The sequence below is a fragment of the Ochotona princeps genome, chromosome 9 (genome assembly GCF_030435755.1).
Source record: "Ochotona princeps isolate mOchPri1 chromosome 9, mOchPri1.hap1, whole genome shotgun sequence".
NCBI classification, from domain to species: domain Eukaryota; kingdom Metazoa; phylum Chordata; class Mammalia; order Lagomorpha; family Ochotonidae; genus Ochotona; species Ochotona princeps.
The window spans coordinates 421,824-560,805 of record NC_080840.1 but is presented as its reverse complement, the minus strand read 5'-3'; the positions used below and the strand labels follow the sequence as shown (position 1 = coordinate 560,805).

General features: G+C 62.6%; 1 protein-coding gene across 1 annotated transcript; it reads left to right on the top strand.

The window, feature by feature from the left end:
• Positions 1–85,481: 85,481 nt before the first annotated feature.
• ADGRB1 (adhesion G protein-coupled receptor B1) lies at positions 85,482–128,991 on the top strand. Its single transcript, XM_058668356.1, has 30 exons — positions 85,482–86,430; positions 90,855–91,016; positions 92,109–92,219; positions 92,392–92,556; positions 92,639–92,803; positions 92,982–93,146; positions 93,293–93,457; positions 93,573–93,674; positions 94,557–94,663; positions 94,768–94,962; positions 96,220–96,288; positions 96,701–96,809; positions 98,896–99,039; positions 99,289–99,364; positions 99,514–99,616; positions 100,400–100,443; positions 112,282–112,423; positions 115,680–115,783; positions 117,134–117,236; positions 117,785–117,935; positions 118,406–118,475; positions 118,902–118,968; positions 120,164–120,249; positions 123,812–123,983; positions 124,793–124,888; positions 126,230–126,284; positions 127,399–128,072; positions 128,379–128,414; positions 128,503–128,610; positions 128,800–128,991. The coding sequence occupies exons 1-30, from the start codon at positions 85,644–85,646 to the stop codon at positions 128,989–128,991; spliced, it is 4,725 nt and encodes a 1,574-aa protein (XP_058524339.1). The 5' UTR covers positions 85,482–85,643.
• Positions 128,992–138,982: the final 9,991 nt, after the last annotated feature.

The window sequence follows — 138,982 nt, the reverse complement described above, 5'->3', positions numbered from 1 at the left end:
GGGTCCGGCACGTGGCCGGGGGCGAGGCCAGGCGAAGGGCAGAAGGAGGTCAAGATCCCTGCGACAGTGTGCCCGCCCGGTCTGCAGCTCATCCCAGGCCCCAGTGGGCTTCTGCAGGGGTCATTTCATCCCATTGCAAAGGGGTCCAGGGAAAGTTGCTGCCTCCAAAGGGGAGCTCTGAGAAATGGAGCAGTTAGCCTGGGTCGAACCCCACGCATGCCATCAAGTGTAACTCTGAGATGGCTCAAAGGGGGTGCACGGTGAGCGGCGGCCTCTTGGGAGTGCTGGCAAGCACACCTGCTCTAACCCCCAGGACACTGACTGCTTGGTCTCTGCAGTCAGGGCCAGGTGCCCACATCCCAAGCACTGCCCTTGGTGCAGCTGGCCTGTCCCACTGTGTGTGAGCAGCGGCTGCAGTCAGGGCCATGTGGGCAGGGCTTGGTGACACCCTGGGATGGCTCTGAGCCCCTGCCTACCCTTGGTAAGTGAGTGCAGGAGGCGGGACACGAGACCAGTACCCTCACTGGGTCCAGCGGACGAAGACTGGGCGGTGGACACGGGATCCTGCCTGGGAGCCACAGTCCAGCCCTCAGTCCTGGGGTGGGAGAGGACAAGGTCATACCTGAGGACAGAGCCTGTGGGGAGCATCAAGCACCCCCAGGTGTGGGCTGCAGGGCAGAGGCACTGGGCGGTGAGGGCCCTGGTGTAGGCAAGCAGAGAGATGGGAGACACAAAGCAGCTTAACTTGGGATGTGCTCCACCAACTGCTGTTCTGCCATCACTCTCAGGAAGGGAAGAGAATCACCATGGAAGATACAGATAATCAGGCCAATCGCACCCCTGCAGCCAGCTCTGGGGCTCAGCTTCTGGGCTCTGTCCAGAGTTTCCGGCCCTCCTGGGCTCTCCTCACTGCCATCCTCCTCTACGACCAGCCAGGTAGCCATGGCAACAGAGCAGCTGGTGTGCACCAAGCTGCACCTGAGTCAGGCGACGCCATCACTCACTCAGAGGTCCTGGCAGGTATGATGAGCTCTGGGAAAGTAGCCACTGCAAGCATAGCTGCCAGGCCAGCAGGCAGATAAGCCGAAGTGCCAGCTCAGCGTGAGGCAGGTAGACTGCGAGCCATGAGACCTGTGCCCTCACCCTGGGGCAGGGGTTACATGATGGGCTCCTGGGCAAGCTGGACAGCACGGGCTGGCTCCTGTGCTCCTGGCTGGGGTTCACCACTAGCCATGGGGTGGCCTTGGCCCCACCCCTATATCACCCTCATGATAGTGGCTGGCTGAGAGGTCAAGCCTTGTTCTGGGGCCCAGTAGCCTGGGCTCAAGTCCCTGTGTTGCCGCACCTAAGCTGTATCCCTGGGCCAGGTGGTGCAAGTTCTGTCTGTTTGCTTTCATCTCTGGGAATTCGAGTGGGAATATTCCCTCCCATGGAGTTCTTGTGTGAGCCAGCAGGCACATGACTGTGAGTGACAGCAGCCGAATCTCAGATTGTGCGACCCACACTCATCCATCCTTCCTCATGTACTCACCCACCCATTCATCCATCTCCCCACCCAACCACTAACACATCATCCACTCATCTCATCCACCCATCCACTTAGCAATCTACCCATTCATCCATCTACTCATCACATCCATCCATCTAATCCCTCACTCACTAATCCATACACATTCCCAGTCACCTATCCATCCATCTTCAACTTACTCATCCATCTAACCAATAATTCATCCATCCATCCATCCTTCCATCCTTCCATCCACTTATCCATCCATCCACCCACCCAAGTATCCATGAACTTACCTGTTCATCTAAAAACTCACTCATCCATGTCTTCATGCAGCCACCCATCCCATCCATCCATCCATCCATTCAATCATTCACCCACTAACCCATTTATTAACCCATCCAACCACCCATACATCTACCAACTAATTGTCCATCCAACACCCAACCGTCCCTCTACACTAACCCACTAACCCACCCATCCATGTGTCCACTCACCTATTGTCAGGCATCCTCTGAGGAGCTGCAATCCCAGCAGTGAGGAGATGGACAGAAGCCCCTGTTACATAGGAAAGACGATGCAGCATATGCCAGGCCACACAAGATGGGATTCCAGACGGGGGATGCTAAGGCCAGACCTGCAGGTGAGAGGAGCAGCTATTGCAGGGTGTGGAGGACCCAGGCATGCACCAGAGACCAACATGAAGGACCTCCAGGCTGGGAGGCTACCCAAAGAAACGAGAAAGCCAGTGTGACTGAGAGAGGTAACCATGGTAACCCCATCGGGCTCCAGATGACACGGGGCCCTGATAGTAGCCTTGGTGACTACCAGGTACTGAGAGCCCTGAGCAGCCTGGGGACCCTGCCAGGAGCAAGGGTGAGGGTGTGGCCATAGGCAGCCATAGGCAGAGCATGACCTGGCCTGGTGAGGCCCTGCAGCCCCAAAGTACATGACCACTGTGTCTGCACTCTGGCAGCTTGGAGCCTGCCATGGGAGCTGCAAGGCCCTGTCATCTGCCCCTATCAGGCTGTGCATCCACCACTGGGACCAGCATCAGTGTCACCAGAGCCTTGTCCCCAGCACAAGGACACCTGTCTGACCCTGTACACGGGGCCGAATTCTGGGGGTCCAACACTGCAGGCTCATATGCCCTCAGGGTGAGAAAACCCCAGAGTCATAGCAGGTGGCTGTCTAGGGTGCAGAGCCCTCATCCTAAGGGCTCTCAGGACACCATGCGTACCCCTGCTGCTGGTGTCCTGGCTGGCAATGGTTTCCTGGGCAGCAGCGCCTACCTGCAGCTGCACTCACCTGCTAAGCAGTGAGCTGGGAGGCGATGGCAGACTGCCCCGCTCCTAGCTGTACTCACCCTGTGTGGGGGCGGGGCTGGCCAGAATCCCCGGTTCCCACCCAGCCACCCCCGCTGCTCAGGCCACCTGCCTCACATGGGCCTCTCAGAGAGCCCAGACCCCCAGCTTCTGAATAAGAGGTCTTTCCGGCTCCCATTCCTTTCTGACACCTGCCTTGTGGCCGGCCCCAGGGCACGTGGGTCTCCAGTGAGGAGGTCAGCGCCTTGGGGCAGAAGCCATAGCCAGCAGGGTACACATACCCTGGGACACAGCCAGGGTTCCAGCCAGCAAAATGTCACCTCCTCCCTCCACCCACAGGTGGGAAGGCAGTGAGAGCAAGTTGGGCTCTGCTCAGTGGGTCAGCAGGTTCCCCTCCCCAGGCACCGCCCAGACAGAGGAGCAGCGTGCTGGCTGCAGCACACCCCAGCCCTTCCCAGGCAGCCCAGACCTGCTCAGCAGGAGCACCTGCAGTGAAGAGCAGAGGCTGTGGGGAGGGAGGAGCCAGGCTGGGACAGCACAGGGAAGGGGAGGGGCTTGGCCCTGCCCCCCAGCCTCTTTCCACTGCTCCCAGAGGACAGGTTCCAGTCAGGCTATAGCTGGGGCTGGCAAGGTGAGCTCACATGATGTCGCCCAGCTGGACGGCCAGACCAAGGCAGCTTCCCCGCCTCACCCCAAGCCCAGGGCTGGGACTCCCATTCCAAGGGCAGGGGGCAGGCACAGACCCAGTCGGCATTCATCGCAGTTAAGAGACCCTGGGAAAGCACCACTTTCTCATGCCCTCTGACCTGAGGGGGCAGGGCTGATGTTAAGGCACAGGGAACTGAAGTTCCTGTTGGGCTGTGAGGCTGGGCACGTTCCCAGAACAGCAAAGGGCTCCCAGCTGGAGGGGAAGTCTGAGCTGGCCTGGCCATGGCGTCTGCCCAACCCAACAGTGGCTGAAAGGACCTGGGGCCTGGACACAGCAGCAGCTCTGCCACGGTGTGGGATGGGACATCCCAGGCAGCCTGGGGCCATGGAGCTGTGCAGTACCACTGTCCACGATCAAGGACATGGCGTGCCTAGGCAGGTCCTGCTCTGTTGCTTCTGCCCCAGTGTCCACCAGAGCCCACGGCGTGGATGTCGCGGCCGGCCCCTCCTGTAATCCTCACCAGGGCTTATGTGGTTTCCAGAGTAAGCAGCCCTCCTCAGGGGCTCCTCCCCGCTGAGAGGCCAGTAGACGGTGTCATGCTTTCGCCACCCTCTTCCCACAACACAGCCTCTCAGTGTGTGCTAACCTGGCCCCAGCCAGCGGGTCCCCAATGCCCACCAATTCTCTCAGCTTACTGCCAGCGCTGCCCAGGACTCCTGGCTCACCCTTGTGGGGTGTGTGACGCTGTGCCTCTCCCATTCCTATCCTGACACTTGGTGCATCTTGTCCGTGCCTTCTGTACCAGGTAAGACCTCCCAGGTACGGGACATGGGTACCCCCCACCTGGGTCAGACCCCTGCGTCTGGCTGTGGGCTCAGCATACATGCCCCTTGCCCCACACTGCAAGTCTGGGCTGCACCAGCTGTGGCATGAGTTTCTGAGCCTCAGTGGGCTGCGGGGTCTGCACTTGTACCTGCTGAAATTGCCTGGGTTTTCTCTGCTAGTTTTCTCTGCGGGCAATTACCCTGAAGCAATCCTGCATGCCCACAGGAGGATACGCCCCCAACGTCCTGCCTGCCACCCTTGACACACTGTCGGATTTTACGCACGAGCACGTTGGCCTGGGGTCTTGTCTCAGCACCCCTCCCCAGCTGCAGGCTCTGCTGCTCTCAGGGCGCAGACGGGCAGCTGCCCTTGTCCTGGCTCTCAGCGGTGTGTAGGAACCAGCTGTGCCACTCCACAGACACCTCTGCCTCCTGCATCTTGTGTGGGACACACATTACAGACAGAATCTCTTTTCTGGTCATGAACTTTCTGGATTTTTCTTCATATCTGACGACTCCTGTTTCAAGTCTATTGGCATAACACAGATTTGTATGAGTTTTTAATTTGTAGAATCTGTAATGATACACCACTCATTTCAATAAATTTTTTAAAAACTTATTTCAAACACAGAGTTACACATAGGGGGAGAGACAGAGAGATCTTCCATCCTCCAGTTCATTTTCCAAATGGCTGCAATGGCGTAGAGAGGACTGGCTGAAGCCAGGAGCCAGGAGCCAGGAGCTTCCTATGGGGCCCAAACTCTTGGGTCACTCCCTGCTGCTTTCCCAGGTCATCAGCAGGGAGCTTTATCAGAAGTGCAGCAGCCAGGACATGAACCTGCACCTATATGGGATGCTGGAGCTGTGGGCTGTGGCACAGAGCCCTGCCCTCCTCATTCGTACTCCTTTTCTGATAATTCACTTTCTCCAATGGCTTAGCCTTGAACACGCTTGGCTGTTCTCCAGAGAAGAGCCTTGTGGCCTCCAAACTGCACATCAGTTCCACGCTTCTAACTTCTGCCTTGGTAACTACACATATGTGACATGGCACAATACTGTCCAGTTCACAGCCCTCTGGAACACTGGGCACCACGTAGCCCCTGCTGTCTTGGGTGAGTCCACAGTCCCAGCAATGACAGCCAGTGACAGCCAGGAGCCCACAGTCCAGTAACCACAGCCAGAGCCAGTGTCAGCCAGGAGCCCACAGTCCAGTAACCACAGCCAGAGCCAGTGTCGGCCAGGAGCTCAGAGTCCAGTAACCACAGCCAGAGCCAGTGTCGGCCAGGAGCCCACAGTCCAGTAACCACAGCCAGAGCCAGTGTCGGCCAGGAGCCCACAGTCCAGTAACCACAGCCAGAGCCAGTGTTGGCCAGGAGCCCACAGTCCAGTAACCACAGCCAGAGCCAGTGTTGGCCAGGAGCTCAGAGTCCAGTAACCACAGCCAGAGCCAGTGTTGGCCAGGAGCTCACAGTCCAGTAACCACAGCCAGAGCCAGTGTTGGCCAGGAGCTCACAGTCCAGTAACCACAGCCAGAGCCAGTGTTGGCCAGGAGCTCACAGTCCAGTAACCACAGCCAGAGCCAGTGTTGGCCAGGAGCTCACAGTCCAGTAACCACAGCCAGAGCCAGTGTTGGCCAGGAGCTCACAGTCCAGTAACCACAGCCAGAGCCAGTGTTGGCCAGGAGCCCACAGTCCAGTAACCACAGCCAGAGCCAGCGTCGGCCAGGAGCCCACAGTTCAGTAACCACAGCCAGAGCCAGCGTCGGCCAGGAGCCCACAGTTCAGTAACCACAGCCAGAGCCAGCGTCGGCCAGGAGCCCACAGTGTTGTGATGCAGTGGGTAAAGACAGCACCTGAGACACAAGCATCCTATATGGGCACTGGTTCGAGACCCAACTGCTCCCCTTCTGATGCAGCTCCCTGCTAATGCTCTGGAAGGCAGCAGAAGCTGATCCAAGGCACATGGGAGACCTGTTGGAGTTCTCCGCTTTCGGCTTGACCTGACCCAGGCCTGGCTGCTGTGGCCCTCTGGGGAGCAGACCCCAGGAAGGAAGGGAGGGCCGAGGGGGATTAGATGCCAGATGGCCGCCAGATCTCCACAGAGGGCCCCAGTGGGCCCTGGCAGATGGCAGCCTCCCGGTAGCACATTGCTCTATTTCCGGCTCACCGCAATCCTTCAAGGGCTCACTGAAGCGCGGTGTTTCTGAGAAGCCGTCCCCCCGGCTGACTCGCACACTCCCGTTTTCGTCTCTCAGTAGTCTTCAGGGTGCCTCGTGCCTGTGGTAATCTTGGGTAACCTGGCTCCCGCTGCTCTCACTGCCCGCACACACAGCTGCACACAGCAGGCACCTCCAGCGGAACCGCTCCCAGCACTGCAGCCTCCCTCCCTGGGAAGATGTGCTGTTTGGCCACCACGAGTTGGTGCCCGGAGAGCACCTGGTTTCCCAGCCCCATCAGGTCACCAGAGCTCCAGGCTGCGGCCACCACCACCGTGCAGCCCCCAGAGGCTGCCTCAGAAAATGCCCCCATTAGGGGTGGCCAACTTTCTGCCCCCTCGGAGCAGTGGGAGCAGCATCCTGAACTTCTCTACAGTTTCTACAAGATGAGAAACACTGTGATAGCAGCAGTGGGACAGAGGAGCCACGGTCTGCACGACCACTCAGCATGGCCCTCAGCTGCATGTGGGCGGCGTGGAGGGCCGGGTCCTCGACCGGGTGCCCCAGGCTTGCTTGGTGACCTCAGCCAGCATGCCTGAGTTCACTGCACCCCAGGTCCCTGCACACTGGCTGAGAGAGTCCCAAACACCCTTCATGACACAGGGCATGAGGAAGAGAGGGCAGAAATGAGGAGGGCAGAGGATGGGAGGGCAGAGGAGAGGAGAGAGGAGAGGAGGGCAGAGGCGGGGAGGACAGAGGAGGGAAGGGCAAAGGAGGGGAGGGCAGAGGAGGGAAGAGCAGAGGAGAGAAGGGCAGAGGCGGGGAGGGCAGAGGAGAGGAGGGCAGAGGCGGGGAGGGCAGAGGAGAGGAGGGCAGAGGCGGGGAGGGCAGAGGAGAGGAGGGCAGAGGCGGGGAGGGCAGAGGAGGGGAGGGCAGAGGAGGGGAGAGCAGAGGAGAGGAGGGCAGAGGAGGGGAGGGCAGAGGAGAGGAGGGCAGAGGTGGGGAGGGCAGAGGCGGGGAGGGCAGAGGAGGGGAGGGCAGAGGCGGGGAGGGCAGAGGAGAGGAGGGCAGAGGTGGGGAGGGGAGCAGTGAGGAGAGCAGAGGAGGGGAGGGAAAAAGCAGGAAGGGCGGGGGCACAGTGGAGAGGAATGACAGGAGGGAGGGAGGGCAGTAGGGAACAGGTAGCAATGTGGAGGGCAGAAAAGCAGCACAGGCTGGGTAGAACCTGGGGCTGCAGCCGGAGCCCAGACCAGAGGCATCCAGTCCTCCAGTGTGCCAGGGGCCGAGGAGGCCCCAGCCACAGGCCCTCCCACAGAAAGGTCCCAGGCAGCGGGGGGCAGCAGGGTGGCCACAGGAAGAGGCCCTGGGCAGCTGTGCTCCTTACTGCTCCGGCTGGCTGCAGACACAGGTGACAACTCCAGGCAGGACCTCAGGGGAAAGGGAGGGGAAGGGCCAGCAGGTGTAACATGTAGCATCGACCACCCTGCTGCCCCAAGTCGGGTACACACTAGGGCAAGGCTGTCCTACAACCCACAGCCTTGCTCCAGACACACCCCGCTGACAGGGGGATTCTGGCCTAGCAGAAACCAGAGCAAGATCTCCCAGCTGCAGCCCGTGCCTCACCCACGCCGCTCCCGCAGAGCCCCGTGCCAAAGGCCAGGCAAGGCTGGGGCCACGCAGGGCAGAGCTTGAAGGCCACCTGCCCAGCCCCTGCCCTCACACTCCGCCATGCAGCCCAGGGCTTGGCTTACCAGCACACTCAGGATGCTGCACTCAGCCTGCCGCCCCTGCTGACAACGCCCCGCCCACCCCCTCCCTGCCCGGGGCCCCTTTTGGGAGCACCCGGGTAAAGGCAGGCAGGGGTGATAGCAGCCAATTCAAGCTCCCAGCCTGGTACCCTCATCCCTCCCTGATGTTCCTAAACTCCCTGAATGCAGAGAGGTGAGTGGCCAGGAAGAGCCCAGTAACGCACCCCTCCACAGCCAACCTCCAAGGTTGGCCCAGCCACACCTGCCCTCCATGGGCAGCCCCTCCCTGCACCGCTGGCACCTGTTGGCTTCTTGGGTTTAGGGGAACTGCCCCGCTGGGCCCTGGAGAAAGGAAGTGTTCCAAGGCCCCTGATGTCCCTGGATGGGGCTCGGGTCCACGCTAAGCGGACTTGAGTGTTGGTCTGTCTCCCAAGGCCCACTGCTGCCCTGCTCCCCATTGTCACAGTGTGTGTCCTGCCTTGGACACGTGGTTTGTCATGTCCACGTGGCAAAGCCCCGTAACAGCACGGTGGATTGGTGTTTCGGTAACGAAGCACTCCTGGAAAGTGGCCCAAATGCTCTCAGCTCATGTGACTTAAACCCATATCTGGTGGACAGGCTGTTCTAAATTTGCTGATTAAAAAAAAAAAAAAAAACAAAAACAATGTTCTCAGACCCATGTTGTGCCTGCATCTGTGGGCCAAGCAAACGTCACATTTATTTTTGGCAGATGTTTCAAATATAAAGGCATAATTTTGACTTCAGCCATGTAAGTGAAGGCAGGCAGTGCTGGTTGCTAAGCGTGGCAGGCAACTCAGCTTTTAGAGTTTGTCTTTGACACGCAAATAACACAACTGTGTGTGTCAGATGCTCGTCTTTGAGCAACCTGCACAAAACCATTAAAAATAAACTGGGTAAATGTGAAAGGGAGAGATGTTTCCAAACAGCAATTCCCGGGCTCCTGATGGGTCACGTGCTCTAAGAGGCACTTGGCCGAGGGGCAAATCTGTTTGCGTCTTCCATAAACGACAGATCAAAACTACTCGCTTAGTTTACGCTAGAAATCGATTACAACTGTAATCGATATATGGTCATTAAAAATCAAGGAAAGGAAACGGCTGTGAAGAGGAAGGCATGCTTCTGGTGAATGCAGCTGTGGGACATGAGACGTGCAGCTTTGTTTTCGTTTTTCTGTTTTAGGACTTATTTGTTTGAAAGGGAGGGGGGATGACCTCGCACCTGCCGCTTCACCCCCTTGGATGGCCGCAGCAGCCGTGGCTGGACCTGGCCCCAGCCAAGGAGCCGGGAGGCGGGACCAGGGCTCCCCCCAGTCGCTTGCACAGCTGGCAGGGACTCAGGTCAGGACTGGGAGCTGCAAGACCCAGGATGGGTGTTGAGGGCTGAGGGCGGGACAAAACCAGGAATATTCGTCCAGAAGTAAAGTGGCTGGTGCTGCATGAGGGGAACAGGGAAGCCTGTTCTAGAAGGTTTGGGGAAGTGGCTCCTGAGTGAGACTAGGGAAAACCTTGGTGCATTCCTTCCAAGGAACCGGAGCCTGCACACATACATGCACACAGCCAGCTTTCCACCTGGAATACGGACATCTTCAAAACACCCACCCTGAATTGTGGCCTCAGGGAGTCCTTCACTGCCTTCCTGCACGGCTTCTACTCCACTGTGACCTACGGGGAGAACGCCCATCTCGGGAGCCCTGAGCCCTTCTCCTGGCTCTCCTGGGGAATGGGACGACTTTGCACGCTGGCTCTCCTATGCCAGGCTGTCTGCCCTCTGCCCTCTGGGCACTTGCCTGGGAAGCAGTCTGCGGCCGTGCAGGGTTACCTGTGTTCCCAGCTGTCCTGTTTCAAGTCTGACTTCAGTGCTGGGAAATCCACAGATACGAGCCATGTGAGCCATAGCTTTGCTGTCACTGCTGAAGTCTAATCGACAGAAACCCCGACAGAATGGACACCATGAGACCCTAACAGGTGTCAGCCACCAGGGGCAGCACACAAAGCCAGGCCAGAGCCAGTGCTGTGGCACAATGGCATAAGCTTCCGCCTAGACCGCCAGCATCCCGTAATGCATGTGGAAGAGCAGCAGAGAATGACCCAACTGACTGGGCCCTGCACCCACATGGGAGACCCAGAGCAAGCGCCAGGCCAAGGCTCTGGCACAATCCAGCCCTGGCTATTCCAAGCATTTGGGGAAAGAACTAGCAGACGGAAATCTCTCTCTCTCTCTGTAACTCTGCCTTTCAAATAAATAATAAATCTGAAGGGGGACAGGAAGAAGAGGAAGAGTGGGAAGGGGAGAAGAGCGGGGACAGGCCTGGGTCAGGGCAGGGATCAGGGAGAGGCCGAGGAACACAGGCCTCGGGGTGGCCGCTGCGTAGAAGCAGGCTGCTTCTGCTCACTCAGCAGGGAAGGTGTGGGAGGGGACATGCAGTAAGCCAGGGGTTGCTGTCCCCGACCTGTCTGCTCTCCGTTGGCCAGGGCCAGCCACACAGAGCCTTCCTGCCCCAAGGGCATACCCCTAAGGCTCTAGGGGAGGTGGTAAGGAGGAGATACTGGGGGTGGGGCTGCCAAGAAGACCCCGCAAGCTACAAATGCATCCTGAGGTGGGGGAGCAAGTCTCCACGTGACTGAACTGACTGCTGAAGGTGCCAGAGCGGCCAGCAGTGAGGGATGCAGGGCAGAGAGGATGGCAGAGGCGGCACCCTGTGCCCAGGGCAGGAGCCGAGTGCTCTGGGTTTCTGTCCAGAGACAGCAGGAGGAGCTGCTGGCTGAGACAGAGCGGATAGTTGGCCTGGAGGGTAGCACCCCACACAAGGTGGGGGTTCCAGCAGCCAAGACAGGGATGCGCAGGTGGCTGTAGGGGATGGGTGGGCTGGGCCAGAGGTCAATCCTTGACCAGAAGGGCCGAGAGCATTTCTAAGTGCCATGTCCACACAGGCCGACACAGGCTGCTGTGGTCTGGGACAGGCGTGTGTCCATGGAGTGAACCTGAGTGCAAGGAAAGCAGCCCCGGGGTCGGGCTGCATGCGCCAGAGCAGACGGCCAGGTGGGAGTGACCACGAGCACAGGGCTCATGGGAGGGCTGCAGGCCGTCGGCGCGGGGCCACAGCACGGGGCACGGGGCCACAGCACGGGGCCGGGCCCCCTAGCACTTCCAGAGACTCAGCAGGAGTCCCCAGAGTCCGCATAGAGCTGGCTCGCCAGAAGACTGAGGGTCCCATTTGGCCGTCTGGTGCCCAGAGTCACCTAGTTCCCTTGGTGGGAGTGGGTTCCTCTGTGGGGGCTGTGAACATGGGTGAGGCAGAGGCCCCAATGGGTCCTTGAATGGCTTCAGGCCAGACCCGGGCAGTTACAGAGACCAGGCATGTGGGGACTCTTGGCACAACTTGCCTATCATTCCAGACCTTCTAGAACCTTCCATTGCTTCCCAACAGTGGAAATAAAGCCCCAGTACCATGGCCTGGGCCCAGCCCCGGGGCTTCCCCATGTGCAGAGAAGGCAGGGCGGAGCCCCATGGCCCTGGCGTGACTCTGGCTTCCCTCACAGCAGGGCTGGGTCCAACCGCAGAAGCTTCCCATGCAAATGGACAGGCCACACTGCAGCATCTCCTCCCACCCTGGTTCTGAGGCAGGACTTTGCCCCTGTGGCTCTTGGCCCCCGTTAGGGCTGTACCTCATGGAGCTGCCCACAGGCCCATGGAGCCTGGGGCTCCTAAGCCCTCTTGGGGTGAATGCAGAAGTGCAGATCCCAGATTCAGGGACACCGGCAGCTGGAAGACCGGCCAGACAAACCCCGTCTCTGCCCCAGGACAGGCAGAGGGAGGGCAGGCTGAGGGCCACAGCCCACAGGACACTCCAGGGCCAGCGCAAGGCCACGGAAAGGAGGCAAGAGGGACCCTTGGCAGGAAGCATCCTGCCTGTATCTACCCGGCTTGCTCCATCCAGCCCAGCCCAGCCCAGCCCAGCACACACCCTGGGGGCCGGAGGAACTGCCTGGGCCAAGGCCAGGCCTCCGAGGAAGACACTGCTAGAACAGGGGAAGATCCACCTCTTTGTCGTCCCCCTCCTCCCAAGTCCCCAAGTCCCCACCACCAGCGCCACCCTCCCCACCCGCCCCCAGCCCCAGCTCCACACTACACTACGGGATTAGGCATGTCTGTTCCAAGCACCGCAGTCAGAGGACCCAGGGGCCCAGGCCTTCGGGGAGTGCATGCAGACTAGCCAAGCTGTAACTCCTTCAGTCTTGTGGCCCCTCCCTGATGGCCCCACGCCAGCCTCAGGGCAGGTCCTCTCCTGGATCTGGTGCCAGCAGCGAAGGGTATCTATCCACAGCCCTGACTTCATCATGGCCTCGTCTGCAGCCCACTTGAGGCAGCCTCAATGCTGGGACGGGGACAGAGGGCAGCGTCAGGCAGGGGCGGGCCAGGCCCAGCAGCAGATCTGAGAAGAGGCTGGTGAGGCAGCAGCATCTAGCAGGAACCTTGTGAGCTCTGCTCACACTTGGTGTTTGCCCCGTCAGGGTGCCTAGAAACACCACCTCGCTGCTTCCCACCAGAGAGGGGAGCAGTAGGACTGGTGCCCACCAGGGCAGCAGTGTATGGGAAGCTGTTCCCCCCATCCATGACCATGGCTCTAGTCTGGGGGCAGGTGTTCTTAGGGAAGCTGATGGAATTAACAAGGCTGCACCTGCCCCTCCCGGGGGAAGGGGAGAGGTTGACCCAACCAGGCTCATATGAAGGTATGATTCCTGAGCTGGGCGGCTCACTCTGACCCCTGAGATGAGCCCACTCCCTCTCACACACCCCTGCTGGACCAAACCCAGAGAGCCCGTCCTCTGCACGCCCCACTCAGCCAAGCATGAAGGCCAGCCACTCGGCCAACAGCACAGAAGACAGTGGACTGCCCGGAGTTAGCCTCCAAAGTGAGCGCTAAGATGCTGACAGCCTAGGGTCACGCACAGCAGTCGGGGTCACAGAAGGCCCGGGAGGCCATGGCAAACAGGCCTTCAACTGAGCCGTGTAATGTGGCGAGGAGGGCAGTCATGGCTGCTGAGCCCCGGGCAGACCGAGGCCCTTGCTGCATTGCCCAGTTGCTCACGGCCGTCTTGGCTTACAGTACAGAGGGTCAGGGTTCAGGAGGGGCTGGCCCGTTAGCCTGGTGCCTCCTGGGGGCTGGCACATGGTGAGCACCGAGTGACTGGTCTGGCAGGAAGCAGGGGAGAAGTGAGGTTGACAGGGGACTTAAGCCTGTCATAAGAGACCCCTTCCCTGGGGCCAACCTCCTGGCACTGTGATCTGTCCCCTGCAGGAGCCCCTTCACCATGGACATGAAGCTCTGCATTACACACCTGTTTGGCCTGGTAGGCATGTCCTGCCTGACCACTGTCTCTGGCTCCCATTGCAGTTCCGGGGTGGCTCCTGAGCAGCACACACCATTCCCTGTAGGCATGAGAGCGGCTTCCAGAACCTAGTCACTTGAAGGGCACCATGCTGGGTGCGAGCGCATCAGAGACAATGCGGCGGCAGGAGACACACGGAGGGGTCCCCAGGCCACGCTGCGGCCCTGACTTCCCATCACACGCAGGTCACACCCAGTCGGGAAACTAGGGACACACCCCGACGCAAAGAAAAGAAAGGAGTGATAGAAGGCCAATGACACAGAGTGTGGTCAGCCACCCGGGCACGGCCATCCGGGCACGGCCACCTGGGCACGGCCACCTCAGGACAGCCACCCGGGCACGGCCACCCGGGCACGGCCACCTCAGGACAGCCACCCGGGCACGGCCACCCAGGCACAGCCACCCGGGCACGGCCACCTCAGGACAGCCACCCGGGCACGGCCACCTCAGGCACAGCCACCTCAGGACAGCCACCCGGGCACGGCCATCCGGGCACGGCCACCTGGGCACGGCCACCTCAGGACAGCCACCTGAGCACAGCCACCTGGGCATGGCCACCTCAGCACAGCCACCCGGGCACGGCCACCTCAGGCACAGCCACCCGGGCACGGCCACCCAGGCACAGCCACCTGGGCACGGCCACCTCAGGACAGCCACCTGGGCACGGCCACCTCAGGACAGCCACCTGAGCACAGCCACCTGGGCATGGCCACCTCAGCACAGCCACCTGGACACAGCCACCTCAGGACTACCATCTTGGCAAGGCCACCTAGATAGGGCCCCTTGGCTGGGCCACTTCGGCTGGGCCACTCCTGCTCACCTCGCGTGGAGGGCCATGGGGAGATGGACTCCCTTGTCTATGTTCTAGCCCTGTCGGGAGGCCAAGATTAACCCTGAGGACCCAGTCCACGGACAGGTGCAGCAGCCAGCCCTGTGGGCCGGGGCCTGCTGGGGCCTCGGGGTAGAAGGCGTTTGTGCAGGGCGGCAGCTCGAGTCCTGGCTGCAGCAGTTCTGACCCAGGTCCCTGCCAAAACCTGGGAAAACAGCAGAAGGGGGCCTGAGTGCTCCCAACCCCACTACACCGGTGGCAGACCTGGAAGGAATCGTGGGCTCCTGTTGGGTCTAGCTCAACGGCAGCCACTGTGGCCCTTTGAAGGGTGAACCAGCAGATCAAAGATCTGTGTGTGTATGTGTCCCCTCCACAATTCTGCCAGTCAAAAAAGTAAATCTTTTTTAAAGATTTATTTATTTTTATTATATAGTGAGATTTACAGAGAGGAGGAGATATAGAGAGAAAGATCTTCCATCTGCTGGTTCACTCCCCAAGTGGCCGCAACAGCCGAGTTGAGCCAATCCAAAGCCAGGAGTCAGGAGCCTCTTCTGGGTCTCCCACACAGGCGCAGGGTCCCAAGGCTTTGGGCCGTCCTCAACTGCCTTTCCAGGCCACAAGCAGGGAGCTGGATGGGAAGTGGAGTAGCCAGGACATGAGCCAGCGCCCCTATGGGATCCTGGCACATGCAAGGTGAGGACTTTAGCCATTAGGCTACACAGCACTGCTCCGAGCAGTGTCGTCCCCTCACGTCCACGAAGCGCTGCGGCATGGCCACACGCACAGAGCCTGGCTCGGCTAGCACGGGCCCTGACGTGGGCTGTGATAGCCAATGGTGGAGATGTTGTGCTTGCGACAGCAGTGTGTCCCCCCAGGTAATTACAGCTCAGAAGACCAAGGGACCTGGGAAGGACAGAGACCGGGGCCGGGCGTGCCCATATCAGTGGGGAACTGCGGACGGCCCCAAGAGCCAGCAGCTGGGAGGGGCTGTCCACACTGATGCACCAAACTGTGCCAGAGGTGAGCGTGCATAGTAGGAAAATACATGAGGCAAGCATGGATCAAAACGGAAAAGAGAAACACAAAATTCCACACTTACTGTCAGCCTGTCAACATGCCTCACCTGGTAGTTAGCGGGGCCAGAAAACCAATGAGCAAAATACAACACAGGAGATGTAGCGGTGTCCATCAGGCTGACCCGAGAGCATGCCAGGACACAGCCGATCACAGACGAGAGGCACCAGGAACCGCCACAGTGACGACAGACCGCGTCCCACGGAACCGCGTCCCACGGAACCACGCCGCTAGATGGAGTGGGCTGGGAATCAGCAGCAGGAAGACGTATGGGAAGTGTGTAATTACTTGAGTGCAACAGCACATTCCCAAGTAACCATAAGTAAAAGAAGAAATCACGAGGGAAATTATCAAATGTTTTAACGACATGAAATGAAATTGCAAGCACAATATATCAACATCTGTGGAAGTAAGTAATGCCAAGAGGGAGACGAATGGCGACAAATGCCGCCAGGAAAGGAGAGGCAGGCCAGCGTGGCAGGCCAGCGGGCACAGCCACTGCCCGTGACGCCAGCAAGTCCGGGCCACCCAACTTCTAATGGCTCCAGTGCCTGGGCTACTGGGCTCAGTGGGAGGCCCACACACAGTTCCTGGCTTCAGCTTGGTCCAGCCCTAGCACTGTGCCATCTGGGGAGTGGGCCAGTGGCTGGAAGGTGTCTGACTTTCAAATAAATAAATCTTTTAAAGAAAGAATGAAAACAGGCCTCAAGTCAAACATCCAGCAAGGGTAAGTTAAACCCAAGCAAACCAAAGGAAGGGAGTAGTGAAGTGAATCCTAAAGACAGAAGCCAGTCAGAGCAGATCTAGCTCTGGAATAGTCAAGGCAATCTCCAAGTTCTTTGTTTTGTTTTTTTTTTCTTTGACAATCTTTACATAGTTAGTTAGGGTAAAAAGGTTCAAGGGCTATAGGAAAGTGGGTAAGACTATTATTTCCATATTGTTTCCTTCATGTTTAAAGGGGGATATTAAGGGAGAAGCCCCACCCAGTTTTCCACCCACCCCAGGTCCCGGATGTAGGGCATGCTCCAAGGTTCTTGCTCAAGTGGTTTTGATAGTTCCCCGGTTATGAATTGCTGCTAATCTTGCCACTCCAAGCATGATGAAGTCTTTGAAGAATCCACTGATTAACATAGTCCATCATAGAGTCTCCGTTTGCCCAGTTTTTCACTGCCAACATATAGCTGAGATGGTTGATTGACTTATTCTGTCTTCTGTCTTTTCTTGGTTAGGGTTCTGAGTCCAGAATTTCGATTGGGGAGATCCCTAAAGAAACTTTGTCTGAGGTGTTCTCCAACCAGATTCTTGCATGTACTAGCAAGCACAGGGCCCGGTACAGTCCATCGCCCCAATCAGCTGGTGGTTGCAATTGCTGGGTTGGTTCTGTTTTCAGCCCCGACTTCCACTGGAACCAATGGGTGTTGCAGTCCAGTCTGGTTCTGTCCAGCACATACTCGGCCCTTGCATAAACCAGTGGGAGCTGCAGCCTAGTCAGAGCGACCCACAATAACCCCCACCAGGCCCGCCCCCTACCCTGGTTTGCCAGGATGTGTAGCAGTAGTGCAGTCTGTCCCACTCCCCATTCGGCTCTCGTACATGTCAATGGGTATTAAAGCCTAGTTCCATCTAACCAGATCCACTATGCAGCCCACACAGATGCTGTTGGGTCTGTCTAGTTTTCCCTGCCCTAGTTTTCGTGCTCTCCTGTGGAAGTGGTAACCCAAGAAGGAGGAGCCCACTATTTCCCTCCCAGGCCTCTCCCACTCCCAGATTATGCATTCTCCAGGTAGTTCTGTGGTTTGACTTGACAGAATTAGATCCCAGTGCCAGCTTCTGTCAGCTGAAGCTGTGGCTAAGCCCAAACAACCCTCACCCACTCTAATTTTGTTTGCACCAGCAGGAATAATCCGCCCAGCCTGGCTTTTCCCTGATCTAGTCCACATGAGGCACAGAGGTGTTATAGCCCTGCTTAGTCTGTCAGCTCTGCCCCCTCCCTTCCTGGTTCTCATGTGCGCTGGATGGGCGCTGCGGTCACATCCGGTACAGGCAACCTCACCTTGGCATTCCATATTGTGCACTGGTTTTTGTTGCAACCGAACCTGGCCTGACCCACACTGTTCTGGTGCTCGAATTTGCCGGTGGATGATGTGAACTGATTCAACCTGGTCTGCCCCTGACCCATGCCAAATGTATGCCAGTGGGAAACTTTCCATGGCCTATTCTGGGCTGTTTCCTATCATGCTTCTTGCGCTTACTTGCAGGGACTGTGTCCTGCCAGAGGAGTTACCCAGGCTCCTCCATCAGAACCTCTCCCAATGCCAGATTTTGCGCATACCAGGGGGTCCTTGAGCCAGCCCTACTCAGTTCACGTCCTGTCCTAGCAGGGACAGTGGCTTTTCCTGACTGGCCTTCAACCCATTCTGGTTCTTGCTGTTGGATGTTTCAGCCCAGCCATGGCTCGTCCATACCCACATTCCGCTCACACATGGCTCAGTAGGGGGTTGAGACTTAGCCTAGTCCATCCCACATCTACCCTGGTCCTCCAGGACACCAGATGGTGTTGGAGTCTGGCCCGGCTCGGTGCATCCAATCCCAGTCCACACTTGTGCCAAGGGAGACCACAACTGTTTCCTGATCAGAACGCAGCCCCCTTCCAGCCCACGCGCCCCTTGGTGGGAACCTCAACCCAGCTAGGGTTGTCCCCTTAGCTCCCCAACCAGGCCTGTTCCCAGCCACAGATCGCGCGCATGCCAGTGGTTGCTCTGACTCAGCTTGGCTCAGCCCCTCACCTGTCATGACCTCTGCCGTAGACACTGTAGCTTAGCATCCCTGGCTCACGCAGACCAGTAGGTGCAACAGCCTAGCTTGGCATGACCTGTGCTCCATCATGGTCTCTAGTTTCACTTGTGGGCTAAGGTTTGCTCAGTCCTGCCAGGTCCACCCTGTTCCATTACCGATTGACACATTACCCAGCTGTTGGAGCTACTTTGCCCAGCCTATCCGACCCCCAGGTCTGGACCATGTATTCCCCAGCAGGAGCTGTGACTCGCCAGGGGAGTTTCCCAAGTTCCTCCACTTGATCCACTCCCAGACTCAGTTCTCATACATGCCAATGGGTTTTAGGCCAGTGTCCAGTGCAGTCTGACCTTCCATTTGGCCTTGTATGAGCTGGTGAACATTGCAGCCTGGCCCACCCCACACCCTATTCAGGATGCACATTCGGGTGCTGCTGCCTTGACCAGTCCAGACTGTTGTGGGTTCCTTTACCTGTGATTGATGGCAGGCTCCTTGGTCACACCTAGCTTAGTCCATCACCACCCCAACTCTTGAGCTAACCAGTGGGGCTAGAATTTTCACAGGGTTTGGCCCACACATCACCCACAGAATCTACGCCCGGATATGGTTCTCCAGTGCTAGTTAATGTAATGGCCCTGCATAATGTGACCCGTCTGCTGATCCATCATCATGTCAGGTAACAGGATATGATTCTGCTGGACAAGCCCCGAGCCATAGCTTTAGCATGGACTGGTGTTTGGTGCTCAGCATTATTCAGTGATTACAAGTTCTTCAAAGGAGGAGTTACTGTCATTGGGAATCTTTAGGATTGATTCACATCCCAGAAGCACAGTGGGTTCAACCTGGAACTACCTAAGCAGCGATTCAGACAACCAAAACCCTGGAGGTCCTGGCCGGCCAGTCAGCAGGTGGAGCCTGGCGCCAAATGGTGCACTGGCCACCCAGGGACAGATCACCATGTGCACGTGGTGGCTGGCATCTGGGATCTAGGCATGAGACGCCCGGTCCTGAGACCCACCAGCAGCTGGGAGGCTGCTGGAATTTTAAACCCCCAGGCCCAAGGTCGCACCCCTCCCCAATCCCATTCACCACCCATTGAGGGCAGTGGGTAGGCCCCGGATCTGCCCAGCCATGGAGACTTCCCCCCTCGGTGTACTCACCCCGAAGGGAGCAGCCCCCAGAGCCCAGGCAGGCCTGGGGACAGCTCACCACGTGCATGTGGTGGCTGGCTTCAATCACCAAGTTTCTATAGAAGGCATGGGATGGCAGTTGTTCCTGAGCCAGGCTTGTGGAGCGCAAGAGGCAGCCTCCAAATCAGCTAAGGGGCAGGGACCGGCCCAGGGCCCATGAGTGTTGGTAGGATGCCAGCCATGGGAGAGTTGCAGGCGACTTCAGACCAAGGAACAGGGTGGCTCCGCTGCACCAGCTGGACTCCCTGGGGAACAGCAGCACAAGGGCTCTGTAACACTACAGAAAAATGGGTCTATAGTTCACGATCTTCCGACGGAGAAAACTTCAGAATCCCAGGAGGCTCCCCGCCAGCAGCACTGGCTACTCAGAGAAGAGTGACCCAAGTCTACAGGAACTCCCTCAGAGCAGGAGGAGGCCGAGCTGCTCCTGACCCCTTTCCCGACGGCATGAAGGCTGTGTGGGGTGGGCTCCAGCAGGGACGTCACTGGATGTCAGCGTGCGTGACCGTCAAGGGACAAGGGACAGTCCTGCCCGCCAACAGTCCTGGTCACTGTGGTACCTGTGACCCTCAACTCCAATTTAAGCAAACACAAGCTCTGCATGTGTCCCAGGTAGCAGTGCACACACTGAGAGTACAAGCAAAGCCCACAGTAACACAGGCAGAATGTCTCTGCAACCTCGTAGGAGACCAAGCTGCAGCAGCGAGACACGGAAAGCAAAAGCCGTCACAGAGAAAAGCCCATCATGAAATGCTAAAGCTGTGGAACTTCTGAGTTGAGATAATTAAAAGATAAGTCCATGCTTGAAAGAAAATATTCACAATATAGACATCTGACAAAGCCCTTGCAAACAGAGGAAATGAGCTTTACATAATGAAGCAAGCCGGCGGGAAGGGGCCAGCGCCTGGGCAGTCGCTGCGTCACAAACGCCCACACGGAGGACCCCACAGAGCTCACAGGACAAGCAACAAAGGTCAAGTTTACGTTGGTGCAAAACCAATCTGAGCACATGCCGTTTTCTTATCATCCCCATTTTCTCACATGACGGCCTGATCCGAACGAAGCTCTCCAAAGTCTCATGCCATGCTGACTGCACATCCCTCCTGAGGGTGGGCGCAGAGTGTGGCGGGAGGAAGTGGGTGGCTGGCGGCTGCGCCCATGGCACCAGGCAGCACAGACGCTGCAGATTCCACCAACACAGCCACCCCCGGACAGAACCAGCCCATGGCAGCCACAGGCCAATCGCCAGTGGCCTTGGGCGAGGGCTGGGACAACGGAGCTGACCATGGCCCACATACACAGCCCAGAGGTGTGCGTGCCAGGCAAGTCCCTCTGAGCTTGGACGAGGTCCTGTCCTGGGGAGAAGCGGCACAAGTACAGGTGATGTCTCACTTCCCCTGTGCCATCTGAGTGGCCCCTACCCAGCCTGCCAAGCTCAGGGACCTCACTGCCGCTCCTGCCCACCCCAACAGAGCTCTGCCCTCAATGCCCACCACTTCCAAGGACCAGGAGGCTCATGGGCCTGTCCATCTCTTGATGTTTCTCAGCTGTGTCCCAGCACCACTGCTTGTTCTGGAAACATCTGTCAGATAGCATGGTGAAGTCCTAAGCGAGAGGCCCTGCCGAACACCACCCCAACTCCAGGCAAGCATTGGCTACATCATGCTCTGTGAGGTCACGAAACCCACAAAGTGCAGGGCCATGGGAACCCACACTGCCCCCACGGCAGCCCCATGCACTGCCTCTCTGCCAGCCCCCACTGTCCCTGTGCCCAGCCCACTGGGTCAGTAGTGGCATCCGTGTCTGCACACCAGTCGGGCATGGCTGGTGAGGAGGCAGGGCACAGACTGGGCGAGGCCGGGCACCCCAAAGCAACAGATAACAGTGCTGGCTGGCTGACCGGGGCCCAGAGCTACCCAAGGGCTGGGGCACTGGCTGGCCGGGGCCCAGAGCTGCCCGAGGGCGGGGGCACTGGCTGGCCGGGGCCCAGAGCTGCCCGAGAACTGCAGGCCAGCTTCTCAGCAGCTCAGTACTCCCCTGGCTAGGAACAGATCAGAGACTCAGCTGTGTTTCCTAGGGTCCGCCTCCCCCGGTCTTGTTCTGCTGTGAGTGGAAACAGAGCCCCGTGCCCACGGCAGCAGCACAATCCCTTAAGGAACATGCAGCAGCCGCGGGCCCGACAGGGGCCTGGCCCCTCTGTACCACCAGGTGGTCTTAGGGGACGTGGAACAGCCGTGGGCCCGACAGGGGCCTGGGCCTGCCTGTACCACCAGGTAGCCTTAGGGGACACACAGCAGCCATGGGGCCCAACAGGGGCCTGGGCCTGTCCTATACCACTAGGTAGCTCCTCAGTTCCCTAGGCCCCAGGGGCACCTGCAGGAAAGACAGGAGTGGTGGGAGCACACAGAGACTTCTCCTTGGCCACTGAGCTCATGTCCCCTGCCTTGCCTGGGCACAGAGCCACCACCAATGGTAGCACTGAGCGCATCTCTGGGCATCCCCTCACCGCCAGACCCTGGCTCTGCTGGCAGGACCCTGGATGAGGTCACTGTTGGCCATTCTGCTCCTCCACAGCCCAAAAGACAGAGGGATCTAAGCAGAGAGTCACGAAGGTCCCCGAGCCCCCATTCCTGGCCTCCAAGCGCCACACCAGGGCAACCGCCCTCACAGGCATCCAGAGAAATGACTGGGGCCAAGGTGGCAGGGATGTGCAGACCCAGGGCTCGCGGCTGCCACAAGTGGAGGCCCGTCAGCTCCCAGGCAGCCTGGGCCAGCCCTGGGCCTGGAGCTGACAGCAGAGCAAGACAGGCACTGAAAGGGCACCTGCTGTGAGCCCACGCTGGCACCGGGAATTCCTGCTGCTTCTCAGGGGGCACCTCCAGTGGCGGCAATGGCCGAGGGCTCAGTGGGAGAAGGGCCCAAGCCTGATTTCCCCCAGCCACTCCCACCCAACCCCCAGGACCCTCGGTCCCAGTGCCCATGGGGACCAGGGCCAGCCACAGTCATGCATGGCTGAACACCAGGGATGTTCCCGAGTGGCACTGTGACAAAGGGAGCAGGTGGGGATTCTGACAGGTGATGGTCATCTCTATAAAAGCCGCACAGGAAGGTGGCCCTTGGCAAAGGCCCTGAGCTTGGAATGGCACCAGGAAGGTGGTGTTTAAGGGTGGGGTAGCAGCTCCTGGGTGCTTCTTCCAGGCTTCCTCTGCAGGGCAGTCAGCTGGGGCCCTCCCTGCAGAGGGCGCTCCAGGGCCATCCCGGACGCCCTTCACTTGGACACAGCCCTCACGGGCTGATGCTGCTGTCAGTCAGAGCAGCTCACAGTGGCTTTGACTCCTGTGCCCAGACACGGACGAGCAGGCCACATCCCGGCACTATGCACCCCAGTGCCCCACGCCTGCCTGCTCTGCTCAGACAGGCTGGACTCTGGTACAAACTTATAGAAAAGCAAAGAGCCAGCATTAACCCGTGGCCTGATACACACGAGGGACAACAGCAGTTCCACCAGCAAGAGATACAACACAGACCAGAAGGGACGGCTTTACACACCAGCATAACTACAAGTCACCATGTGATTGCTGACAGACACGCGTGGCAGAGGGGCGGCAGAGGGGCAGGCAGAGACCCTCCAAGGGCCACAGGGTTTAGCAACCGCAGCGATGGGGACGGCCCAAATGGGAAACAAACTGCACACCTGAGCTGGGGCCAAGGAGAGGGCCCAGTGCCCTGGATCACAGGGCACTCAGCCCCGAGTGGTGACTCCACACGCCAAGCTTGGCAGCTCCGTTTACAAGTCAGCCCAGAGGGAAGCAAGGACATGCTGGGCAGGGGCACGTGACTGGGCTGTTGGGATCAGTCTTCAAGCCAGAATACACTGGGGCTGGCGTGGCAGGCAGCAGGGCGATAACCACCAGGGCCCCGGCCGCTCCACTTAACAGTCCAGCTCCTCGCACAAGGTGCTTCAAGTGCTTGGGCTCCTGCACCCACATGGGAGACCCAGATGGAGCTCCAGGCCCCTGGCTTCAGCCTGGACCACTGGGGAGGGAACCAGCAGGCAGCAGATCTGTGTGTGTCTTCTGTCTCTGACTCTGCCTTCCAACTGAATCAGGAACAAAGGCAAAGCACACACCGGGGTGGAGTCAGGGCGATGAAGCGACTGGGGGGAACCCACAGTCTGAGAGGCAGCAGCCATGGCCAGTGAGAGACCCAACACAGACAGGCGTGCTGCTTTTTCACTCGCCTTCAGCAGGAACTGCCTGTGTCACGAGGCCGCTCGCCACGTCACCCACCTACAGCCCTCGCTTCCTCCTGGCCGTCCTGACGCCAGTGCCGGAGCATCTCCTGTGTCCTCCACCTGGCATCCAGGGGATGCTGGGAAAATCCATGCAGGAGGGAGGGGGCATGGCCTTGAAGGGAAGGCAGGGCTGCTCAGTGTCCAGGCCTGGCCAAAGAGGTTCTGCCCACCAGAAGCACATGGCAAGAGCAGGCACAGTGATCGTCCCCAGGCAACAGCTGGACCCACACTGACCGTGGTGCAGGTGAGCTGGACTCCGCTCTCTCCACGCACAGGCCAGCCCCTCAATGCCCAAGAGGTTCAGGGCTGAGAGGGCACACTCATGGCGGTGGCTCCTTGTCCAGCCCAGGGAGCACCCCTCCAGGGTGTTACAGGGACCCCCTCCAGGGCATCACGGGGACCCCCTCCAGGACATCATGGGGGCCCCCTTCAGAGGGCATCATGGGGACCGCCTCCAGGGTGTTACAGGGACCGCCTCCAGGGCATCACGGGGACCCCCTCCAGGGCATCACGGGGACCCCCTCCAGGGCATCACAGGAACCCCCTTCAGGGGTCGTGATGACAGAGTGCTGGGGTTGGGCACAAGACACAGCACACACTCAGTACCCAGGTCACCACACTGATACCAAGTGAGCCCAGCCCTGACTAGCATCCTGCCTGCCCCCACTGCTCCTCCTGGAGACCCTCGCTCCAGGGACCCAGAGAATGAGCAGAGGGGGCAGGAGAGAAGGGTCGTCTCCAGCAGGGATGCTGCTTGAGCTGCATCCGGTATCCAGCTCCATTCCTGAGGCATGGTCACCTGTCTGCCCCGCAACATACTAAGGACACATGCAGCGTCGCACAACTTGCCTGTGCACACTGCCATGGACATGCCTTTAGGAGAAAAGGGATTCACCGATGGGGTTCTTGGGCCAGGGACAAGGTCACATGAGCTAAAGCTCACTCTGAGCAAGGGGCCCGTCTGTGCTTGGCACAAGCACTCTGCGCGGTACGGGGGGCCTGAGTGCTGCCAACAGGAGAAGGTTCTAGAGAAACTTTACCACTGATGTAAAGGGGCTGAAGGGAAGTGGAGGGCAGCTTTACAGGAAGTTCATGAGAAGCACATGATACTTTAAACAGAGGTGACTAAAAACTCCAGCGAAAATGACAAGCTACATTAGTGGTGAAAACCATCCTGTGGACAGTAGTACCTGCGGTCACCGTGAGGAAAGCCATGGGCTGCCTGAGGTCGCAGCAGGACCGCAGGACGATACTGCTACATCGGGGGAAGGAGGCAGGAGATGTGTGCCTGACGCAGCCAGCGCGCGCACACACACACACACACACACTGTGCAGCTTCTACAGTTCAATAAACAAGGCTGGAATGTTTTTATTTTCATTTTTGGTTTTTTTTTTAATATTTTACTTTTCCATTGGAAAGTCAGATATATAGAGAGAAAATGAAACAGAGAGGAAGATCTTCCATCCACTGATTCACTCCCCAAGTCGTCACAATGGCCAGAGCTATGCCAATCTGAAGCCAGGAGCTGGGAGCCTCTTCGTGGGTCTTCCACGTGGGTGCAGGGTCCCCAGGCTTTGGGGACTGCTTTCCCAGGTCACAAGCAGGGAGCTGGATGGGAAGTGCTGCTGCTAGGACACGAACTGGCACCCAGATGGGCTCCTGGGCGTGCAAGGCGAGGACTTTAGCTGCTAGGTTACTGGGCCAGGCCTTTTGCTTTTGTTTTAAATCAAGTAGCAATACATACTTGGCATTGGGAGAAGAGATCGTTATCCAGATAGCCTGCTCTAAGAATGGGGTGTTATCAGCCCTGGGAGGTCACTGCTGTTCTTTACTAACCTTGGAGATGCGTCCACTCTCCGAACTGGAGCCACGTGAACCACTTCACACTAATAAAGCTCAATTCGGAAAATTCTAATAACAGATCATCCAGAAGGAAACGTCTGCAGGCTGTTGGGGCAGGGCTGTGGCCTCCCAGGGGACAGCCAGGTAGCAGAGCTGGCCACAGAGACCTAGTTCTGTCCACAAGAGCCACTGCAGCCCAAGCATGACAGGTCCCCCACTGCACTCCAGGTCCTGGAGGGTCCCTGCACGCCTCCCGAGGGAGCCTGGTCAGCAGGGCTGACGGGAGCAGACCCGAGGGTAGGGCTCTCTCTGCCACAAGGACTGGGGACAGACTGCTGGGGGTGGGGCAGGGGCGGGAGCACCAGAGCGGCCAAGCGGTTTGGTGGGGCCCAGGGGGGCTGGACAAGTCCTTGGCTGCAGCTGCTTGGGAGAGCAGGGGCAGGGCTGTGACCTCATCACAGCATACCAGCAGGTGGCAGAGGCCCCAGGGGTGGGCTGGCCTGCTGTTGTCAGTACTGGCAGTAAAGAAGCAGCTGTCAGGAGACCCCAGCCCAGAGGGAGAAGATGGCCCAGCAGGGCCAACACAGGAGACCCTGGGGGTCTGGAGGAGACAGGCTCACTGCCAAGGGCAGGGGGTGTGCCTATTTCACCACAAAAGAGTGCGCAGGAAGCCCGACACTGACCCGGGCCTGTGAGAGGCACCAGCCCCCTCCCCTGTAAGCAGAGCAGAAGCATGAACAGGACCAAAGGGAAGGCAGCCCAGGAGACCCCTCCCCTCGCCCCTCTCGCCATGACAGGGAGGGAAGGCATATTCACAACCTGCCACGGGCACCACACCAACACAGGGAGAGGCCCTGTGGCCCCTCAGCACAGCCTACAGGTTCCTCCCACTGGTTGCCGGAACACCCCACCCTGCCAGGCTGGGACAAAAGGACACAAATGCTACCATGTCCTCTGTCAGCCCCAGGCCCTGCCTGGCCCAGCCGCTCTGGGTGAGTGGCATAGAGCACTCAGCAGGTGTCCCACGCAGGGCCCACCTCAGTCTCCACCACCACCCCTGCCCGCAGCCCCCCTCAGGCCCACGGGTGTCTCAGGTTGACACTCCCCATCACCCCAGCTGCTGTCCTGGCTCCCATGTCCCCCTGGCATCACCCTCACCCAAGCTCTCTAGGGACACCTCTGCTCCCACCGGCACCCAGGGGCCCCCAGCTCTGTGCCCTCCAGCCCCGGCCCAGCTTCACAGCCAGGCTGCCGCACTCTCCACCACCCCCTTCCCGCCCATGCCTGCCACCGAGCCTCACCCTCAGGGGGCTGGGAGGCAGCGAGCAGTGGGAGGTGCAACCCCTGCTGGAGGACCACCGGGGCCAGTGCTGACCACAGCACTGTCCACACACCCCTGGAGTCCTCAGGTCGAGAGCCTTTACTGAGGGAAGTGGGACGGCGGGTCCCCGGCTGATCCTGAGCAGGGCCTCTGCTTGATATGGCTCACTGGCGCAGTGCCCGCTAGGCTCTGGGAAGCAGGACCCTCACCAGAGCCCCATTGCCTGGGAGATCATGTGACAGACCTGGGACACCCCTGGAACTGATGCCCAGCTGGCACCTGGTCACATGCCATGGTGGGGTGAGCCACTTTAATTACTGATGTTCCTGGGGGCAGGACACAATCTAAGGGGGAGGACACAAAGGTTGCACTGGCCCAGGGTAGGGGCTGGCTGTGTGCACAGCCCACATGGCCCGGGCAGCACGCTGAGTGCTATGCTGCCAGGGACACCACAGGGCACAGCCGTGAGGCTCAGCTGCTGGGGCGAGGGGACAGGCCTGGGGCTGGCATTGTGTGGCTCCCTTGCCACGCTCCCCTCCTGTCCTCCGGGCTGAGAGCTCAGGATACTGCGATGGGCCGGTGGAGTCAGGAGGAGGCAGACCAGCCCCGGGCCGGCAAAGGGGCAGCGGGCGCGGCAGGAGCAGAGCTGAGTAGAAAGGGGCTGGGCAGAGGATGGGGCGGGATCACGGAGAGCGTGGGCGCCCTGGAGGGCGGTCATGGTGAGGGTAGAGTGGGTGTGGCTGAGCCAGCCTAGGGAAGGGGGCGGGCCGGACGAGGCTGCAGGAGCCAGCCAGAGCCCAGATGGGCGGAAGCTGGCAGCAGGGCCAGGTGGAGGCTACGTGGAGACTGCTGGGCTGTTGTACCCAGGAAGGGCCCAAGCCCGGGGCTGCGTGCACAAGGCCAACAGAGCCTGTGGGACAATACCCGCTGGCTCCCGCAGCTTCCTGGACCTCCTGCAAGGCCAGCCACTGGCCCCTCCGGCCTCACAGCCCAAGGGCTGGCGCCAGATTCTTCCCAGGGACTCTGCCCCACGCCAGCTTGAAGGGAGCCCTCTGTCCTTGTACCGCCCACATCCTGTTTCCAGGGCACTGGAGGAAGTGGGGGTGCCAGGGAACGCCCAGCCCAGGCCTGCTGCTATTCCAAGAGAACGGCCAGCCACAGGCCACCGCTGCCTGCCTGCCTGCTGGCACCCTGAGCCACAGTGTCCTGCTGGGTGCTTTTACCCGGGTGCTTGGGTCACAGCACTGAATTGTGGCTGCCTGTGGCCAGCTAGAGGCTCTCCCAGGTTGGAAATGAGCTCCTGAGCAGCAGGCAGGAGCAGTGCCCCAGTCCAGGCCCCCTAAGGCCACCCTGCCCCAGGACTACACTGTGGGGCCTGCAGAATGGACAGCAAGTCCCTCACAGGAGTAGGGCCATTGAGTTCCCCTCACAGGACGAGAGCAACAAGCAAGCAGCCCCACCGAGGGCACGGGCCATGTGCTACATGCACCTGCAAGCCAGGCCATGCTGGGGACACACACGGAGCAGGACCGCATGGGCCCAGTCTGCTCTGACCTAGCGCTGTCACTGGGGACAGACTGCCCTGAGAACTCAACTTGTGTCATTGAAGACCCAGGCTATACCCAGAGGTCTCAGTTCCCCAAAGCCTGTCCTTGGTGGGAGAGAGGAGCCATTTTCCAGGCTAAACTCACAGGTCTGATGCTTAGGCCTCTCACTGCATGTCTCTGGATGGTCCCCAGGGGGCTAAGGTTGGTGGGAACCAGACAGGACCAGGTTCTGCTCAGTCCCTGACCAGCCAGCTGTAGCCAGCAGAAGGGCAACCTCAGGAAGGGAGGAGCTCCCACCCCTGCCTGGGGCCCCAGCTGCCACCCCAGTGGCTGCTTTAGGCCAGTGGCTCCCATGGCACCTGCCCGGGAGGACTCTACACTGCCCACGAAAGGGCCGAGTCTGGTGGAAGAGCGAGCCACTGGGTTCAAGGCCCCACAGAGCGGCCCCACAGAGCAGCCCCACTCCTGCCTTCCTCCCAGGCCAAGCTCAAATGTCCTGCCCCTGGGGTTCTCCACGAAGGGCTCGCAGGAGCTGTGCAGCCTCAGCTCTCAGGGGCCTGTGTCCAGACCCAATTCACAGCACACCTGCTCAGGGACACCTGCCTGCTGGGGTCATCCTATCCTGCCAGCCCCCTCGCCAACAGCTCCCCAGATCCATCCTTAGGTGCTCCTGGCTCTGGCCACAGCCACCTCTCCCATCCCTGTGACCACTCCCTGGCCCCCAACGGCAGCACCAGGAACCTGGGGTCACTGTCCTTCAGGCCTCACGGCTGTTCCCTGACTGTCCACTGCCTCATCACTGTCAGCCCTGCCCTTCGGCTCTCCCTGCACCAGCCTGACACAGTTATGCCCCAGGGAAGCCCAGCTCTGCGGACACTACCCCATGAGGGGATGAGGGGCTGCCACACACCCACCACTACAGCCCAGTCCCTTCTTCAGCAGCACAGTGAGCCTACCAGCCCCCAGGAGTGAGAATCCTAGGCCCTACCAGACAGGGCTCCAAGCCTCGTCCTGTGCCCTCACCCACTGCCCACTCCTAGGACTAAGGGACAGAGGGACTAAACACAAGCTGCACAGTTCACCTCTGGGGTGGGCTCCTGACCAAGTACACAGCCCAGCAGAGCCAGGGTCAGCCACACAGGTGTGTTCTTCTGGGGCGGGGTGCTGCTCTGGGGGCCAACAGGGGCCAAACATGTGGTCCAGAGCGCACCCCAGCTCCCAGATCCTGGCTCCTAAGTGCCATTTATCGCCAAATAAATCCAGGGTCATAAAGACACCTGGAGAAATGGCTGTGTCCAGTGGCCAGAGGCAGAGACCATGACAACCAAGACCTCCCTTGCATGGGGAGGCTGCCCAAGGACACAGTGAGCAGGGGCTGCCCAGGCCAAGCCTGGTACCAGCTGGGCTCGGAAGTGGGCAATGGGGACATGAAGCCGACCGAACCAGGTAAGAACCCACGGTGCTGAGGAAGGGAGCTTGGGTTCAGAGCAGGAAGTCACCCAACAGCTGTGGCAGGCGTACTCTGTAATGACCAGCCGAGGCAGGAGCCATGCTGGGTGCCACAGGACCCGACAGGGCGTCACAGAGCAACAGCCCCTTTGCGTCATCTCAGAGCCTTCCCCAAGATGCCAAGTCACTCCGCAGACATCGCCGCTCTCAGGAGTAACCCGAAGACCCGGCTCATGGACACTGGGAGGCCAGAAGCACAGGCGCAGGCGCAGGCCAATGAGGAAGACACGCCGCACCGCACCTGCTAAAAGGACAGCAGGCTCGCTGGGGACGGGCAGGCCCCCACTGGCACGCGATGCCAGGCAGGGCCACATGGGTAACCAGTGTGTGGGAGGAGGAGCTCAGTGGCCCAGGGACACTGGGACCTGCGCTCAGAATATCCTGAGAGATCTAAACTCCTACAGAACGTGGCTTTCAACCCAGAAGGACAACCAAACCTTGAAATTCAAATCTCACCGCAGATCTTGTTCATCTTAAAACAAGGTGCAAGCCCTGCTTGCTGAAAAACTCAGACATCACTAGAGGAAAAGGGGTAGAGACGTCCAGACGGGCGGCCAACGTGGGGACGGGCAGACAGGCCCCTGCGCAGGTGCGCAGGGAAAGCCGCACCCCAAGCCCATACAACCCCTTTCATCTTAACAATCACTGAACTACTCTCAGAGGCCAATGAAAATCACAACTAAAAGGGGACTTCTAGAAATTAGTAACAAGGACAGCACTGGCCACGGAAGCCGGTAAGAAAACTGCAAAGCAGGAGTCCAAGGCGAATGTGCAGCAATAAGTGAGTCGGATTCCCAGCTGAGAAGGTTACAACAACAACAAGGAAATGACTCAAAAATAGCCACAAGGAGGGAAGTTGCACAAAGAAAGGCAAAAAATCAATGAGGTAGAAAATTGAAAAACAATAGCCTTCCTAAATCAGAATTAGTTTTTCTAAAAAGACAACCGATCGGCTTACCTTAACCAAGAGGGAGGTGCGCGCACACACACACACACACACACACACACACACACCACACACACACACACACACACACCGTGAGAAACTAAAAAGGAAACAGCTGCTGAAACAGGGAGGAAAGAACCCATGAGGAACTGTAAGACTGCTTTGTAAATAAACCTCTATGCAAATGGGTGACGGCCTACACACTCGGAAATGCCTCCGGAAGTCGCCCAAAGCCACCGTGGGAGACCTGAGGCTTCAGAGACGAACTATACCAGACACGCCCTCTCAAACAGCGCCAGGCCCAGGCTGGAGGGCCAGAGGCTCCCGCCACGCACCCCTCTCAGCGCCAGGCCCAGGCTGGAGGGCCAGAGGCTCCCGCCACGCACCCCTCTCAAACAGCGCCAGGCCCAGGCTGGAGGGCCAGAGGCTCCCGCCACGCACCCCTCTCAAACAGCACCAGGCCCAGGCTGGAGGGCCACAGGCTCCGGCCACGCACCCTTTGCAGTCCTTTCCTTTGCATTTTAAGAGGCAGAGAGAGAATCAAGATGTCCCATGCCCTGGTTCATTCCTCCCCCAGTCCACAAGTATCCATACAGCAAGAGCAGATTCCGCCTACAGCCTGCGGCCAGCAGCAGCCACTCCATCTCAACCCTGCACGGCTGCCAGGGTCCCAGCTCACTGAGCTGTTCCTGAGGCCTCCCAAGGGGGCCCGTTGACAGGAAGCTGGACCTGAGCCTAGGCCCTGCGAAGTGCACTATGGGTGCCTTAACCACTAGGCCACGTGTCCACTCCCCCATCAGCGAGTAGCACTGACCGTGACGCACGCCCAGTGCGGCTGACCAACAACAGAACCGTGCAAAACCGCCACATTCAGCATCTCCACGCCCAAGCCCTGCAGCTGCCCGGCCACCTTCACCGAGAGGGCGCATGGCCAGTCGGTGTGACCCTCCACATTGGATCACGGGAGCGAGAGCCACAGAGTAGATTCCAAGCCCTGCAGCTGCCCGGCCACCTTCACCGAGAGGGCGCATGGCCAGTCGGTGTGACCCTCCACATTGGATCACGGGAGCGAGAGCCACAGAGTAGATTCCAAGCCCTGCAGCTGCCCGGCCACCTTCACCGAGAGGGCGCATGGCCAGTCGGTGTGACCCTCCACATTGGATCACGGGAGCGAGGGCCACAGAGTAGATTCCAAGCTTCACCGCAATTGGACACAGGTCCCTGGGGAAGACAGGTGGCTCTGAGAGTGACAGAGCACTGAGCTTCCTGCTTGGCTGAACACATGCTTCATGACAAGCCGGAGAACGGTCAGTATGAGCCGAGAGCTAAGGGAGAACTGCTCCACACGGGCAGAGCCTTCGACAACCCAGAGTAACCCGGAGTGATGTGAGAGAAACAGCTTCCTCACTCACACCTCCCCCAGGCACACCTCAAAACCCCTGGGAATCCCCACAATGAAGGGCTGGGGGGCTGTCGGGAGACTTTTCACATGCAGGTAGCACGTTAGGGGTGTAATGGCAGAGAAGTCACACTTAGAGCAGCAACCACAGACAGCATGCCTTCCCACCCCGCCAGGGAAGAGTGCTCAGTGAGCAGGGAGAGGCAGAAGATGCTACAGCCACACGGTGACCAGGGAACGGCTGAGAACGTTATGAGCACACGGTGCCCTGGGTAGGGACGGGGGATGCTGGTGTGTCCCCTTGTGGCCATCCTCTTGCTCCCACACGTTGGGGCATTTGTCAGGCAAGAGTCAGCATCAGGATGAGCTACAGAAGGAAAGACTGACAAAACAAAAACAAAACTTTGCAAGGCAAAAAAAAAAAAAATCCTCCATGAGCAAAGTGAAAACAACAGTTGACGAGCAAGGAAGCATTTGCAACCTATTTGGAAGTCACAGTTAAGGGATAAAAATATCCCTAATGGAGCTCAGGAAAATGGGAAAATGGGCAGAAGACACACAGAAAAAATTCTCACACTTGCACGTTCTACAGCTGGTGTGCAAAGACATGAAACATTCAAGCTCACTCATGAGCAGAGGAACTCGCAGGGCTCTGCACGTCCCCAGCACCGGGGGCTGGAGGTGCCCCAGCTGACAGTGGGCCAAGGCGGGGTTCCCTGGATGCTCCAGGGAACGGAAGAACCTGAAACCAAGGAGAGATGAGCTGGACCATCCACAGAGACACCACACAGGGCGCCGGCCACCAGCAGAGAGAGAGAGAAGACACGAGGGACACCCGGGAAGGCAAGCAGTCGGCCATGCCCAGGGGTGGGGCAGCCGGGGCGACCAGTGCCACACACATAGCTCTGCCTCCAGGACCCGGCAGGTGCTCACCAGCAAACAGGCTTAGGGGTGCAGGTGCAAGGAGGAAGCTAGGGGACTCCCTCTCCCCTGGGGAATAAAGCTCAAGCAAGTGGGCAGCTGTGGGTGACCAGGCAGCACACTGCCCTGGACACACGCTGGACCGCCACGGAGGCTGCAGCAGGCCAGCTCAGCAGCACACGGAGGAGGGGCAGCAAGTATCCTCCCCTGTCTAGCAAAAGCTCACAGCATAACGGACGGCTGACCAGAAGGGCATGAAGAAAGCCTACCCAAGCCAGTGTGTCTGTCATGACTGCGGCCACACAGGTGGCCCATGGCGGAGGGGAGCAGGGATACCTCTACCCTAAACACAGGTCACCTAACTCGCCCGGAGCTGGGGGTGGGACCACAGCAGCAACCAGAAACGCCAGGTCCAGGGTGGTCAGTTCCCACAAGGGCTAGTAAGAGCTCGTGACCGTTTCTGAACATGCCCTATGTGCCACTGCAGGCCCAGACAGCAAGTCAGAATCCAGTAAATGCACCAAAATGTAAGAGGTGCAGAGGGACCCACGGGCAGGAGTGCAGGGATGAGGTACACAGGGACCCACGGGCAGGAGTGCAGGGAGGAGGTGCACAGGGACCCACGGGCAGGAGTGCAGGGATGAGGTACACAGGGACCCACGGGCAGGAGTGCAGGGATGAGGTGCACAGGGACCCATGGGCAGGAGTGCAGGGATGAGGTGCACAGGGACCCACGGGCAGGAGTGCAGGGAGGAGGTGCACCCAGGGACCCATGGCCAGGGATAAAGGAGCCACAGGGCCAGGTCCCAGCCTGGGAGTGGCCACACGTGATGCAGTGTAGCCTATAATGGAAAAGACAGCTGAAGTGGGCCGGCCACGTGGACTGTTAGCAAGAGACACAGTCTGCCGGCCAGTCAAGTAGTGATGGCAAGAGCAGCCTACGTGGCCACAGAAGCAAGGACGGCCCACGGAGCACTCACCAGCAGCCTCGAGCTAAGCTGACAGGGTGTTAGGGACAGAGAGGAAAGGGGCGCTAGGAGACACTGCAATGTCCTGGCGGGCATCAGGCCGCACCCCTACGATGAGGGGAAGGCGCAGGTAAGCGCCCAGGGAGATGACAGAGAGCTGCTGGTGGTGGCCCCACACCCGACATCCACCTGCTGAAGCCGTGCGCTCCTGCAGATGGTATTGGGATGCCCTTAGGGTCTCAGGGTGAAGCCGTTGTCACAGATGAGCACCCTTACTAAAGAGGTCATCCCTTCTGAGGGCACACACAGAGGCCACCGGTGAGCCCGTGGCCATGCAGCCTAATCCAGCGGAGTCGGTGTGACCGCATCTGGGGAGATGGTTTTACAGCTGCCTGACAGGGAAGCACTAGACATGGCATCACCCGCGCAAAGGCTTGGGGCTCACTCAGGAGGGTAACAGAAGAAGCCAACACAGAGGTCATCGCCGTAAAGCCCAGACCACCGTGGAGCCCACAGAGGCGATGGCAGGAGCACTGCTCTGACCCCCGCCTCTCTGCTGGCCTTGGCATCGCGTTCCTTCCCCGACCTTGTGCTCTGCCATCCTCACTCTGCCCAAGGACAGAACTCTGTGGCACTTGGGGTGCTTGGGAGGGAGGCTCTGCCCACCACAGCTGCTGCCCTGGACGCTCCACTCTCAGGAGCTCCTGCTCCAATCGCACACTCACCGGGCCCTCCCACCGTCCGTGCCTCACCCAGGCTCCACCTCTGCGGGTCACAGGAAGAGGTGGGGGGGGCCCTGGGACAACAGTGGGCGTGGAGCCAGCTCCCCTGGCACAGCTTCTTTGGGAAGCAAATCATCTGGTGTTTGAAGGTGCCTGGGCAAGGGTCCTGGGAGCTGGCTCAGTCCAGCTGGGCAGCCACCCTCAAAGGACAGCTGGGCTGCCAGCCTGCCCCAGCTCGCTTCATGTAGACTGGCCCCTGAGAGCGGACAGGCATTGCAAGGGGTTGGCTGGGATAAGCTGGCATCATCCAGTGCCACACCCTACCTGGGCCAAAAAACAAGACATGGCACTGACAGCAGCCAGGAAAACTGCAGAGCAGGGCTCAGGGGCCACCCTACGGGGGCAGCCACCACAGCTGGCCTGCTCCCACCGGCTCCACCCACCTGCCCAGGCCACGGCAGGAACTGGCTCAGAGCAGGGCTCAGGGGCCATCCTGTGGGGACATCCCCCATGGCTGGTCTGCTCCCACCAGCTCCACCCATCTACCCAAGACCGTGGCGGGAACTGGCTCAGTCAGAGTTGGAGGCCAGAGACCAGGCCCAATCACACCCGGCTGTGACTTCCCTCCCAGCTCTGGTCTGGCTCCAGGGGCTCCCAAGGCCACAGTCCACTGTTCCACAGCAGAGAAGGGCTGGTCCTGCGCTGTGAGATGCCCCGTCTGCAAGGACCTGCAGTTAGGACCAGCCACACAGGAATCCGGCCACAGGATCAGTGAGAGGGAGACCATTGGGTGGGGGGCTGGCACAGCGTACATGCGGCAGGGGCGTGGCGAGCGGCGGACAGGATGGCCCCAGAGCAGTCAGGAGCCAGGGCCACACGGCTGTCCACTGCAACAGGGCAGGGCTGGGGTCCAAGATGGCAGCCACATATGGACCCTCCCAAGAGGAGAGGGCAGACAGAGTGGCCAGTGGCAAGCGAGTAAGGGGCAAGATGTTTGGGGAGCCCAGAGCACAGCCAGTGGCCCCCAGAAACCAGCATACAGGAAGGGAGCAAAAGAGGGACTCACAAGGGGCTGGCCATCGCCTCCCAGGAAGCACGCAGGCCAGCGCCCCCCAGGAAGCACGCAGGCCAGCGCCCCCACAGCAGAGCAGCAGGCCAGCGCCCCCCCAGCAGAGCGGCAGGCCAGCGCCCCCACAGCAGAGCGGCAGGCCAGCGCCCCCACAGCAGAGCAGCAGGCCAGCGCCCCCCAGGAAGCACGCAGGCCAGCGCCCCCCACAGCAGAGCAGCAGGCCAGCGCCCCCCACAGCAGAGCAGCAGGCCAGTGCCCCCCCAGCAGAGCAGCAGGCCAGCGCCCCCACAGCAGAGCAGCAGGCCAGCGCCCCCCCACAGCAGAGCAGCAGGCCAGCGCCCCCACAGCAGAGCAGCAGGCCAGCGCCCCCACAGCAGAGCAGCAGGCCAGCGCCCCCCACAGCAGAGCAGCAGGCCCTGGGGGCTTCCCTCAGGTGCCGACCCTGGGAGTTGCTGGGAGGTGCTGAGCACAGGGTGGGAGCCAAGACGGAGTAGGGGATCTGGCCAGTCAAGCCTTGGTGCCCTGGGCACCCCCAGGCCTCACCCCCATTCACCACACTGCTGCTGCCCGATGCCCACAGGACCTGCCCCTCCCAAAACCAATACCAAAGGAGGCCAGTGGCTGGCAGATGCCAGGCTCAGGAGTGCCATACCTTGAGGGTCTCCACGGGGACTGGCTCTAAGCCTGTCACATGCTGGGGGTGGTGGGAGGCACAGAATGCACAGCGGGTGGCAACAGCCTTACAGTGAGGACACAGGTGCAACCTGGACCTGCCCTGTGCAGGCCGAGCAGCAATGAGGAGGCCTGTGTGCAGCAGGGGCACCCCCAGCAAGGGCAGGGCAGCAGCAGGTAGAGCTCTGCAGATAAACACAAGTGGTGGCAGCGAGAGGGTTGTGGGACGAACCAGCTCCTTGGGAACCTGCCAGGCTGGCCAGGCTGGCCCCGCAGAGTGACCTTTGTGCATCTGGCTAGTTGGCCATCAAAGTCCTCATAGCACACAAGGCACAATGTCCCCAGGTCCTGACCCTGAATTAGCAAATCTCCCACTCGGGGGGAGAATCAGGGCATGCTGGGGACTCCACCAGACCCAGCTGCGGTCAGCGGTAGGAACCCAGAGCCTAGCCGGCTTGCTCCCCAGGAACTGTCCTGCCTTCCGGATCCCCATGCCCCGCCCAGGCCAGGCAGCCAGAGGAAAGCACAGCCTCAGAGCGGAGAGGAAGCAGAGCTCTAGGGTCTGACAGAGGTCCCTGGGCAGGTCTCCAGGACAGTCAACCCTTGTTGACAAGCAGAGCTGCAGGTGCCCCCTGAGAAAGCCACTCGCAGCCCACCCACCGGAGGATAGACTGGGCAGCAGGTGCACCCGCAGACCCACTGAGAAACGAGGACAGAAACAAATTCCGCACAGCTGTCCCTCACATCCTGCTTTCCAAGGCGTCCTGAGAACCACAAGCCCCACAAGCCAAGATGGTGTCCAAGCTGCAGGGCAGCAGCGTCAAGATGGGCCTCCGAGAGGAAAGCGGACAGCCAGCCTGACCAGAAGCATGGACCCAGAGCCAAACAGCCCTACTGCCCTCACCAGCTGGCCATGCAGCTCCCGGCAGGTGCACGCAGGGCCGAGGCATGGCAGCTGAGGAGTTTGGGGGAGCCCAAGTTGAGTCTCCCCTGCTGGCATGTCTCCTCTACAGACGGCACCACTCAACACTCCCGAGAACCCAAAAACTCACTAACAGAACGTGCCAGTCAGCTTATCTTAAGATTTCAGCAAAAATAAATCCCAGGTGGACTAAAGGGTTAAACAGTTTAAAAATCAATAGGAAACAAAGTGTCAAAACAATCCGAGCGAAAACATGCAGCACATGCGAAGTGGCGTTCCAAGGACACAGATCCGGCAGTGTGTTTGACAAGACTGTGTCAAGCAGCACACAGCACAGGCAGAATTAACAAACTGAAAATATATTTGCAACAAATATGACAAAGGTTGCTATCCTTAATATGCAAAGCACTCCTACAGATTTATTTTTGCAAACGTTCAAACATGACGGAACTGAGAAGGAAGCAGCCCACGGGAAGCGGGCGAGGAGTACCAGGGAGGCCCACTCCAATGAGGGCACCAGTGCTGCCCAGCAAACGGGCACTGCAGACAACCGGGACGCTGGCTGGCTCCAGCTTCAGCCCATGGGGTGTGAGGTGTGAAAGTGCTCTGCTCGGAGGGAGGGATGGAGACAGGCCTGGGGGAAGCCAGCAGCAATGGGAAGCAAGCAAGCGGAGACAGTGTGCATTAAACAGCCAGGACAACACCCTCTGCAGCTTCCGACAGCATCGAGACCCAGGGTCTCGGTCAGGAGGAGGCTGGAGTGCAGGCCGCCGGGGCCCAAGGTGGGCGTCTCCTGTGACAACAGTGGGGTGCTCTTTGGGGCACCTGCACTATGGAGTGGTGTGGCATCCCCTTCCCGGACACCTACTGAAGCAACTGGAAACATGGGGCCCCAAGAACCCCTCCTTGGAGCAAGGGTAGCCCTGCCCTCAGCACTCCACCCAATCCCACACAGCCCACGCGGCACTGGACATGCCCCCACCCTGTCCCCCACAGCCCACGCATTGCTGGACCATGCCAGAGGAGCCGCTCAGCAGCCAGGGTTCTCCCTGACCAAAACCCCAGGCAGGAAACTAGCACACACAAACCCACCTGGGGACAGGAAGGAGTGGGAGTGGATGAGACAGGCAGAGGAGCAAGGGACCATGTGAGTTTGCAGTGTTCAGGATGGTGCCACCGAGGCAACACATGATGAAGACGGCTGCCAATCACCATCACACTGAGTGCTGAGTGCTGCACATGGCGCACCTGCTCGAGGGCCGCCCGCATCACAGCCCACACCATCCTCACAGCAAGAACGCACGGGTTCGCAGACTGCAGAGTACTGTGCCCACGGAGTCCCGGCCCCTTGAGGCTCTGCACACCTGCACCCCAAGTCAGTAAAAGCTAAGGGGAGGGGGTAGCACAGTGCTGGCGCCCCTGGGCTGGGCACTGGGGCAGGGATGAACCCCAACACAGACGCAGTTCACAGCCGGTCAGCCCTGTGTCCCCCAGGGCCTTGGACTGCCATACACACGTTCTGGATGGGGGGCCATCCCTGCACTCCCAGGCCCACTCAGACAGCCCACATCTGAAGGGCAAACAGTGAGAGTGACTGATTTGCAGGGCTCGCCTCCCTCCCTGTCTGTGCCACACACTCTGTCCATCACGGCCCGGGGTCCCCGCAGGCTGGCATGGCTTGCCCTCACCACATCCTTGCTCCCAACCCAGCCTTTGCCCTGGGACATCTGGGTTCCATGACCTCGGGCAGGACACAGCCTGCTGGCCGGCTGCCTCCACACAAGGAGACAAGGCCAGCCCTACTTCCCAGGGTTGCCATGGAGTCGTGGCGTCGAGACCAGAAGCGCCTCACAGAGCATGGTGCATCAGCTGCTCCCGTGTGATGTGGGGGCTGCAAGCACGCCCACACAGTGCCGGCCTCCAGGGGAACCCCCTGTAGGTGGCTCCATCTTCACTCCCCAAGGCCATGGCACATCAGCCTTGCAAGAGCCAGCGGGCAGTGTCCCACGATCCCCGCACAAAAGGACCCTGAGGACAGCTGGGCTTGGCCTCATGTTCTCCCGCCACGTCATGTGTGTGGCAGGCGAGGAGTCCCCCTGCCTGACACGGCGCTGCCAAGGCAACCAGAGTCCACTAGCTTTAGCAGGCTGACTGCTTGGCTGGCCCTCATGTACGGCACACAGAGGACACAGAAGGTTCTGGGCGGCAAGGAGCTTGCCAGCACTGCCCGAGAGAGGGCATCACAGCTGGACGTCAGCACTGCACTTGGCCTAACCCCAGACTCCAGCATCCCATGTCATGACTGCCAAATTCCATGTGCTGGTACAGCTCCAAAGACAGCAGGAGGCCGGCACATGTACGTACTCTCACCTCCTTACCCAGCCCTCAGGCCCTTCCAGCCTGAGGCAATCCAGGCAATCCTTCCCTCCCAGGGAGGTGCCAGCAGGTGCATGCCATGCCAGGAGGAGGGCCCAGGGCTGGAACAGGCAGTCAGTGGACCCGCTCATGGCTCCCGAGCTCTGGGTAGGACCCTGGCTGTCGTCAGCGCCCAGAGCTCCGTGCTGTGGCTCAGCACCTGGAGCTGCCAATGCTGTCCACCTCCACCCTGGCTGGACCCGGGGCGCCATGGGAAGGAGGCGCCCAATGGGGCTTCCTCATGTGGCTGCCCATGAACAGGAGAATGCCAAGTGTCCTGCCCCTGCAGACTCTGCCAGGCCCCCCGCAGCCCCCCGCAGTGCTGTAGGGAAGGAGCTGAGGCCCAGAGCACACCTCTGGGGTGGGCCTGGGTCCCCACCTCCCTCAGACCACCACTGTGTGCAGCTGGGTTGCAGCGGGAGGTGCAGGGCCCAGGGCATGCTCACAGACTGCTGTGACTTCCCATACGTCACAGCAAGCCCAAGGCACGGCTCTGCTCCACAGGCACCCACCGCCCACCCTCCTCACGACGGCCCCTGACGGCCCCTCCTGGGCTCCCCGACAAGACCCTGCGCCACGTCCCCTGCAGGTTGGAACAGCACGTGTTGCGAGCAACAGGTGGGGAGGAGAATGCTCGAGACCTTCCAGGGTCTCCCATTCCCTGCACTTGCTTTCCCTGGGCTGTGCTTCCTACAAGGAGCGGAGTCTATTTTTTTGGAAAATGAAAGCCTTTAAAACAAACGAAAGGGGCAAGCACATCATTCCAGTGGCCTCCTGCCCGCTCGCAGCGCAGAGCTGGCCCAGGCCCGGGGAGCCACCTCCAGGAAGCCTGCCCAGCCCTGCGCCCAGCCACTGGGACACCACCCCAGCTGCCCCTTCTAGCACCTGACGTGGCCTCCTCTTACAACCCAGCAGTCACCCTCTCCTGCGTGGAGTGGGGGCCTGGGGCTACCTCGCTGCAGGACCTTGGCCTGTGTCAAGGTCAGGGGCCAGACTTGAGCCGAGTGGGCCAGGGGAGGGCTGCGAGTGCTGGACTTGCTCCCCACGCGGAGGGAGAGGATCAGCCTTGGCTCTCGTCCCCACCCCCGGTGACCCAGGAAGGCACTCCCACCTAGCTGAGGCTCGGTCCCTGGCTCTCGTCCCCACCCCCGGTGACCCAGGAAGGCACTCCCACCTAGCTGAGGCTCAGCTCCCGCAGCCAGCCGCCCCCGGCAAGGACAGAGGGCAGGATGAGCCCACGCCTGTGGCGCCCACAGCTCCGGCTACAGGTGGGAGATATGAGTCACAGCACTCAGGTGCTGCCCTGTGTGTCCCCCGCGGAGCAGCCCGCCACCCTCCTCTGGTCCCCACGCGCCTGCTTGTCCTCCAGCCGCCGTGTGTGCACGTGTGTGCGTGAGCGTGTGTGCCCATGTGTGACAGAGAGCAGGGCCTGGCTGGGGGAACTGCAATTACGTGATTCAGTGTTGTTATAGCAACTCCGACTCCACGTCAGAACACGATGCCAGGCGGGCACCCTGGGCACCTGGTGGAATGACGGCCAGAACGGGCAATGGAGAAGCACAGCTTCTTGGCACCACAAAAGGACCCCCACCCCCAGACCTGCTTCACCTGCGGGGGCTGCCTTCCTCCCACCTGAGAGACACAGCACACTTAGCCACCCCCCGCCCCTCTGGGACAGGAAGCGGCCTGGGCCCACAGTGAGCAGGTACAAGGCCTGCTTCGAAGAGCAGACCCCCACCTGCATGAGCCCAGGGGACAGCCACCTCCGCAGGCAGCCCCAAGCGGCCTCTCAGGCCACTGTGACCATTCCCCAGCCAGAGCCTGGCCAGCTGGCTGTTAGAGGCCAAAGTGGGACCCGGACTGGGGCCCTCTCCCAGCACCCGTGGCCACAGCACCCACTCAAGCCGGCCAGCTCCCCACAGCGGTAAGGGAGGACCTGGACAGCCAGCCCCAGCCACAGTACCAGCAGCTCCGGGCCAGGACCTCAACAAAGTCCAGGAGCAGATGGGCTGAGTGACCAGCCTGGCAGTGGGAGGAGGTTCTTGAGCAAGGCCAAGGTCAGGCAGAAGAAAAGGCATGCTGGCCGCTGGGAGTCAGGTCTCCATGCACTGGACACCCAGAAGAGGGAAAGGGGTCCTGGCCGCTGGGAGCTGAGGCTCTGGGCACCGGGTCACCGGGCACCCGGAAGAGGGAAAGGGGTCCTGGCCGCTGGGAGCTGAGGCTCCGGGCACCAGGTCATGGGGCACCCAGTAGAGCTGGATGCAGAGGTTGCAGGAACTCCAGGAACTACACACACACTGGGCAGAGCAGCATTTTACCCACATAGTAGTGGCAGGGCCAGTGCAGATCAAATGAGTTGTTTACCCACCTGGCAAACACGAAGATGATATCGGGGTGGGAGGAAGCTCATCATTCAACTAGACACATGCGCCCCCCGACCCAGAAACCCACACTCTACAAGCCAGCACCACAACACGACAGGGGAAGCTGCCACCTGAGACGGCAGCAGTGAGGGTCCCTGCTGCTCTGCTGCCAATCCAGCTCCCTGCTAAGGCACCTGGGAAGGCAGCAGGAGACGGCACTTGGGTCCATGCCCTCATGTAGAACACCAAAAAGCTCCAGGTTCCTAGCTTCAGCCTGGCCCAGTCCCGACCACTGTGGACATCTTGGAAGTGAACCAACAGACAGAAGACCTCTCCTCTGTGTTGAGGAGGGGTGGCCAAGGCCTCCTCAGCGTCCTGGAATCTCAGAGTGTCCTACACACCTGCCACCATGCTGTCCCCATGAGGTGACATGGACAATGCTGCACCATCACCAGGAAGGACCTCCCCTGGCCCGGCCACAACTATCCTCGACCCTCATCCTGTCCACCTGTGCCATGCGCTGTACTGAGGAGCACGCCAGGCCTCCTCACCCCAGGGCAGCCAATGTCTCCTGCCCCTCGCCCTGGAGGCCAGCAGACAGGACAGGCCGCACAGAGCACAGCCTCCACTCCTTCCAGGCTGGAGCCACCAGGGCAGCCATTTGGGTGCTGTCCGTGGTGCTGAGCCACAGGCTTGGGTGCTGTCCGTGGTGCTGAGCCACAGGCTTGGGTCATCCTACTGAGCTGGCCCCATCACTGCCCCTAGCCTCAGGGTCAGCTGTGCCAGGGTGTAGGGAGCCCTGGGGTGTGGCTGTTTGGCAAGCACCTTCTGTGAGCAGTGCCCTAACAGGCACTGGAACCACACTACCCCATGACTTGAGGAGGGATTAAAGTGAGGAAACTGCATCCAGGATTCAACGTGGCAAGCCCATTAGCTACTCTGTCCTGTCTCCTTGTTAGAGACCACAGCAAGCAGCAGGAGACTGCCCCTCCACACTAAAAGAAACAAGCCTTAAAACCCCAGACTCCATCATCAGAGGACACAGGACACAAACAGTGTGGGTGACAGGCCAGTGAGAGCTGCTTCTGGGGGCAGTGTGCCTGCTCACCATGGGGAGCTGGGGAGCTGCACAGGGAGGGAGGGCAGAGGCCAGGGTCCCCGCTCATCATAGGGAGCCAGGGCACTACAGACGCAGGGCCGGCAGGGGACAGGGCCCTCACTCATGATGGGGAGCCGGGGGACTGCAGAGGCAGGGAGGTCAGGCAGGGCATGGGGCAAGGAGGCCAGGGAATAGGGTCCCCACTTCCCATAGGGAGCCAGGGGGCTGCAGAGCCAGGAGGCAGGGGGCAGGGTCCCCACTTGTAATGGAGATCTGGGAGCTGTAGAGACAGGTCGTAGGGTAGGGTGGGGATTATCCATTCACCTCCCAGAGAAGGATGAGCAGGCCTAGCCCTGAGAAGCCTCCGGCATCTGAGCCACAGTAAACACCTTGTGGGCAGTGTAACTGTGTTGTGGCAGGCAGGCTCCAGCGGCAGAGGACTGGGAACCCAGACAGCCAGAGCGGAGGCAGCAGCCTGCTTCTGAGGCCATACCAAGGAGGGGTCCTGCAAACCTTTCCCAATCCACTTTCTGAGAAAGGGCGGGGGACTCTCAACAAAGAGAAAAACCAATGGTCCTCAACAAGCAAAATGATCTTAGAGAACAAATTTGGAGGCGTTGCAATGCCTGGTCCCAACGATGACAACCACCTGTCACCCACAAGACACACACACAGAAGCCTAGAAGGAGAGCAGCCTGAGCATGACCCAGTCACCTCCAGCAAGGGCGTGTGGGTAGGTTTTCAGGGTGACAGTGACATGCCTGAGGCGGCTCACGCAGCAGAGCCCACTGGGCTTCACGGGTTCAGTGTGGAGAAGTCCTCTTGCTGGCAGAGTCCAAGGTGGCACAGGGCAGCACACAGCAGATGACAGGTGCACCCATCCCCACGTGTCTGTGTGGCCTCCTGGAAGGCCAGCTGGATTCACCCGTGGGGTAGCAGGCCACAGTCTAACCCAGTCCAGTCCCTTCCCAAGTCCCCTCCGCACACCTTCACTGAATTATGTTCCCATGCCCTGTACTGACAACTCTGTGGTTTATGGTCTGTTTAAGTTTGGGAGCCATATCACAGTCACCCCATGGCAAGTGCCAAGATCACTCAGCAGGGAACACCTTTGAAGCAAGTGATGATGAAAAACGGATGCCCTCATGCCCAAAGTGACACTGACCTGCCTCCTAAAGCAACAAATGGTAATACCACGGTTTATGAACCTCTCAAAGAAAACCAGTGGGACCGAGCCTGTGGTATCAGAAAGCACCGCGTTCTTAGCAATGACATTGGACTTCATCAATGAAAACTCTTACAGGGGCCCGGCGGCATGGCCTAGCGGCTAAAGTCCTCGCCTTGAAAGCCCCGGGATCCCATATGGGCGCCGGTTCTAATCCCGGCAGCTCCACTTCCCATCCAGCTCCCTGCTTGTGGCCTGGGAAAGCAGTTGAGGACGGCCCAATGCATTGGGACACTGCACCCGCGTGGGAGACCCGGAAGAGGTTCCAGGTTCCCGGCTTCGGATCGGTGTGCACCAGCCCGTTGCGGCTCACTTGGGGAGTGAATCATTGGACGGAAGATCTTCCTCTCTGTCTCTCCTCCTCTGTGTATATCTGGCTGTAATAAAATGAATAAATCTTTAAAAAAAAAAACTCTTATGGGATGGGCATGCTCTGTATGACCCCACACCCTGTATAGGGTCCTGAGGTTCAATCCTGGCTCCAGCTCCTGGCTGGAAATGCAGGAATGCAGACCCCAGGAGGCCGCACTGGTGGTTCCAGCCTGCCCCAGCCTGGGCGTGCAAGGCCTGGCTCCAGCCTGCCCCAGCCTGGGCGTGCAAGGCCCGGCTCCAGCCTGCCCCAGTCTGGGGTGCAAGGCCCGGCTCCAGCATGCCCCAGCCTGGGCGTGCAAGGCCCGGCTCCAGCCTGCTAAAGTCCTGGGTGTGTAAGGCCCGGCTCCAGCCTGCCCCAGCCTGGCGTGCAAGGCCCAGCTCCAGCCTGCCCCAGCCTGGGCGTGCAAAGCCCGGCTCCAGCCTGCTACAGTCCTGGGTGTGCAAGGCCCGGCTCCAGCCTAGTACAGTCCTGGGTGTGCAAGGCCCGGCTCTAGCCTGCTAAAGTCCTGGGTGTGCAAGGCCTGGCTCCAGCCTGCCCCAGCCTGGGGTGCAAGGCCCGGCTCCAGCCTGCTAAAGTCCTGGGTGTGCAAGGCCCGGCTCCAGCCTGCCCCAGCCTGGGTGTGCAAGGCCTGGCTCCAGCCTGCCCCAGCCAGGGCGTGCAAGGCCCGGCTCCATCCTGCTAGAGTCCTGGGCGTGCAAGGCCCGGCTCCAGCCTGTCCCAGCCTGGGCGTGCAAGGCCCAGCTCCAGCCTGCTAAAGTCCTGGGTGTGCAAGGCCCGGGTCCAGCCTGCTACAGTCCTGGGCGTGCAAGGCCCGGGTCCAGCCTGCCCCAGCCTGGGGTGCAAGGCCCGGGTCCAGCCTGCCCCAGCCTGGGGTGCAAGGCCCGGCTCCAGCCTGCCCCAGCCTGGGCGTGCAAGGCCCGGCTCCAGCCTGCTAAAGTCCTGGGTGTGTAAGGCCCGGCTCCAGCCTGCCCAGCCTGGCGTGCAAGGCCCAGCTCCAGCCTGCCCCAGCCTGGGCGTGCAAAGCCCGGCTCCAGCCTGCTACAGTCCTGGGCGTGCAAGGCCCGGCTCCAGCCTAGTACAGTCCTGGGTGTGCAAGGCCCGGCTCTAGCCTGCTAAAGTCCTGGGTGTGCAAGGCCTGGCTCCAGCCTGCCCCAGCCTGGGGTGCAAGGCCCGGCTCCAGCCTGCTAAAGTCCTGGGTGTGCAAGGCCCGGCTCCAGCCTGCCCCAGCCTGGGTGTGCAAGGCCTGGCTCCAGCCTGCCCCAGCCAGGGCGTGCAAGGCCCGGCTCCATCCTGCTAGAGTCCTGGGCGTGCAAGGCCCGGCTCCAGCCTGTCCCAGCCTGGGCGTGCAAGGCCCAGCTCCAGCCTGCTAAAGTCCTGGGTGTGCAAGGCCCGGGTCCAGCCTGCTACAGTCCTGGGCGTGCAAGGCCCGGGTCCAGCCTGCTAAAGTCCTGGGTGTGTAAGGCCCGGCTCCAGCCTGCCCCAGCCTGGCGTGCAAGGCCCAGCTCCAGCCTGCCCCAGCCTGGGCGTGCAAAGCCCGGCTCCAGCCTGCTACAGTCCTGGGTGTGCAAGGCCCGGCTCCAGCCTGTCCCAGCCTGGGCGTGCAAGGCCCGGCTCCAGCCTAGTACAGTCCTGGGTGTGCAAGGCCCGGGTCCAGCCTGCTACAGTCCTGGGCGTGCAAGGCCCGGCTCCAGCCTGTCCCAGCCTGGGCGTGCAAGGCCCGGCTCCAGCCTAGTACAGTCCTGGGTGTGCAAGGCCCGGCTCCAGCCTGCTACAGTCTGGGCGTGCAAGGCCCGGCTCCAGCCTGCTAAAGTCCTGGGTGTGCAAGGCCCGGCTCCAGCCTGCTAAAGTCCTGGGTGTGCAAGGCTGGCTCCAGCCTGTCCCAGCCTGGGCGTGCAAGGCCCGGCTCCAGCCTGCTACAGTCCTGGGTGTGCAAGGCCCGGGTCCAGCCTGCCCCAGCCTGGGTGTGCAAGGCCCGGCTCCAGCCTGCTACAGTCCTGGGTGTGCAAGGCCCGGCTCCAGCCTGCTAAAGTCCTGGGTGTGCAAGCCCCGGCTCCAGCCTGTCCCAGCCTGGGCGTGCAAGGCCCGGCTCCAGCCTAGTACAGTCCTGGGTGTGCAAGGCCCGGGTCCAGCCTGCTACAGTCCTGGGCGTGCAAGGCCTGGCTCCAGCCTGTCCCAGCCTGGGGTGCAAGGCCCGGGTCCAGCCTGCCCCAGCCTGGGCGTGCAAGGCCCGGCTCCAGCCTGCTACAGTCCTGGGCGTGCAAGGCCCGGCTCCAGCCTGTCCCAGCCTGGCAGTGCAAGGCCCAGCTCCAGCCTGCTACAGTCCTGGTCACTGTGGGGACTAAGGGCATCAACCACTTGTGGCCTCTCTGCCTGTGTGTGTGTGTGTGTGTGTGTGTGTGTGTGTGTGTCTGGGGAAGGCCTCCTGGTGGCTCCTGTGTGTGTGTGTGTCTTTTAAAGAGAATGTTTAGCTCATGTATCAAACTAGACCATCAACAGAGTAAAAAGTCAAGTCACAAAGTGGGAGAAAGTGTTTACAAAAAGGAAACAATCCTAGCCCTCTGACGGGGCTGCTGTCCAGGATAGAGAAAGGGCTCCCACCACTCAACCACAAAAACTTAGTTCAAAGGAAAAAATTGTGTCACAAATGACAGAGAGACAAGAAAGATGAACAAACATGGAGGAGACAAATGATAACTTCTGTAAGGAAGAAGAGACCCAGGGGGATTCTCCCGAGACCAGGAAGCCTGGACCTAGGCGTCTGCAAGACAGCCAGAGCGAGGCTGGCCGAGCGTCAGGGAGGGGACACACCGGCCCACACGACAGTGCCAGGACCAGGGCTGGGGAGCCATGGAGAGAGCTGCCTTGGAACACACACGCCGGTGGGACACACACTGACACCCACCAGGGTGGACACAGCCCAGATTTCCTAGGAAAACAACGTCACAGAGCAGACCCCAGAAAAGCCACACCGAAAACAATGCTACAGGAAAACAAAACCACAAAGGATCCTTACATCCTCAGAGCCAGGCCCCAGGTGACTTCCCAGGAAAACTCTCCCACCCTATGGACCAAGGCACGCAATACCCTCTGCACACGCCACAGAAAAGCATGGGAAGGCCCAGCACAGTAGCCTAGCGGCTAAATCCTCACAATGCAACTGCCTGGATCCCATATAGGTGCCGGTTCCTGTCCTGGCTGCTCCATTTCCCATCCAGTTCCCTGCTTGTGGTCTGGGAAAGCAGCGGAGGACGGCCCAAAGCCTTGGGATCTGTACCATATGGGAGACCCAGAAGAAGCTCCTGGCTCCTGGCTTGGGATTGGCGCAGCTCCAGTCATTGCAACCACTCGGGGAGTGGAACAGTGGACAGAAGATCTTTCTCTCTGTCTCTCTGTAAATCTACCTTTCCAATATAAAATACTTAAATCTTTTTTAAAAAAGAAAAGAATGGCATGAGAAATAAAACTTCTACATGGTAGGAATGGTCTTGACATGAAAAGCCAAAACAAAGTGAGGCCATGCAGTCTAACGCAGGGCAGGAGGTCCTACATGCTAGCTCGCAGCCCTGCAGGCAGCCCTGGGCCAGGAAACAGGACGAGGGCATGCGAGCAGTGCCCCCGCGGCTCGCACATCACCCTGGGGCAGCACACTTCACCTGAGTCCTCAGGGGAGACACGATCGTTGCATGCAATATGCATCATGCAGAAAACTGCCAACAAAACTCGACAAGGACTCTTGAATTTTAAACAGTACAACAGAGCACAGACTTCGGGTAAGCCCCACAGCAGCCCAGCCCGGTGCCCACGATGACTCCGCTCCTGCCCCCAGGGGCTGAGCAGAGAAGCTGCAGCCCGGGGGCGGGGGGGACTGGATCCCCAGACCATGAGGTCATCGAGGTGGCTAGCTACGCAGCAGCTGAGGGGGCAGGCAGAAGGCCAGGGCCACAGACCTGCATCCTGTCAGATTATGAGGCCCTGGGCCCAGCTTCCTGCTAATGACGTCTGAAGCACCAGTGCTGCCTGGTAGCTGCGTTCCTACCCCCAGATGGACGTCCCACTCCCGGTCCCCAGCGTGGACACTGACCAGGCCCCTCCACCAGCTCCTCGCCTCCCCCCTTGACCCTGGACAGGCCCACGCCATCACCAGCACTTGGAAAGTGAACACACAGACAGGGAGAGTTACTGTCATGCATGCTACCCCCTAAGCCCAAAGAAACCAACCAGAGTACTCAGGGAGGTCACAGAGGAGAAACTGAACAGAAAACCAGGGGACGAGGCCGGTGTGCAACGCGGCAGGCTGAGACACAGGACTGGCGCCCCGTGTGAGTCCTGGCTTCTCCGCTTCTGATCCGGCTTCCTGCTAAGATGTCCTGAGAGGCAACAAAGGCTGACTCCAGGGCGTGTTCCTCACCACCCACCTGGAGCCAGCTCAGCCCAGCCCTAACTGCTGTGGGCATCTGGGGGGTGAGCCTCCGTCAGTCAAACTCACGTGGCTTAAAGTTGTCAGGGAAGACCTGAGCTGTAAAGCCACTAGGAGCAAACCTACAAGAACAACCCCCAACCAGGCTCTGGATGCGGCTCCCAAAGCACGGGCAGCACAAGCAAAAATGGACGGATGAAATCAGACTCAGCCGAGGACACAACCAACGGAGCACCTGGGACAACATACACCTCACACCACCGGGAGCTCAGGACCCAAAGCACCTTACCAATCAAACGACGGACAGCAAGAGAAGTGACACTACTTTTATTCTTTTATTGTTTTGTTTTATGACACAGTTTAATAGGCACTGGGATTTCCTGTCCCCCTCCAGACTGATTTCGTCTCTAGTTTTACAATGCATGACTTTCACGAACATTCATGCCAGTGAAGTGTCTCCCGACCATGTAGGTTGCAGGGTCCCGCGTCCTGCACAGCCATTTCCCTGGGAGTCCACCCTCGCTCTGTATGCATAGACAGACTGCTGCCTGTCTCCACCTCTGAACATTTCAGCTTCTGCTACACTCCCACTATGCACCCCTGAAAGGCGGGGCTAGTGCACACAATTCACAACTGGGAGAAACACAGCAAGCTTTCATTAACATGAAGTTAACAAACATGAAGCCGCTTCTTTTAAAGGGCAAAAGATCTGAACAGGCTCTTTTCAGGAATGGCCCACAGGTGTCTCACAAAGCCATTTACCACTGATAGCAGCAAATTAAAGCCAGGCTGTCACGACGCCGTGCTGGTGAGGACGCAGAGGGCAGGGAGCCCCACACGCCACCGGGGGTTCAGCACGCCGGAAGCCGCAACTTCCCTGAGACCAGGCAACCTGCTCCTGGCGCAGAGCCAAGGCGTGTGACCTCGGCGTGGCCAAGAGGTGACTGCACCAGTCACAGTCACCAGACACGGAGTCCACCTGTGAACGCACACGGAATCCCTGCCTGCGCACTCTATAAAGACCACCCAGCTTGGAAAAGCAGGAAGACCCCCCTCAGCCAGCAAGCCAGCACACCTGCATGGCCCTGTGGCGGGCCACAAAAGCCACGCACACAGAGACAACCCTGCCGGACCTCACCACACAGCCACCCAAGAAGCACAGCTCTGGCAGAGGTGGGGATGGCACTGGGAAAGGTGCAGGGGCACACAAGGGGAGCTGACAGGAAGGGCGGCGCCAGCGAGCACTGCACTGCCCCAGCGCCGCAGCAGCACCTGGAACCTGCACACGCTCGTGCCAAGAGGTGGGGCCTGCGCCTCCACATGCTACGGAACTTCATGCCATCAGCCTGCTGCTCACACACATCCATGAGTGTATGTTTCCCAAAACAGCTCACCATGCAAGGTAAACACATGCAATGTACATGAAGCAATCTTTTAAAAAATCTATTTCTACAGAACACAAAATGAAGGCTAAGCCCATGGAAACACAGACGCTATTCTTGATAAGGAAGCCAGAAGTGGAGATACCACTCACCCTGAGCTCACGTACAGACTGAACACAACTCCAGATAAGACCGAGTGGCCACGAGGGCTTCGCGTGCGTGTGAGCCTAGATGTGCCCACAGCTCTACCGTGTTCGAGGTGTGGATGAGTTCTCATCTGCAGCTCACCCTGCAAACGCCCACGATGGCCGGGGCCAAGCCACGAGCCAGCCCCCTGGAGGTCCCCGGCAGGGGTGGCAGCGAGCCGCTGAGTGGAACCACTGTCACCACCTGGTCGTGTCAGCAGTGACAGGAAGCTAGTCTAGAGCCAGAGCTGGGAATCAAACCCCCTCCTCACCCTGCCTACACGCTAAATACTCACTCCTTCCTTGCGGGGGGACTGGACACACAACAAGCAACTTCAGAGCTTACGTGGAAAAATAAATAATCTAGGATAGGCTCCATTTTTAACAAGAAGGCACAATTTATTTGATCACATTACTCACCAATGAGAGTTGAAACAGGAGCTGGGTGACGTTAGGCTGCGCCATGGCACTAACCAGTACGCAAGAGAACTGGGTCGGGGGGCAGATTTTGCGGGGCATGTGCGGGCCCACCCCTGTGAGCTGCTATTTCAGCTGGTTTGCTTGGAGCTGGAGGTGGTGACAGGCATGACCATGGAACCACCCCCGACCCCCCACGACACTCATGGGTACTGGGGTTGGGTACAGGCTGGGTTGGTCCAGGCTGCAGCACTCACAGGTGCATCCAAAAATACAGCGTGGGGTGGGCTGGGCCATCACTCTCACATGAAGGGCAGAAGGGGTATCCTATGACCAGTAAAGGCCTAGCACCCACTGGTATGGGTAAGCTATGGGTCTGGAAGTGGGTGGTGGAGAAACTAGGGCAACTCCCCTGACAGGCAAATGTAGGAGCTAAGCTAGAAAGTGGGGCATGCCTGGCTAGGCTATCACTGTGCTGATTTGCATGAGACGTGGATGGCAGCAAACTGAACATGGCCAGGCTATAGCACTCGCTGGTCAGGCCCGGCTACAGCATCCAATGGCAAAGGTCAAGACAGGATGGGCTATGCAGAGCTGGGTCAGAGCAACCACTGCCATGCACAAGATCTGGGGCTGGGAGCAGGCCTGGTTGGGAAGCTAAGGGAACGCCCTAGCTAGGCTGTGGTTTCCACTGGTGGGTGCAAGTTCCAAAATGGGGGTGGTAGTCTGGGCTGGACATGGCTGTACTATCCCTCAGCATGGGTGTGGACTGCATCTGGGGTACACCAGACTGGGCTAGACTCCAGCATCCACTGATGCTCATGAGAGCCACAGTGGGAAATATAATGGGCTAGGCTAGGTTTTGGAACCTACTGGGCCACAGGAGAGCTGCATCAGGCCACACTAGGACTGGCTGGGCTGTAACACCCAACAGTAAGAACTGGGTTGAGTATGCACCTGTTGGGCAAGGCTGTTGGTCCTGCCAGGACAGGAGGTAGACCAAGCCCAGGCCAAGGGCTCACCAGTGTGCACGAGCTCTGCCACTGGGAGGAGAGCCAATAGAGAAGTTTGGGGAACTCCTTTACCAGGGCGCAAGAACCAAAGCAAGCAGCAGCCCAGAGCAGACTAGGTTGCAGTACCTGACAACATAGGTGTGACTCACGTAGGGGGTGGACCAGGCTAAGCCAGTCCACAACACCCATACATAGATCTGAGAACCAGAATGGGGTTCAGGACAGACTGGGTCTGGCCATATCACTAGCCAGTACACATTAGGGCCGAGACTGGGGGTTGACTGTGCCAGGTTGGGCAGCAGCTCTAGCCAGCATGAGCTGGAACAGGGACAGACCGGGCCAATGCAGGCTACAGCACCTGCCAGCAAATGCTGAGGTGAGACGGGCCACACCAGATTGGGCCACAGCACCCACCAGCACACTCGAGACCGGGGCTGGGGGTGAGCCTGGTAGGGGAGCAGTGGGGACTACACTGCTGGGCCACTGCTCACAATGGTGATTATGAGACCTGGGACTGGAGGCAGACCAGGCCCGGCAGGGCCACAACACCTGTTGGCCTACATGTGAACTGGGTTAGGAAGAGGGCCAGGCTGGGTAACTGATTGTATCCACTTGCACAGGCATGAGCCAGAATAAAGGCAGGTGGGTTGAGCTTTGCCACAGCACCAGCTGGCAAGTGCTGGGTCTAGGGGCAAGTCCTGTCAAGCTAGACTGTAGAACCACCTGCAGAGTGTGAGATCTGGGGCAGGGAGTAGGCTCAGTGGGGAGGCTGCAGGCTCTTCTCTGATGGGCTGCAACTCCCACTGGTGAGTATGAGAATCAGGACTGGGGGCAGGCCTGAATGGACAGGCAGCGGCACCCGCTGGCATGAGTGTGGGCTGGAGGGTGAAGTTGGTTGGGTTGAGTTAGTCTTCAGTGCCCAATGATGCATATAAGATCTCAATGGGATGTGGGGCAGACCAGGCCAGTCTGCTGCACATGCTAGAAGGTACAGGAACTAGAGCTGGGGGTCCAGTTCAGTGGGGGTTACGGGGGTCCCTCTGACTGGGCTACAGTTCCTCCGGGTGTACATGAGGGTCAAATGTGTGTTGGGCAGGGCTGGGTTGGGCCACAGCACCCATTGGTTTGCTGAGGATGGAGGGCAGAACAAATCAATCAACTGCCCCAGTGAAACCTGCCACAAATTGCTGGGCCCGAGGAGACTCGGAGGCGGACTACAACAGCCAATCATCCTCGGAAAGAATTCCTCATTCTTGGAGTGGCGATACCAGCAGCATCTCAGAACTACTGCAAACACAGGAGCAGAACCCTCAGAAACGCTCCACCGTGGGGACCCCGGGAGACATCGGGCGGCAGGTCTCCATCCCCCGGGGAATGCGGCGGTTGGGAGGCTGGGCGTGGTTTCTCCTCTTGTCTCCCCCTCTCCCTTGTAAACAAGGGTCTCACCCACTGTCCCTGATCCTTGACCCTTCCCACCCTGATCAACTATATAAACATGATCACTAATAAAATTAAAAATAAAAAAGAAGGCATGAGGGCCCAGCACAATAGCCTAGCGGCTGAAGTCTTCGCCTTGCATGCACCGGGATCCCATATGGCGCCAGTTCTAATCCCCGCAGCCCCACTTCCCATCCAGCTCCCTGCTTGTGGCCTGGGAAAGCAGTCAAGGACGGCCCAAAGCCTCGTGACCTTGCACCCATGTAGGAGACCCAGAAGCAGCTCCTGGCTCCTGGCTTCGGATTGGTTCAGCTCTGGCTGTTGCGGCCACTTGGGGAGTGAACCATTGGATGCAAGATCTTCCTCTCTGTCTCTCCTCCTCTCTGTATATCTGACTTTCCAATTAAAATAAATATTCTAAAAAAAGAAGGCACGAGTTATTTGCTTTAAAGCACAGCATAAAATATTTAATAATTAAAACTTGAACTGTCTTGCAAGAGTGGACCGTGGGACAGTTTACAAGAAAGAGGTCTAGGCTGGAGAATGATTGAGACGGAAATGAATCATTGGAGCATGGGGACAAGGCAACCAGTTTGTCATCTGGAAAACTTTGGCAGCTGAGTCCCATCGCACTCCAGCACGGGGACCACAGGCTACAAACTACAACAAAACCCCAAGGCAGCGCGGGACTCCTAGACGACAAGACGCCCACTCCCTGCTTACAGTTCAAGGCCACAACCTAGAAACTGACAAATTCCTACAAACTTCCACATGGGTACGGTGAAGTCACCAGACACCTGCAACACTGCAGAGGAATGCCTGAATTCAAACCACACTCCAGGGTTGCCCTCGGGGCTCCCCAGGGAACACAGCAGCACCCCAGGGTCAGTGGACTCGCCAGAAGACGCCGCCTACCTCACTGGTGACCACACAGAGGCAGAGCTGCCACCCAGGGCCAGCAAGGCCGGGGGACAGCTGTTCCCAAAACTTCAAGCTGGCTTGCCCCTCCGACGGGTGAAACCGAATGACAAGTCAGGCAGCTAGGACCTGGGCACCCACCTGAACAATAAAGCCATGTTGAACAGCCTCACACAGGGAGCTGCTCTGTGACCAGAGCAGATGGGCGCCTAGCTTTCCACCCAGAGAGGACACACTCCGTTACAGGCCATCCTGCCATGGTTGCCAAGCAGGGAGTGCATGGCACTGACCAGCAGGAGCCTCAAGCCGCTCGTCCCATGGACACTTCACTGGCAGTGGGGCAGGGCTAAAGCGTGGAGGTCTGGTGACAGCAACAGGAAAGCGGAGACAGGTGTGTGCACCTGCCTGGGATGCCACAGGCAGTTCCCCACCCCAGTTCACCAAAGTTCTTCACAGCAGCCACGCAGGACACAGGGACTGGGCCAATGGGGACCAGGAGATGTTTAGTTCCTACCGTGCCCCTGCTTGCATGTATTTATTTTTGAACTACAGAAGCTATTCAAATACTAAAATCAGAACCGCCCAAGCTATTCCAAAACCAAAGCTGAGGATAGCACACACTGACTGCAGGCGCACACGCCGAGAACACAGCCCAGCATTAGGTGTGGCCGCAGGTGCCTAGGCTGCAGGACACTGGGGGATGGCTCGGCAGGTCTCCAGGGGCTGAGCTGCGTGGTGCAGAGTGCAGTGGGTGAGGGGCCACACACACACGCCGAGAGCACAGCCCCAGCATCAGGTGTGGCCGCAGGTGCCCAGGCTGGAGGACACCCTTCCTCCTCACCCCAGCAGGCTCATTAGCACCTCGCAGCTGCGCTGACTGGGGGTGTGGGGAGCCCGGCTGCTCATCAGCACCACCACTCAAAGCCCAGGAAGGAGGCTGCTGTGGGCAAGGCTGGATCTAGGCCCAGGCTTTAGAAATCTGTCCCCTTCCAAACACTCGGGCACAAGGGCCAGGCATCCGGGGCAGGGGGTTGGGTGCACCCATCCTGTTCATGCCAGCTCAGCCTGGCGCAGGTCCCGTGGTTCTCACCAACCATGACTCCCTGGCCACAGCCCTGCCACCCCATCCTCCCTGGAACGTCCACCATTCAGGCCTTCCTGACCTCAGTGTGTCTTCCTTCTGCCCCCCAGGCTGCATCCAGGGGGCTCAGCAGACACAAGGACAGACATCCAGCCATGGGCATGACCCCGGAGCCCTGGAGACACCCCTCAGGCCAGACAGCAGCCAGCACAGCCACAGCCACCACCATACTTCTCCCACTCCGCCCTGGCATCCTGCCTTGCAGGGGAACCAGGGTCCCAGACCCCCGGCCCAGCCAGAATCCAGACTTCACATAGGCTTCTTCCAAGCCCTCAGCACTGGGCCCCTCCTTCACCGCGTCCTCTGAACACACAGGTGAGGCCAGGAGGAGGCCTGCAGGCACACGGCCAAGAGCACCCTCGTCCCACGTGGCATGCTTCCTTCCAGGAGGGACTCAGCAGCCCTGACCAGCAACGTAGCAAGATCCTAGTAGGTACCCTGCAGGTACCCAGGGACCAGGGGACACTGGTGGTTTCTGCAGGCAGGGATGGCAGCCAGGCCCACTTGGACCCAGCTGAGAGTAGCCCGCAGCCAAGTGAACTAGGCAGAGCAGGCTGTGCGGGGCAAGGCAGAGGGCAGGCAGTCCCAAAGGCAGGAGGTACCTGCAGCTGCACTTGCCCCCACGGAGAGGGCAGCCCTGCCCTCAACCGCCCACGCCCTCTGAGAGCTTCAGAACCCCTCCCTGTGCCTCTCTGACTACAGTCCCAAAGGCCTGAGCTTCTGTGTCTCTGAGACGAACACGAGGCTGGGACGAGCCCGGGGCAGGCTAGGGCTGGGCGCAGGAGAGCCCCCCGCAGCTGACTCGCATCCAGGACACCACAGCAGGCCCTGGCCCTTCTCTCTGGGGAAATAAGAGCCTGCCAACCAGATAGCCTGTATCGATCTGGAAGAAGAAAATAATAAAGCTTTATTGGAGCACTGGGCCTGGGGCTCGCGGGGACAGTGTGACTGTCCGGCTCAGCCCAGCCACTGAGCAGCCACTTGCCCTACCAGCCCACCCACCCAAAAAGGGTCCTCGGCGCTGCTGCCGCCATGACACACCCAGCCACACAGCCCTGAACTCAGGCCCTGGGGAAGGGCTGCCCCACACAGCCACAACTCCAGTCCTCGTCCATGGGTCCCAGCCTGGCTCCAGGTCTCCCTTGGCCTGCCAAGGCCGTCACAGGTAGCTGCCCAGGGTGTCCACTGTGTGCCTTCCCCGCTGACCCCTCTCTTCTCCAGCCACTCACCTGGGTTTCAGGACTCAGATCTGGCCTCAGCAGCCACTCGGGCCTTCCCCGACATGTGTGTGCGCCTGGAGGCCCCCACTCTCACACACTCGCTTCTCGTCCCCCAGCGAGGTGGAGAGCCTGCTGGGCAGCTGTCTCCCACAGGAGGCCCCGCCCTGAGCCCCGTGCCAGTCCTGGCCTGCAAATGCCCTCGTAGAAGACGTTACATCCTGGGCAGTAGCCACGCTGCAGATATGGCTGAGGCCCGCCCAGGACTCTGTTCGGATGGGTGCCGCTGACCGCCCCCCCGCCTGCCTGCCGCCCCAGTCCCAGCAGGACGCCCCAGGCCTGGGGTGACCAAACAGAGTCAGGACTCTACCCAGGGTGGTCCACACAGTCAGCGCCATGACCCCCGATGCCGTCACAAACCCAGTAAGGCTTGGCCGACAGGTCAGTACCATGGCTGGGATCAGGCTGGGTGGGATGGTACCTAGACAGTACCCAGGGTGTCCTGCAAGCAGGCCACCCAGGACAGACCAGCCAACTCAGCTCCCTGGGCAAGAGCATCGTGTTTTCAGGAACTCACCTGGCACCTGGCTGGCCCACATTGGTGGGGCCCAGTTCTGCACCAGGGGACTCCACCAGGCCACCTCTTGCACAGAAGGTTCCAGAGGCCCCACAGTGCATCACTAACAAGAAGTGCCAGTCCAGGGGCTGCGATGCATATCAGAGCCCTGGCTCTGGCCCAGTGTCCTTCCTGCTATTGCACCTGGGCCAGCAGCAGAGGGCCCAGGGCCTGGACAGACCTGGACAGCATTCCCAGCGCCAGGCTCCTACCTTCAGCCTGCCCAGGCCTGACGGCGGCAGCCATTTGGAGAGAGAAGTGGCAGATGGAAGAGCGCTCTCTCTCTCTCTCTCTCTTTTTCTCTCTGCCTTTCTCTCCGTCATTTTGCCTTTCAAAAAAATAAGAAATCTTTCTTTTTCAAAAAAGGAAAAGACTAGTGCAAGCCTTGCCACAAGTACAGACTTCCTGAAAACGCCAAGTGCCCGCCCATGCGCTCTCAGGACGGCAAGGAGTTCCGGGGGTCCTGGGAGGTCGTGCATGGCAGCAGGCAGTCACCAGCTCTGGGGTGTGCTCCAGCCCCAGCAGGACAACAAGATGAAGAGGCACCCGCCCCTGCCCCACCTTTGGTGGCAGCGCCTGGCACCACCACGCGATGAATCCCAGCTGGCCTGACCCACACAGGTCCCAGCCCACGCGAGCCAACAGTGCCAGGGGAAGCAGTCCAGACGCCCCGACATGCCCACGGTGCACCCCACCCCGGGCTTTGCAAAGCTCCAACCACCTCAGGGGCCAGAAGGCAGGTCCTCCTGCAGTGTGGGTGGGGGGCAGTCTGTCAGAGCTGGTGGCCCTCTCCTCATTGGCGCCAATGGTACCTCCATGGCACACCCCAGTCTGACACCATGCAAGGGCCCAGTCCCTGACTCCTACGGTCTGGGGTGCCGGGAGGGGCAGGACACACCAGAGAAGACACAGGGAGGGGCGCAAGTGGCAGGCCAGCTGGGCTCCAGCCGGGCAGGTGGACAAGGGCTAAAGGCGTACGGCCATGGCCTGGGGCGGGGGAGATGGACAGGCCGAGGAGCGTCAACAGCTTGGCCCACGGAACGCCCTGCTCCCTGCGCTGTCCAGCAAGGTCTGTCCCGGGCACAGGAGCCACCGAGCGCCACACAGGCGGCCACAGCGCCTGGGGGCCAGGGCCCTTGGCCTTCAGTGGCCGGGAGCAGCAGCAGGCGCGGGACAGGTGAGTCCGCACCTACTCCCCCATCCAGGGCCTCGGGCAGGAGCGCCCGGCGGGGTGCTGGCCAACGGTCCGGCTCTCAGAGGTGCGACGCGCAGGGTCACGCGTCTCAGCCCGGTGCACCCCAACAGGTGGGCGTGCGGGACCTCCCGAGCCCGCCCCCCGCCGGGGACCCCGGAGCCTCCTCACCTAGCTCGGCGGCGCGGGGCGCACTGGGGCGCTCCCTGCCGGAGGGGCGGGGCCCGCGCGGCGGCCCCGCCCCCGCGACGAGCGCCCCGCCCAACGGGGCCCCGGCCAATGGCGCCACCGGACCTCGCGGACTACACTTCCCGGCCTGCCCCGCACGGCCGGAAGCGCGCGGCCGGCGCAGCCACAGGGCAGCCAGGACCGGCCGGTTGCGTGGGTGCTCCGCGGCGGCCACCCTCGCGGGCGCTCGGGCCAGAACGGGGAGGCTCGGAAGCCTTGGAGCCTTAACCCGAGGCGGCCGCGCCGTCTCGCGCCGCCCGCCGCGTCCGCTCCAAGTCGTAGCATGGGCAGCTGGCTGAGCGCTGAGCCAGTTCCCACCTGCCAGGGCGCACAGGGGCGTCGCGGGCTTGGGATCTCCAGCTGGCCTGGGAGCCCCTCGCCTCCCCCAGACCCCGCGCCCGGAGGTCCTTACGCTCCGGGCTGTGGCTCCGCATCCGCACCGGTGTTTGCCGTGCGTGGCGTCCTGCCGTTTAGAGTAGGACCTGGAGCACGCAGGTGTGTCTGCGCGCGCGGGGGAGCGCAGGCAGCATTGCGCATGGAAGCGAGCCCCCGGATTTCAGAGAGGACCGGCCTCTGCACCTGCCAGTAAACACCACCCCCAGTTACAGGGTTTCCACGGCAACGCCCACGACAAGTTTGGCGTGGCCTCAGGCAGCACAGGCTGGCGCGTGCGTGAGCAAGAGTAGGGAGGCACAGACAGGCCCGAGGGAGGGAGAGAGGAAGGGCCAGGTACTCGGACAGTCCTGAGAAGGGGTGCTGCCCGGGTGCCCATGTCACAGCCACGGTCGGCAGCTAAGCCGCAGCTCCTTTGCGTGGAACCCCCACCCTGGCTGCTGCTGCTCCCGGCTCTGGTGGTGGAAGGCAATGGCCTGAGTCAGGGCAGGGCTCCAGCCTCAGTACCCGTTGTGAGACCAGCCAAGCCCACTGGCTACGTCTTCAGGTGGGTGGCACAAGAATTGCCCAGCCATTTGTAACTGGTTGAGAGCCCAGCGTTGGGGACTATCTTCCTTGCGGATTCCTAGGACTAGGAGGGGTCAGGGAACGCTTGAAATCCCAAGACCCTTCTGAAAACCTTGGGTGTCTCTCGCTGTGTCTTTCCAGAGGCTGCCCACCTCCCGGCTCTTAGGAGAAGTGCTTTCCCCTTGCGGCCTCTTGAGATGCTCACCTGGCCACTTCACCAGCATCTCCCGCTCAGCTGCGCTCGCCTTATTTCTATACTAAGCTGAGGAGAGAACCCGTCAGCCTTTTCTGGTAGCAGTTGGCATCTCCTGGTCTGGGCCTAGCTCATCCCGACCCCTGCGGAAGCAGGAGACATGGGGCTGAACCGCATACCGACCACGGGAGCACAGAAGGAAGGAGCTGAGCCTAAGCCAGGGAGATCCCCAGGGGGGTAACTGGGAACACCCCACCCACCTGGGCTCCCTGGGCCTGGCAGAGGACCTCCATAGGACACCAGGCCACTTCCAGGCTGATCGGGTAGGTTGCCGGTTCTCTGTGTGAATGCACCTGCCCTCCTCCTGGCCCCCTGAAGCTTGGCCCCGTGGTCCTCTTGAGAGGCCTGCACTCCCAGCTGGAGTGAACCTGGGACAGGACTAGCCAGTGCCAAGTCTGGGGCAGAACTGAACTCAGCACCTGTTTGTCTCTGCCCTGGGAGAGAGGAGAGGACCCTCAGGTGAATGGGGGGACCCACCAGGAACTGGCTTGGAGGGAGGCCGGCACAGCAGGGGCATGGGCCTTCGGGGAAGGGAGGTAGTACCTGGTGCGCTGGAGAGTGCACAGCAGCCTGAGGCTCCCAGCAGCTTCCCAAGCTGCCGAACACCAGGCAGGAGTGTCAGAGAGAGGCACCGCCAAGCTTGGGGCTGCTGAGTCCTCCCCAGACCTGGAGGACACACACCTGAGTCAGCAGCCAGAGAGGGGCCCTCGGCCTCCATGCCCGTCCCCAGGTTCACTCCTGCTTCCAGACCCCACCCTCCGTCATTCATTCAAGAAGTCATCCACCTGCCAGCCCTGGGAAGCTCCTCACACCAGCATGTGGCTGCTGAAGGGGGAAGCTCCCAGCAGTAGGCTGGCCGTGGAAGCCAAGGGGCCCACCTCCCGTTGCGCTTGGAAACTCATGAGTTCCCTCACGGGCCTTCTGCCCCACAGTGCACAGTGGCTGTGTGGGTACCAGCCATCCTGTCCATGTTCCAGCCGTTGAGGAACAGAACAGGGCAGGGAGAAGGCCTGCAGCTCTGATGCAGCTGTGCCACGTGTTCCCCACCCGCAGCGTCCGCTTGTACTTAGCCAGGCCTGTGGACACCTGTGCCCAAGGGAGACGGGCCTCCTGAGCTCCTTCCTCCTCCACACCTGGTCCACACCAGAGCTTTTGCCTCCTCCTGGCTGTGTGCCTCTGTGGGCCCCAGCTGCTTGCTAGGTCGTGGATCCCAGATCCTGCCCACAGGACAGGCCACAGACGTGGCCCCCACCCATGGCGCCTGCCGCGGAGCTGCCGCCACAGGTGAAGGCAGGAGAAGGGATGGCTTCACATCTGGAAGGTGTTCCCAGGGCGAGAGAAGGTGTGGGGCAGCAGTGGCACTGTGCCACCCCCAGGAGCACTGCCCAGAGGCTCACTCAAGAATGCATCATTTGCGTGTTGGCACCCAGGGCTGGGAGGCAGCACAGCAGAGCCCTGCCTCTACTCGAGCAGGGAGCCGGACGCACAGTGGGGCTGCGCCCACTCCCCAGCGTGGAGGGGTGGGACTGCTCTGGATCCTGCGCAGTGCATGTCGGCACACTGCACCACTTTGAGGTTGGGGTCCGCCGAGCAGCTGACACGGCCGCAGCAGTGGGGGTGGGCTGCTTGCCAGCCTCCCCTGGTAACGGGGCCAGCGATGGGGGCGGAGGTGCCGGGCATATTGACTGTATTTGGTGATCATTGCTGTATTTATAGGGCTTGACGAGATAAAAATAAAGTGAGGGGGAGCCCTTGTGAGTCACTGCAGCGCCTCCCGCCTGGATGCCAAGCTCCTGCAGAGGGACAGGGCAGGGCAGGGCCAGCACAGACTGGAGGGGTGTGTGTGAGTGCTGAGGGCTCAGGTGTGAGTGTGGTGAGGGCTCAGTGTGTGAGTGATGAGGGCTCAGTGTGTGAGTGATGAGGGCTCAGTGTGAGTGTGGTGAGGGCTCAGTGTGTGAGTGGTGAGGGCTCAGGTGTGTGAGTGATGAGGGCTGAGTGTGAGTGTGGTGAGGGCTCAGTGTGTGAGTGATGAGGGCTGAGTGTGAGTGTGGTGAGGGCTGAGTGTGTGAGTGTGGTGAGGGCTCAGGTGTGTGAGTGATGAGGGCTCAGTGTGTGAGTGATGAGGGTTCAGTGTGTGAGTGTGATGAGGGCTGAGTGTGTGAGTGGTGAGGGCTCAGTGTGTGAGTGATGAGGGCTCAGTGTGAGTGTGGTGAGGGCTCAGTGTGAGTGTGGTGAGGGCTCAGTGTGAGTGTGGTGAGGGCTCAGTGTGAGTGTGGTGAGGATTCAGTGTGTGAGTGTGGTGAGGGCTCAGTGTGAGTGTGGTGAGGGCTCAGGTGAGTGTGCTGAGGGCTCAGTGTGAGTGTGCTGAGGGCTGAGTGTGTGAGTGTGCTGAGGGCTCAGTGTGTGAGTGTGATGAGGGCTCAGTGTGTGAGTGTGATGAGGCTTCAGTGTGAGTGGTGAGGGCTCAGTGTGTTACTGTTATCTGTGAGTGTGAGGGCTCAGTGTGTGACTGTTACCTGTGTGAGTGTGTGACTTCTGTCAGTGTGTCGGTGTGTTATAAGTGTGTGATCCTGTTTTCTGCACATCTTGTGGTGTGTAGCTGGTGAAGGCCATGGTCTTTGCTTGTTCTGCTGATCGCCCCTCTGCACTCCCTCTCCTGCTCTCATCGCTCTGTCATGCTCATGGTAGTCCAAGCTCCTGAGGAAGCCCAACGGTCGTGGGGTCACTCGTGGAGCCCCTCCACACAGCTGCCTGATGGATGGGCAGGTGTCTTGGGCAATGCTACCCCAAGCCTCCTCCCCTCTTCCCAGTGTGGAGTTGCAGTGGGCTCCCTGGAGACCCCGCATTCCTACAGCCCCAAACGCCCTGCTTATTGCCAAGGCCCCCTCAGGGCTCAGCCCACAAGACAGTCCACAAATTGCCAAGCAGCCCCCAGGGCTGATGGGTACATGCCCGCTGCCGGGGTGTGCTCTGCCCACCTCCAGAGTAGTGTCCTGGGTTGCAGGTCAGGACCTGTCTTTGCCCAAACCATTCCCTCCCTCTTCTCAACTGTCCAGTCCCTGTCCTTCAGCCTCGGCTTGCCGTAGCCCTGACCATGTGGAGCCGGCTCGGGGACACGAACCCTGCCTAGCCCCAGGCCAGGGGCCCCAGTGATGAGGGCACAGGGAATCCTATGGCTGCGCAGCCCGCCAGGCCTGTCAGTCTCTGAAGCCCTCTGGGTGCTGGCCTCGCCGTCCCTTGCTCGGGACTCCCTGGAGCTGCTGAGCAGCCGGGCTTGGGGTTTCTAGGCCGAGGCCAAGGGGAGGTGCAGCCACAGCTCCAAGCAGCAGTGTCCACACCTACAAGGTGTGAACAGGGCTCTGAGGTGAGAGAGGGACTGGGGAGGGGTCACAAAATGGGGTCAAGAAGATCTGGGGTTTGTGTGCCCAAGGGCAAGGCCAGGGCGAGGAGCTACAGGCGAGGAGTGGCGGCCATAGGACCTGCAGCCAGTGCTGGGGGCGTGGGTGAGGAAGCTGCATCTCACCGGGGAGGCCTAACACACCTTGGGCTGTCTGCTGCTGCCTTGCCAGGTGCATTCAGTGGGAGCGGGATTGGAAGCGGAGCAGCCAGAACTGGAATGGGCATGCCGATGGGGCATTTCAACGCTGCCAGAGGCAACTTAACCCCACGCAGTATGGGCACAGTCCTTGGGAAGCCCTTTGGCTGGAAGATCAAGGACAGAGTGAGGGGCGAGGCCAAGGAGGGGATCCCGCATGGTGAGGCTTGCGGGGCTGGGACCGCACAGGGTCCCTGGAAGGTCTCAGCCCTGGTAGGTGACAGATTTGCCTGTGGATCAGCAAGTTAACAGATCACGGTGGGGCAGCTTCTTACTGTCGCCATGAGATGCCCCCACAGTGTGGGAACTAGCAGGAAGGACCTCGCCAACACCATGAGTAGACAAGCCTCTTGGTTACAAATCAGCCTGTGGTCTCTGGCAGCCGTACGGAACGTGGGCAGGCATCTGCCACCATCAGGCCCAGCTGAGCAGGCACAGTCCACAGCCAGCACCCCTACGTCTGTGGCTGCTGAGGGAGAATGGGCAGGCCCAGGAGATCCCCATGTGCGCATCCTGGGACAGCCAAGCATTGCTTCAAGAGTAGGGACAGAGACTTAGTACAGAAATCCTCCACGTCCCAGCTGGAGGCCAGACCCAGCTGTGCGAACAGCCTGCCAGGGCAGGTGTCACTCGGGGCAGGTGTGGGCACAGCAGGCTGCACACTGCCTCCGTGTCAGTGTCTGCTCCTGCTAACACACAACCCCGAAGCCAGAGGTGACAGCTCCACCCCTGGGCCCTTCCTACCCACATGGGAGACACAGACGAAGTTCCAGGCTCCTGGCTTCAGCTTCCCGCAGCCCCAGCTGGCACGTGGGGAATGAACCCACAGGGCGGAGATCCATCTTTCTTTCTCACTTTCACTGTGTCTGTCTCTCTCTTTGCCTTTCAAATAAATAAAAGGAATAAAAACAAATGACAGTGAGAAAAATCTTCCAAGAGTCATCCCACCTCCCTAGGCCTCCGGCTCCTGGCTTCGGACCAACCTGGCTCTGGCCGTTGCAAACATTTGGGGAGTGAACCAGCAGATGGAAGATCTCTCTCTTCGATTCTCTTTTTCCAATAAACATAAAATAAATCTTCCCAATAAGCATAAAATAAAACATTAACAAAATGTTGCCGAACCTCTCCCAGAATGCCTCAGGATGCAAAGAACAGGGAAGTGAAGGCTGGCATCGTGCCCAGAACGAAGCAGCCAATGGAAGCTGCCTCGAGAGGTTGCAGATGCCAGGATGCTAACAGGGCTAGCAGCGGCTCTGGCAGAGAATGCCCGAGCAGGTTAAGGCAAACACTCCTAAAATACACTGAACTGGGCAGCCCTGAAGAAGAGGTGGGCACAGTGGGTGTGAAAGCATCAAGCACCAAACCCAGGCACTGGGAGAACCCACGGGTGGGTGCTGCCACACATGGACAGGGAGAACCCTCGGGTGCCCGCCACACGTGCCCTGGATTGAGTTCCTGGCTCGCAGTCCCAGCCGATGCAGACCCCGGGGAGTACCCAGCCTGTGGCACTCTGCCTCTCCAACCAACAAACATGAAAGATGAGGGGGAAGCCGTGGAAGCAGAGAAAAAGAGCAAGTTGCTTGCAAAGGGACACATTTTCCGTGTGCTCTGAACGTCTTGGAAATCCCCAGGCCAAGCGGGCACGGGACAGGTGATGGGGCCTGAGGCAGGAATTCCAGACCCAGGAGAGTGACCGCCAGTGACTGCAGTCACGAAGGTGAAGTCAAGGGCGTCCCCAGGGGAGGAGGCAGACTGTGCTGTTGCCACTGCTTCTGGGAGCCTGGCCCTGTGTTGCAACAAAGAACAGCACAGACCCGCAGATCCGCAGAGAGCGCCACCGAGGAGACCACAGAACCAGTAAGCCATGCAAAGCTACTCGGCAACCCTTGCATGAGGGCTCACACCTGCCGACCCGGGACGGGAGCCACGGCCGGACCAGTGAGAACCCAGGACGGGACCCAGGGCTGGACATACAGCAGTGGGGGAAGAAGGAGGGACTCTGCCTTCCCCGCTGCCTGCCTGGGACCTGGGCCCCCTTCTAAGAACTGACCCTCACAGCTGACCCCTGACAGATTTGGGCGTGTCAAGAGACACCTATGGGAGGCTCTTCTGAGCCCAGAGCTGGTCAGCTGGGTGCACCAGCTGTCCTAGGCTCCGTGTGTGGCCTGCAAACTGGGTTGTGCTAACAGCTGTGTGGGCGGCAGCAGGGCCTTGTTAATGAGTCAGTGGCCCCTGGGCTGCGGCCGGAGTAGGGATGGCCCCTGGGGCTCTGAGGGATCTAGCGCAAGACAAGGAGGGCAAGTATGCTCTCCCGGGCACGTGACTGCTGCCAACTGGGGCCTTGCCCTTGCCCACATGCCTTGCTGGCTGCTGCAGGCCTGCTGCCCTGCCCCCGGACCATCTGTCCCAAGCTGCTGACCCAGTGAGCTTCCTGGGCACCCGCTGCACTGGCCAGAGATGATTCCAGGTGGGTTGGTGCCCAAGGCCCAGCAGTGCAGGGGACTCCCAGCTGGCAGCCTCCCTCAGGGTGCTGGGCCCCACCCCTTCTTGCTCAGATGCAAGACCCAGGGCCCGTGGCTGGGGAGCTAGGACAAGCCTTCTGCTGCCAGCCTGGCTGGCAGCTCTGACCAGGGCATCCGTGGGAGGTGCTGCACACAAATCCCATCCTGCAGGCCAGAAGGTGGGTGTGATGGCTAGAGCTCCTGCAGTCACCCGGAACTAGGAGGCATGAGGCACCGGAGGAGGAGAGGCCATGGGTGGGTGGGTGTGGCTGGGGGCTGGGGATGCCAAAGTCCTGGTGGGGCCGTTTGGAAGACAGAATCAGTGCATGAGGATGAGGCCAGGTGGGGGGAGCCAGAGCCCTGATCACACGTCCCCCGCCAAGGACAATGGCCCCTGGAGCTGGTGCCAGGGAAAGCAGCTTTCCAGGAGACTCCATGGGGACTTGCTGAGTAGGGAGGGCACTGGGCACAGTGTGGGCTGTGGCAGGGGAAGACCAGTCCCTGCCTTGACCCAGGCCAGTGCGTCCCGAGCAGGAGTGGGGGTGGAGAGGGAGGTGTCCCTGTCTCAACAGCCAGGCGCCGAGAGCCAGGCAGCCCCTGGTTCCCACGCCCGGGCGCTCTGCCAATCTCCACTTGACCCAATTGAAAATTCGCAGGTAGCACCTCACACCTTCCCAGACCTGTGAATGCACAGCAGGGCCCTTATATAATCCTGGAGGCTTGCAGACTGCACCCCAGCTCCCCCCACGACACCCACTGCTGGGGAGCTCTGTGCTCAGGCTGCACACACTGCGAGGCCTGGTGTGCACCGAGGCGGGCACAAGCCACGTGTGTTGCCCATGCACTGTGTGTGTGCATTAATGGGTGTACACAAACACATGTGGGGGAGTGGCCCAAGCAGGCACCTGCCACAGCACTCTCCGCACATGCTCAGCAGAGGCTGGGTCCTGGCTCAGGAGCCTGGGCAGCTGAGGAGGGGCCGTCCATCCCTCCTCTCCACCTCACTTGTAGCAGAGCTGTGGGCTCAGCTGAGGCCAGGGGCAGGACTGCGTGAGGCCGCTTCTGTTCTTGGAGTGCAGCTGTGCCTGGTTTCACTCCCAAGGCCTGGGCCAACCGCAAGGCTGCCACTAGTCTCATCTGTGAGCAGGCGTCCTCCCCGGCTGGGCCGTAAGCGGGGAGCAGGCAACAACCCTGTGGGCGTCTGTCGCTCTCCCACCACTGTCGGGGCCTGCACCTGCTCCCCACTCACACAGAAATTCCCAGGAGGAGGGAAAACTTCAGACATCAGGGGGACCTCGGTCCTCCTGCTGCAGCCCAGGGCCCACCTCGGCGAGCCATGTCCTCTCCCGTCGGCGTCCCCTTGGCCAGCCTGGGTACACATCGATGCTCTGGCAGCCCTGGGAGCCATGGGCAGGGTGCAGGAGTGTGTCCACAAGTCGAGTGTGTGGGAGCTACTGTCCCCCTCCCCCTCTAAGTCCAGGCACTGGGGATCCAGCCTGGGACATGTGTCAGAGGAGCCAGAGCTGCTGCTGACCCACATGGGGGTGAGTGGCTGGGAGATCCCCCCTGGGGCATAGCCCAGCCCCCAACGGGTCTCCTAACTGTGAGCTTGGCGTGTGGGCAATGGGCCAGGTACAAGGAAGCTAGTCCAGGGGGCACGTCTGCTGCCTGCTATCTGACACCATCTCAGTGACACAGGCACTGTTCAGCTGCCTCCCAGTGGAGTCTGTGGCCATGCTCCTCTGCACACACACACACACTCACACTTGCATATATGTTCTAGACACCGCCTACATCTACCACTCATACATGACACATGCATTCATGCAAGGCTCACACTCAGGCCTTGTACAGGACCACCCACGCATGAACATGGCCTGGAGGGAAGTCAACGTGCTGTGGGCCTGGGGCTGCAGGTGCTGCAGCTGAGCCTGCAGTCCCACCCAGGGGGAAGTGCCCGGCCGCTGGTCCAGCCTGCACTGCCCATGACTCCTGCATTGTCACAGCCTTGCAGGGGCAGCAGCGCAGCCCAGGGTCATGCAGGCACTCCATGCGCTCATTTCTCTCACCAGCACACGGAGGCTGGGACCAGTGTGAGGGTCGGCCCGCAGCTGCCTTCAGTGCCTCAACTTCAGCTGCATCACCCGGCTACCTGGCTCGGGAACTTTTAAAGGCTCAGGCTCAGGGTCAGCTACCACTCCCAGCTCGGCCGCCCCCAGCACCCCCCCCACCGCACCCCCGGCCAGCGCTGCCCCAGGGCCTCCAGGTGAGCACAGCTCAGCCCCCAGCACCCCAGGCCAGCGCTGCCCCAGGGCCCTGCCCCAGGGCCCCCAGCACCCCCAGCCAGCGCTGCCCCAGGGCCTCCAGGTGAGCACAGCTCAGCCCCCCACACCCCCGGCCAGCGCAGCCCCAGGGCCTCCAGGTGAGCACAGCTGGGGTCCCAGGGCCTCCAGGTGAGCAGAGCTCGGCCCCCAGCACCCCAGGCCAGCGCTGCCCCAGGGCCTCCAGGTGAGCACAGCTCGGGTCCCAGGGCCTCCAGGTGAGCACAGCTCGGCCCCCAGCACCCCCTCGGCCCCCAGCACCCCCGGCCAGCGCTGCCCCAGGGCCTCCAGGTGAGCAGAGCTCGGCCCCCAGCACCCCTAGCCAGCGCTGCCCCAGGGCCTCCAGGTGAGCACAGCTCAGCCCCCAGCACCCCTAGCCAGCGCTGCCCCAGGGCCTCCAGGTGAGCAGAGCTCGGCCCCCAGCACCCCCGGCCCCCAGCACCCCCGGCCAGCACTGCCCCAGGACCTCCAGGTGAGCAGAGCTCGGCCCCCAGCACCCCTAGCCAGCGCTGCCCCAGGGCCTCCAGGTGAGCAGAGCTCGGCCCCCAGCACCCCTAGCCAGCGCTGCCCCAGGGCCTCCAGGTGAGCACAGCTCAGCCCCCAGCACCCCTAGCCAGCGCTGCCCCAGGGCCTCCAGGTGAGCAGAGCTCGGCCCCCAGCACCCCCGGCCCCCAGCACCCCCGGCCAGCACTGCCCCAGGACCTCCAGGTGAGCAGAGCTCGGCCCCCAGCACCCCCGGCCCCCAGCACCCCCGGCCAGCACTGCCCCAGGACCTCCAGGTGAGCAGAGCTCGGCCCCCAGCACCCCTAGCCAGCGCTGCCCCAGGGCCTCCAGGTGAGCAGAGCTCGGCCCCCAGCACCCCTAGCCAGCGCTGCCCCAGGGCCTCCAGGTGAGCACAGGTGGGAATGTTTACTTCCTTTTCCTCCAACCTCTTCCCTCTAAACAGGCATGTGGGATTCCCACCACACCACCCGTTCTGTGCCGCCTCCCGCTTCCCTAATTATCTAATTTGTAATATTTCACTTCCCTCCCTTTCATCTCCCTCTCAACGCCCCGACCCGCTCAAATAAATATGTATTTTTAATTTCGAGGCTCCTAATGTAATCTGGCAGGCGACGTTCCACCACGCAGAGGCAGGCAGCCCCGCCAAGTCACGTGGCAAATGCCGGTGCAGCCGGCAGGTGTGCGTGGGGAGGAAGGAGGTAGCCAGAACCAGGCCTGAAGGGGACGCTGTGGAAGCCAGGGGCAGGCTCCAGGCCCTGGCCAGAGACTCCCTTACAGGCTGGTGCAGGTGTGCAGGGAGGCTCTCAACAGGTGAGGGCACACAGGTCCAGCAGGCGGCACAGCGTTCCCCTGCGGACCCTCAGTCTGTGTGCTGCCCATCCTGGTCTGGTCCTGGTGCAGGCCCACAGGGCCACACTCCCCAGGCAGGGCAGCCCCAGCCTGCTGCTCCGCTCATACCACCCAGAGGACTTGGCTAACCACCGGGCCCCATGTATTGCAGCCCTGACACCCTGGCCTGGGCGGCAGATGTCGAGGGTGTCCCTGCCTGGTCACAGGCCTGCTGGGAATGGCAACAGAGAGGATGAGGACAGGGGCGCAGAGTCCCAGCCCCATGTCCCCTTCTAGACCTGCCCTGAGAGGTCGGAGAGCTTGCCCACGTCAGAACCGAGAGCCTTTGCAGCCGGTCATTCAGAGCCTGCTGGACAGCAGCAAGGGCCCCACAGCCACACCATGCAGGGCCCTTCACAGCCAGGTGCCCAGCAGCCAGCCATCTCCCCAGTGAGAAAGCATGATTAGCCAGGTGAGGGATGCTCCAGGGGTCAGACATGAGACTAAGGAGAAGGCAGGGCTTCCCAGGTTACCCCATGGTACGTGAGGCTGGCAGCAGGTGGGAGGCAAAGCTGATGGTCCAGGTCCCACAAAGACATCCCTCCTGCCATCTGCCATCCGCTGTGACTGAGGCCTAATTGCTCGAACCCAGAGCTGCACCCAGACTGGGCTCAGGCCCGGCTGACCTGACCCTTGTCTCTGTACCACCGGGAGCAACTTCAGATGCCTAGCCTAGCTGGGAGCCGCAGGGAGAGAGTCCCCCAACCTGTCCTCTGGGCAGCGCTGGTTTGAAGGCTGATGTAGTGTGGGGGGCAAGTCCAAGGGCCCAGAGCTAGCACCCAGCACCACTCCTGGCCAGGCCCCAGAGTACCCAGCTCACGCTCAGCGGTGCCCAGCAAGCTCTGGGGTCCCCCGTGGGACTCCACAGAACCCTGGGAGAATCAGTGCTGGAGACAGCGTCCAGGATGGGCGAGAGGGTGACAGTACCAGCACAAGGTCCAGCAGGACTGGGTGCAGGGGGCAGGAGAGCGATGGAGGCCACTGCTGGGTGTGCACGTGCTGGGGTGAGGCAGAGTGGCCCTTTGAACACGGGCACGATGGGAAAACCATGTGTATTTGGAAAGAGTGCGCTCCCAGGTTCCTGGGCCAGCCCAGGGATGGACGCACTCACGTCGGTCTTCAGAAGGGACCCTAGCCTCCATCTGTGAGCAGGCTGCAGCAGGGCCCTGGGGCCCTGTAAGGCACACAACACACTTGCAGCCGCAGGAGGCATAGACAGGATCCCAGGATCACCAAGCAGAGGCCCCAGGGACCCTGGGGGGCTGTATGTCAGCATGTGCTTGAATGTATATATGAACACATGTGCCCACATGTGTGAGCATTTCTCTGCGTGGGAGGTGTGCACAAGTGTACGTGAGGTGGATGTGTTTGCATGTGAGTGTGCATGTGTGTGCAAGTCAGTGTTGGCACATCCGTGTGTTTGTGTGTGCACATATATGAAGCTATGCATTCATGGGTTATAATTGTGTACATGGGTGTGTACACAAAGCATGTACACATGTGTGTACGTGTGTATATGTGGGCACATGTGTGGGTTGTGTGCCGGTGCACACCCAGCCTGAGGCCCTGTGGCCATTACTCAGGGTAGGCCAGGCACAGGCAGAGGTGCTGAGCCCCCACCAAGCCAAGCTCAGTGCCCTGGGACCAGAAGGTTGAGGACAGGGAGGGCAAGGAGGAGGTACCAGAGCCAGGGACCCAGCGCTGCCTGAGGAGCCCCCATCCACCACCAGGGACCCAGCGCTGCCTGAGGAGCCCCCATCCACCACCAGGGACCCAGCGCTGCCCGAGGGACACAGTGCTGCCCGAGGAACCCCCGTCCTCCACCAGGGACCCAGCGCTGTCCGAGGAGCCCCCGTCCACCACCAGGGACCCAGCGCTGCCCAGGGACACAGTGCTGTCTGAGGAGCCCCCATCCACCACCAGGGACCCAGCGCTGCCAGGGGAGCCCCCCCATCCACCACCAGGGACCCAGCGCTGCCCGAGGAACTCCCGACCACCACCAGGGACCCAGTGCTGCCCGAGGAGCCCCCCATCAGCCACCATCTCTGTGCCAAGTCCAGTAGAGCTTGAGTGAGGGGCTAGGACAGACACGGAAACAAAGACACCCTGGGTACTACACCCCACTGTGGGGCCCAGGGCGTGGGACCCTCAGCTCGGAACTTGGATGCACCCCATTGGCCTGTTCCCCACTTGCCGCTGTCACTGCCACATGCAGTTGGTAAGTGGACACACGTTCCCAGCCTCCCCGGAGTCTCAGCGAGGTGCGCAGTGCCCAGGTGGCACCACAGGGCAGGCTCCGGGCTGGAGGGAAGCCTAGTTGCACAGGCAGCCCCACAGGCAGGAGCGCATTCCGCCTCTCCCTGCCCCACCTGGGGTGCGGCTTATCTGCTGTCTGCAGACGTGGCTGCTCCAGCAACAGGTAGGCGCTGCTCTCCCTAGGTCGGACAGACACGTCCACCCATCGCAAGGTCCCCACAGCCCCAAGGGGAGAGGAGAGGCGGTGCACCCCGCACGGGCAAGGCCAACTGGCTTGGTCCCAGGGGCACCAAGTCCTGACTCCCCCTTGTACCTGAGAGAAACCCCCATCCCCTGGTTGTCTGGGTGTGCTCCCAGCAGGACGCCCACCCTAGCGATGTGTGCCCCCTGACTCAGCCAGAGAGGCCCTGCCATCTTCCTCATGTGTGGCCCATGTCTCATGGGGGCACAGCTGTGTGATCCTAGAGTCAGGAGCAGTGCCGAGGTGGAACCCTGGCTAGGGTTCCAGTGGCAACTATGGTCCCAGACCCTGGCATGGCACAGGTTCCCCAGCTTGGATTATGTCAGTCCCGGTTGGGTTCCTGGTGTCACCTTCCAGCTGGACAAACAGCACCTCCATGCCTGGTCTCTGGAGAGCTGGGACCCCCCGGAGCCCTCCAGAGGCCGAGGGCTAAGGTGTGAAGCGAGCATGACCAGTGCGGCTGCCCTGGGACCCTCCGGAGATGCGCCCTCAGTCTCACTGTCCGCAGCAGCTCCAAGGGCACAGGGGACCCCACACGGAAGCCGGGCCCCGCCACTGCCTGCCGGGTGCGGCCTGGCCTCTACCTGACCCGCACTTCCTCTGCCTCCCGCAGGGTGTTAGGAAAACCCGTGGATGGGGCCCGGTGCCCACACACAGAGCTGTCAGAAGGCACAGTTGAAAATAGCCTCGACAGGCAGAGAGGGCTGGGCGGGCAGGGGAGGAGCCCGGAGCTGGCACTTGCAGGCACAGCCTGGGAAGCCCTGGGGCTGGCTGCGTCCAAGCTTTGATGTGAAGCCCCTCTCCAGGGGCCATGCCTGACCTGCTGCTGTGGGAACTAGGTAGGGTCCTGGGGTGGCCAGGCTGGGCCCGGGACACAGGAAGGGGCAGTGTCGTGGCCTCTCGAAGGAGCAGGCAGGCAAGGCCCTGTGTGAACCAGGAACACATCTGGGCTTTGGGGCTGGGCTTGGGCAAGGGAGCAGGTTGATAGTGTGAGGGCCAGTCGGGAGGCCGGTGGGCCAGGTGACGCCCACAGCAGGAAAGCAGCCGATTCCTCCCCATGCCCGTCCCAGGCCCTGGCCCTCCCGCCTGTGGCTGGGCCGGCAGTGCGGTAGGAGTAGACCCCAGAACCTTAAACGAAGGCTCTGCCTGCCTGAGGAGAGAGCATCACCTGGCACAGAGGGGCAGGGCGAGGGCCGTGGGCCCAGGAGCCAGGACCCTTCCCTGGCTTCAGACCTGGGCAGACCTGGGGGAACCTGCAAGTTGGATGTGGCTTCCTGCCCTGCCCATCACACGGGAGTCCTTAATGTGTGTACCTGGCCAGGGCTCAGAGTAAACAAGGTCAGGGTCAGGGTGTGAGCAGGGTTAAGTGTGAGCAGGGTCAGGGTCAGAGTGTGAGCGGGGTCAGAGTGTGAACAGGATCAGGGTCAGAGAGTGAGCAGGGTCAGGGTCAGAGTGTGAGCAGGGTCAGGGTATGAACAGGATCAGGGTCAGGGTGTGAGCAGGGTCAGGGTCAGAGTGTGAGCAGGGTCAGGGTATGAACAGGATCAGGGTCAGGGTGTGAGCAGGGTCAGGGTCAGAGTGTGAGCAGGGTCAGGGTGTGAGCAGGGTCAGGGTGTGAGCAGGGTCAGGGTCAGAGTGTGAGCAGGGTCAGAGAGTGAGCAGGGTCAGGGTGTGAGCAGGGTCAGGGTCAGAGTGTGAGCAGGGTCAGGCTGTGAGCAGGGTCAGGGTGTGAGCAGGGTCAGGGTGTGAGCAGGGTCAGGGTCAGAGTGTGAACAGGGTCAGGGTCAGAGTGTGAACAGGGTCAGGGTCAGAGTGTGAGCAGGGTCAGGGTCAGAGAGTGAGCAGGGTAGGGTCCCCAGCTGGGTCTGTCACCCTAGGCCCTGCTCAGCTCCTATAGTGCCATTATCTCGTCACCTGCCCCAGTGGGTTCCTGGCCTGCTGTCCAGCCAGGAGAGCCTGCCCAGGACCTCTGAGACGGCTCCATCCCGACCTCCTCAGCCTGAAGCGAAAGTGCCCTGTGGTGAGGTGCCAGGTCTGGGCAACCCCCACGGCATCCAGGCCTGGGATTCTGGGACGTACTTGCGTGGCAGTGGGAAAGCAGCAGAGTGGGGAGGCCTGTCGACCCCTCTGGCTCTCTGGCTGGACTCTGGGGTCTGAGCCACTGGCTTGGGGCTGGGAGGAGAAAGTCAGGCCCACCCTAGCTAGCCCCAGGCTGGAGTGTAGGGGTGCACCCTCCCATGGATGGCCTGGCTGGGGGTGGCACGCCCCAGGGGTGGCTGCCTGGCTCCCTGTCCACCAGGGACAGCGTATGTGGCCGTGTCTGCCTGGCCTAATGTCAGGGTCCCCCTGGTGGCCACACTCTGCTCCTGCAGCAAGGAGACCAAGCAAGGGCAGCTGCAGCCAGGACTGGGCAGGCCTGCTCTGGGACCTGGCCCCCCTCCCTTCCTTCAACGGCAGATTTGGGAGGGAACCTTTCCCCCAGGAAGGCAGGACGGAGACATGGTGCTGCCCACTTCCCTGCCTGCCTCGTGGTGGGGTCACCGAGCCCCTTGGACATTTCGGGGGCCATGTGGGGGCTGCAGGTTTGTGCAAAGCTCTCTGCAGCTGACCAAGCTGGCCTCCTCCCGGGGCACATGGCCTGGGGACGCTGCTGACCGCACACAGTGATGGCCGCAGGGCACTGGAGTGGCTGGCTCCCGGCAGTGGGGTTCAGGGTCCTGTTCTTGTCCGAGAATCTGAGCGGATAGTGGGCCAGGGCAGCAGGGGCGGGTAGAGGGTGGCTGCCATGATGGTACACACGCGGGGAAATTTTGCATAGTGGGCCCCGGAGGCTGCGGCCCCTGGCGCCCCGGTTACTCCAGCCTGGTCGGCTCAGGTCCCCTGGTTGGAGCCCTCAGGCCTTCCATGCGCACAGGGTCCTGGGCTTTGGGGCAGGGCTGGTTTTCGGCAGCGGGATGTCCTTGCGGTGCCCAGCGGAGGGACAGGCAGAGACCACTGGGCAGAGCAGAGGGCGGGAGGCCGCTCTCAGAGCAGCCCCCGCTCCTTCCAGGGCTTCCCCTCTGTGTCTCAGAACAGGAAACCGCGGGAAAAAGGCAGCCCGCCCCACCGGGCCCGCCCCATCTGGACCATCAGCAGTCAGGCTGTCAGCCTCCCTTGCACCCAGGCCCACCCCCTCAGCCACCTGCACCCGCGCCACTGAAGCAGCCCCTGCCCACCCGCCCTCGGCCTCACGCACCTCCCTGCGGGGTGCCCTCCAGGCGCCGGCCATCACCTCCCTCTGCCCGCACCTGCCTTCTCAGTCCTCCCCTCCACCCCCGCGCCTGGGCCGTCCACGCGCATCCCGGGCCTGCGTCCGCCAGTGGCCGCCCAGCACCCACCCCGCAGGGCTCCCGGAAGAGCCGCGACCCGAGCCCCTGCGCCGAGGGCTGGCGGGGGGCGCGGGGCTTCGGCCGGGCCTGGGAGGTGCGCGCCGCCGCCGCCCCGCGCGCCCTCCCCGCCCCGCCCCCCGCGCGCGCCCCCTCGGATGTGTGATCTGGAAGCCGTGTAAAGCCTGATGTAATCCGTAATGCAGTCTCCGGCTCCCGAGTCGGGATCCAGTTTCAGAGAGCGAGGGATTGGGGAGCGCCGGCAGCCGGTGGGGGACGCAGCGCCCGCCTCTCTCCTCCTTCTCCGCGTCCTCGGCCTCCTCCTCCTCCTCCTCCTCCCCGAGCCGCCCCGCCCCCGGCTCGGCGCGGCCGCCCCCCCCCCTCAGGAAGGGGAAAAAAGGCGAGAAGAGCGGGGCCGGCGCGAGGAGCGGAGCGGCGGCGGCGGCCGGAGCGGGAGCGGCGGCGCAGGCGGCGGCGGGCGCGGCGTTGGCGGCGGCCCCGGCGGAGCGAGCGCGGAGCCGGCGAGCCCGGAGCACAGGCGGCCGCGCCGCGTCCTGGCCGGGCCCGGGCCCGCGCGCCCCGCAGCGCCCGCAGCGCGGGCATCCGGACCCCCTCGGCGCCCGGGGGGCTCCGCCAGGCGGGGGGAGGGGAGGGGACGCTCCCGGAACGGGCCGGGGGCGGCGGCGGCGGCAGCGACAGGCGGCCCCCCTCCGGCCAGGCGCGCGGCTCGGCGGCCGGCGACGCGGGGCGCTCGCGGGGATTCGCAACTCGCCGGCCGGTGGAGGTAAGCGAGGCTCCGGCGGCGGCTGGGTGCGGGGAGGGCCGGGAGCCCGGACTTCCCAACTTCGCCGTTTGGGGCTTCGCAGCTCGGAGCCCGGGAGTTGGGAGCCCCCTCCCCGACCCTCATCCCCAGCTCCTCGCCGCCTCCGTCGGCGGCAACGGAATCTGGCAGGTCCCGGTGCGCCCGCATTGGGCGGGCTGAGGAGGGGGCGACCCTGGACGTGGGGGAGGCTCGCGCGCGCCGCTCTCCTTCCCCGGGTGGCACACACGCCGCCCAGCGCGGCTGGCAGACCGGGCTGGGAAGGATCCCGGCCCCCATCCGGCGCACGGCCCGTGGGCTTTGTTGGGGCCCCAAGGCGCACGGATGCTGGCAGTCCTCAGGGCGACCCCATGGGGCTCCATACAGCTCCCGAGAGCGTCCCCCTCGTCCCAGTCGCTTGCGGGCATCGTGGGCGCGAGCCGTTCTCCCCTCCCCCACGTTCGAAGCCTGAGAAGCCCCCTAGGCTCAGCTTCACAGCCCGCACCCCGGAGCTTCCTCCCTTGTCCAAGCGGAGGGGCTACCCGAGCGGCCCCCGCCCCCAACCAGCGCCCTCTCTTGTCCCTCCGAGTCTTCCCTCGCACTCCGTCGGACAGGCCGCGCGGATAAGCCGCTCCGAACTTCGGGCACCCAGCAGCCCCGGGGCCGCGGCTGTGGGGAGCAGAGGCCCGTGGGCCCTGGGCTCCCGGCGTGCGCGCTCCCAGCTGCCCAGCTGCCTCGAGGAATGAGCTCGGCCCCCCGCCCCCTCCGCAGAGACTGAGCCCTGGCCCGGGGTCCCTGTGGTGCCTCGGCCTCGGGGAGGGGGTTGTGGGGCTGGGCATGGCTGCGAACCCCGGCGGCTTGGAGCGCTGATCCGAGGCTGCGGTTCCCAGCCCGGGTCCCTGGGGCTAGCAGAGGCACCCCCTGCGTGGTCACTCCCAGGCACCCTCGAGGCAGCGTCCAGCCGCGTGCCCTAGACCCGGGACACCCGGCACCTTACCGGTTCGGTTTGTTTTGGGCTTCCAAGTTTTTCGGGTCTAGGAGAAGGAGGACGCGGGCTGGGGGGCCCGAGGAGCTCCAGGCCGCCCTTCCCTCAGTACCCTCCCCTCGGATCTCCCCCGCGAGTCCTGGGCTCGGCTCTGGGGCGCGGATTCCTTAGTCGCAACTCTCGGGGAGGCCAGCCGCACGAAAGCACAGGGGTGGGCAGGGGGCGTGCACCCCCGTGCCGCAGCAGCAGCTTGGCCTACATGTTGGGGAGGGGACTGGAGGGCCTGCGCTTCTGCCCCACCCGTGGGACCCAGAGAGACCCTAATTGTTCCCCACCCCCACACGCACGCCCCCTCGGAGCAACAGTCGCCGCGAGAGGAAACGGCGTCCGTGCGGGGGCAGGAAACGGGTCGGGGTCCTTTTTGCTGGCTGGCCTGCAGGCAGTGTGCGGTGTATGGGGTCGGGGACGGGGGCGGGAGCGTCTCCAGGAACCCTCCTGCTTCCCACTCCCTTGCTTCCTCCCGGAGCCGGGTGGCCCCGAAACTCCGCGTGCGGATGCGCAGGGATCGGGGTCTGGCTTTGAGGACCCGGGCAAGGTCAAGCCGGCGGAGGAGAGGCGTGGGCGCTTGGGAGCGCCCGCCGGCGCCGAGTCCAAGCCTCGGGAGCGAGTGAGTTGCCCTCGAGTCAGCCCCGCGCGCCCGGCGCCCGCGCCCAGTCCCCAGAGGGTTCGCCGCGCGCATTCGGGGATCCCGGAGCGCCGGCCCCGCGCCCTCCCTGTGGCCGGCTCTGCGCGGCTCTGGGACTTGTTGCGCTCGGACCTGGGGGGCGGGAGGCGAGACCCGGAGCCCGGGTATTAGGGTGCAGAGCCCGGAGGCCAGCGCGGCGCGCGAGCTGGGAGTTTGCCGCCTCCGATCCTGAGAGAAGGGCGCTTGTCCCTGCCGCGGTGCTGCGCGGGGGCGGAGAGAAGGCGACCCTGGAGGCGCCTCGCCGCACCCCGGAGCAAGCCCGAGCCCTCCGCGTCCCTCCTGGAGCCTGTGGACTGTGCCCCTTTCAGGGCCTCGGCGACCGCGTCCGCGAAATGGGGACACGGGTTGCGGTCTCGGGGCCCTCCCAGCCGCGACCCCACGCGCGTGGGCCTTTACAGCCCGCTTGTGGGTTCCGCCGCGGGACCAGCCGTAGCTGTGCGCCCGCGGACGCGGCCCCCGGGCAGGGCCGGACGGCCTCCCCGAAGGCCCTCGCGCCCGGTGGGCCTGGGAGGAGGGCGCCCTGGGCTCCAGGCCCCGCGGCCGCGTTGGGGCTGCGGCGGCGGAGGGCGGAGGGCCGGGCGCGCCGCCTCGGACTGCCGGGAGAGGGCGCCCGCGCCGCCCTGCCCGCCCCTTCCGTCTCCTCCGCCGGCCCGCGGCTCCGGCCCCATCTTGGGCCGCCCCCGGCCGCGCTCGTCCGTCCCTGCGCGCGCGCCTCACGGCTGGGCTCGAACCCCCATCTCCGCGCCCGGCCAGGCCCGCTCCGCGTCTCCTGTGCCCTGCGTTCCGGGGCGCGCGGGCCTGCGTGTGTGCTTGAGGGCGGGTGTTGCACGCGTGCACGTGCGTGTCGGTCCGCAGGCTGCAGGCGTGCGGTCTTGCCCACGCGTGTGCACGGCGCAGTTGCGGTCTCGTGAGTGTGCGCCGCCGATGGCAGGATCCGGGCAAAGCGCTTTGGCTGCTGCCTGGCGCGGATCCCGCCTGCGCGCTGGGAACCAGGCTGGCTCCGGGCGCAAAGCACCAAGGCACCGCCCAGGAAGGGTCACCCCCCACACACACACACACCGTGCCCGGGACCCCGGCCCCCTGGCCGCTGTACGACAGAGCTGTGAGCCTGAGCGCACCCTCAGAGCCCGCATGCCTGCGGAAGACGGGGCGCGCGCGTGCGCGGTGGCCGCAGCCTGGGCCAGGTCCCACCCTCTCCCCACGTGCTGAGGATGGTGAGGGCAAGGAGAAAAGACAGCAGCCTCTGGGAGTCCGGAGGTGGGGCTCCTCCAAGGGGCGTCCGAGAGGAAGCCGCCGCGGGACGGGGATCCACCCGTGGGATGCAGATGGAGGTTCCGAGGGTTCCAAAGAGGAAGCCCTTGTCCAGAGGGGCTCCGGGTGAGGGCTGGATCCCTGTGCCCTGGGGGGAAGGCGGGAACCTTGAGGCTGGGGAGTGGGCTTGCTGTGACTGGGTAGTGGGCTTGCTGAGACTGGAGGTCAGGAGGAGCCAACTGTAGGGGGCTGCCCTAGCCAAGAGCCAGGTGCCACCCACTGGTTCATCCTTGTGGGACCCCTACCAGCCTGCCCAGCCTGAGACCGGGCACACGTATACAGTGTACACGCTGCACACACACACACACTGCGCACAAGTGTGATGTGCAGGACAAGCCCACAGAGAAATGCAAGCCCTAGCACCGGGAAACCACGGCTGACATGGAGCCTGGCGGGGGCTCCCCAGTGCAGGGGCCACCTTCCCAGGAGGGTGTGTCCGTGCACGTGTGCCAGGGAGTGTGTGACTGTGGGTTCCCCTGACACGGGGTTGGCAGCTTTCTTAGGTGGGGACTGCGGCTGGGAGGAGTGGCCGGCCAACCTGCGAACTCGGCTTCCCCACCTGTGCCATGGGCACGGATGTCCCCTGGCTCTGGGTGGGGGTGGTAAGGGGTCAGGGCGTGGGGCCGCCCTGTGCTGCCCTGCCCAGCCTGTCCCCCTTGCTGCTTCAAGGTAACCCGCATTCCAATCGGGGCCAGCCTGCAGGGAGTTACAGGCGCGTCAGGCCCTCGCGCCACCCCTGGCCTTCTGCGGCCGTGCTGACAGGGGAGCTGCTTTGGGTACTGGGACAAGGCCTGCGTCTGCCACCAGGGGCTGCCTGCTGCCCCCTGTTGACCTCTGAGTGGAAAGTGCTTGCTCCGGCTCTGGTCAGCCCCCACCTGTGTGGCCCCTGGGGTCACCTCTGCCCACACATTTTCTGCAGATTTCATAGCCATGCCCATCACCACCAGCCCCCACCCGTGGCTCCCGTCCTGTCCCTGCTCTGTCCATCAGCTCCTCACCCCAGCTGCCCGATCCCTGATGGCTCTCTGCTGTGGGGCCCTGTGAGCATGTGTGACGGCCTAGGGGTGCAGCAAGGGCCCCCTGGCTTCCGCAGAGGGCGCTCTGTGAGCATATCCTGGAGAGACCCCCTAGGGGCCAGGCAGAGCCAGACTGCTTGGGGGCTGGGCTGGACCCCCTCCCCCCCACAGTGACAGTGGCCTAGGGCAGGAAGCAGCCACAGGATGCTGCCAAGGGCTGGATTGGAGCTGCTGGGACTCTGAGGCCCAAGAGGGCCTGGCAGCCCCGTTGTTGAGTACCTGTGGAGGAGCTGCACCAAGTGCCCGGACTGCCCTGGTTGGGTTGTCGGCATGGTGCCTCGGACAGGCACAGCGCCTGAGGCTGGGAGTATTGGAGAAGTGGCCTCTGTGGTAGCCAGCCTGTGTGGGGGCAGGGAGGGGAGCTGTCCAGGACACACCTGCCCTGAGGAAAGTGTGATGGAACCTGGGCTGCATGGAAGTTGTCCGCTCTGCCCCGCCTAGGTGTCTGCATTCGCTGTGTACACACCACATCCCGTGGAGGGACCACAGTGCACATACACACCCACCCCTCACAAACATACTGCGTGAATATGTGTATGTGGCGAGCATGTATGTCCTGGGAGCCCTCACCCCTTGACCTTGGCTCTGGCCTGCCTTACCTCCCCGGCTGCCCCTCCTGGGCACAGCATCCACCTGTTGGCACACAGTGCAGGCTCAGGGTGTTTCTCCCTCCTGTGCCGTGTGTCCTGCCAGGGCCTCGGCCTCCTCGGTGGCAGGCCTGCCTGTGGGAACAGCTCCTGGGTGGTGCAGCTGTCCCCACTCCGGCCGGGACCTTGAATGGCAGGGGCCGTGGGGTCCCTGGGTGGGCTGACCACCAGGTGCGGTGGGGCCTGGAGGCCTAGGCCTGGACTGGAGCTCTGAGTCTGGAAGAGGGAGGCGTGCTGTGCACCCTCTGGGCTCTGGGTGGGATGGGGGTGTGTGAGCAGAACTGGAGCAGAGGCTGGCACAACTGAGGCCGAGGGCACCTTGCTAGGGCTTCCAGTCTGGCTGGTAGCTGCAGAGGAAGCACTCACTGCCCTGCCCACTGAGGTAGACCAGGAAAAGCTCCGTGAGGGGTACCAGCAGGGGCCTGGTTGGCACAGGCCAGGCCGGGGCACTTGTTGGTCCAGCCATGCCCAGCCCTGCGGGCCGTCTGATGGGATGCCCCGGGTGCCCACCCCGCCCCTCCCCCAGCGCAGCCTTCCCCTGGGGACACAGAGGCAGGCACTGTTCTAAGGCCTCCGGGACAACAGAGTCCCTTTGTGGCTGCTGTCTGGGGATGCCATTGGCGGCCGGGGGTGGGTGGGGAGGGGACGTAGGGGCCCCGGGTCGGGGCTGTCCGTGTGGACTGGGCTGGGGGTGGGGAGGAGGCTGTGGCCATGGGACAGGGAGCCTGGGCGCGGTCAGGAGGGCTTCTGAGGCCTCCTTGCCTGGGAAAGATGGGCAGGGCCAGTGGCCAGGTGTATATGTGTGTGTGTCTCGGAGCCTGCCTTCCATTCCGGGGACCCCACCCTTTGGCCGCTCTTCTGTGGCCAGACGGGTGCAGACTAGACTCCAGCAAGCACCTCCTGGCTGCAAGGGCAGTTTGACCCCAGAGAAGGTATGTGACGGGGAGCCAGGGACCTGCTCAGGCTGTCACTAATTGGCTGCTGCCCTTGGGCCCGCGGGGAGTAGCAGGTCACGGGAGCCGCAATTACCCAGGCCAGGATGCAGGAAGCCAATTACTGGGGAAGCAGCCTGGGGTTTGGGGTCTGAGGATGGCAGCCTCCGGGTGAAAATGCCCTGAGCCCACGGCCTGGCGCCCAGCATGGCGGATTGCTGGTCTGGCATGGGCGGGCTCCGGGCTGAGCCAGGCCTGCATGGGCAGTGGATGGCGAATGGCGGTCGAGCCAGGGTCCCCAGATGATGCAGGGGGCATCACACTGTGGGCTGAACCAGGCTCTAAGCTGGGATGTCCAGTTGGTCCAGCCCTGCAGGGCTGGGATGGGGTGTGGCTGCCAGAGGAACCCCAGGACCAAGGGCAGAGGGCCACTGTGTTGCTACCAGAACCAGCTGCACCCAGCATGGAGCCAGCCTTTGACCCAGGCCCACCCTGTGTCAGGGTGGGCCACTGAGACCAACACACGCAGCCATGTGGGGCGAGCCCTCCCCTCCCAGTGCAGCTCCTGGCCAGTCAGCACAGCACTGAGCCGGCTCCCCTCCTGCCCTGTGACCCGTGGGGTGTGCTTATGCATGTGAGATCCATGCACTGCACACACATGCGTGTAAGCAGCACACTTGTGTACATGTGTGTATGCAGTATGCTTGTGCACACACGTGTGCACACACGTGTGTAAGCAGCACACTTGTGTACATGTGTGTATGCAGTGTACTTATGCACACACGTGTACATGCAACACACTTGTGTACACACGTGTATGCAGGCACCCCCACAGCAGGTGCATGCACGTGAGTGTGTGCAGTGACACGTGTGTGCCCTGGCATGTTCATGCGCATGCAGTACATATACCCATGCCCACAGGCATGCACACAGCAAGGCACCCAGGCATGCACACGTGTGTGTGCACAGGCATGTTTCAAACACAGATATGTGGGCACTCATACATGTTGGACTGAACACGTGTGTGCACACAGGGATGTGCTGCCGCTGGCCGGCCCCTCCCGTGGGCACTAGGCTGTGCTGTACTGTGCCCAGCTTAGACCTGTGTGCCTGGGTGTGGCTAGGTGCCTGGGTGCCCACCTAGAAAATGGGTGTGTAGCAGGGTTCCCTGGAAACCTCCCCAGCCTTGCTGTCTGTGTGTTGTGGGCACAGGCCTCTTGGCATCCTGAGGTGGACCCTGTGTGGGCCACTGGGCTGGTCCTCCCCCAACAAGGCTGGGCGGGGGGATGCCAGCCTTGGAAGGGGCAACATGGGAGACCAAGGGGTGACAGGGCTGCCAGGCGTAGTGGGCGCATGGGGTTGAGTGTGGCCAGCACCCGGCTGGGGCCGGCTTTGCTGAGCCTCCCCTGGGACTCGGGACAGGGTCGTCTTAGTGAAGGAACTAAGGGCCCTGACGTCTGGACTGAGTGCTCAGCCCTGGAGCACTCTGCTGCCCGACGAGGCTGGCAGAGTTTCCTGGGTTCCCATCGGTTCTGGTTTCCCAGGTAGCACCCACAGTAAGCAGGGGTGGAACTCTAGGGATGTGGGCGAGGCCACAGCTGCCCACACTACTGACCAGGATGCAGAGAAGGTCTGTCCTCTCTAAAAGGCCAGCATCACCCCCCCCAAGGTCACAGAGGGCCTGGTGTAGGCGTATGTGCCCTGAACGGTGAGAGGCCTCTAGCTGGCCCCGTCCCACTGCAGGCATACCAGGGCCTCTCTGTGCCCCACAGCAGCCGAGGGACTGCCTGAGGCCATACCTCCCAGGTGTCTGTGGGCACTGCCTACACCTGTGCCAGCACCTGGGAGGGGTTGCTGGCTCGTGAACGCTGGCGGGCTGGACCGCAGGACACCATGAATCCTTGGTGTGGGCATGGCCGGCACAGTGTGCCTCAAGGTGCCATGTGCTGGCTCGGCTGCTGTCTGGGACGTGCGGAGGGCCTGACGGCTTGGGCACAGTGGGCAGCTGGGTCCTGGAGGCAGAAAGACCTGGCCAGGCCCAGCCAAGGGTCCAAGAGGTGCCTGCCGGGCCTGACACCCAGGGCCACCCTGGGCCGTGGAAGTAAACATCTCCTGGGCTGGGAAGGACCCCCATCATACAGTTTGGTGTCGGTCCAGGGTCCACTTCCTCCTGCCCCCGTGACCTTGGGGCAGCCTGTCACCCTCTCAGTCTTGCTCCTCACGTGGAGTGGGGGCGAGAGGTGCAGGGGCATGGGACTGGGGTGGGAGGGGCCTGGTTGCAGCGGGCCAGGCCTGGGCCAGCACAGCAGGCAGGAGTGGGCACTCAGCCCCAGGCACCAGACCGAGGCCCTGGCTGCTCTGCTTGCGGGGAGGGGAGTCTGTACCCTCTCCCTGCCCCCACCGGCCTGCAAGCAATGGCACCTGCCCCCTGGCATGGCTGTCTTCTCAAGAGGTGAGGGAGGAAGGGGTGGAAGGCAGCAGGAGGCAGAGCGGGCAGCCTGAGCAGGCCAGGCCCACGCTCAGAGGGGTGGGGGGCAGTTGAGGGCACCAGGCAGCACACCGGGCTGCTGAGCAGATGGGCTGGCTCAGAGACCCAGTTGGCAGCACCCATACCTCCTTGGCTGAGAATGCGTGAGTGGCTTGGTGCTGCGTGACCCTGCCCCAGAAGGCGGCTGCACTGGTGGGTGGCGAATGGGCAGGTGGGCCGAGCAGGTGCCTGGCAGGGTGCCGGGCTCCGTGTCGTGCCTGCCTCCCTGGCCCCTGTTCCTGCGGCCCGTCCCCCCAGGGGCTCAGGCCACCTGTCTGTTCTTTCCCTTTGCAGTTGGGCCAGCACCAGGACCCTGGACGCTAAGCACTCCGTCTGTGGTCTCTTGAAGCCTCTCCGGCCTTGCCTGGCTCTCTGCCCGCGACCCTGGACCCTGGCATGTCAAGGCCTGGCCCACGCCTGCCTGCCCAGCCCGCAGATCCCCGGCGGCCCCGTGAGCTAGGATGAGGGGCCAGGCCGCAGCCCCGGGCCTTCTCTGGCTCCCCCGTCTGCTGTCCCTGATGCTGCTGCTGCCGTTGGGGCGCCGGGCGGGCTCGGCCGCTGTGCCTGAGGCAGGGCCGGGGCCGGAGCCGTGCGCCACACTGGTGCAGGGCAAGTTCTTCGGCTACTTTTCGGCGGCTGCTGTGTTCCCAGCCAATGCGTCCCGCTGCTCCTGGACCCTGCGCAACCCTGACCCGCGGCGTTACACCCTCTACATGAAGGTGGCCAAGGCGCCTGCGCCCTGCGGCAGTCCCGGCCGCGTCCGCACCTACCAGTTTGACTCCTTCCTGGAGTCCACCCGCACCTACCTGGGCGTGGAGAGCTTCGATGAGGTGTTGCGGCTCTGTGATGCTGCAGCCCCCCTCGCCTTCCTGCAGGCCAGCAAGCAGTTTCTGCGGATGCAGTGGCAACAGCCACCCCTGGATGCCGAGCCTGGGCCCCTGGACGGACCCCCAGGGCCCACCGATGACTTCTCCGTGGAGTACCTGGTTGTAGGCAACCGGAACCCCAGCCGTGCCGCCTGTCAGATGCTGTGCCGCTGGCTGGACGCCTGCCTGGCCGGCAGCCACAGTTCACATCCCTGTGGCATCATGCAAACCCCGTGTGCCTGCCTGGGAGGCGAGGCTGGCGGCGTGGCCTCAGGCCCCCCGGGGCCCCACGGGGACGTCTGCCTGCGGGATGGCGCCAGCGGAGGCCCCGAGAACTGCCTCACCAGCCTGACCCAGGAGCGGGCTGGGCACGGAGCCACAGGTGAGTGAGCCCCAGAGGCAGGTCTGGGGGCAGGGTGGGGGCGGCCACAGCCCTTCCCGAGGAGTCTGCTGAGGAGTGTAGGGGGTGAGGGCAGCAAGGGGACGGCTAGTGGCCATTCCTGATAGATTACACATGATGAATCCTGGGTGCGTGGCGTGTGCCGTGGGACAGCCCAGATGATTGTGACTGGGTGAGTGAGCATGGCCCCAGCTCCCCAGGTGGGGTGCTCCCAGTGCTGGCTGGAAACAGACCGAGGCCTGGGCTGGCATCCGTGTACAGAGGCTGCTGGGCAGCAGGGCCGTCCTGGGCAGGGAGCCCTGCTAGAGAGGCACCCACCTGAGGCAGGTGGAGCCTTGGTGGTCCCCACCCACCTACAGCCTGTGGGCAGGAGACAGCATGGAGGTGTGGGGAGTGGCAGACCCCACTAGGAGGTGGACCAGAAGGTCCCACTCAGTCTTCCAGGTGGGCCAGGCGGAGGCCAGGCGGAGGGGGCGACCTTCCATGTCCTTGGCCAGGACACTGGGCATGGGAGTGGGGAGGGGCGCGGAGGTGAGCTGGTGGCTGTGTGATGCTCCGGCCTGGGGTGCTGAGGCTCAGGCCTGGCGGCAGCCCCACCAGACCCTGGGCCTGGGATGGAGTTCAAGGGGCCTTGTAGGTCACAGGGCAGGAGAGCAGTGTGGGAGTGCTAGCATCGGGGCTGCTGGGAGGTGGTGCCTGGAGGAGGAGTGTGCTCACGTGTGTGAACGTGCTGCCACGCATGCATGTCTGTGCCTGGGTTTACCAGGGGCCCGGGACGTGGGGTCTGGGACAGGACTATGCCAGCATGGGACAGCCTGTTGGGGGGTCACCTGAGACAGCTCTGCCCCAGGGCCCCAGCGTGTCCAGGCCTGAGGGAGCAGAGAGGACCTGTTCATGGCCGTTAGTCCACTGGGTCAGAGTCCCCTGCGTCCTGCCTGTCAGCCCCTCTTTCCCCGTGCGGGACCCCAGACAAGGATCCCTTCTCGGCAAGGCCTTCCCAGGTGCCCGCCACAGCCCAGCTCTCCAGCCCCCTGCTGGCCTCTCCCACCTCCCACATACACCCCCTTGCACACCTTGCTTCGGCGTTGAGCGCATGGTCTGTTGTCTGCCTGTGCCCACAGGGCAAGGGGCAGCAGGCGCTTAGGCAACGCCTGTTGTCAGAGTGGCTGCCGAGGCCCCAGGCCCGGAGCAGGGGTGATGGGCAGGCACGGGCCACTGCTGCTTCTCCGGGGGAGTGTGTGATTGTGTTCCTAAGGAGCAGCGAGCTGCCAGGCCGTGAGCCCAGGCTCTCATGCTGGGCCCACTGCGTGCAGGTGACCAGGCCAGCCGTGCCCTGCCCTGTCCAGCCCAGTTGAGGGCTTCCTGCCGCGGCAGCCGGCCGTCTGCCCCCGCTGCCGTCCCAGCAGCCCCCGCAGCAGGCAGAGCCCTGGCTGTGTGTCTCTGGGCTTTCTGCGTCCTGCAGCCTGTCGGCTGAGTCTCAGTGCTTCTCTCTAGGGCGGCTTTAAATATTCATCTCTAATTACAGAGCTTAGCACCCGAGCCGCGCGGAGCCCGCGTGGGGCCCACAGAGCAGCCAGGGGGGCAGGAGCCAGTGCGTGCTGTGTGTGTCCTTGTGTGTCCTGTGTGTCCTTGTATGCATCCCTGTGTGACTGTGTGTCCTGTGTGTGTCCTTGTGTGTGTCCTATGTATGTCCCCCTGTGTGTCTCTGTGTGTCCCCCTGTGTGTCTCTGTGTGTCCTGTGTCTATCCTGTGTGTGTGTCCTTTGTATGTCCCCCTGTGTGTCTCTGTGTGTCCCCCTGTGTGTCTCTGTGTGTCCCCCTGTGTGTCGCTGTGTGTCCTCCTGTGTGTCTCTGTGTGTCCTGTGGTATCCCTGTCTGTAAGCATCCGTGTGCCCCCCTGCACGTCCTGCAAGCCTGCGTATAGACTGAGCCTGTGGTCTGTGCGCCTCAGACCCCACCTGGCCCTGGGGGACTTTCAGGTCCGGCTTGTCCTGGGAAGAGGCCTCAGGAGGTGTCTCTGGAGTTAGGGAGGGGGTTGTAGGGAAGGGGCTCTGGACAGGGCGCTGGGCCTGCCAGGCTGGACCCTGGGCCATGATGAAGGTGGTCCAGACAAGGGCCGTCAGTGCCCATGGCAGGCAGTGCAGTGTAGTGGAGACACGGGGACATGGCCATACTCCAACCTTCATGTGCACCTGCTGCGGCCCCTGCCCGCCCAGCTCGGCCTGCTCCCTGCTGGCTGGGGCGTGGCCCGGGTCAAGGCCTGCATCTGGGCCCTGAAAGGTGTCACGTGCAGTGACCCTACCCCCTTCTGCAGGCCTGCAGCTGCCTGCCACCCCTGCCCCCCTGGGCCCAGAGCAGAAGCTGGCATGGGCAGAAGGCCTGCGGCCCAGCCTTGAGTCTGTGGGCCGGGGGTGGGGGCCGGCACGCGAGGTTTGGAGGCTGTATGAGCCCTGCGGGATGAGGGCTCCTGGGGGGAGGAGACTCTGCCTGGGACTTCTCTAGGATGCTGAGCTCAGCAAGGGCACGGCAGTGACATGGGGCCTTGGCTTCCTGTCTGCACTCCCGGGGCAGGCCTTGGAGGAGGGGTCTGGTGTGTGGCTGTGGTCTGGTGGCAGGAGGCACGGGACAGGGAGTCTGGACCCGGCCCTGCAAAGCTGAGCCGTGTGCCCCCCACCAGGCCCAACCAGCCAGGGCCCAACCTGCTGGACTCTGGCTCCCTCTGCTGGAAGCGACTGGGACTGCATGGCGGCACCCCTGCGAGGGGGATGGAGGAAGCTGGGGGGCCCTGGTGCTGTGGGCAGAGGGGCTCCCCCAGACCTCCGCCGAGCCCAGCCACCCTGGGGCGCAGGGTCTGGGGTCCCAGCAGGCTGGTGCTCCAGGGCGGGAAGGCGGCTGGGGTACCCTGGGCAGTGGGCTGTCCCGGTGGCCTTAACTGGCTCTATTCATCTTGCTAATGAGATGGAGATGAGGCTGCAGACAGAGGGGCATTGAGCCGGGATGAATGGCAGCTTCTTTCCAGGCCCGCCCTGCCCACCCCTGTGTTGTCCCTGTGCCGCCGGAGGCACCTCTGTGCCCTGCACTGCCCACCCAGGGCTCCTTCCTGGACCGCTAGCCCCCTGGCATGGGGGCATGCCTCAGCAGACCCCCATCTGTGTGGACCCCCAGCATAGCTACCGTTTTCTGGGTGGCCGTTGGTGGCTGGAGTGTGGTCAGGGCCAGGGCCCAGCCTGTGACATGCATCAGGGATCAGTATGTGATTGGGGATCAGGGTCAGTGTGTGACCACAGCCAGGACGAGGCTTGGGGGAGGCGTATCTTCAGCCAGGGGCCCCTCCCAGCCTCTCCTGAAGTGTCCCCACCTCCCCCCACCCCCTGCCACACCCTCCCACCTGGGTCACCAAGGTAACCAGCCCCAAACAGTGGGCGTCCTAACCTGGGCCTCTCCTGACGGCTTTGCGCTGCATGGTTGCCATGGGGACCGAGTGGCATCCTCCATGGAGCCTGGCTTGGACAGGCTCCCTCTCCCACCCACTGCCAGGTACCACATCACTCAGGCGGGACCCCTGCACCCTCTGCTCTTGTCTCAGAGTCACCAGGCAGCGTGGCTTTGCCAGGACGGCCAGGGCCAGGTCGGTCCTGGCAGGTCGCCTCTGTGGGGGTGGGGTGTTGACCTGATTTGGCGCTTGGCTTCCTGGCTCTGCACCTGCTGGCCGCCTGCGGGGGGTCCCCATGTTCCCTGCGGGTGCAGGCAAGGCAGGGCTGCTGATGAAGTCCCCCCTGTCGGAGCCCTCACTCAGAGCCCCTTCCTGCCCCAACCCTGGACAGGAGGGGCAGCAGCCCAGCCCCCACCAGGAGGACCAGCCACCCCCTAGGGTGCAGGGCCGGGGTGTTTCCTGTGCTGAGGGGACACAGGCCTCAGTCCTCACATCTGAAAATGGGGGAGGGAGCTTGTCCTGGGGGAATCCAGGACTGAGGGGCCCAGCCCTCCTGCTCACAGGAACCACCTAGGCTGCCCCTCTGGGCTCTGTGGGGGTGGCACAGCTGCCAGGAGCCCCCGTCAGGGAGAAGGACGCCTGCCTGCCTCTCGCCCCCCCGCCCCGGGTCCCTGCTAGGCAGTCCGTTCTCTGTCCACTCCCTCAGCCACCGTCACCTTGCTTTGGGGCTGTAAGGGTGCGGCAGCCCCAGGCGCTCCTCTGCCCCAAACGCATGGGCAGGGGGACCCCGCCGCGCCATCAGCCGCCCCCATTCCTGCCAGGTGGGCGCCAGCCGGGGTGGGGTCCTCTCCCAAGCTGCTCCGGGTGCGTGTGGGCCCTGGTGGAGGCCGCAGCGGGCCTGGACACGGCCTCGCGCCAGCGACCCCCGCCCAGCGCCCGGGTCCGGACCCCTGCCCTCGGTTCTCCCCGCGCAGGTGGCTGGAAGCTGTGGTCCCTGTGGGGCGAGTGCACGCGGGACTGTGGGGGAGGCCTGCAGACGCGGACGCGCACCTGCCTGCCCGCGCCCGGCGTCCACGGTGGCGGCTGCGAGGGAGTGCTGGAGGAAGGCCGCCTGTGCAACCGCAAGGCCTGCGGGCGTGAGTGCGGGACGGGGCGGGGCCTGGCCGACAGGGGGCGGGGCCTGGGGAAGAGCCCGGGGCGGGGGGCGGGGCGGGGTGGGGCCTGGCCGACAGGGAGCGGGACCTGGGAAGGGGAAGAGCCAGGGATGGGCGGGGCTTGGGAAGGGGAGGAGCCAGTTTGGGGGCGGGGCCTGGGCGGCCGGGGGTGGGGCCTGGGAAGGGGGAAAGGGGAAGAACCAGGGGGGTGGAGCCTGGGATGGGGAGGGGGCGGGGCTTGGGCAGCCAAGGGCGGGGCCAGGAGGGATGGGCCTGGGCGCATGGGGAGGAGCCAGGAGGAAATGGGCGGGGCCTTAGCGGGAGGGTTGGAGCCTTTGCGGGGAGGGGCTTGAGCAGACAGGGAAGGGGCGGGGCCTGGGTGGCCGAGGGAGGGGGGCCTTGGTGGGGAGGGGCTTGGGCAGCCAAGGGAGGGGCCAGGAGGGGCGGGGCCTTGGTGGGGAGGGGATTGGGCAGACAGGGAGGAGCCAGGGAAGGGGTGGGGCCTGGGCAGCCGGGGGCGGGGCCTGGGCGGGGCCTGGGTGGCCGGGGCAGGGGGGCCAGGGCGGGGCTTGTACAGCCAGGGGAGGGGCCAGGAGGGGCGGGGCCTTGGCCGCGCGGTGCAGGTGTCAGCGGAGCCCGAGCTGCACCCTGGAGCCGGGCGGGCCTCCGGCCTTGTGCTCGGCGCCCTGAGTTGGTTTGGGTGTGCGTGGAGGGCTGCTCGTGGGGTGCGCACAGGGAGCCCCCGCCCGGCTGCCCGCCCGCAGCCTGCTGTGCCCGCAGGATGGATTTCTCTAATAAGCCTAGCTAACACCCTAATGAAAATTTTAGCGGCTTTCATAAAGCTAAATCAGGTTATAATGAGGCTGTCATTCTGAGGGCTCCCCCCCTTTTCTTGGTGGACTTTCCTGGGGAGGGGGTGCCAGGGTCTGGGACTGTGCCTGATGGGAGAAGCGCGGGGACTGCCGGAGGAGAGCGCAGGACCCACAGCAGGAGGGTGCAGTCATCTCGGGGCTGGGTGGCCTTGGCGCTGCGGAGCTGCAGCGCCAAGGCCGCTGACCCAAGCGTGTCCTGCAGCCGCTGGACGCAGCAGCTCCCGGAGCCAGTCCCTGCGGTCCACCGACGCCCGGCGGCGGGAGGAGCTGGGGGACGAGCTGCAGCAGTTTGGGTTCCCGTCTCCCCAGACCGGTGAGCATGCCGGGCCGGGGCTGGCTTCTGGGAGACGGGCAGCGGGGGCCAGGAGTGGGCAGTTGGGCTGAGTCCTGGGTGCAGGGCCCGCCCTCGGGGGCTCGCGAGCCTTCAGCGCGGGGCAGCCCGTCCTGGCTGCAGTGAGTGGGACTCGCTGGCCCTGGGCCCCCAGGTGACCCGGCGGCCGAGGAGTGGTCTCCGTGGAGTGTGTGCTCCAGCACCTGCGGCGAGGGCTGGCAGACGCGCACGCGTTTCTGCGTGTCGTCCTCCTACAGCACGCAGTGCAGCGGGCCCCTGCGGGAGCAGCGGCTGTGCAACAACTCGGCCGTGTGTCCAGGTGGGCAGGGCTCGGGCGGGGGCGGACCCGGCTGGGCGGGCGGGGGTCGCACCAGCAGCCGTGCCTTCCTGTCCTCTCGCAGTGCACGGCGCCTGGGACGAGTGGTCGCCCTGGAGCCTTTGCTCCAGCACGTGCGGCCGCGGCTTCCGGGACCGCACGCGCACCTGCAGGCCCCCCCAGTTTGGAGGCAACCCCTGCGAGGGTCCCGAGAAGCAAACCAAGTTCTGCAACATTGCCCTGTGCCCTGGTAGGTGAGAGGGAAGGGGTAGAGGTGCAGCAGACGGGCAGGGGGAGCAGACCAGGAGCCCAGCTGTGCGGCCCAGAGCTGCAAGGCCTCGCCCTGCTCACAGCGGCAGGCCTGGGCGGCCGCAGGGCCCTGGTGTTCACGCTAGCTTCCGGTCCTCTTCTTCCCCTGGGCCGGGCAGTGGACGGAAACTGGAACGAGTGGTCCAGCTGGAGCGCCTGCTCCGCCAGCTGCTCCCAGGGCCGGCAGCAGCGCACGCGCGAGTGCAACGGGCCCTCGTACGGCGGCGCCGAGTGCCAGGGCCACTGGGTGGAGACGCGAGACTGCTTCCTGCGGCAGTGCCCAGGTCAGGAGTGCCCACCCGGGGCAGGGTGTGTGGCCTTTAGGAGGAGCCAAGCCCTGCTGGAGGCCCTGGCTGTGGGCTGCATTCTTGACCTTATTCCTTCCTGTCCCACTCTGTGTTTTGTCCTGTCTGTGTGCCACACCCTGCAGTGGACGGCAAATGGCAGGCCTGGGCCACGTGGGGCGGCTGCAGTGCCACTTGCGGGGGCGGCAGCCAGCGGCGGGAGCGGCTGTGCTCCGGACCCTTCTTTGGAGGAGCAGCCTGCCAGGGTCCACAGGATGAATTCCGGCAGTGCAGCACCCAGCGGTGTCCAGGTGAGACCCTGCTCTGCCAGCCAAGCCGTGGCCCTTGATGCCCTGGAGGGGGGGTGGCATGGCTCCTGTCTCTCCTGAGCCCCTGTCCCCTTTGTCGACCCTGGCGTCTTGGCAGAGCCCCATGAGATATGTGACGAGGACAGCTTCGGCGCCGTGGTCTGGAAGGAGACGCCGGCGGGGGAGGCGGCTGCAGTCCGGTGCCCCCGGAATGCCACTGGTGAGGTCAACCTGGCGGGCGCATGGGGGGTCCTGTTCTGTCCGCTGTGCCCCCAGCACAATTCTGGGGTCGATGCTGCATCCTGCAGGTGGCATATCCTCACTGCTGCCCACAGAGCCCAGGCAGGACACAGACCCCGGGAGGTCACTGCACCTGCCCTGCCCGCAGCTGGGAGGTCCACTCAGCACCAGCCCTGGGCACACTGGGCTGGGAGGTCATTACCTGACCTGCCCGGGGGTGGGAGGTCCACTCAACACCAGCCTTGGGCACACTGGAGAGGACACTGAGACCCTGGGAGGTCACTGTACCTGAGCTGCCCAGGGGCGGGAGGTCCACTCAGCGCCAGCCTCGGGCACACTGGCTTGGAGGCACCTGGCAGGGCTCTAGGCCCCCATTTGCCGTGTGATGTACAGGAAGTGACTTTGTCTCTGAGGGCCTCAGTCTGCTTGTCTGAAGAATGGAAACGGGGACCCTTCCCTTACCGTGCACAGTGGCAGCGTGTGCAGCCCCCAAGTAGATCATACACTCAGGGACACCACCCCTGGCCAGGACTTCGTTGGCATGGTGATCATGCTTGCTGGAGGGTCTCCGGCGAGCAACAGGGCACGGGCAGCTCTGGGTGACAGTGTTGTTCCCGTGGTCCCCTGGGGACAGGGTAAGGAGACGCTGGTGTCACTCCAGGGATTGATGGAAGAGAGGCCTGGGGTGGGGGTTCCCCCGCCCCGTGTGCAGAAGCTCCCTGAAGCTGCAGCGTCTGACACATGCGTGGCGTGGCAATGTGTTGAGTGATGGGCTCTGCTCTGGCCTGGGGCCGTGGGCAGTGCACGGCAGGGGCCCTGTGCTGGACAGGGAGCGTCTGCCTCAGGGCTGGGGTCCCTGCAGGCCTCATCCTGCGACGCTGTGAGCTGGATGAGGAGGGCATCGCCTACTGGGAGCCTCCTACCTATATCCGCTGCGTCTCCATCGACTACCGCAACATCCAGATGATGGTGAGGCCCGGCCAGGGGCCCCACGCCCTGTGCCCCGCGCCCCTCGCCCTTGGGCCTTGAGCTCGGGGCTGGATGTGGCACCCAGCCTGCTCTGCCCTCCCCAGACCCGGGAGCACCTGGCCAAGGCCCAGCGGGGGCTGCCCGGGGAGGGTGTCTCGGAGGTGATCCAGACACTCGTGGAGATCTCCCAGGACGGCACCAGCTACAGCGGGGACCTGCTCTCCACCATTGACGTGCTGCGCAACATGACTGAGATCTTCCGGAGGGCCTATTACAGCCCCACGCCAGGGGACGTGCAGGTGCACCGTGGGCGTCCAGACCCCGGATGTGGGAGTAGACGGGCCCTGATGCTGGCTGTGTGCTGCTCCCTCACTCACCCTACCCTGCCCACGCTGTGATCCTGACCCTGTTCACACTCTAACCCTGACCCTGCTCACACCCTGACCCTGCTCACACCCTGACCCTGCTTATACCCACACTCTGACCCTGCCCACGCTGTGACCCTGACCTTGTTCAAACTCTGACCCTGCTCACACTCTGACCCTGACCCTGTTCACACCCTGACACTGTTCACACCCTGACCCTGCCCACACTCTGACCCTGTTCATACTCTGGCCCTGACCCTGTTCACACCCTGACCCTGCTCACACCCTGACCCTGCTCACACCCTGGCACTGTTCACACCCTGACCCTGCCCACACTCTGACCCTGTTCATACTCTGGCCCTGACCCTGCTCACACCCTGACCCTGCTCACACCCTGACCCTGCTCACACCCTGACCCTGCTCACACCCTGGCACTGTTCACACCCTGACCCTGCCCACACTCTGACCCTGTTCATACTCTGGCCCTGACCCTGCTCACACCCTGACCCTGCTCACACCCTGACCCTGCTCACACCCTGACCCTGCTCACACCCTGGCCCTGCTCACACCCTGACCCTGCTCACACCCTGACCCTGCTCACACCCTGACCCTGCTCACACCCTGGCCCTGCTCACACCCTGGCCCTGCTCACACCCTGACTGTTTACACTGACCCTGCTCACACCCTGACCCTGCTCACACCCTGGCACTGTTCACACTGACCCTGCTCACACCCTGACCCTGCTCACACCCTGACCCTGCTCACACCCTGGCACTGTTCACACTGACCCTGCTCACACCCTGACCCTGCTCACACCCTGACCCTGCTCACACCCTGACCCTGCTCACACCCTGACCCTGCTCACACTCTGACCCTGACCCTGCTCACACCCTGACCCTGTTCACACCCTGGCCCTGCTCACACCCTGGCCCTGCTCACACCCTGGCACTGTTCACACCCTGGCACTGTTCACACCCTGACCCTGCTCACACTCTGACCCTGACCCTGCTCACACCCTGACCCTGTTCACACCCTGGCCCTGCTCACACCCTGGCCCTGCTCACACCCTGACCCTGCTCACACCCTGACCCTGCTCACACCCTGACCCTGCTCACACCCTGGCACTGTTTACACTGACCCTATTCTGCTGCCTTGCACTCTCTCACACACCCTTGTTCCTCTTCCTCCCAGAACTTTGTGCAGATCATCAGCAACCTGCTGGCAGAAGAGAACAGGGACAAATGGGAGGAGGCCCAGCTGGTATGTGGGTCCTGGGTCCTGGTGCCAGGCACATCATGAGGGTACATGCATCACGGGTACCCACCTAAGTGTGGGCTAGCTGGGGTGGGTGCCGCTCGTCACAGCACTGCCCTAGCCAGTCCCCGTGCCCATCACAGCTTCCCCTGCGGGCCTACACACCAGCCTCGGTGTCTGTCCAGGCTGCAGAGCAAGGATGCTTGCCTCCGCCTGGGCTGACCGCTCCTCTAGGAAGCCAGGAGCAGCCACTGCTGTGAGCCTCAAAGCTTCCTGCCCAGCAGATGGGGATGGCCATACGGTGGCAGCCATGGCCCTGGCAGGACCCTAAGAAAGGGGTATTGGGGTTGGGGGTGTCCTCAGCAGGGGGTACAGGGGTCTCGTGCACTTGGGCTGCCCCTCCCCCACTGCTCCCCAGATGGGCCCCAACGCCAGGGAGCTGTTTCGGCTGGTAGAGGACTTCGTGGATGTCATCGGCTTCCGCATGAAGGACCTGCGGGATGCGTACCAGGTGACCGACAACCTGGGTAAGCGCTGGCTGCCCTCTGCGCTCAGTCCTACCCTGGCCAGACCCCCCGGCTCTTCCCGTGAAGTCCTGAGTGGTCAGCCACCAAGGGCTCTCTCTGCTGACCGGCAGCCCCAGGGCCCAGAGCCCTTGCCTCGGAGCCTCCTGCGGGAGCAGCCCTGGCCTGGCCACCCTTGGCCCTCTCTGGGCTTGGTTCGAGGGGCAACTCCTGCCCCCTCTAGCTTTCTCAGAGGGGGCAGGGCTCCCTCAGCCCCAGTGTCAGCCAGACCTCGGGGGCCCCATTTCTGGAGCAGATGAGACAAGTCCAGAGGGGAAGAGATGACGGGGGGGTGGTCTGACATCAGTGCAGCCTCCCAAGGGCCTGCCTGGCTCAGGAACCCCCAGCAGGGGTGCTGCTCCCCCCCCAGGAGAAAGGCAGGAGCCCCCAGGGAAGGGACCACGCAGGGAGAACTCAGTCTAGCCACTACAGCAGTGGCCATGTGGTACTTAGCCCCAGCCCCTGAGTGCTGGCCTAGCTTAGTGCCTGTGGGGCTCAGGATGGAGAGCTCAGCCAGCTGGGGGCATCAGGAAGGCCAGCGGGGCCACGGACCTGGCATTGCCATTCAGAGGACATGCTGCTGAGGACAGCCAGCCCGGGGAACCCCACCCTGCCCGGGTCGCCCTGGACCATGGCACACCTTCCTTCTCTGTCATGTCCCTTCCACTCAGTCATCCCACAGCAGAGGCTCCCTTGACAAACATAGCCTGGTGCTTGGCGGTGTCAGGGGCTGCTGAGCACTCCTGCTGCCCCCTCCCTCCCTTCCTCACCCCTCCCTGGGGCCTTCCTCTGCTGTCAGGCTGCTAGGGGCATGCACACCCCCACTGACCCCGACCCCCACCCTCCCTTAGCCTCCCACACCTGTGCCAGGACTTGCTGTCTGTCAGAGACACTCTAGCTCCTCCCCTCTGCCCCCAGCTCCTTGGGGCTCCTGCCCGAGATGAGCCCCATAGGCAGAGGCCCCCCTTTGCTCCACTGCCCCATCTGGCAGCCACTGGGGTTCGGCATGTGGCGGAGAGTGGGTGCCATCATTTGGGCTTGGTGCCTGATCCTAGGCAGTCAGGTCCCAGGCCAGCCCTGTCCCCAGCAGCTAACTCAGGGAGGAGGCCTGATGCCCCAGGCAAGTCCTGAGATCCTGGGGTTGGGGGATGGTGGGCCTTGCATGGGAGTGCTGGCAGTGCAGGGAGGGCTGGTGGGCCATGCTTGGGGGTTCTGGGAGCGCAGGCCTTCTCCACTCCATCTGTGTGGTGCTGAGCACATGGTGTCCCAAGGTGGGGTGCTGGCTCCAGCCCCTTGTCCAGCAGGAAGCTGACCAGAGACAGAGTGCCTTTCAGATGGTGTGGGCTCAGCAGGGCTCAAAGTCACGCCCCCCTGAGGAAGTGAAAACAGTACACCCCAAGTTTCTCCCTGGAGTACGTCAGAACTGAGGAGGCTGCCAATCTCTGCAAGGTCCCGTGTGCAGATGGTGGGGTGCCGAGCCCCCCCAGGTCCAGGGTGCAGGTGGTAGGGTGCCGATCCCCCCAAGGTCCCGTGTTTAGGTGGTGGGGTGCCTAGTCCCCAAGGTCCCGTGTGCAGGTGGTGGGTGCCGAGTCCCCAAGGTCCCGTGTTTAGGTGGTGGGGTGCCGAGCCCCCCAGGTCCAGGGTGCAGGTGGTGGGGTGCCGAGCCTCCCAAGGTCCCGTGTGCAGGTGGTGGGGTGCCGAGTCCCCAAGGTCCCGTGTGCAGGTGTTGAGTGCTGAGCCCCCCAGGGTCCCGTGTGCAGGTGGTGGTGTTGCTGAAGCTGTTGGAGCCCCAGAGTCCCACCCAACGACCTTCGGGGCTGTGGGGGCTTAGTCCAGCCAAGTCCCCAGGAGCTGTGGCTGAGGAGCAGGTGATGGGGTGTCAGGCCTGCTTGCCATGGCCACCCATTCTGTTCTGTGGTCCCTGGCAGGTGCCTGGGAAGGGACAGCTATGTGGGAAGTGGGGTCGGTAGTGGGGAATGTAGGAGTGCGGCTGCCCCAGCTCGGAGCGCGGCGAGCATGGGGCCTGTCTTCTCCTCCACGCCTCCCCCAGTCCTCAGCATCCATAAGCTCCCAGCCAGCGGTGCCACAGACATCAGCTTCCCCATGAAGGGCTGGCGGGCCTCGGGCGACTGGGCCAAGGTGCCCGAGGACAGGGTCACCGTGTCCAAGAGTGTCTTCTCCACGGGGCTGGCAGGTGAGTGCCCCTGGCCGAGCCCCCGCCTGGGAGGTGGCTCCGGCGGTCCAAACAGGGCCACTCTCACTTCTGAGTGCCCCCTTCTCCAGGGAGCCCTCTCGACAGGCAGTAGCCCTGGCAAAGGGAGGGAGGGACGTGGGGAGCCATTTTAGCTCCCCCACAGCCCTGCGTCCCTGGGAAGCACCAAGGCTGGGGTCCAGGCTGGAGGACATGGGGCAGTGGGCGGGCTGATGCTGGGCTCCCTCCCAGAGGCTGACGACTCGTCCGTGTTCGTGGTTGGAACTGTTCTCTACCGGAACCTGGGCAGCTTCCTGGCCTTGCAGAGGTGGGCGGCATGGGCAGGGGTCCCTGAGAGGCCAGTGGGGGGCTGTGGGGGTGGTGGGCTGGGCTTGGCAGGAGCCCAGGGGTGCTGGGAGGAAGGCTGGGCAGGCTCTGGGCCAGCACTGACCCTAGAGGCCTCTCTGGTCTTGCTAGGAACACAACCGTCCTGAACTCCAAGGTCATCTCGGTGACTGTGAAACCCCCTCCTCGCTCCCTGCTCACCCCCTTGGAGATCGAGTTTGCCCACATGTACAACGTGAGTGGCTTCCGTGAGCATGCGTGTGTGTCGTCCCTCTGGGTCCCGAGTGAGCAGTGCCTGCCCTCGGGGCCGTCAGCCCTCGGGGCACCTCGCCACAGCCCTGCGGGGGGACTGTGGGTGGGGAGCCAGGGGCTCTGGGTGCCGTGCCTGGGGTCTCAGCTCCAGCCCAGCCAATGTCAGAGCTGTCTGAGGTGCCCTGCCCCCACAGCCTGCTAGTCCCCAAGGAGGGGAGCTCCAGTATGCCTCTGCCTTCAGGCCATGTCCAGGAGCTGCGGCCTGGGTCCTACCTCCCTCTATACCAGGATGCATGGCAGCCAGCCCTCTGGCTGTGTGGGCTCTCTGGTGTTCAGTGCCCAGAGCAGCCCCCCAAAGCCTCCCACAGTGGGTGTAGGAAACCCCAGCGACAGAAGTGGGTCCAGGACTGCTCCCTCAGGGCCTCAAAGGAGCAGGGCTGGTTCCCAAGGGGGAGGTTTCCTGGGTCGCCCAGTCTGAAGAGGCAACTCCCGGCCTGCCTCCCGCTGTGACCTGGGCGTCTACTCAGCCTCTCAGAGCCATGGCTCCCCTGGAAGCTCGCGGGGTTGGGTGAGGATGAAGTCCTCCCATAGCTGCCCAGACCTGTGACCAGCTGAGTCCGGTGCCCTCGTGCCTGGGGATGGAGTGGGCGGCGGCTGTGTGAGGCTGCCTGGGGGTGGGGAGTGAGGCAGGCCTGAGGCTGCAGCTGTACTGTCCCTGCTTGCATGGCACCCCCACAGGCAGCCCTGACTGGCCCCTCTCTCCCAGGGTACCACCAACCAGACCTGTATCCTGTGGGAGGAGACCGATACGTAAGTCCGCCCGGCTCTGTGGCTTGAGGGCTTTGGGGTGGGGGGCAGACCCAGGGGCCACGGGGCTGGTTTGGGGCTGGAGGGGGCGTCCTCTGTCCACTGCGTCGTCCTGGGCCCACCTCCCACCTGACTCCCTGACACATAGGGGAGGGACTAGGACGTACAGCTCTGTCCCCACGGGGCCATCGTGGCCTGGTCCCCAGCCCTGGCAAGAGCAGGCCAGGAGCTGTGCTTCAGGCACTCACACGGGGCTGGACTTCAGGACTCAGAACCCTTGGGGGCTTGGCATGGCCATGTGGCCAGCTGCTGTGTGCCCAGGTCCTTATCAAGCTGTTCTGGCGCCAGCCAGTCCCTGGCGCCATGGCACCATGACAGCCAAGGAGACTCTTGTCCCGGCCCCAAGTGGCCACCTGGGGAGGGAGGAGGCCATGCGAGGCTGGCAGCACTGTGACCGGGGGAAGTTGAGTGGCTGTGTCTCGGCAGGCCGGGGCTCTGTGTGGCTAGGACCCAGCTCCCCGGCTGTATCCTGCGTCCCGGTCCTGCGTCCTGCCCTTGGGCTAGTCAGCGCGGCATGGTCAGCTTGGCCACCCCTCACACCCTGAGCAGTGCTGGCTGTGTCCTGTGAGCTCAGGAATGGCAGCACTACAGCTGAGAGGGGCACGGGAGGCATCGCCACAGCGCTGGGGGAGGCCAGTGTGCAGGGCTGCGTGCTGGTGTCCACTGTGAGGCTGGGGATCGAAGCTGTCCCCCGCCGTCTGCCCACCCCAAGGACCCGGCTGCTGATGGATAGCACTGCGCTCCGGGAGGCCCAACACCTCAAGGTGCTTCCAGGGGTGGGGCTGGCTGCGGCAGAGGTTGTGCCCAGGATGGCACCTGGGACAGCAGGGCCAAAGCCAAGCCCCTTCCCCAGTGTCAACTCCCGGGGGCTGGGGCAGGGGAGGCCAGCTGCCCCAGGAAGCACTCCAACATTGGTTTATTCTGGGTTTTGCTGGTGCCACAAGCTCTGGGCACAGATGAGGGCAATTTGGGGAGAGTGGAACTGAGGACCCACACTTAGAGCTGGGGTCCTGGGAGCACTCCAGGGCTGGAGCGGCAGGCAGAGAAGGTGCAGGCAGGAAGCACCTGTCTCCATGCCCCAGGGCTGCCTTGTCCCACCTCGTGGCCAGGAGGACACACTGTCCCTACCCCCTGAGACTCTCCCTCCCTGAGGTCAGGATTGGCTGCTTTGGGAGTAGGAGTGGCGGGGTGAGGGCTGGCCTGGGGTACAGCCCTCAGGGTACGGCTCAGCGCCAGGGAGATTGTGGGTGCTACCCTTCCACGATCACAGGAGGTTGAGCACAGAGGCATGGCCCGCCTGCCACAGGCGCTGCTGGGCTCACTGCTAGAGCCCAGGCTCGCCTGGCAGCCACCCTAGGCACCCATGACCTGGGGTGGTGTGGAGGGAAGGACAATAGTTCCCAGGCCTGGGCGCCGGCTGAGCGTTCCCTGCTGGGGACCTGGGCAGCCCTGGAGGGGGACCAGAGAGCCGTCATTGCTGTGGGCAGAGCAGTGAGTGACCTTGGAACGCAAAGTTGTGATCTGAAGCCAGGCCTGGATCCTTGACTGCAAGCCCAGCTGAGCCTTCCTCCGGTTCTCAGCTGTGCACAGGCTCTGGGCGCCAGCCCTGCCTCCCGCTCTGGTCAGGCAGGGGCCCCTCCTCGACTCACATGTGCATGCAGATGGGCCCCACGGGACCAGGCCCCACCCTGACCCGGGCAGCACAGCCCTGCACCCCCACACTCCTGCCTTGGGCCCAGCCAAGGCCGGGAAGAGGGGTGTTGCTAGAAGGCTGTGTGTGGTTCTGCACTCTGGGGGTTGGCGGGAGCCCTGGGGTCAGCAGAGGCTGTAATGAGGTGTCAGCGGGCAGCTGGGCTCCTGGAGATGACCCAGGGAGCTAGAGGTGTGGCAGACCAAGGTGGGTAAGGGGATGGAGTCACTAGGAGAGGAGGGTGTGGGAGAGAGGAGGCCTGGGCGCGGAGAGGGGTGAGGTGGGCAGCCATGTCCCGGGCCTAATGCTGCTGCCAGCCGGGCAGCCTGGGGCAGCAGTGCAGATCATGCTGGGCTTGCTGCTCAGGCAGTCACTGGCCACACAAAGGTGGACAGCAGGTGGACAGATGGACGGGTAGTGGATGCAGAGGGGTGGGCACAGGGAGGAGTGAGAAGGGGGCACACCCTGTGTCTCCGGAGCAGTGGTGCCCATGGTCCTGAAGGGACAGCTCCCGGGCCTCTCCTGGGAGAAGCTGCTGCACCCACAGGCCAGCACAGGCCAGGTGCTTGGAGGCCAGCCGCTTGGCTGCCGCCCAGAAGTGGTTCCACCAAGGCCCAGTGTTGGGACAAGGTACAGGTTCAAGGAGGGGTGGGCACCCCATGCTCCCAGAGCCCCCCACCCCTCGGCAGGCTCCGAGAAGTCCCTGGCAGCTGACATGCAGCCAGCCAGGCACGTCCCTGAGTGCTGGACTCTCCTGGTGTGGGCCTTCTGCCACTGGGACCTGCTGGCCCAGCTCCCTCTCCTCCACCTTCAGCTCCCTGCTGGAGTTGGGTCCTGGCCAGACAGGGTCAGGTGCTCAGCGTGTGGTGCGTGAACCCGTTTCGCAGCCTGGGAGGCTGAGGCTGAGGCTCAGGGCACCCACTGAGACAAGCGCCAGGTCCCCCGTCAGGGCTGCACTCTCTGTGTGGATCCTAGACACGGCTCCACCAGGCATGGGGCCATGGCTCTACACGCCTGGGCCTCCCTGCTGTCCCTTTAAGAACCTCCCCTTCTCCTGGTTTCCTCAGAGAGGGCAGTGAGGGGCCAGGCTGAGAGGAAAGGGGTGCTGAGCAGAAGAGAGACTTGGCAGAGACCCCAGGTCACTATCAGCAGCATGTTGTCAGCCCCGTTTCTCCCACACCAGCCAGTTCCTGACCAGGACTGAGGAGTGGGCCGGGCGGGGGGCGTGGGCAGGACCAGCACAGACTGCCCATCTGATGGCCTGGGGGTCACAGCAGAGAGGGAGGGGCACTGCGAGGCCTCGGCCCCAGGCAGGTGCCCCCCTTTCTAACCGCTCCCCTGCAAGGGCCTCAGTTAGGTCCACGCTGCAGGTTCTGACAGGACTGGGCTGACCTTGGGCTGGGGGCCAGGTGGGCTGCCACCTCCCCCTGGGCAAGCCCATCACAGCTACTGCAAGGCCCCTTGGCCTGGCCCTGACCCACACAACTGCCTGCGGCTGCTGCTTGCTCCCACAAAGGCCCTTTTGCCCGTGCCGCAGGCTTCTCCCTGCCACTCGGGGTGCCTGACCTTGAGTTCCCAACATGCTTGATGTCTATTCTCCTGGCGCAGCCACATTTGCAGCAGAGTGCAGACCTTTGACAGCTGGCCCAGGGTGCAGTGTCAGACCCTCGGGCTGCTGAGGCTGCCGGCCTCAGAGGTGTCACACCCCGCTGGGGACAGGTCCTGCACACAGGTGGTGGGGTCCTGGGATGCCCAGGCCCAGCCACCCCTCTCCCAGGGAGGGAAGGTCAGGCAGCCTGCCCAGCAGGGGGCTGCAAGCTCCTGGCCAGAGGGTCCGTGAGCGCCCATAGCCAGGCATGCCCTTGCCAGCAGCTCGGAGTCCCTGGCTCTGCCCATGCTGACTGGGCAGCACTGGGCCTCAGTGTTCTCAGCTGCAGCCCAGCATGTCAAGGTCCCTGTAGGGGGAGAGGATCTCCATCCTCCCCTGCCCTGCCCTGCCCTGCCCTGCCCTGCCCAGCCCAGGGAGAGGCCCCAACCCTGCCAAGAGCGTGGCCCCCATGAGGCTGGATAGCCAAGGGGCCCTGCCTCCCTCAACATCACAGGCTCCCTGTCCACACTGCCTCAGCATCTTGCAGGTGTCCCATCCACCCAAAGCCTGTGCCAGGAGAGGCAGCCCCAGGCACACACACCTGGGAGATGGGCAACAGGGAGGCCTCATATCCTGATGCTGTCCTTTCCAATAGGGTGGGCGTGGGTCCCGGCTGCCTCCTAGGACCCTGTCCCGCACATCTCACACCGGGCTGCTGTGCTGAGTGGTCAGGGTAGGGAGAGTGGCGACAGGTGGCTCCTGGAGTCTGCAGTAGGCACCCTTTTGGGACCAGCTAGGGACTGAGAGTGTCCCAGTGAGAGGTGGGGTCAGAGACCAGGTCAGGATCTGAATCCTGGCACCAGAGGCAGGCAGGCAGAGAAGGGGCCATGGGAGGAGAGTGAGCTGAGCCCACTTTCCTGGACTGGTCCACTGGCAGTCCTGACAGGTGCACGTGGGCCAGGCCTCAGGCTAGACTCCTCGGTTGGCTTCACAGCCCTGTCTGCAGGGTCCTGGGTCTCAGCTGCGGCTGGGGTGGAGTGATAGGCTCCCTCATGTCCATGTGGCCCTTGGCGACCTTGAGAGGCAAGACAAAGGCGGGGAGGCTGCAGGTCCGAGCTGGGGGTGCAAATGGAAATGTGGGCCCATTGCCCACTGCTGTGCAGCTGGTGGCCCTCTGACTGCTAAACGTGCAGCCTGGAAGTTGTCATCCAAACTCTGGCTTCCCAGGAGGCTTGGGGGCTGCAGCCATGCCATGGCCCAGGGAGTTCTCTGTGCATGGGCAGCTAGGCCTGGGAAGGCAAGATGTTACTGGACTCAAGCTGGACACCGCATCAGCAAGGAGGACGGCTGTCACCTGCTTGAACCTGGCACGATGCTTGGGGGACAGGTCGGTACATCTGACTGTGGTATATGGGCCCGCCTAGGATCAGGCTGCCAGTGTGTGGGAGAGGCAGTTCTTTGGCCTCCTGCAGCAGTGTGCCCTACATGTGGTACCAGGACTATACTTGTTGCTGAGGCTGTGGGGCGGTTGGTGAGCCTGGTGGTTGGTGGTGTTGGAGACAGCAGTGAAGGCTGTGGTAGTGGTTGTTGGTGATGGTAAGAGTGGTACCTATGATGATAGTAATGCTGATGGAGAGAGTAGTGCCACGGGGTAAAGTGCAATTGTATTAGAGTTGATGCTGATGGCAGTACAGAAAAAAGTGTAGATTACTATGCTAATAACACAGGATGGTGTGATCACCATTGTGACACAGGGTGGTGTGATCACCGTCATGACAGAGGATGGTGTGATCGCTGTCGTGACCCAGGATGGTGTGATTGCTGTCATGACCCAGGATGGTGTGATCGCTGTCATGACCCAGGGTGGTGTGATCACCTTAGTGACGCAGGATGGTGTGATCACCATTGTGACACAGGGTGGTGTGATCACCGTCATGACAGAGGATGGTGTGATCGCTGTCGTGACCCAGGATGGTGTGATTGCTGTCATGACCCAGGATGGTGTGATCGCTGTCATGACCCAGGGTGGTGTGATCACCTTAGTGACGCAGGATGGTGTGATCGCCATAGTGATGCAGGGTGGTGTGATCACCGTCATGACAGAGGATGGTGTGATCGCTGTCGTGACCCAGGATGGTGTGATCGCTGTCGTGACCCAGGGTGGTGTGATCATCTTAGTGACACAGGGTGGTGTGATCACCTTAGTGAGACAGGGTGGTGTGATCACCGTCGTGCCCCAGGATGGTGTGATCACTGTCGTGACCCAGGGTGGTATGATCACCTTAGTGACGCAGGATGGTGTGATCGCTGTAGTGATGCAGGGTGGTGTGATCGCCGTCATGCCACAGGGTGATGTAATCGCCTTAGTGAGGCAGGATGGTGTGATTTTGTGATAATGACTTGGTGGTGATTTTGTGGTGACTGCCATCTGAACAGTAGTGTTTGTGTTTGTGCTGACGCAGGCTTGGTGAGGTGTAGTGTTTGTGGTGACGCAGGCTTGGTGAGGTGTAGTGTTTGTGTTTCTGGCGATGTAGGCTTGGTGTGAGGTGTAGTGGTAATTGCGGGGTACTCTGCGTGCTTGTGTGATTCTTGTATGATTTTTTTCTTGGGATCATGCAGGTAGTGAGACCTAAATTTTGAGTTGGGACACCACGAGGGTGCTAATATAACTGAACTGTGAGGTGGTGTGCTGCGGTTTCCAGTTCCCACTCTGCTTGGGGTGTGCCTCCGAGCATAACCTTCCCTGGGAGTTCACATGAAAGCCCATGCTGGACCCAGTCTGCACCCACTTCACCACAGGCCAAAGCAGCCTGACCTTATCCTGAGCCTCCGGAACCATGAGCTAGGTAAGCCTCCTCTCTGCGTGCCCCGTGTTCCTGCAGGAGCACACGTTGCTCTGTCTCTGCGTGCCCCGTGTTCCTGTAGGAGCACACGTTGCTCTGTCTCTGCGTGCCCCGTGTTCCTGTAGGAGCACACGTTGCTCTGTCTGCGTGTCCCGTGTTCCTGTAGGAGCACACGTTGCTCTGTCTCTGCGTGCCCCGTGTTCCTGCAGGAGCACACGTTGCTCTGTCTGCGTGTCCCGTGTTCCTGTAGGAGCACACGTTGCTCTGTCTCTGCGTGCCCCGTGTTCCTGCAGGAGCACACGTTGCTCTGTCTCTGCGTGTCCCGTGTTCCTGCAGGAGCACACGTTGCTCTGTCTGCGTGTCCCGTGTTCCTGCAGGAGCACACGTTGCTCTGTCTCTGCGTGCCCCGTGTTCCTGTAGGAGCACACGTTGCTCTGTCTGCGTGTCCCGTGTTCCTGTAGGAGCACACGTTGCTCTGTCTCTGCGTGTCCCGTGTTCCTCCAGGAGCATACGTTGCTCTGTCTGCGTGTCCCGTGTTCCTGTAGGAGCACACGTTGCTGTGTCTCTGCGTGCCCCGTGTTCCTGCAGGAGCACACGTTGCTGTGTCTCTGCGTGTCCCGTGTTCCTGTAGGAGCACACGTTGCTCTGTCTGCGTGTCCCGTGTTCCTGCAGGAGCACACGTTGCTCTGTCTCTGCGTGTCCCGTGTTCCTGCAGGAGCACACGTTGCTCTGTCTCTGCGTGTCCCGTGTTCCTGTAGGAGCACACGTTGCTCTGTCTGCGTGTCCCGTGTTCCTGCAGGAGCACACGTTGCTCTGTCTCTGCGTGCCCCGTGTTCCTGTAGGAGCACACGTTGCTCTGTCTGTGTGTCCCGTGTTCCTGTAGGAGCACACGTTGCTCTGTCTCTGCGTGTCCCGTGTTCCTGTAGGAGTACACGCTGGCTTGTGATGTTGTCAGGCACCTCAGTTGTGTCCTTGCTGGCAGTGACAATGGTGGTGCAGAGACGTTGCTGGTATTGGAGTCTTGTGGTTCTGAGCTGTGATGGCGGTGGGGAGTTCCACTGCCGCTTGGACTGCTGACTGCGTTACTGCTCTTGCTGCTGGTGGCCATGGGAGTGGATACTGGCGTGGAGGCTGTGCTCACGGTTACGTTGTCCTCAGCAGCTTCAGTTTCAGGGGGATTTGCAGCCCACCCTGCTATACCCCCTGTGGAAAGCAGACGACTCCCCAAGCCCCAAGTGTGTCAGACCACAGCAGGCAGGTGCCGGCCAAGATGACTGCAGGAGCGGGAGAAGAGCTCCTGGGTCTGGGGTGCTCAGGCAAGGCTTAGCGGAGGTTGGGCTGCCCTGCAGGTGGGAGGGTCAGGGTCTGCAGGAGGAGCCGCGAGGTGCCTGGCTCACAAGCTCCCATTTCCAGTTCAGAGCCAGACCTGTGGCTGGAAGCCCTGGTTTTGCGCAGCTGGCGCCAGGCAGAGGGGAGGAGATTGGCATCTTGCTTCCTGGGGAAATGAGAGTCCCTGGGGGCCTTGGTCACACACCCGTGCTGCTGTGTGTGGCTCAGACGCAGTTCCTGGAACCAGCTCCGCAGGCAGGGACACCAGGCCCAGGGAGCCTCAGGTCTGACCTAGAAGCTGCAACTCAGGGGGACCCAGGTAAGCCAGGTGTCTGGGCCCAACTCTGGATGGGCCTCAGAGACTAGGGTGCCCTAAAGGCCCCAGGCCATGAGCCAGGTGAGCTGGAGCTGGGCAGGGGATGCTGCTACCAACTGGCAGCCCAAGAAGAGATGGGCACATCCAGGAAGGCCAGGGGTACTAACGGGGTGCCAGGAGTCCTGAAGGATGAGGTCAGGAGAGCACAGGGCCAGAGGGACCCCCCAAGAGCCAGGCCTATGTGTGTGATGGGCTGAGGGACTGATGGGGCGGCAGGACACAGGCAGGAGAGGGGTTGGATGCAACCTCAGGGACCCTGGTACAAGCAGGAAGCTGAGCTACCTGGGCAGATGTTCAGGGAGCGACACCGGTCTCGCTGGGCAGCCCCGAGGAACGGGGAGCTGTGGCATACAGGTGGCTCAGGGCTGGTGGTGGGCGCTGGCAGAGGCCCAGAGGCCAGACTAAGTGGCTTGTGGCAGGGGGAGGCTCCGTGTCCCCTGCCAGTGCCCAAGCTCTGCTACTGAGGCACGCAGCCTCCTGTGGGAGGACACCCAATGAGTCATTCACACTGAAGTGTGAATTAGCCCATCAACTCCCAGGAGACCCCGACAGCTGCAGTCCGGTAATAGCAGCTGCCTTGTGAGCTGGCTGAGGCCTCATCGGTGAGGCAGCCCTGGCTGCATGGGCGGGTGGGCACCTGTTGTGGCCCCTGCTTCATTGTCCCCGGGTGTCCTGTGAGCACACAGGCCTCTGTCGTTGCCCTGAACAGAGATGGGGTAAGTGTTTGTCCACCACACAGGCCGAGACCTGGGGTGGCCAGGAGGGTGGGTGTGTTAGCAGGGAGCTGGAGGCTCGAGGCCGCTTATGATGATGGGTTATTCACATCTCTGACAAAGAGGAAGTGGAAGCAGAGATCTGCTGGTCCACTCGCGAAATGCCCCCGCCCCAGCGGATGGGTCGGGCCACACAGCAGTCACACAAACACAGGGGCAAGTGTCCTAACCCCGTAAGCTGCCACTGCTGCCTCCCACATCTCAAATCCTGGTTCTGTGATAGAGGACACTGGCCACCTGCCTGGCCTCAGGGAAGCCTGACCTGAGTCCAGTCACCTGACCTCAGGCTGTGGGCGGGGGCTGGGAGCCAGGAGCCAGTGGCCATGGCAGCCCAGCGGGGATGGTGGCTGGTCTGGCAGGGTGGCCATGGTGGGTGAGAAACAGCCAGGCCTGAGTGCTTCTGGCGACCAGCTGTTGTGGGGAGAAGGTTGGGGAGCACTCTGCGGGAGGAGCCTACACCCCTTCCTCCACAGTGTACCGTGCCAGGGTGTTGTCTGGCCACATTGCCATGGCTATCGCCAGGCCAGACTGTGCACATGTGTGTGCGTGCAAGTACCAGGTCCAGCAGCTGGGCACTTCAGAGGCATGGGCAGCAGGCAGGAAGGTGGCCTTTGCCTGGGATGGCCTGAACCAGGTGAGCTGAGATCCTGTGGCAGGGACACCAGTGACCTGAAGGGTACAGGCAGTGGCTTGATGTGTCCTGGGTCAGATGTCCCGGGCCGGCCTCCCCCCCGCAGCGAGGGCCCAGGTGTTGACCCGTGTCTTGAAGCTAAGACAGGATGCAGCCCACAGCCCTCTCACACCTCTGTACATGTGGATGCATGGCCCATGTCGGCCACTGCAGCAGGAAAACTCCTGTCAGACTTGGGAAGGACTTGCAAATGCTACACATTGGGCTGCAGGCTTTGTTGGAAGGAGAAAAGGGGGGTCCTAGCCTCCATGGGGTCAGCTGTGCTCTGCAGGCCCTGGGGGCAGGGCACCAGCCACAGGAAGAGAAAGTAGGCCCTGCTGCCTGGCTGCCTGCTGTGTGGCCTCAGGCGGCCGCCTGGTCCAGTCCACGTGGCTGGCCTAAGCAGAGCAGAATGGCCAGGAAGGAAGCGGCTGCTGTGGGGCGCAGGGAGGGGCTAGCCCACTGCTGGCCTGCAGGAGGCAGGGGCACTGGGGGGGGAGGGCATAACAGGCTCTGCTGCTTCACCCCTGCCCTGGGCCTGGCTGGCTGTCTGGAGGAGGGCAGCTACTGCTATGCTATGTTGCCCCCAGCTGCAGGAGCAGCCCTGGCCCCTCCTCTCTGCAGGCAGCCCCTGCCCTTCCCCAAGGGCTCCATGGATGCACCTGCCAGGCTGGTTCCCTGGCTCAGGCCTCAGGGACTGTCCACTCTGAGCCCACCAAGCACCCCTCAGGCAGGTGGCTTGGCAAGGTTCCAGGTGTGAGGAGTAGGGCTGGGGACCTGACCTCAGCTGGCAGGAGCCACACACAGGCCAGCGTTCGGCAGGGGACTTGCAGGTGCAGCAAGGGCTACTGGCTGGGTGGTGTCAAGCAGGACTGAGGGGCTTCTGCCCTAGAAAGTGTGTGGGGGGAGTAGGAGGGCAGGGCTGCAGGCAGAGGGGCAAGCCCGTGGGATCCATGCTAGTGTCCTCCACAGCCCCTCCATCTGCCCTGATTTCAAAGCGACAGGGTGGGGACTGGAGGCTGGACCTCGCTCTGCCCTGCACTGGGGATGCAGGCAGCTGGGGGTGGGGGCGGTATTCAGGTGGCCCTGGGGACCCCCCATGGTGCCAACACTGGCTCCTGGAGTACACCACGGCCCAAGGTTTGGAGCCTGTACTCACTGCTCACCGTTGTGCTCAGGTTCTTTGGATGGAAAGGAAGGGCCCTAGGGTGGGGCAGGACCCCAGCGCCCCAGCTGCCTCCTGCCTCAGCCTGTGAGCAGGAGCCTCAGTAGGAGGGAGTCCTTGTCCCCGGGGGAGGAGGAAAGCTGGCGTTCAGGAATTCTCAGGGTCCCTTCCCCTGCCGGCCCCCCATCCCCTGGGACCTGGGTCTCAGCAGGGAAGCTGTAGCTAGGCACAGCCAGGCCCAGGGCCAGGCCTTGCATCAGCAGGGAGCCCCCAACCCCTGCCGCCCCTCCTCTCCACTGTCCCCATTCCAGAGGCTGAAAGAAGGCATGGGGGTGGGGTAGCCCTGCTGCTCCTAAAACCTAGACGTCTGATCAGAGGCTGTGGGGGTGCTTCCTCTCACAGTCCTGGGGGAGGGAGAGGAGCAGGGACTGTGCGAGGCACCTATGTGTGTGCCTGTTGTGGTGGGTGGCCGGTCCGCCAGGCTGGCTACCAGGGTCAGGGCTTTTGCTCCCAGGGAAAGAAGGGGCATGGGTGTGGGTACTCCAGACCTCCCAGCCTGCCCCAGGGCCGGGCCGTAGGGGCACACTTGGAAGTTTCTGGACAAGGGGCCGGGGTGGTCAAGGTGCGCTCCCCTTGGGCCTGCAGGAGGGGCCAGGGTTCTGCAGAGCAGAGGGAAGTTTGCAGCCACCCGCAGCTGCCTCCGCTCAGGGGAGGTCTTGGCTGTCCCCTTGTGTGCTGGAGGGGGGGTGAGTGTGCGGAACCAAGTCGGCCCAAGGTCACCAGTTCCAGCCAGTGCCCAGAGCTGTGGAGCGGCGGGCTCTCCAGCCAGCCCCGCGCCCGCAGACTGGGGCGCACACGCAGGGTCCCTGGCTTTCCTGGTCCACGTGCGCCCACGAGTCCACCTCCGCCCCGGGGACTGCCCTCTTCCTCTCTCCGGGACGACCCCTCAGCTCCGTGCGAGGGTGGGGCGAGGGCGCGGGACCGGGACCGAGAGGAGTGGGGCGGCGGCAGCGGACTGGGAGCCGGGCGCCGGGCGCGGGGCCAGCGCCCCCCGCCCCTCCCCCGCTCCCCGCCCCGCGCTCCCGCGGGCGGCTCTTGGCGGCTCCGGCGCGCGGCGGGGCGGGCACAGAGCGCGGCCATGGGCGCCCGGGCGGCCGGGCCTGGCGGCGGCGGCATCACTACCAGCGGCGGCGGCGGGCAGGCGGGCGCGCGGCTACGGGCTCAGGTGCAGGTGCGGGGATGCGGTCGGGGCGCTGCGGGGGCCGGGTGGGCGCCGCTCGGGGGGCCCGGGCCGCCCGCGCCCCGCTGACGCTGCCGCCTGTCTCCCCGTGTCCCGCCCGCCCCCAGACCCTCCTCCTCCGCCCCCCCGCAGCTTGGGCTCTGGTCGTGGCGCGGCTGCCGCACGGTGCCTCTCGACGCCCTCCGGACGCGCTGCCTGTGTGACCGGCTCTCCACCTTCGCCATCTTAGCCCAGCTCAGCGCTGACGCGGTGAGACCCCGGCGGGACGCGCGGGGGAGGGGTGCGCCGAGCGCTCCTGGGCAGGAGGGCCACGCGCCACAGGCCCCGGGGGCAGTGGCCCTGGATCGGCTGCGGTGGGGCTGGGTGGCCGAGGGAGGGATGGTCTTTGCACCCGCAGCCTCCCTTGGCCTGGACAGCGCCTGGGGCCTCTGGCGAAGGTGGGTGGCCGCGTGGAGTTAGGGACCCAGAGGAAGTGAGTGATGGGTTGGGGTTGTGTCTCCGTTTCTTCAGAGAGCTTGGGTCTCCAGGGGAATGAGGCTGGCCCGTGGGACCCTGCTGCTGCTGCCGAGGCCTTGGGGCCTGGCACCCTCCTGCGACCCTTCTCTTGGTCACCTCAGCTGAGGGAGGAGGAGGTCCCAGTCCCCTGCCTAGGGGACAGGAGACAGCAGCAGTGGCCCCAGGCAGCGCGCTGGGGGTGGCAGAGGCTGCTGGGCCTGGCCCAAGTTCCCAGGCAGGCCCCCTCAACTCCAGGGCTTCCTTTTTGTTCCTGGGATTCTTGTGGGGGCTGTGAGTTTCTATGGCAACAGCCTCAGGGGGGCCAGCCTCGCTGCCGAGGCCCTGGGTGCTGGGCTCCCTCCCCGCCCACGCTGGCTGTGCTGCACCCACTGGCCCCAGGGTAGCTGGAGCACCCTCAACACTGGGTCCACCCATGGCATGGGGCAGGGGTCCGGCCCAGCCCAGCCCTGCAATGGCCAATTGGAGGCCTGACCGGGGAGGAGACTCAGTCCCCTGGGCGTGTGGGGCAGCCAGGCTTGTCTCTCTCGAAGCATGGGTTCCCTGTGGAAGATGATGCCAGTACTCTCTGAGAACATTCCAGAACAGGACTCCTTTATCCCATGGAGTGTGGGGAGGGCTGCCTTGCCCTCGGCCAGGGTCTCTGCAGTGTCAGGTCACCTACTGGTGGGGGAAGCTGGCTGTGGACAGGGTTCCCAGACGGTGCATCTGGGCTGGAAAGGGGTCAGGGTGCCCTCCCGTCAGACACCCCTCGGGCTGTGGGCTGGCCCTGAGGGCTCCCTGAAAGAGGAGGAAATGTTCCTAACATCCAGCAGCCAGCTCTGTGGGCACAACCTCCCACTGGAGTCCTCCCACTGGGGTGTGGGGGGAGGACCATAGGGGTGCTATCACATTGCTCCTAGCCCAGAGGATCGTGAGAGACCCAGGCAAGAGTCTGGCCCGGGCTGCCTCCCACGTCAGGTGGGCCTGCGGGCAGCTGTGGCATGGCTCCCGGGGTGCACAGTGCTCCTGGTGGACCTCCCACAGGGAGCCACTGCCATGCTGAGGGCTGTGGCCCGTGAGTGCCTGGGGTTTGAGTGCCCTCAAGGGCCTGGGCTCTGGTTGTCTCCATGATGTGTGTGCCCCAGGCAGGGCTGGGGCAGAGGTGCTGGGACAGGTTGGCAGTGGGGCCCTAGGGGCATGCCCAAGGGGGATGGAGGCACATGGGGTCCAGGCGCTGGCCCATGGGCTTGGACAGGGCCAATGTAGCCTAGCTGGAACTGGCCGAACCAACTGGGCAGAGAAGGGAGTAGGGGCTGGGGTAATGGACAGAGCCTGGCAGGGTGTTGGGGCCTGTGGGGGCAGGGAGTGGGTGGTCCAGGAGCTCCAGCAGAGTAGGGCCAGGGCCAGGTGCAGGCCTGCGGGAGGCTGTGGCTGGGAAAGTTGAGTAATCAGTGAGTCACACCTGTGGGGGCGCCCCGTCGCCTGCCTTGGGCCGTGGGTGGCTGCACAGGCCCTGTGCTTCAGGCACTGGCCGCAGCCTGGAGCAGAGTGAGTGGTTGTGCAGGCCCCCAAGTGCTGCAGGGCCAGGGGTCTGCAGTCAGTGCGGGGCCTAGAGACCAATCATCGGCGTGTGGCTGGGGTCCAGGTTGAGCCTGTGACCGGTCCAGGGTCCAAAATTCAGTACCGTACAGCTGGAGCCTTGAGGGGGTGGGGAGCGAGGTGTGTGAGGTGGGGCTGGCAGGAGTGGGCAATACACCAGGGAGTCCATGCATGGGTCTGGGGCCCTGGTTACGGAAGGGGCAGGGGGCAAGGATGGTTTCAGGTTTGGGTGTGCAGGGAGGAGCTTTGGGAGGCATCCTGGGCCCTGGGGCTGAGCCCCACCCTCTGTCCTCGCCTCCTGGCCACACCCAGCAAAACCTGCTGGCTGGGGCTGTCAACTGGGCCGGGGAAGAGGAGCAGCCAGGCAGGCCGGCAGGTGGGTGAGCGGCTGCCTCCAGGCCCGCCAGGCCTAATGAGAGCAGACGGAGGCAGATGGCCACAGAGGTCGGGCAAGGCCTGCCCTGGAACAGACACAAGCCATTCGACTGGGCCATCCATGACCTGTAAGGATGATGGCTGTGGGCCCTGTCCCTAGCCCTAGCCCTACCCTCCCTGCAGAGCCAGGAAGCTCCAGTGTTCCCTATGGGGCTGGCCATACCCTTCATCCCTCATCCTTTATGGAGTGGGGTGAGACCCTGGCTCATGCTCCGAGTCTCCTATGGGGCTCAGCAGCATGGGGTGACCCCAGGGATCTGCCTGGAGGCTGTGACTTATAAGCTGAGCTTGGTGAGGTCGGAGCCAAACTGCCTGGTGTCAGAGAAGGCTCAGCCTCAGCCCGGGTGCCCAGTCTGCGCCTCAGGAAGTCCCAGGTCTGTGAGCCTGTGAGGTGCGTGGTCTGTGGCTCTGGTCTTATCGAACATGGAGGAGACAGGGTGGGAGGCTGGGAGAGCTGGACAGCCGGCGAGGTCCTCCGTAGCTCAGGTCCTTGGGTGCTGCAGGGCCCCCACTGGCCAGGTAGCCGGTGGGGGTGGGGAAGGGGCAGTTGGATCACCCAGAGTCTCCAGGTTGCTCCTGGCATCTCAGATAGAGTATGGTGGGACCAGCCTGCGTCTTCTGGGATGGAACGGGATGGAAGGCAAGCTGAGCTGGGGACAGCGACCAGGGACCCCACCCGTGGTGGACAGGAGCACGTCTGGGAGGGTCGGAGGTGCCCTTGGGAGCAGGGTGTGAGAGGCAGCGTTCAGTGGGCACTGGCACAAAGCCCAGGGCAGGGCAGGGAACCGTCTCAGTGGTTTTCTAACCCTCAGGTGCTGGTGGCAGGCCCCCACAGAGGTGCTAGAAAGGGGGGATCCAGTGGTCTGGGTGTTGAGAGCCTCCCCTTCTGTGATTGGGGATCCCTGACACCTGTGCCCGGCAGGAGCCAGGCCCTGGGCACTGGCTGTGCTCACTGCGCCTCTCTCCCACACCCCAGAACATGGAGAAGGCCGCGGTGCCTTCCGTGACTCTCGTCGTGGGCTGTGGCGTGTCCTCTCTCACCTTGCTCCTCTTGGTCATCATCTACGTGTCTGTGTGGAGGTGGGTGTCTCGGGCCGCCCCACGGGCTGTGTGGAGGTGGGTGTCTCGGGCCGCCCCACGGGCTGTGTGCAGATGGGTGTCTGTGCTGCCGCCCCACGGGCTGTGTGCAGGTGGGTGTCCTCGTTACCGCCCCGGGCTGCCCCACACGGCTCAGAGAGTGTGCTCGGCAGCCAGCCTGTTCTGCAAAGCACCCCTCTTCCTTCTGCCCCCACCCCACCAGCACCTGCCACAGGCCCCTAGGCCTCCCTCGTGTGTCTGCGCATCTGCTGGGGCACAGCTCCCACTCCCCGCCCACCCTGTGCTCACGTGGCACCAGTGCAGGTGCCCTCAGCCTAGGCAGAGGGATGCCTAGCCGGTGTGTGTGATGGTCAGCCGGGGTGCTGGGAGCCCTGTGCCCACCTGCCTGCCTACCCCCTGCTTCCAGCCCCACCGGAGAGAAGCCAGGATCAGGATGGGTGGGCCCAAGGTCACTGCCCAGGGGCTAAGCTGGGACTCCCAGCATGTTCTGAGAATGTGTGGCCGCCGTGCCTGGCTGCTTGGGTGCCCACACACAGCCCTGCGGCAGCTGGCAGTCAGAACTGACGGCCCAGCCACTGCCTGGGATGGCAGCCGGAGGTCGATGTGGTGCTGGGAGAAAGGGAGGGAGAGTGGGCACAGCAGGCACCCTCCACCCTCCTGCCCAAGGGCACAGCTTGCCTGGTGCTGTCCACATGGGGATCCAAGGGGCCCTGGAGTTATCCCCACCCCCACCCCCACCGCTAGTGCCCTGTGGAGGACCTGAGTCCTCACATATCTGGGGCCTATATTGTGAGGCCTCTGAATCCCAGCCCAGCCCCGTGAGCTCAGCCCTGTGTTGTTTTATGTCCCAAGGGACAGTGACAGTGGTGATGGTGATGATGGTGGTGATGGTGATGGTGATAAAGGTGATGATTATCGTGGTGATTATGGTGATGATGATGGTGATGGTGATGATGGTGATGTGATGGTGATGGTGAGGATGGTGATGGTGAGGATGGTGAGGATGGTGATGGTGAGGATGGTGATGGTGAGGATGGTGATGGTGAGGATGGTGAGGATGGTGATGGTGAGGATGGTGATGGTGAGGATGGTGATGGTGAGGATGGTGATGATGGTGAGGATGGTGATGGTGAGGATGGTGAGGATGGTGATGGTGAGGATGGTGATGGTGAGGATGGTGATGGTGAGGATGGTGGTGATGGTGATGATGATAGCTGTGCTGGTCGTGCAGTGGCTGCTGGGAGGCGTGGGACCTGTCCTGGTGTCCAATGACTTGGGTCCCTGTGGAGGTGAGGCTGGGCTGGCGCTGACCCAGGCTTGCCTATCCCACAGGTACATTCGCTCGGAGCGGTCCGTCATCCTTATCAACTTCTGTCTGTCCATCATCTCTTCCAACGCCCTCATCCTTATCGGGCAGACCCAGACCCGCAACAAGGTAAGCACTCCTTCCTGCTGGGTGCGGGAGGGTGCAGGCACTCGGAGGCTGCTCTGGGTGGCTCAAGCCCCTTATCTGGCCCACCCTGGGGGCTGGGAGGCAGCCAGGGCTGCCACTGGGCAGGAACTCAGCCGTTGGGCCTGCACGCAGCAGCGGTACTGTGGCCAGCTCTTCCTGTGGTGGCCAGCCTTGACTCTGCTGGCAGTGGAGCTCATTGGTCAGTCCGCATTCTCTCCCATGGACACAGCAGTCCCATCCTGGGGGGCAGGCAGAAAGGATGGCAGGAAGACACGGAGGGCCTGGCCATGTATGGGGACAGGAGCTCATGGCTGTCCTGAGACCTGCTGTGTGTCCCTGGGGTGCCCTTGTTGGCCTTGGGATCATTCCTCCTATGGGATGGGCTGGGGTTCTGGTGTGAACACTGGGATGTGTCTATGGCAGGTGGCCGAGGACAGATCCTGGCAGCCTGTGGGCAGGAATGTTGGGGGTATGGAGTGGGGTGGGCATGTGCCCCCAGCCCACACTGCCACCACCCGCTGCCCACCCAGGTGATGTGCACGCTGGTGGCGGCCTTCCTGCACTTCTTCTTCTTGTCGTCCTTCTGCTGGGTGCTCACCGAGGCCTGGCAGTCCTACATGGCCGTCACTGGCCGCCTCCGGAACCGGCTCATTCGCAAGCGCTTCCTCTGCCTTGGCTGGGGTGAGCTGTGTGTGCACACGGAGGCGCTGGGCTGTGGCGGGTGGGTGGGTGCTGTTCCTGTCCCTCCCACACCCTCCCACAGAGTATGCCAGGTCAAACATGGCCAGCTGCCCTCCCCCTGGCCTCTTGAGCTGTATGTTCAGCCCTGGGGTCCACTTCTGCATCCTGCACCTTGGGTGGTGGCCAGCAGTGACTCAGGGAGTCAGTCCCCTGCCATCCCTGTGGGCTCCTGGCTTTGGTCTGGGCCACTGCGGACGTCTGGGGAGTGGACAGTGAAGGGGAGACTTCTGTCTCTGATGTGGGGTAAGATGTGCACAAGCAGGTGACCTTGAAATGGATGTGTAAGTGATCTTGAGGAGGGCAGCGCCCGGTCAGTGTGAAGGTCAAGGCTTGCTGACCCTTTGCATGTCGGTGGCCCTGGGCATGGTCCCCCGCCCCCGCAGTGACACCTCCTGTCCTGTGCTTTTCAGGGCTCCCTGCGCTGGTCGTGGCCATTTCTGTGGGGTTCACCAAGGCCAAGGGGTACAGCACCGTGAGCTAGTGAGTCGGGAAGGGAGCCTGTGTCGCGCTGGGTGGGGCTGAGCGGGAACTCTGGGCCCACAGGGAGCCCTCGGGCCAGGCCCGGGTCACAGATGTACTCCCTGAGGCCAAGAAAGGTCAGGAAGGCTGGGTCTTGGGGATCTGGGTGGGGCGGGTGGAGGCAAGGGTCCTGGCAGGGACCAGATGTGGGGACCGAGCACCCAGCAGTGGGGGCGAGTGCCCAGGGCAGGTGCCAGCGCAGCCTCCCAGAGGAGGGAGGAGGGAGTCAGGTAGGTCGTGAGGAGGGGAGGTGAAGTCTGTGCAAGGGGTTCCCAGGGACAGAGTGAGCATGCGGAGGGGTCCCCTGCCAGGCCAGGAGCTCCTGGGGTGCCCTAGCAGCGGCAGGCAGGGCCTCCGCCAGCAATGCTGACCCCGTGTCCTCTGCAGCTGCTGGCTGTCCCTGGAGGGAGGACTGCTCTACGCCTTCGTGGGACCGGCTGCAGCCGTTGTGCTGGTACCGACCCTCCCACCTTGGGGTGTCCCAGCTATGCCCTCAGGGCTGCCTGCCACAGGGCGGGGGAGGGGAAGCTCTGTAGCCCCTTGCTGACTTTCCTGTCAGTGTGGAGGGAGCAACAGCTTGACAGCAACCCCAGGACATCAGCGGCACGGCTGCTGCACCTGCCAGGAGACCTGCAGATTGGGGGACCGCTATGGGGGCGCACAGCTGGCTGACAGTTGAGGCACAGCAGAGCCCAGGGACCCACAGGGACCCACAGGGACCCTCCTACCTGCTCCTGGGCTGAGCTTCGCAGCACGTCCCCAGCACATCCCCAGTGCACATGCAGGCGGGGCTCCGCCCTTGTCCCCACGCCTCTTCCCTCAGGGCCTGTCTGCAGGGCTGCACCCCCTGTTGGTTTGGGCTCTGGCGGGGTGTCATCAGGCAGCAAGATGCTCAGGGCCCCATCCCTAGATTAGCGGGGCATCACAGTGGCACACCCGGAAGCAGCCAGTGGGGGCCACCCTCTCTGGCAGGACGGGGCCTGCTGGGAGCACCTGGGACTGGGAGGAAGCAGGAAGTCAGGAGCCCCAGCTCACTGGCCACTCACCCAGTGCCGCGGTGGGCGGTGAGCGCTGTCCTCTCCGCCATTGCTTTCCTGCACTAGCCACTGCAGAAGCACTCCCAGGGGACTCCCTCACCTCAGCCAGGCCTCAGAGGAGGTGGCGTCTGTTCCAGAACGTTCTCTTTGGGAAGCCTAGGGTTGTGAAGTCGTCAGCTGCCTCTTTGCACCCCCAGCCTTGAGCTGCAGAGGGCCACCTGAGGCCAGGCTGGGGCTGGGGACAGGAGCTGGAACTCCCCACCCGGCAGACAGGGTACCCCGTTCCTCAGGCCATGCAGGGCACCCCCAGGGTGGGGGTCCTGTGCTGGCTGCTGTGGCTGGGCCACGGAGGGAAGTAAGCAGTGCAGTGCAAGTGGCTTGCCTGCTAGTGTGAGCCATGCAGGCGGGACCCCAGGCAGGGCAGAGCCGGGACATGTTGGTAGAACTGTTCTTGCCCACTACAAGGGGGGGTGGGAGGAGCAGGGATGGTGAGGGGTGGGGCGGGGGGCATGTGGCCAGTGGGGCTCAGCCGCAGTCTCGCCTGCCCAGGTGTGGGGCCCGGGAGGCCGAGGGGCCGTTGAGTGGCCCCACAGCCGCCTGTCTGCCCGGCAGGTGAACATGGTGATTGGCATCCTGGTGTTCAACAAGCTTGTGTCCAAAGATGGCATCACCGACAAGAAGCTGAAGGAGCGGGCAGGGTAGGGCCTGGTACCGCTGTGGCTCCTCCCCGTCCCAGCTCCCAGGGTGCCCCTGCCTAGCCCAGCACACCCTCAGCAGTCGTGGGACCGGATGCTGTGGGAGACGCTGCTTGTTCTGGCTCCCCAGGGAGGTGGGAGGGATGTGGGGCCAAGAGGCACAGTCTGCCCCTCCCCACCGGAGTCTTGCTGTGGGACCCCATCTGTGTGGGTCCCAGAGTGACCCTTGCTCCTGGGACATTTGTGGTGGGAAGGGAGCTGGCAGGGTGCGGGGCCCACGAGGACGGGTGCTGGGGCGGGGGCTGACCCTGGTGCTCCGAGCGTGCCTGCCTCTCCTCCCCCCTGCCCGCTGCTCCATCTGTGTCCCGCGTGGGCCCCACCCCCTCCCCTCTGTGCCAGTCTTGCTTGGTCATGGTCCCTGCCTTTCTGTCTGTCGCTGTCTCTCTCTCGGCCCAGCACTTCCTGCTCTTCCAGGGCACCAGCTGGCCTGGCCAGGGGCATCCTTACTGTGGGGTCATGAGCCTGGTGCAGTCTATGGAGTGGGGATGGAGCCCCTCCCAGGAGCCCCCGCCTCTAGCAGGTGGGATCACGCATCCATGACACTCTCGTCTGTACCGGTGAGGCAGGGACCATTTCTAGGCTCCCCGAGGCTTAGGAAGGTGATTACTGGGACCGGGGTTTCACAGGGCACACATGAGGGCACAGGCATACACAGTGCACATGTGAACAGTGGGTGAACTGTGCCAGGGTACTGAGCACATGAGGGCACACAGAACACAAGCATGGGTGTGGGCACAGGTGCACACAGTTGCACATGGGCACAGTACACAAACATGGGTTGGGCAGACAGACACAGCACACAAGTGTATATGGACACAGCAGGTGGGTGCACACGCATGTGCACCCAGGTATACGTGGGCGTCGACTCACACGGATGGTTGCATATGGTATAAAACTGGGCACGCGCGCACACACACATCTGTCTGTGGATGGCCACTGGCCAGTCCTGCCCCCACACAGGAGGGCTCATTTGGTCCACCTTTCCTGGCAGTGCCCAGTGCCATGCCTGACTGGCAGGCTGAGCAGATCCCAGGGCAAGGTGTGTGCAGTTGGCCGTTTCCAGAGCTGGGACCGTGAATATGGACATGCTGACCTGGCACTGTCTGCCACCCTCTGTGCCGCCCCCTGGTATCTGGCCTGGCTCCTGTAGGTGCGGGTCTGTGCTGGGCTTTGCCCCCCGGGGTCTGCTTCTGTTTCAGGATTTGACCTTCACTTGCCGTCAGCCCCTCGGTGCAGAGTCCTCCCCGCCATGTTAGCGCCCTGCCACCACGGCCGGCCCTGTGGCTCCCCACTTTCTAGCATTCTGTCTCTTCTGTGTTTTCGCCTCTCATCTCTTCCATGTCTGCCTCTGCCCAATGCCGTCCCAGGCACCTGCCCTGCCCCAGGAGGTGGCCCTGGGCAGCGCGTGGAGGGGAGTGGGCAGGGCCTGTGGCTCTGCTTCTGGACACTTCTGAATGGCTCTGGAGTCTTCTTCAGCTCCACCTCGAGCTGCGGGGTTGGGCCCAGGGGCCAGGAGGGGGTGGGGGCCTGCTGGCCCCAGGAAAGGTGTGGCTTCCCCATGTCTACACCTGACTGCGTGGGTGTGAGTGTGACCACAGCTATGAACATGTGTGTCTGCATGTGATTAAGTGTGAGTGCAAGAAAGGACAGCATGTGTGTGGTTCCATGCCTGCGGATGGTCACGTTTATGAACATGTGTCTACACGGCTGAGCCTGTGTGTGACTGAGCGTGTGAGCGTGTGTGTGTGTGTGTGTGTGACTGCACGGGTGAGCCTCTGTGTGTGTGTGTGACTGCACGGGTGAGCCTCTGTGTGTGTGTGTGACTGCACAGGTGAGCCTCTGTGTGTGTGTGTGTGTGTGTGCGCGTGTGTGTGTGTGATTGCATAGGTAAGCCTCTGTGTGTGTGTGACTGAACGTGTGAGCCTGTGTGTGTGACTGCACAGGTGAGCCTGTGTGTGTGTGACTGAACGTGTGAGCCTGTGTGTGTGACTGAACATGTGAGCCTGTGTGTGTGACTGCACAGGTGAGCCTGTGTGTGTGTGTGTGTGTGACTGCATGGTTGAGCCTGTGTGTGTGTGTGACTGAACGTGTGAGCCTGTGTGTGTGTGTGACTGCACAGGTGAGCCTGTGTGTGTGTGACTGCACGGGTGAGCATGTGTCTTGTGTGTGTGTGAGAGAGAGAGAGAGAGAGACTGCACGGGTGAGCCTGTGTATGTGTGTGTGTGAGACTGCATGGCTGAACCTGTGTGTGTGTGCATGGCTGAGCGTGTGTGTGTGTGTGTGTGATTGTGTGTAGGAGATCGTGTGACAGCCACAGCACGGGGCTGTACTAGCCAGGCTGGCGAGGTTGGCAGGGAGTTTGCTCACTCTAGGTGCCTCCTGCTGTGGGCAGTGCTGGGCGCTGTGAGCTTGGGCATCGGGGCTTCCTAGCCCTGCTTTGTTCTGTGCAGAGCAGTGACTGTGTTGGGGGCCAGGCTGTGTTTGCTCCTTGAATGGAAGGCTTTTGGGAAGCTGGCCTACTAGGGGCCTCAGGAGAGAGGAGAGCCTGCCTGGGCAACTCCAAGCGTGGGCGAGGCTTCCACTGTGTCCTTGGGCTCCTGTCTCCTGGGCTGGGCATCCTCAAGCTGCCACCATCAGCAGCCACAGAGGGCCGGGTTCTCTGACTGGACCTGCTTAGCACAGCTCCCGGGGGTGGCGGCTGCCATAGGAGCTGCAGGATGGTTGCCCAGGGCAGGCAGGGATCTGGGTCTCACTCAGAGTGCCTTCCTTGGGAAAGAAGGGGACCATGCAGACCCTCTTCCCTGGCCGAAGACGGAGGTCCAGACTGGGAAGGGTGATGCCTGGAGGGGTGGCCTGCAGCCGGGCAGACCTCATAGCTGTTAGGGGAAGGGACTGTGGGCCCCATCCCAGGAGCCTGTGCTGGACCTGGGGGAGCTCTGCCTGAACTAAGCGACAGGCAGTGGAGAGGCAGTAGGGCTAAGGGGCGAGTAGAAGGTACAGCTGGTGGAAACCAAGGGTGGGCAGCTCCCACTGGACTTCGTTGCTGCAGAAGTAGACCTGGGAGGGCACTCTGGGGGCAATGGGTGTGGTGTGGGTAGTGCCAAGGACAGAGGCAGGGTAGCTGCCCAGGACCCTGACCTCAGGGTGACAGGGGAGAGGGGTGCCCACATGCCCGCTACATGTCAGGCACCTGCCGGTGCTGCCTGGTGCACACCAGTGGCAGTCGGAGGACTTCCTGGAGGAGGCAGTGGGACTGAGGGCAGACACAGCCCCAGAGGAAGAAACACCTGTCGGTCTCTGTCCCTGCCCATCTGTCTGCCCTTGCCCGTCTGTCCTGTCGCCCCTGCGGTTCCCTCCCCACCTCCCTGTGGCCATGTTGCCCTGTGCTGGGGGCGAGGGCCTCGTGGCCTCGCCAGCTCCCAGGACATGCTCAGGAGAGCTGGAGGCCAGCGTGGGCGGGGCGGCCCGGCCTGGGGCAGGCCCGGCTGACGCGCTCCGTCCCCAGGGCCTCCCTCTGGAGCTCCTGCGTGGTGCTGCCGCTGCTGGCGCTGACGTGGATGTCGGCCGTGCTCGCCGTCACCGACCGCCGCTCCGCCCTCTTCCAGATCCTCTTTGCCGTCTTCGATTCCCTCGAGGGGTTCGTCATCGTCATGGTGCACTGCATCCTGCGGAGAGAGGTGCGTTGGCCTGCACCCCACAGCTCCTCTGAGCCCAGCTTCTACCCTGTGCTCCTGGGGTGGCCTGGGGACATGGCACCTGACCCGGCTGACTGCCATGGGTGGCGCCCGAGGATGCTGTGCCAGCCAGCGCTGCTCAGGAGATGTGGGGAGGCTGCGGCATCACACGCTTTGTCTGCAGGACACCCCACGTGGGTGCCAGCCTGTCCCACAGGCATCACTAGGCATGATGCCCCCAAGGATCCGCTGAGCGAGCTCCAGGCCAGACATGGGGCGTGGGAGAGGGGATGCAGACCACCTCCGTGCCTGCCCTGGCCCAGGTCAGAGAGCCAGGGTGCCCTCCCACCCCTGTGACCCAATAGAATCTGCAGGGCACGAGCAGGGTGGTGGCTGGGGGTCCTGATTCGGAGGGAAGCCATTTTGCTCCCACTGGGTGAGGACACAAGCTTGGGGCCCACAGCAGGTGCAGCATAGGTGGGGATGGAGGCGTCTCCGGTGCCAGTGGCTTGGTGGCTGCCCACGGTGCTCTCTGTGCCTCAGATCAGCCGACTAATGGCAGGGAAGAGTGGCCATGGGAGCGAGGGACTGGGGCACACAGGTTCCACCTGACCACAGCTGCGCAGGGCACCGCTGGGAAGCCCTCTGTGCTTGGTACCCTCGTCCTTGAGCCTTGGCTCTGCCCCCGCCACCCCAGGGCTGTCCCACAGCCTCGGCTCTGCCCATGGTGGCTGCTCTGGGGCTCATGGGGCGGGGGCAGCTCTGGCAGGGTCAGCCAGACGGTCCAGCCCTTGCTCTGGGTGTCTCCCCAGGTCCAGGACGCCGTCAAGTGCCGTGTGGTGGACCGCCAGGAAGAGGGCAACGGGGACTCAGGGGGCTCCTTCCAGAACGGCCACGCGCAGCTCATGGTAGGACTGGGGGCTGCCCCGCACCCTGGCCCTGCGCGGCACCCCAGGTGCAGCCAGGGGAACTGAGGCTGGCCCAGGCGAAGTTGTGGGCTCTGGCACCCCTCTGGCCATCCTTAGCCACCCTCAGCCTCAGCCCAGGAGGCTTACCCAGCCCCGCCCTGTCCTACCTGGCCCCTGCACGCCTCCTGCCCCTCACCTGGGCCCCAGTGCGGGAGCTCCGGCCAGGAGCAGGCAGTGCCTGTCTCGCCTGATGCTGGGCCCACCCCGCCGGTTCCCAGCCTCCTTCCCTGGCAGCTAACTCAGACTCCCCCTCAGTCTGTGTGCTGGATGGTCTGTACCTCCCCAGGCCCAGGCCCTGTGCCCCTGCCTGCCCCTGCCAGCCAGTTAGATCATCATGGGGCATCTGCTGCCCCTGTGTTAGGGGCTGGGCAGAGCCTTGGCCTCCAGCCCCGGGCACCTGCAGTGGACATCTGTTTCATGTCAGTGTCTCCCTGCGCAAGCGAGCAGGGGCAGGGCCTTGGCTGCAGCCTCCCCACCCTCCAGGTCTCCTGCTGGCTCCACCCGCAGCCTGCGGGACGGCAGAGAGGGCCGGGTGCTGCTGGTGGGGGCTCACACACGCACACAGGCCCTCACACTCAGGCAGCCCACGTACAGGTGTGCACACATGCACAGAGGTACAAAGAGATACATACAGAAACAGGGCAGGCATGGACATTTACACACTACTGATCACGCCTATACATGCCCACACAGTCACGCCCCCACACGCACTCCTACACACTCACACTCATGCTTGTGCCTCACTCGCACACCAGCACATTCACCAGCACATGCACTCACAGTGATACACAAACATGCAGAGACTCACGCGCCAACACAGTCATACGCAAATCCCAGAGACACTTGAAACGTGTCCACAAGCAAATGCACACGTACAACATGCCCTTGAATATGTCACACATACATGCAGACATGCCCGGGCACATGGCACGTACCATGGACAGGCTGCCCCACCCTCACTGTGCCCATGTACCCGCTACCCCAGCCACAACTGCCAGGCCTCACCACGCCTGTGCACACACTGCCCCAGCCGGGGCTGCCAGGCCTCACCCTGCCCGTGCACACACACACACACTGCCCAGCCGGGGCTGCCAGGCCTCACCCTGCCCGTGCACACACACACACACACTGCCCAGCCGGGGCTGCCAGGCCTCACCCTGCCCGTGCACACACACACGCTGTCCAGCCGGGGCTGCCAGGCCTCACCACGCCCGTGCACACACACACACGCTGCCCAGCCGGGGCTGCCAGGCCTCACCCTGCCCTCTGCCTGTCTTGCAGACAGACTTCGAGAAGGACGTGGATCTGGCCTGCAGATCAGGTGAGCGCCCGACAGGTGAGAGTGACAGGGGGCCCAGGCTGCCCTCCTGCTTCTTTCTCTTTCCCGGCGGCCGTGCTGTGTGTGCACTGTGTGGCCTTGTCCCATCCCTGCCTCGTAGCCCACCCACCTACCTCCCTGGGCCTCCCATGCACGGAGGAAACTTCTGGAACCACTCCTCGGAGCCTGTGCCCAGCAGCAGCCCTGCTGCCCGGCCATGTCCCTGCACGGTCAGGGTCCTTGGGGCTCCCCAGTCCTTCCTGACTTCACTGCTGTGGTGGGGCTGCGAGGCTGTCATCCGCTCACCCCTGCATGCCCCCGTCCTGTGTCGTGCTCATGTCATTGTCATGGGGGTGAGGAGGGAGGGCTGGGAAGGGGACCTGCCTGGCAGCCATTACAAGAAAGGGCTGCACTGCCCAGTGGGAAGAGCCACCCTGTATGCTGGCTGTTGGGGAGGGACTGGGAGTGCCCCAGTGTAGCCCCTGCAGACCTCAGGGCTTCCCAGAGGAAGTGACCGTGGGACTCGTGTGTGTGTGTGTATGTGTGTGTGTGAGAGAGAGAGAGACAGAGTGCACAAGTGTCCCCAGACAGGGGTACATGGCCCCTAGTGGAGGGGAGACCAGACTGGGGAGGGGCGTGATGGGGTGGGGTTTATGTGAGGGAGGGGCCAGCCCAGCCCAGGTGCTGGACAACTGCCTTGCTTGTAGGGAGCATGGTGTGTGGCCCCTGTGGTGGGGTGGCAGGACTCTGGCATGGCAACATGTGTGTCCTGAGGTGGCTGTGACCCCTGGGTGCTGGGGGAAGATGCAGCCTGATCAGGGTGGGCCAGAGGTTGTGGAGGCTTTGGGGTCGGGGCGAGGGGACAGCCTGTATCCAGTGGGGGCTAGGCAGGTTGGCAGGAGGAGGCTGGGAGGTGGCCCTCAGGCAGAGCTCGGGGGAGGAGCCCAGGGCACCTCAGGCTGGGCTGTGTGCCTGCCATGCCCAGCTGCATCCAGCCCTTGAGGCGGCCAGGGGCTGCCCTGCGTAGACCAGGGCTCTCCCATGCCTGCTGCAGCAGCCCACCTGGGGAGGCGGGGTGGGGCGCAGTCCACCCAGCGGTCTCTGATCGCCGCCGCCGCGGCCCGCCCCACAGTGCTAAAGAAGGACATCACCGCCTGCCGCACGGCCACCATCACAGGGACGCTCAAGCGGCCGTCGCTGCCCGAGGAGGAGAAGCTGAAGCTGGCCCATGCCAAGGGGCCGCCCCCCAACTTCAACAGCCTGCCGGCCAACACCTCCAAGCTACACCTGCACGGCTCGCCCCACTACCCCGGCGGGCCGCTGCCTGACTTCCCCAGCCACTCGCTGACCCTCAAGAAGAACAAGGCGCCCAAGTCCTCCTTTGCGGGGGACGGCGACATCTTCAAGAAGCTGGACTCGGAGCTGAGCCGGGCCCAGGAGAAGGCCCTGGACACCAGCTATGTGATCCTGCCCACGGCCACGGCCACCCTCAGGCCCAAGCCCAAGGAGGAGCCCAAATACAGCATCAACATCGACCAGATGCCCCAGACGCGCCTCATCCACCTTAGCATGGCGCCGGAGGGCGGCTTCCCCACCCGCAGCCCACCCGCCCGCGAGCCCCCAGACGCGCCGCCCGCCCAGCCCCCGCCCCCGCCGCCCCCACCGCCCCCGCCTCCCCAGCAACCCCTGCCCCCACCGCCCACCCTGGAGCCAGCACCCCCCAGCCTGGGGGAGCCGGGGGAGCCGGGGGCAGGCTCTGGGGCCAAGAGCGAAAACGTGGCCACCCTGTCCGTGAGCTCCCTGGAGGTGAGCGTGCGTGGGGCAGCGGCCCGGCGGGCTGGACTCCCCCGGGGCCTGCAGAGGGGCACTGGGTGGCGGTGTGGGGCAGGGGGTCGCCCGCATGGGGATGCAGCCCTCCCACTCAGGCTGGGGAGCAGGTGAGCAAGGGGCAGGGCCTGGGCCTCATGGCCCCAGCAGCCCGCGTTCTGCCCAGCCCCCTCTCCGAGGCCCAGCCTGGATCCAGAAGGGTGCGGGCAGGGGGCCCGGGGTCTCCCCAGCTCCCACGCCACGGGAGTCTCGAGGACCCACTGCCCGCCACCCTCCTCCCCACAGCGGCGGAAATCGCGGTATGCAGAGCTGGACTTTGAGGTGGGTCCCGCAACGCCTCCCGCACAGCCCGGGGAGCAGGGCCAGGCCCCCCGACTCCCGCTCAGGCCCACTGCCTCCCCTCCCCTAGAAAATCATGCACACTCGGAAGCGACACCAGGACATGTTCCAGGACTTGAACCGGAAGCTGCAGCACACGGTCGAGAAGGAGAAGGAGGCGCTGGGCGCGGACAGCAAGGTCGGGGCGCGGGGAGGGGCCCCGGGCCGGGTGGCCCCCCGCCCCCGGCCCGCCGCAGTCCCGCCTTCCGCCAGGCCCGGAGGGGGCGGGCGAGGGAGGCCGGGCGGCCTCGCCGGGGGCGTGGAGGCTGGCCCCGGCCCCCTTGATTCGCGTCCCTGTCCTCTTCTCGCCGGCCCCTCGGCCCAGCAGCCGGAGAAGCAGCAGACGCCCAACAAGCGGCCGTGGGAGAGCCTGCGGAAGGCCCACGGCGCGCCGGCCTGGGGCAAGGAGCTGGAGCCGCCGCCGGCGCCGCTGGAGCTGCGCAGCGTCGAGTGGGAGAAGGCGGGCGCCACCATCCCGCTCGTGGGCCAGGACATCATCGACCTCCAGACGGAGGTGTGAGCCGGCGCGCACGCGGGTGCAGGCCGGCCGGAGGCAGCCGCTGGCGCAGGCGGGGTGGCGGGCCCGGCCCCGCGCGCCCCGCGCGCACCCCGCGCGCACCCGCCCCCGGGCGCCCGCGGCCAGGCCGAGGCCTGGGGCTGGCGCCAGAGCCAGAGGACGGACAGGAGGCGGGCACCGCGCTGCCCGCGCGCCCAGCCCCCGGCGGGCGGCCGCGGGGCCAGCGCCCAGCTGGGGCGCCGCGGCCCGCTGGCCTGGCCCCGTTTTTTAGCGACACCCCCAAACCCCCCGGGAAAGCAGCCAGCTCCCCCACTCCCTTCCAGGGCCCCCGGGCCCCCCAGACCGAGGTGGAGAGCCCGGGCAGGACTAAGCCCACTCTGGGAAGAAGCCGCGTGGGGAATCTATTTTTTCTCTCCTTTTCTTTTCTTCAATAAAAAGAATTAAAAAACCAGCCCTGTGTTGATCCTGACCGTGCAGGAAGTCTGTGGGCCAGCAGGGGGCGCCCCATCCTCAGCCCACAGAACTGAAGAGCCTGGTGTGCTGCTGCCCCCACGTGCCCAGCAGGGGGCGCCCCATCCTCAGCCCACAGAGCTGAGGAGCATGGTGTCCTGCTGCCCCCACGTGCCCAGCAGCCCCGTGAGGCAGTGGAGGCTGTGGGGACCCAGCTTTGAGGGGGAAATCTGTGAGGATTAGGGCTGTCTGTGAAGAGGAGGATGGAGTGACGGTTGGGGAGTGGCTGTGAGACCCCCACCCCCAAGACATGGCCTCCCCACAGAGCAAACCCTGGCCTTCACAGGCAGCAAGCCCACTCTTCTGCACCGCCTTCTGAGGCCCCAAGCCCCCCTGGTGCCAGGAGAGGGTCCCCGGCCACCATGTGTAGGAGTGAGGGCTCAGGGACCAGTAGAGACCCGCACAGCTGGTTCCTCACCATCCCAGGCTTGAAGCAGCATCTGCCCTGCTTAGATCCCAAGGAGAAGCTCAGACCCCTCACCTGCCAACCTTCCCCCTGCCTCACACACAACACCTGGGCTGAGTGAGGCCCGTCTGTGACTGGCTTGAGTCTGGTGAGGGCGAGGTGGTGGAGTCTGTGCATAGAGCTGGAAACATGGATGGTGGTGATGGTGGTGATGGTGGTGGTGATGATGGTGGTGATGGTGGTGATGATGGTGATGGTGGTGATGATGGTGATGGTGGTGATGATGGTGATGGTGATGATGATGGTGATGGTGGTGATGATGGTGATGATGATGATGGTGGTGATGGTGATGATGATGATGGTGATGATGGTGATGGTGGTGATGATGGTGATGGTGGTCATGATGGTTATGGTGATGGTGGTGGTGATGATGGTGGTGATGGTAGTGATGGTGGTGATGGTGATGGTGGTGATGGTGGTAATGATGGTTATGGTGATGGTGGTGATGGTGGTGATGGTGGTGGTGATGATGTTGGTGATGGTAAGGGTGGTGATGGTGGTGATGCTTAGGGCCCTGTCCCTCTGGGCTTGTCAATTACTGTCTTGCTCAGTGACCAGCAGGTGGCACCAGGACCCAAGGTGATGGTAGGGATGGAGGGCAGCATGGGCCCCGCAAGCGGCAAGTGGCCAGCACTCAGATGCGGTTTGTGGTCATGCCAAGGACCCAGCCGCCGCCTTGGACATGTGACCTGGAGGCCCTGACCCAGCTGGGCTGGCCATGTTCACCTTAGTGCAGAGGGTGCCCGTGTGAGCATGTGGCTTGGCCACAGTCTGACAGCTTCCGCACACTCCCTGTTGTGTCCCTGGCTCTCAGGGACCCTGATACCTGAGGGCCTGGACAGGGCTGGGGCTGCCCATCCCCCAGCTGTGACAGGAGGCCAGGTCAACCTCCCCAGGAACTGCCATGAGCAACTGACCCCCACAGCACACAACAGAGGCCAAAGGTTTACAGCTTCAAATGGGGTAACCTCTGTGCAGGCAAGGAAGTGGTTCCCTGCCTCTCCTCCTCTCCTGCCTGCAGTACCCCAGTACCCAGGTTACAGGAAAATGCATGGCCGGTGTGAGCAGAGCAGGTGGGGTGTGAGCAGGGCACCTCCTGTGCTGTGGCCTCTCCTGCATGCATCCTGCTCTCTGGGCTGGAAACGAGGCAGAGCAGAAAGAGTCCTGCCCAGGGCTGCGGTGACGTGTTGTCTGTGCTGATGCTGGCCGTGCCCTTGTCCCTCACACAGTGGGGTCACTCTTCCCGGGGAAGCAACCTCCCTTCCACTCCTTTCTTGTGGCCCCCAGAACCAGCCAGGTCACCACAATGAGATTCCTTGTGCACCTCAATCTTCTTGCACTGTCCATATGAGGACAAACCCACCCTAGCAATATGTTGCAGGAGAAGCTCAGACCCCTCACCTGCCAACCTTCCCCCTGCCTCACACACAACACCTGGGCTGAGTGAGGCCTGTCTGTGACTGGCTTGAGTCTGGTGAGGGCGAGGTGGTGGAGTCTGTGCATAGAGCTGGAAACATGGATGGTGGTGATGGTGGTGATGGTGGTGATGATGGTGATAACGGTGATGGTGGTGATGATGGTGATGGTGATGACGGTGATGATGATGGTGATGGTGGTGATGATGGTGGTGATGATGATGGTGATGATGATGTTGGTTATGGAGGTGATGATGATGATGGTGATGAAGGTATGATGATGATGGTGATGGTGGTGATGAAGGTATGATGGTGATGATGGTGATGGAGAGTGATTTAGGCCTTGCAATGCCCAAGGCCACTGTGGTATTCTTTTCCAAAGACAGTGCCAGTGGGGTGAGACAGGGTCTTGCAGCTCAGGGTGGCCTCACTGCTGCAGCTGGAGTGCCTGGCAGATGGGAGGAAGGAAGGATACCCCAACACAATGATGAGACTGAGTCAGCAGGTGGAGCTGGCAGCAACCGAGCCTGACACCCACACCCACGCACTTTGGATACGGAAGAAGTGCCCTCCTGACTTCCTCTGCCAGCGCCTCAGGTCCCACGCAGCAGGCGGAGGCCCAGGAAGGCCCTCAGCCAGCTCAGGGTTCTGGACACCCTGCAGTGGCCTCTCTTCATCTACCTGCTGTCCGGAAGGCCTTCCTGCAGCCTAGCCTGTCTGAGTGCAGAAGTGAGGGCTCCTGTTCTCCGCTCAGCCCTGCCCTGCACCAAACTGACCACCCCTCACCATTGTCAGTGCACTCATGGCCACCCTGCAGGGCTGCCCACTGCCTCTTCTGCCCTCTCCTGGCCTCTGTCCAGTGCCCCAGCCCCGCCACACACACCCAGATCCCACTTCCCATGGACTCGCTCCAGAGCCTTCCAGTAGCCGGCAGTGCCCTCATCAGCAATGCCGCACCCCGGGGCCAGCCCTCACAGCCTCTTGTCTGGTAATGACAGGCAGCTGGGGTCTCACCGGCCACCCCTTCCTCGCCAGGTGCAGGGGTCGTGTGATGAGCTGGTTCAATGTGAGCAGTCTGCCCTCATCGGACACATGCAGTGAGTTGGGCCCTGGTCTGCACCAAGCAGTTTCTTGGACTTGATGGAGCAGCATCCAGACCCTCAAGAGCCTTGATGGGGGCTGGAGCTTAAGCTGGCTCTACCCGACTCTACACCCCACACACTCCCTGGGGCCTGCAGGGTACCCCCACCTGCCACCCCTACCACGGAGACCCAGCTCCAGCCCCGTACCCCGGCAGGCAGGGAGGGGCCCCCAGGAAGGTGAGACCTTCCCAGACCAGGGGCCTCCACCCCAGAATAGTGCCTATGTTTGCGTTGGTTGCCAGGGCCCTGCAGGCAGGGAGGGGCCCAGCCTGGCTCCTGCCAGGCCCTCAGAATAGGTGTCACAGAGGAGCCTCTCTGAAGCGTTGCCAGTTACTACAGGGTGACAATGAAAATGTGGCCCCAGCCCCCTCCATTCACTCGGCTCCAGGCTGGGGAGCCAGCACCAGGCCAGCTGGGGGTAGTGGTGGTCTGCATGAAGACCCCTACGGATGTTCCAGTCTGAACTGGTGAACTGCATGGTCCCTTGGAGCAAGCACATGGTGCCCCACCCCCGGCTGGCTCCACCCGCGCCCAGCCTCTCCTCCCCAGTGGCCACAGCTGTCCCGGAAGGCAGAGGAGGTGTTGCTGGGTTCAATATGGCTCTTGGGAATGCCATATGGATGGGCCCAGGCGGCGGGGCGGGGGAGGAGCCGGAATTCCTGGTCCTTCAGGGCCAGAGCTGTGAGGCTCTGCAGCCAGGGGAGGGGGCCCAGGGGTTCAGGCAACCCCCCACCCTACTCCTCTCTGCTTCCTCTGGCTTTTATCAGTCCCCAGCCCCAGCCCCTGTGAGGTCCCGGCATCTGAGGGCCTCCATCCTGGCTTCTGGCATGCTGACTGAGTGATGGACCAGGGCAGAAGAGTGGGGACAGACAGCTCCTGAGGGTCAGGAAGCAGGTGCTGAGAGCGGAGCCCCAGCCCCTTGTCTCCTGGGGTCAGGGCCTTGGCTGAGCCTGGCTTGGATGCACCGCCTGCAGGAGCGTCCCTGAGCTGCAGGCGGAGGCTTTTCCCTCACAGGCCATCTTCTCCTGCCTCCAGCTGTGCCAGGACACGCCAGGAGCGACCTGTTGGTGGAGTAGCAGTGGTCAGGAGGGTGGCACACAAAGGGGTGGGGCCCAGGTCGGACTGTGGGTCCTGGAGCTGAGGACGGGGCACCCACCAACAGGCCCAGGCCTTAGTCCTCTTGGAGGGCCAAGCTAAAAAAAGACAGAACCAGAAAGAGGTATTCCATCCACTGATTCGCTCCCGAGAGCCACAATGGGCGGGGCTGGGCCAGGCTGAAGCCAGGAGCTTCTTCTAGGCCTCAGACATAGGTGCAAGGGCCCAAGCACTTGGGCCATCCTCTACTGTTTTCCCAGCTGCGTTAGTGGGGATCTGGTTGGGAAGCGGAGCAGCCAGGACTCGGGTCGGTGCCCATCTGGGATGCCAGTGCTACAGGCAGTGGCTTTACCTGCCGCATCGCGGCTGGGCTCCGAGTTCCTATAGTCTTGACACGGTGGGCATTGTCATCGGGACGCTCCTGGGAAGGGGGCATCCAGAAAGGGCCTGATGGGATGGGGAGACGTGGCTGGCGCTGGGGGCTGCCCCCTAAGGCACAGGATGGCAGGCGGCTGCCCCAGAAGCTCCGAGCCCAGCCTGATGCCCACACATGCAATGGCTGTCATCCTGCAGTCCTGGTCAGAGGCTGGGGAGCAGAACAAGGAGAAGCAGCCAGGCTGGCCCGTGAGTGGGCTGGATGTGTGTCCCTTCCCCCAGGACTCCTGGGCTGGGCTCTTGTCTCCTGCTGCAGCTTGCCCTGCTCCAGGTCTCTCTGCAGCACCCAGAGTGGCTCCTGTTAGCTTTCATTGCCACAAACCCAGAAAAGCCAGATGCAGCCAGTCTCAGAGGTTTTTACTCCAGTAAGAAAGGCGGCTGTGGAGAAGAGAAAGAGGGGGAGAGAGACAGCCCAGGACCCCCTCCACATGGCGGGGTGACCATGTGAGGGACGTGGCCACCCAGGGTGTGCAGCACTGGGCTTTGGGAGATGGGGGAGGCAGCAGCTCCTCGGCTTGCGCATGCTTGTGGCTGTGCCCTGTCATCAGGGCGTTGATCTGCGCAGACTCGGCATTGGGAACATTTCTGGACCGGAATGTCTGCTTGACCTCGGCACAGAGAGCACTGAGGCCGGTCAGGCTTCCTTCCGCTTGTGGCCGGAGGGAGGCGAGGAGAGCACCGGACTCGGTCTGCTGCTTGGCGTTGCAGAGCGGGTGTCCTGGCTTGTGATGTACTCAGCTCCTTCAGGGGTCACTTCTGCTCTGCTAACAGCCCCCGTTCCCGGCCTTCTCTCAGTCGCTGGACTGCTGGGGCCCCTGGGCACTCCTCCCAGCTTTCAAGTGTCTCAGGATCACCACGCATATTTTAGGCATTCCCGTGTGTTTTAGTCACTGAGTCGCAGGGTGATTGTGTCCCAGGTCTTACGCACCTCCTTTACAAGAGACCAAGGGGCGCCCTTGGCTTCCGTAAGCCACTCAGAGAGTCAACTCCACCTGAGTTGGGGGCCAAGGGAACCCAGACGAACAGTACATGTTAGCAACATGCCGCCTGGGCCTAAGCTGGCCCAGTGGGGGGAGAGGGAGAGAAAGAGCGAGACAGAAGGAGAAAGAGGGAGAGAGAGAGAGAGAGAAAGAGAGAGAGGAAGAGAGAGAGGAAGAGAGGGAGAAGGGGAGGGGGAGGTCTTCCACCCACTGATCACTGCCCAAATGGCTGCAACAGCCGGGGCTGGCCAGACGCAGGCCAGGAGCCGGAGCTGCTGCTGCTGCTTTCCCACGAAGGTGAGCAGGCACCAGGCAGGAAGTAGAGCAGCCAGGAGGCAGGTGCTGCGGACGGTGGTCTTAATGGGCTGTGCCATGGCGCCAGCACCTGCTGTACATTTTGACATAGCCGTGTCACAACAGTCCGCCTGGCTCGACTTCGGTCAACACTCCTGTCGACAGCAGGAAACAACTCCAGAAAAGTCTGAGAAGGAAATAGAATTCCAAGTTGAGTTTATTTTGATGGAAAAACTTCTTTTTAAATTTTTTATTGGAAAGTCGGATATACAGAGAAGAGGAGAGACAGAGATGAAGATCTTTCATTCACTGATTCACTCCCCAAGTGTCCGCAATGGCCAGAGCTGAGCAGATTTGAAGCCAGGAGCTTCTTTCAGGTGCTTGGGCCATATTCTGTTGCTCTCCCAGTCCACAGACAGGGATCTGGATGGGAAGTGGGGCAACCGGGACACAAGCCAGAGTCCACATGGGATATCGGTGCTGCAAAGTGGAGGATTAGCCAGTTGAACCATCACATTGGGTTCATGGTAGAAAACTTTGAAACCCACACAAAGTTCCTCAGAAAGTTCACTGAACACAACGCTTGGAGATAAGCTCAGATTCCAGATTGGCTGTTGGTCCCTGGGACTATCCAGCACCTCTGAGCTGCACAGTGTGGCTCCCTGTAGTGCCTGGCGTCTCCTGGCCTGGCGTGGTGCGCCCTGCGCCGTGAGGGTGTGTTCTCCTGACCCTGAGGCCTGGCTGCCCTCCTGGCCTGGCGTGGTGCGCCCTGCGCCGTGAGGGTGTGTTCTCCTGACCCTGAGGCCTGGCTGCCCTCCTGGCCTGGCGTGGTGCGCCCTGCGCCGTGAGGGTGTGTTCTCCTGACCCTGAGGCCTGGCGTCTCCTGGCCTGGGGTGGTGCGCCCTGCGCCGTGAGGGTGTGTTCTCCTGACCCTGAGGCCTGGCTGCCCTCCTGGCCTGGCGTGGTGCTCCCTGCGCTGTGAGGGTGTGTTCTCCTGGCCCTGAGGCCTGGCGTCTCCTGGCCTGGCGTGGTGCTCCCTGCGCTGTGAGGGTGTGTTCTCCTGGCCCTGAGGCCTGGCGTCTCCTGGCCTGGCGTGGTGCTCCCTGCGCTGTGAGGGTGTGTTCTCCTGGCCCTGAGGCCTGGCTGCCCTCCTGGCCTGGCGTGGTGCTCCCTGCGCTGTGAGGGTGTGTTCTCCTGGCCCTGAGGCCTGGCGTCTCCTGGCCTGGTGTGGTGCGCCCTGCGCTGTGAGGGTGTGTTCTCCTGGCCCTGAGGCCTGGCTGCCCTCCTGGCCTGGCGTGGTGCTCCCTGCGCTGTGAGGGTGTGTTCTCCTGGCCCTGAGGCCTGGCGTCTCCTGGCCTGGCGTGGTGCTCCCTGCGCTGTGAGGGTGTGTTCTCCTGGCCCTGAGGCCTGGCTGCCCTCCTGGCCTGGCGTGGTGCTCCCTGCGCTGTGAGGGTGTGTTCTCCTGGCCCTGAGGCCTGGCGTCTCCTGGCCTGGCGTGGTGCGCCCTGCGCTGTGAGGGTGTGTTCTCCTGGCCCTGAGGCCTGGCTGCCCTCCTGGCCTGGCGTGGTGCTCCCTGCGCTGTGAGGGTGTGTTCTCCTGGCCCTGAGGCCTGGCTGCCCTCCTGGCCTGGCGTGGTGCTCCCTGCGCTGTGAGGGTGTGTTCTCCTGGCCCTGAGGCCTGGCTGCCCTCCTGGCCTGGCGTGGTGCTCCCTGCGCTGTGAGGGTGTGTTCTCCTGGCCCTGAGGCCTGGCTGCCCTCCTGGCCTGGCGTGGTGCTCCCCGCGCTGTGAGGGTGTGTTCTCCTGGCCCTGAGGCCTGGCGTCTCCTGGCCTGGCGTGGTGCTCCCTGCGCTGTGAGGGTGTGTTCTCCTGGCCCTGAGGCCTGGCTGCCCTCCTGGCCTGGCGTGGTGCTCCCTGCGCTGTGAGGGTGTGTTCTCCTGGCCCTGAGGCCTGGCTGCCCTCCTGGCCTGGCGTGGTGCTCCCCGCGCTGTGAGGGTGTGTTCTCCTGGCCCTGAGGCCTGGCGTCTCCTGGCCTGGCGTGGTGCTCCCTGCGCTGTGAGGGTGTGTTCTCCTGGCCCTGAGGCCTGGCTGCCCTCCTGGCCTGGCGTGGTGCTCCCTGCGCTGTGAGGGTGTGTTCTCCTGGCCCTGAGGCCTGGCTGCCCTCCTGGCCTGGCGTGGTGCTCCCCGCGCTGTGAGGGTGTGTTCTCCTGGCCCTGAGGCCTGGCGTCTCCTGGCCTGGCGTGGTGCTCCCTGCGCTGTGAGGGTGTGTTCTCCTGGCCCTGAGGCCTGGCGTCTCCTGGCCTGGCGTGGTGCTCCCTGCGCTGTGAGGGTGTGTTCTCCTGGCCCTGAGGCCTGGCGTCTCCTGGCCTGGTGGTGCTCCCCGCCTTGTTTAGTGCTCTGCACCAGCCCCACATTTTTGTCCTTCTGTTACTTTCTTTTTTTCTTCTTCCTTTTGTTTTATAAAGAGTCACCTGTGGCTGGTTTTTCTTTTCTTAAAGATTTATTTATTTTTTATTAGAAAGTCAGATATACAGAGAGGAAAAGAGACAGAGAGGAGGATCTTCCATCCAGTGATTCACTCCCCAAGTGGCCTAAACAGCAGAAACTGAGCTAGTCTGAAGCCAGGAGCCTGGAGCCTCCTCCGGGTCTCCCATGTGGGTGCAGGATCCCAAGGCTTTGAGCTGTCCTGGACTGCTTTCCCAGGCCACAAGCAGGAAGCTGGATGGGAAGCAGGGCTGCCTGGATTAGAAACGGTGCCCATATGGGATCCCAGAGCGTGGAAGTCGAGGAGTTAGGCACAAGGCTACCACGCTGGGCCCCCTCTACTACTTTCTAAAGGGACTCATTTTCCAAACATTTGCTTCTTTCTTTTTTTTTCTTTGAAGATTTATTTATTTTTATTACAAAGTCAGATATACAGAGAGGAGAGACAGAGAGGAAGATCTTGCGTCTGATGATTCACTCCCCAAGTGGCTGCAATGGCTGGAGCTGAGCCAATGCAAAGCCAGGAGCCTCTTCTGGGCCTCCCATGTGGCTGCAGAGTCCCAAGTCTTTGGGCCGTCCTGGACTGCTTTCCCAGGCCACAAGCAGGGAGCTGGATGGGAAGTGGAGCTGCCGGGATTAGAACCAGTGCCCATATGGGATCTCGGCGTGTTCAAGGCGAGGACTTTAGCCGCTAGGCCACTGTGCCGGGCCCCAAACATTTGTTTCTAACCTACTCGATCTTAAGGGGTGGAGACGGCCCAGCCTAGCTGTGCACCATGCCGCCCCGTGCTCAGCACTCCTGGGTTTGACTGCTTGTCCCAGCTCCAGCCCTGGGGCCCCGTGATGGACAGATCATGACACTTAGCACCGAGCGCTGGGTGACAGCACACCCCCATACGTCTGCCCAGCCTGTACCCAGCAAAGGAGTGCTTTTGTGAGTGCCCCCTCGCCCGGTGGTGGCTTCAGGCCAACAGGAAGTTGCCCAGTGCCCCTCCAGCCAGTGTCTTTTGCACCAATGCCGTCATCCCAGGACATGCGCTGTTCTGCCAGCCCAGCAGCTCCTTCCGTCTACTTATGTACATCTCCGATCTGTTGTTTCTTCTCTGATATGGCTTATTTTAATCAAACATGTGCAGCCAGAAGTGTATCACAGAGTACATGGAGTTATGTACAGCC

Excerpts from the sequence above, each read along its gene's own strand:
- ADGRB1 (XM_058668356.1), top strand. The coding sequence starts at position 85,644 with ATGAGGGGCCAGGCCGCAGCCCCGGGCCTTCTCTGGCTCCCCCGTCTG. Across the intron at positions 99,365-99,513 it reads AGCTTCCTGGCCTTGCAGAG|GAACACAACCGTCCTGAACT; the intron begins GTGGGCGGCATG and ends TGGTCTTGCTAG. Across the intron at positions 128,415-128,502 it reads ATGCAGAGCTGGACTTTGAG|AAAATCATGCACACTCGGAA; the intron begins GTGGGTCCCGCA and ends CCCCTCCCCTAG.